The sequence below is a fragment of the Diabrotica virgifera genome, chromosome 4 (assembly GCF_917563875.1).
Source record: "Diabrotica virgifera virgifera chromosome 4, PGI_DIABVI_V3a".
In the NCBI taxonomy this organism is placed as follows: domain Eukaryota; kingdom Metazoa; phylum Arthropoda; class Insecta; order Coleoptera; family Chrysomelidae; genus Diabrotica; species Diabrotica virgifera.
In genome coordinates this window covers 229972731-230116909 of record NC_065446.1, presented here as the reverse complement: position 1 = coordinate 230116909, position 144179 = coordinate 229972731, and the positions used below count along the sequence as shown (strand labels likewise).

Sequence of the window (144179 nt, the reverse complement as noted above, 5' to 3'; positions counted from 1 at the left end):
CATGGTGCCACCTTGCGCCTTTACCCTGAGGGTGGATACCGCCCCTTCTCGGGGGTGAAAATTATTTTATAAAAATAACTGCACAAATCAATAAAAGGACAAATTAATTATAAGCAACATTTGTTATATAAAGTTATTAAAATAAGTCAATACTTTTTAAGTTATTAAAGATCAAAGATTTTAATTATTCGTGAAAAAAAATGCACCCTTTAGATTTGATTGAAGGGGACATTTTTGAATCTCTCTCTCTTCAATCCTGACCCCCCGGAGGGAGTGTAGTGGTCGACGTGATGTCGTGTATTGTCCGTCTCCAAAGATCTCTGTCTCTGGTCATTTCTTTTAACTCATGCATAGGTCTTTTGCATATTCCTGTAATCTGATCGATCCATCTTGTTGGGGATCTTCCTCGTGATCTTCGGCCTTCCACCTTTCCTTGTATAATGAGCCTTTCCATGTTTTCTGTGTTTGCTCTCATAACATGTCCGAAGTATTTTAATTGTTGGAGATGGACGTTGGCTAACTTTTAGCTCTCTTAAAATTGAATTATTTGTTCTATGGTCGGTCCAAGGAATTTGTAGCATTCGTCTCCAACAGAACATTTCAGTGGCGTCTATCTTTTTTCTTTTCGAATTTCTCAGGATCCAAGATTCACATCCGTAGGTTAGTATTGGGAATATTAAGCAGTTGATCAACCTCATCTTTAACGCTCTTGAAATTTGACAGTCCTTCCATATTGTGGTCATTTTTGCTGTGGCGACTTTTGCTAGATCACATCTACGTTTTATTTCTTCTTGTAGTGACCCTGTGTTTGTGATTAATGATCCCAGATATAAGTATGAGCTCACAACCTCAAACCGATCAATTGTGGCTATGTGTGGATGATTGTTATGTAGTCTATCCACTATCAAGATCTTTGTCTTTGATATGTTTAATTGTAGACCAAATATTTGACTTTCGTTTTCAACCAGTCGTATAAGATCAATCAGCTCTGCTTGACTATTTGCAAGGAGGGCTGTGTCATCTGCGAAACGTAGGTTATTTGAATAGGAATCCACAAAGAAACCGAATCAGAAATTTTTCCAGACGGAAGCGGTCTCACCACATGGACTAATTAATTATAAATATAATACGATGCCAAAGGTGAGCACGCTGTCTTCTTTTGATAGAGCTACATTTATCTAGCCTCTATTATATATTTACTAATATTTGTTGTTTGGGTGTTCTGTGTTTCCATCTATGGTACACATCTTCTAGCTCTGCAAATTTTGTTCTGCCTTTTTCCTCCATCATATCCAGTACTCTTATTTGTTTTAGGTCTCTAAATAAGAACCGTTCGGCGACGTATCGTCACGTTTGCACTTCTCTGGTCTCTGAGGCAGTTGTCGTGTGCCGCTTGTATCTTCTTTTTGTTACTTTGACTTGTGTAACCCCATGCAAGAGATGCGTATGTAATTATTGGCAGCATAATGCTATTTATCAGTTTGAATTTTGTTTTCATGGCTAATTTGCTTCATCTTCCTGTGAGCCCTCTTATTACCCTCTAAACTGTCTAATAGTAGAATAATTTCTAGTATTAGGTATGACATTTTTAGTCCTTTTGTACAAAATAATCTTTTAGAAATGTTTGTACTACGAGAAAATTATTTGACAAAAAATTTATAAACTTATTGTGTGATATAGGAATTCCAGTTCTTGTAAAGTTTCAAGGACTAATAATAATTATAGAAACATAAAAAGCAGCAAGACTTGTTTCATGGTCTTTATACCAGTAAAAGAACAAATCACTAGCCGTTTGATACATTCCTTTCGATTTTTTGGATATAAATATGCCATATAGAAACAAATGGAGTGACCAAGACAATGACAAAATTAAGTGCAAAAGAAAGAATTCCAAAAGAAATTTGGGAAACGGAGGTTTTCCAAATTTCCTTTTTGGTCAGTGCTCTTTGCAGATGATATCGTGTTAGTATATGAGAGAAAATAAATATTGGAAGGTTGCGAAGGGCTATTGAAGAGAGTGGACTCAAAGCTATCAGGTCGAAAGAAAACGGAGTATGTATATGTGGTTGGGAGGAATAGGAATGGTTGGGGACATATAATTGCTTAAAGAATAATAAGGACTAGTAGAATTTAAATACCTTGGCTCCTACATAACTGAAAATTAAACACTAGATCGAGGAATCGTTCACAGCATACAGGCCGTTTGGTTTAACTGGAAGTAGACAAGGCGAGAACGGCGAGTTCGTTGGGAAAAATATTCCCATGGAATTTTTTTGCATAATTACATTCGTGAGACATCCCAGAATAAGGTTCAAGAAGTCGCCCACGTGAAAAGTGGGCCAAATTTTTTTTAACTTAATCAAATTGCAAAAATCAATATTTTTGGCCCGGACAATTTTTTTGTAGGTTTTTTGGACCATTCTGGATAAAAAAGGTCTTATAATTTTTCTCTAAAGTTGATCGTTTTCGAGTTACAAGCAATTTAAAATTGAAAAAAACGAAAAATAGCGATTTTTAAGGCTTAACAACTCGGTTAAAAGTTATTATGAAAGTCAGAAAGTGACTAAATCAAAGGTTAGTGCCCCCCTACAAGATCCTGAAGAAATTTTTGTCATTATTTTATTACTAAGCTGTTATTTTTAAGTAATAATATTGAGCGCCATGCACGTGGTAGGCGGCCGTAAATGTGAGTGCAAGTAAGATGCACAATTGGACTGCCGGAGTGGCATCTCTCGCACTCAGCATTTACGGCCGGTTACCACGTGCATGGCGCTCAATATTATTACTTAAAAATAACAGCTTAGTAATAAAATAATGACAAAAATTTCTTCAGGATCTTGTAAGGGGGGCATTAAACTTTGATTTAGTCACTTTCTGACTTTCATAATAATAGCTTTTAACCGAGTTATTAAGCCTTGAAAATCGCCATTTTTCGTTTTTTTTTCAATTTTAAATTGCTTATAACTCGAAAACGATCAACTTTAGAGAAAAATTATAAGAGACCTTTTTTATCCAGAATGGTCCAAAAACTTACAAAAAAATTGTCCGGGCCAAAAATATTGATTTTTGCAATTTGATTAAAAAAAATTGTTAAAAAAATTATGCCCACTTTTCAAGTGGGCCACTTCTTGAACCTTATTCTGGGATGTCTCACGAATGTAATTATGCAAAAAAATCTCATGGAAATATTTTCCCAGCGAACCCGCCGTTTTGGTCTTGTCTAAAGGGAATGAGTGTGATACTGTGTGAAGTGAGGGATGACTACTACACTCTCAAAACAGATTCAAGAACAAAGAATGCAATTAGGCCCGCCGGCAAGGGGGTCAGGGAGGGTCCACCGACCCCCCTAGATAATTACAGCCAAGATAAAACAAATCCGTATCAATAAATTTGGTCAAAATCGAAGGAGATAACAGTTTTTATTTGCCGATTAATCTTTTTTTGTATTATATGAATATTAAAATATAATTTTTTCTTGTTCTTTCATTCATTTCTAGAATAGAAAAACGACTTAAAGATTTTGACCCTCCCTAAATTTTTTTCTGGCGGCGGCCCTGACTGCTATGGTTTGGTCACGTTAAAAGTGGAAATGAAAGCCATGTGGGACGAAGGATAGGGCTGTTAGAAGTTGATGGAAAGAGAGGTAGGAAGGACTGTGTGGCAGAGGTTTAGGTGAAGATGCCACGATGGACAGAAATGAGTGGTAAAGAAGAGTAAGGAACAACGACCTCTAAAAAGGGAAAGATGAGGAGGAAGAAGAAGGAAACAAAGATAAATGCAATAGAGATGAGAACGACGAATATTCATAGGCGTAACCAGGGGGGTTTGGGGGTTATACCCCCCATTTGGATGTACTTTGAGCTCTATACGCTTAACACCATTACTACTCCATATCCCCCAGAGACTATTAAGTAGTTGTAACCCCCCCCCCCTTAGGATCATCCTGGTTACACATCTGCGCATATTAGGAAAATGGCAGAGAAAACTAAATGAGACACATTGAGGAATTCTTCTTCTTCAGATGCAAATTCACTAATGAATGTTAGCGATCACATTTTCCATTAACTGTTTCTTACAATGTGTATCAGAGATTGTATGTTGTGAATAACTGTCCGTTGTCTTATGTTTCGGAGCCAGGACATTTTCTTGCGTCTTATTCCTCTCTTGCCTTCTTTGATGAGTTAAGAAGTAAGAAATAGCATTGTTCAAGATCCAATATTGGTAAAAATCAAAAAGAAACAAACAAATTGGTTCGCTCACGTGGTAAGAATAGATCAAACACAACTATAAAGGGAGTAATGGAAATGGAAAAATCAACGAATAGAAGAGGCAGACCAAGACAACAATTGGCTGGACCAAGAAGAAAACTATGGAAGGAAAGAAGAAAATAGTATGAGGAATAAAACTGGTGATAAACTAATATAAGTATCTATCTATGTATAAAAGTAGATATACATATCAATATCAAGTATCTTATACAAAATTATTAATATTGCAAAAGTATGAAACAGTAAACGAGATTGTTAACACCACCACGTGCCCTTGATCTACAATATTATTTAAATTTTCTACATTGAAATCTTTTTTTTTCTGTATTAATGCAACGTAACGCTATATCTATAAACATTATAATTAACAGTCATTGTTTCTAATTTGTTGATATATCTAATATCAATTCTTAGACAAAATAATGTTTCCGTTTGTAGTATCAAAGTCTAGCGTTAAAAAGAAAGGGGCAAATTACTCAACCTTCTTCTTCTTCTTCTTCTTTCTAGCATGATCGAGCATGCTACTAGGCTACTGCCTGTTCGTTCATTGCCATCAAGTCTTCCTAGGACGATGAAGTCCAGCATTCTCGCCATCGTTTTAGTGCTTTACTCTGTGGTCTTTTACCTACTGGGTTATTCGTTTTTGCGCTTTTAACGAGTCTATTGTCCTCCATTCTCTTTATATGTTTGTTCCAATATCTTCGTCTCTGTCTGACCTATCTTCCTATGTCCTGTATTCCAGTATTCCACAGTTTTGTCTGATGTATTCACTTATTATTCTATCACTTAGAGTTTTGCCTTGTAGGTATACTTCTTAGTGTTCTCATTTCAACTGTTCTCATCATTTGTAACGTTCTATTTGTGTCTGGTCTTGTTTCTGCTGCCTATGTGATAATAGGTCTTATTGTTGTTTTATATATTTTGACCTTACTTTCAGCATGTAGATATTTGTTCTTCAATACGATTTCTATCAGGCATCCCGAGATTCTAGCTGCTTTCATTGTTTGTTCTCTGACCTCTTTTGAGAGATTTTTTGAAATATTTGAAGTGATTCACCTGTTCCACAGTTTTCAGGGGAGTCATTTGATAGGGTCAGGGGGGCATTTGCTCCCCCTGACCCTGAAAATGACTGAAATTTACAAAAAATTCATCAATTTGTATTATGTTTGCATATATAATGTATTGTATAATATAATGCTTGCCCCTCCCCCAATCAAAATTTCAAATGACGCCCCTGACAGTTTTGGAGTCAATTTCCAGTTTGCATCTTATCGGTTTTTTGGAAATTACTAGGCACTTAGTCACTTATAGTCTTCTCGGTGTTGATGAGCATATTTAGTTATTTAGCTTTAGTATTAAATGCATGCAGTAGCCTTTGGAGATTGGTCAGGGTTCAATGACCCCACCCACTAGACGCGCGAATTTTGGTACCCTGGAAGCGATCGTTCGAGCGAATTCCGAAAAGTGGGATGCTCTGACTGTTACGCCCGGTTTCATAATCAGTTAAAGTGGACTTTAAGTTTTAAGTTGGTACCCTTGTCAATGCAATTCATATGGGTAAATGTCAACGTTAAAGTGAACTTTAGTTAATGTTCACTTTAAGTTGATTATGAAACCGGTCGTTACTGCTGCTAAGGCTACGGCTCCACGGGCGGGAAATTGACGCTAGCAGTAGCAGTAAAATGAACTTAAGGTTCCGCGGAACGGAATGGGAATAGCCGAACTGAACCGACTACGCACAAGTCCTGTAATCGGTACAGTTCGGCTATCCCTATTCCGTTCCGCGGAACCTTAAATTCATTTTACTGCTACTGCTAGCGTTAATTTCCCGCCCGTGGAGCCGTAGCCTAAGGGGTGCTTAGGTGCATACATTCGCTTAAAGAATATTTCGATTTAAATTTTTTGCAGAGATTTTTCCTTTTACTGATCTTTTATTTGACATTTTACAGATGAAGTCAAATGACATTGCATTTTGTATAAGACAAATTGATGACTTTATTAAGGCCATCGGTACATAATTCGCAAATATTTTACGGGTATCCCTACTTTTTCTGTCTTTACACGGCAAATTACGTGTAGTAAAATTCACACTGGTATGGATATGTAAACATTACTAGAATGTCATTCTATTTGAAAATGTCATCATTAATTTAAAGAGATGGCTTTTGAATGTTCTTGGATAACTGTTATTTTTATAATTGCAAATTATTAATTCAGTTAATAAATGTGATAATTTTTTCACTAACTATGTATTCAGTGATTGTAATAATTTATATGTACAACAAAAACTAATACTCAATCGAGAAAAGAGGAAAAGTGTTAAAGTGATTTGTTAATAATATATTGTTAGTATGGAACGCTTACAATTTTGAATATCTTTAACAAAATACTTGGATCACAGAATATATTATCCTGATGTATTCTCTGCTTGGATCTTCCACCAATAATACACAATAAATAACTTTTTATTAAGTTCACGTCTTAAATCAATTATTTATCAAATACACTATTATACATCAATATTATTTAATCAACAACTCAAAATATTCCCGATGCCATGTCAAATATTTAAAATTGTCACTGATTGTCACTGTCTGACTGACAGTATGCTGACAATATTCTATTCGACTAAGTGCGTTGTATGACAAAGATAGATTTGGAAATATTACCACGGACATTGTGTTCATTTTTTTCGAATCCTGAAAAAACCAATAAATATTTTTGAAAAATTTAAACGCAGAATGAAAGACAATATTATTACCGAGGGCCGAAAGTCCCTTGGAATAAATAAAAAGGTTATTTTGAATGAGATATTTTAAATTAAATATCACACTAAATTTTCTCTTAGTTTTTCACCCCTGTAACTTATTAAAATAAACATTATAGAAGTTCTCAGGGACTTTCGGCCCTCACCAATAACGTAATGTTTCATTCTGCGTTTAAATTGTTCAAAAATACTTATTAGTTTTCTCAGGATTCGAAAAAAATGAATCCCCATTTGAATAGCATTGCAGCCGAAAATACGTACCCATCCTCTTAATACGACAATTAAAAAACGAGAGCAGTTTAAAAATATTTGGGATTAAACTGAAAATATGGGGTTTGAACATGAAAGAAAAATAATGAAGATTGATAATGTCGACAACAGACAACCTTCTGATAATATTCTACAACAAATGAATTCTTGCTTTCAAAATTTTAACGAATTAAAATTTGTAGAATTATATATAATCTTAATATTTCTAATTATAATTCATCAAAATTTCCCACAGAGGAATTTATTTCACTACGATTAAATAAGGGAAATTTTTGATATACCAGCTTTGCATTCTCAGTTAAGTGTCGTTTATGAAACAACTGACATTAGTGATAAAAAAATACCCAGAAATCTGGGTATATAACTACTGGTTTAAACAAGTCGATGTGTGAAGTGGTCAAGTTGTGTGAATTAGTAGAACATAACTATTCCAGCCACCAGTGCATCAGTTGAACGAAGTTTTTCAGTATTAAAATGCATTAGAAGTTTTACAAGAAATTCAACAAGCCAAGACAGACTTTTCAAGTTAGCCCTATTGTCCATTGAAAAAAAAGCATTCAACAATTATCAGAAGTTGATAGGAGAATATAGACCTCGAGTATAAATAAGTGTCATATTGTTGAAAGTTGTGTGCTGTGGAAAATGCATTGGAATATAATTTTTGAAGATATTCTGCTTTAGGCGCGATTCGATTGAGGGTAAACTTGTACATAAATCTGCGCGCCTGCGCACACAGATAGTATGTAGTTCCTTGTTAATCTTTCAAGATAGGTATTTATGTATCTGTATCTGTGCAAATGAGTCATTAAAAGAATATATTAGTGTTTTTAGTAAATGTATTATTTATTATAATTCTTGTGTTTTTGGATTGGTGTTTCTCTGTAGTAAAATAATAACATATTATGTAGGCATAACATTTTATGTGTTGTGTAATTATATCCGAAACTTACATGTCAATTAGAAGGACCTCGCTGGTGTAGTTGGAAGGGCGTTAGCTCCGTGATTGGAATGACGCGGGTTCGAATCCTGGGCGATTCATACTTTTTTTTTATTTTTGGTTGTTTTAATAAAAATTTTTTGAAAGTGGTAGATAAGAAAGTTAGTTTAATTTTTAGATAAAATACAAATAACCTGTTAAGTATATTTACTTCGTTGAAATTACCTATATAATAGAAGAATATCTTCTTACGTGCGTACAAAGTACACACACATTCTTTTTTTTTTTTTAATAGAACTCTTCTTTAGGAAACCAAGCCCGGAGTGAGAGCTCAAGGCCTGAGCAAGCAATACAGATCAATGATAGGTCACTAGTCACTAGAAATAGCGGGAATAGAGTACCTCACGCATTGATCGGAGTAGGATTTAGTGTGTGAGTCCTTGTACCCAGGACGTCTCACATAAGCACTTTGCTGATAGAGAGCCCCTATAGCCTATAGCGCATCAGAGTGTTATCAGGTGGGAACTGGCTCGACTCTTAAGAAAATATTTTTATATCCTTATTGAATCGCTTCCCCTTTAGAAGAAGGAGAAGAAGAAGAAGAAGAAGAAGAAGAGGGAAACAAATATAAATGCAGTAGAAATAAAGCATACATATTAGGAATATAGCAGGCAAGAATAAGTGAGGCAGAGTGAGAAATAAAAGATAGCATTGGTCAGGAACCAATAGTTTATTTAAATGGTAAGAATGAATCAAATCTAACTGGTAAAGAGAATAATGGAAATGGGAAAATCAACAAAAAGAAGAACAGGTAGATCAAGAAAGAACTGGCTGGATCAAAGAGAAGACTAGGAAAGAGAAAACCCATAGAAGAGATGAATAAATTAGCAAAGAATAGAAGAGAGTAGAAAAAATGGATAAATCATAAACCGGAATCGCTTACCGATACCTAAAAGGGTTTGGGGAGTGGGGGAAGACGAAGATAAAGACGAAGAAAAATTTCTGGATAGAATCAACGCTCCAATATTAAGTATATCAAGACAGCTAAGACAATCTACAACTAACTCTATCAAGACATGGGGATGTCCTATCAACCATCAACCATGCTGTTTATGCTAGGTCTTGAGGCAATCATCAGAAAAACAGTACAAATTACTAAATGTGCAGAGGATGTAGCATGTAGCTATCACTAGTAGGAGCAAGCAACGACTAATGGAAGCGTTCAAGGAAATTGATCCTTAATTAAGCACGAAAATGGGTAGGTAATTAGGCGAAACAAAAACGAAGTACATGATAACATGATCGTCAAAGGAATAGCTGACAATGAAAATAATATCATAATAGACAACTAAACTATCGAACGTGTTGATGCCTTCACATATCTATCTGGACACAGAAATCAATCAAAAGAATTTCGTAACTAGCGAAATTAATACAGGCATTTCCAGCGGGAATCGTACATACGATGCTAATAAAAGATTGATGGCATCACAATTATTAGACACAAGAACCAAAACGACTACCTACAAGACATTAATTATTTCGGCCAATAGATTTAGTGTCTGCAGTCATATAAACCCAATCAAACAACAACAACAGTATTTAGACCTGTAGCAACTTAGGGTTGTGAAACCTGGGTAATGACAAAAAAATATGAAGCCCCAACTCTAGACATTCGAAAGAAAGATGCTAAGAAGGAAGGAAAAGGATACAAGAGGAAAACGGCACATGCAGAATCGGGAGAAACGACGAGATTAATGAATTATTAAATTAGATTAAAAGTCAAAGGCTGTCATGGCTGGGACACGTCCAGAGACGTAAAAATACAAAAAACAACAAAGAAAGAAAATATTACAATGAAAGCCGATCATCATCATTCTCTTTGCCTTATCCCTATGCGGGGTCGGCTTCCCTAATTGCATTTCTTCACACAATTCTATCTTGGGTCATATCAATGTTAATTCCCTTTACCAACATGTCCTGCCTTATCGTCTCCCCCCAGGTCTTCTTTGGTCTTCCTCTCCTACTCCTTCCAGGAATCTGCACTTCAGCTATTCTTCGTATTGGGTGATTAACGTCTCGACGTTGAACATGACCAAACCATCTTACCATCTTAACCTATGCTCTATCATTTTGGCATCAATTGGTGCCACTCCTAGACTTCCCCTAATATACTCATTTCTAATTTTATCCTTCTTTGTCACTCCACTCATCCATCTAAGCATTCTCATTTCCGCCACATGCATTCGTTGTTACTCTTTCTTTTTCACTGCCCAACATTCAGTGCCTTATGGCTGTTTTATAGAATTTTCCCTTCAGCTTCATTGGAATTTTTCTGTCAAACAACCACCACTCGCTTCTTTCCACTTCATCCATCCAGCCCTAATTCTACTGCATGCATCTCCATCTATTTCTCCATTACTCTGTAATACCGATCCTAGGTACTTAAAACTATTGCTTTTCACAATCATTTCACCATCCAACGATACCATTTTATTTGTAGTAGTAACTCCATCTTTAAATGAACATTCCAAATACTCATTTTTTGTCCTACTAAGTTTTAAACCTTTTTCCTCCAGAGCTTGTCTCCACTGTTCCAGTGTTTGTTCTAAGTCTCTTTCACTATTTCCTACTAACACGACATCATCAGCATACATTAAGCTGCACCATGGGATGTTACCCTGTAGTTTCGCTGTTATCTGGTCCAAAATTAATGAGAATAAATACGGACTAAGCACAGAGCCTTGGTGCAATCTTACTTTCACATGAAATTTATCAGTATCTCCCACACCTGTCCTAACACTAGTCGTTACTCCCTCATACATATCCCTCACAATCTTTACATATTCACCAGGGACTCCTTTCTTATTGAGTGCCCACCATAGAATCTCTCGAGGTTCTCTATCATATGCTTTCTCAAGATCAATGAATACCATATGAGCGTTTGTTTCTTTACTCCTGTATTTTTCCATCAACTGCCTTATAATGAAAATTGCATCTATTGTTGATCTACCCTGCATAAAGCCAAATTGATTCTCGGATATTTCGGTCTCTTCACGTATCCGTCTATCAATTACTGTTTCCCATATTTTCATGGTGTGGCTAAGCAGTTTTATAGCCCTGTAGTTTGTACATTGTTGTATATCTCCCTTGTTTTTTTAAACAGGTAACAGTATACTGCTTCTCCATTCGTCTGGCATTTGTCCAACTTCCATAATTCTATTAAATAGACCTGCTAGCCACCTTGTTCCTGTCTCTCCCAATGCTCTCCATACTTCCCCAGGAATATCATCTGGTCCTACCGCTTTTCCTTTCTTTATTTTTTTAAGCGCTTGAGCCACTTCCTCGTTTGTTATTTTGGTGACCATTGCTGCTACTGTCTCCGTTGACTCTACAGGCTCTCTGTCAAATTCTTCATTTAATAAGCTGTCAAAGTACTTTCTCCATCTCTTTTTGACATCCCTTTCGTGAACTAGTATTTTATTATTTTCATCTCGGATACATCTAATCTGATTAAAATCTTTTGCTTTCTTTGCTCTCTGTTTAGCTATTTTATATATCTTCGTTTTGCATTCCCTGGTATCAAGTTGATCAATCGTATAGGTTTGAATACGCTTCTGCTTTGGCTTTTGCTACTGCTACTTCCGCTTCCTTTTTTGCCACCATATAGTTTTGAAGATCTGTGTCGGATCTGGTTTCTTGCCACTTTTTATATAATTTTCTCTTCTCTTTTATTTCTCCTTGTACTTCGTTTCACCACAACCAAGTCTCTTTATCCTCAAAACTTTTTTCCTGACGTTTTCCAAAGTATTTCAATAGCAGTCTCTTTAATACTACTGGCCATTTTTCTCCAAATTGTATTAGGGCTTCCTTTCATGTTCTAACATATTTTTTCTACTATTCTTCTCCTGAATAGACCTTCTTTCTCATCTTCTAGCAGCCACCACTTGATTTTTTGTGGTCTTCTCCGATATTTTTGTTTGGTTTCACTTTTTTACTTCGATGTCCAGAACAAGCAGCTTATGTTGTTGGCTTACTGTCTCACTAACTATTACCTTACAGTCCTTGCATTCACGTATGTCTTCTTTCCTTATCATGAAGTAGTCTATTTGGGATTGATGTTGTCCACTTTTGTAGGTAATAAGTTGAGTTTCTCTCTTTTTAAAGAATGTGTTAACAATCGCCATATCCAATGCTGTTGCTAATTTAAGCATGTCATCTCCAGCTTCATTTCTAGTTCCAAAGCCTAATCCCCCATGTATTGTTTCACATCCTGTCTTGGTTTGGCCCACATGTGCATTGAAATCACCTCCTATTATAACTTTCTCCTCTGCTGGAATATCACTGAGTACGTCTCCTAATTGGTCATAGAAAGCTCTTCTTTCATTCTCACCCAGACCTGTTTGGAGAGCATACACACACACACACACACAACATTCAATACCTCTTTATCAATTACTAATTTCACTGATATCATTCTGTCACTCATTCTTACAACTTCTACTACGTTATTTCTCATTTCACTATCAGCAATATTATACCAACTCCATTTCTAGTGTTACTACTCCCTACATACCACAATTTGTATCCTTCACCTAGTTCTTTCGCCCTTTGTCCTTTCCACCTAGTTTCTTGAATACAAGCAATTTGAACTCTTCTTCGTTTGAGCGCATCCACTAACTCCAGACGCTTACCTGTAAGACTACCAAGATTTCAAGGCCCTATCCTGATTTTTCTAACCTGTAATGGTGTTCCCCCTGAGATAGTCCTCACCCGGAGATCCGAACAGAGGCTCATTTTACTTCCGGAATATTTTACCTCAGGAGATGCCATCATTTCAGTATAAGTTTTTATTGCGTTGGAGAAGGTCTTTTCATTATTATGGCCTGAAAAGATTTTTTGGATATTTGATGCCTGAATGCCTTTTCTATCAGCACCATACCCTGCCCTGCACGTTTAGCCAATACACCACCAATGCAACCAAAGTGCAGTATTACCCCACACCCGCCTGCATTTTTCTGTATAGGCCAGGATCCCTACTGTAAGGACTGTCCTATAAGCCAATGTATTGTTGCCCGTATCCCGCCACTAGGAGGCACGTACTTTGTTTGGGATACGGTTGTGAAACCTGGGTAATGACAAAAAAAGATGAAGCCCAACTCCAGACATTCGAAAGAAAGATGCTAAGAAGGAAGGAAAATGATGCAAGAGGAAAACGGCACATGCAGAATCGGGAGAAACGACGAGATTAATGAATTATTAAATTAGATTAAAAGTCAAAGGCTGCCATGGCTGGGACATGTCACATGTGACATGTCCAGAAACGTGAAGATACAAAAAATAACAAAGAAAGAAAATATTACAATGAAAGCCGATAGGAAGACGAAAAAAGGAACGACCAGAACGAGATTATTGGATGACGTGAAAGACGACCTGAAATCTATGAATGTAAAATAATGGAGGAGAAGGGAAAGAGGTCTGAATGGTAGCCAGACAGGCAAATGCCCGTTTAGTGTTATGATGCCAAAAGAAGAAGAACAGTTAACTGTATCAAGTAAGTACAGCTAACGGAGCGAAGCATGGCCGGTGAGAGAAATCCTGGGTTTCCTCGAAAGCGGCACCGACAAACTGCGACCGTAACACTGCGATAAATGACGTCAGATTACGGTGAAAAATTCAAGGTCCTTCACTGCGGCTGCGGTAATGAAATTTGTAAACTCAGCAAGTGGTGGCTTCCAACGCATCCTTGGAAACCACTGCTATTATTTTGCGTGGTGCAGTTTTATATGACGTCATTCATCGCAGTGTTACGGCTGCAGTTTGTCGGTGCCGCTTTCGAGGAAACCGAGGCTTTAGAGTAGGGGTGGGCAAATACTTTAAAGCTCGGGCCAAAATGAAATTTTCAAAATGTCTCCCGCGCCGGAGACCTATACCCAGTATATACGCTGCGCACACGCTAATGTTTTGGTGGAGGTTTTTCTCTGCCCAAGAAATTTTTTTGACAAAAATACTATAAGTATTATTTTAAAGCATTTGGACAAAGACATTTGACTGTTAATAATAGTTAATACTAATAATAAATTGTCATAGTTGGGTGTGGGTGTACATGCGAACAATTTGTTCCCAGTAAAATTACGAAATTTTTAATGTGGTCCATTATATTACGCCATAACAAGGATCCAGATAAAAAATGAAATTCAGAAATTCAAGAGCAGCCTTTATGAAGATAAGGAAATTTCTGAGTAACCAAAGATTCAATCTGCAAATCTGATATCGGATGGTAAAACGTTATGTCAAGTCAAACGGCATCGACGAAATTCATAGGAGACAACTGATCTGGTATATTCTTGAAGAAAGAAGGGACGACGACAGGCTACCAAAACAAATTTTAAAATTGACGCCAAAGGAAAGGAGAGAGGAGGGCCGAACAATCATAGCTCTGTGGCATTCAGAAAGTAATATCAAAAAGGAACCTTCAACCTGGCGAACGCAACGACGGACGGACAAAGCTGGAAACTGGGAACGGGAAGACGAAGAACCATATAAAAACCGGGATAATAATAATAAGAAAGCTGGAAGCTTTTGAAATGTGGCTTTTTAGGAGAATTTTGAAAATACCATAGACCGATCATATTACGAACGACGAAATGGTGTTGCACAGAATGGAAAAGGAACAGAGAACGTTTGACCATCATTAAAAGGAGAAAGACAGCAAGGAGAAAAAGCACATACTTAGAAATGATAAGTACGTTGTTGTAAGTTGTTGCAGCATCTGATTATGAAGGGTAAAATCGAAGGAAAAGGGTCCTGGTAGACGACAAATACTAGATGCTATTAAGAAAAGCAGAAGATAGAGATTCATTTCATTGCGCACTACGAACACTAATACTGTTGATTTCAACAAAATCACATAAAAGATATGAAGAACTGCATTCCGTTTTTTTCGAATTATGAGAAAACTAATAAATATTTTTGAAAAATTTAAACGCAGAATGAAAGATTACATTATTGCCGAGGGCCGAAAATCCCTTAGAATAAACAGTTTCTTTTGTATGAGATATTTGAAATTAAAAAACACATTAAATTTTATCTTTTTTTACCCCTGTGACTTATTAAATTAAACATAGAAATTTTCAGGGACTTTCGGCCCTCGGCAATGATGTAATATTTCATTCAGCGTTTAATTTTTTTTACAATACTTATTAGTTTTCTCAAGATTCGAAAAAAATGAATCCATTTAAAAATAATTGAGCCTATTCTCTTAAAAAAATTGCTTGCGGTATTTCTCAACGGGCCGGATAAAGTAAGCAAAAGGGCCGGATGCGGCCCGCGGGCCGGCTTTTGCCCACCCCTGCTTTAGAGACTGTAGAGTTTAGGTGGGCGTACGACCGTCGGGAGCGTTTATCAGCGGCCAGGGTTCCTTCTGGGAGCTGTACCTACTTATCTTAGAAAAATTCTTAATAATTTCAAAAGTATGAAACTGTAAATGAGATTGTTTACATAACCACGTGCCCTTGATCTACACATCAACAGTATTATTTAAATTTTCTATATTGAAATCTTGTCTATATTAATGCAGAGTAATGGGATATCTATAAACATTATAATTAACAATCATTGTTTCTAATTTATTTATATATCTAGTATCAATTCTTAGACAAAATAATTTTTCCGTTTGTAGTATCAAAGTCTAGCGTTAAAAAGAAAGGGACAAATTACTCAACCTCATTTCAAGTATTTTATTTACTACAGCATATTATTATAACGGAATTACTATCTGAACCTTTGGACTCTTGCGCAAATGTTTATGTTTATTTTCGTAACAAGATCGAAGGCTAAAGATAATGGGCACGACTTAATACTGCAATCTGATTGGTTGATTAACTAGGGGGCTCGGTCGTTGTTACTCAGTAACAGCTGATGCAATGTTCGCGAGAATGTTTGAATTTGAATGCAAATTCATTGCATACGTCATAATACACAGAGGCGGGCCGAATATTGTCATAACTGAGGAAAATTGTAAATGAACTGTTAATTTAATTTGGTATAGATTTAGATAAGAGAAAATAAAATAAAGTTAATTGAATATATACCTACGCATCACATTTTTTTCCTCTGTTTTAAACAGTTTAATAAGTGATGGAAAACCAAACAAAAATACTAAAAATCTCTTATTCTTCTTATTTTTTCTAGGTAAATAGGCATAACGAAGGCACTAAAAGAAACGAAAAGGGAGTGCTGCCACTGCTGTTCGATCGTCATGGCACATAAAGAAAATCTAAGACAAAATACCAAAGAGCTAGTAGGTAAAAGAAGACAGCTGATGGAAAAATACGACTTCACCTACGAAACACAAATATTGAGACGAAATACGAACAACATTTAGGCAACAAAAATAATATGTATACAGAATAAAAAAACAAAATGGACAAAACAAACAATATGACAAAATCCTGGAGGATGTCGAATCCTTTTATCACGAAATTCATGAGAACACCAATGAAATGCAAGATTAGCCCCTGTCTAAAATCACAAACGACGGATAAGAATTAATGCCAGAAATAACACCATACAGGTTTTCGTCAAACTTTTCACTGAATGCATCTACCAAGGAAACAACCATTGTCAATAAAACAATGCAGTCATTGTTTTATTACACAAGAATGAAGACAACAGATCTAAAAAGACTACAGTCCTATCAGTTTGGTATCACACATATGTATCAAGGTACGTATCCATACAAGGGTGAACTCCGCTCCGTGTAGCTGCTCAAATGGATACGGCATGCGCTCCCCCACATATAAATCGCAAACCGGCTGAATCGAAGAGGGTGAGCGCCGAGCGGCGATCACCGACGTATCCACTATGTGGAACTGCTACACGGACGAAGCGGGGTTCACTCTTGTATCGATACGTACCTTAATATACTATTGTGTTTCAATTTTATCAATCAAAGGCAAAATAAAAATTAAATTAAATTTTTTTTTTAAATAACGCGGGCACATAAATTTGATACACCCTGTATATTGAGCTGTAAATATTTATTAGAATTTAGTTTGGATGTAAGTGGATTTCTCTTTTTAATGAGCTTTCCGATGAACCATTAAAGACTTTTGTGAATAATTAAAGTGAAAAGGACGATGTATTTAGATTTAAAATGAAAATAGATTGTTTATTACGAGAACTATAGAATCCACAGGTAGATGTAATTATCACTTTCTGGGAAAGTGGTTTAAAAAGAAAGTTTGGAATTTTAATATCTTTGTTCAACACGAGTAAATGTTGTAGAGTTTCCCCGAAAGTAATTAGGATGGTCGGAATAATTTTGAAAAAGACTGTTTGTTTGTCGAATGGAAAAGATTGTTTATGATTATTGGCAAGTTGGAAGGGGAAAAGTGGTTTGAATGATTAAGAGAGTTTGAAAAAGAGGTCATTATGTTTTTGGCATCGCTGAAGAGCAGTTCGACGTTTTCGTGGATAGATAGTTAGCAAGTACCAGTGGCTGTTTGATAGTGGAGAATAGTGTTGAAAAGTGGAACGAGAGACAGATCAAATTGAGACGAAATACCTCTTTGATTCTGTATTATTGTGAGAAGGAGAGCAGAGAATTGCTGATAGTTTTGAAGCTGGAGAACGGAGAGGGCTTTGATGAGTAGCCTTTGACATAGTCAACGAGGGAGAGCTGTTTTTGGGCCACGAGAAGACATCAGAGTGATTGAAGCAAAAGGTCAGTCAACTTATGTGAAAGATATTTTTATGTTTTGAGTAAATTTTGAGTAAAAAGCATATGAATTAAAATTCCAATATTTCTAAAAGTAAATAGGAAGTATAGCTAATCTTGCGAATACATAAATTTGTTTTGTTTAGTTTGTTTTACCAAAGTCATCGGGAACAAACCGATAAATTGTTTTTTTTTAACTATAATAAATTTAAGTGGTAAAAATTTCATTCGGACATCTGTGTCCACAGGTTTTTAGATTTGATAGATTTTAGAGTATTGATTTTGATAAATAAAAGACAATTCTGTATTTTTATTTTAATATTTTGCTTTATTTTTTTTTTTCTTATTTTATCCCGATTAGGATCAACTAAGAGATACTGAACCCACCAGAGAAGATAAGTATAACGTGAGATAATTTGGATTTTTTTTAATAGTATAAAAAGGCACCCTGAGATTTTTTATTCATTTTTTATGTATGATTTGCGACAATTAAATAATTAATCAAATAAATAATAATTAATATAAAATTAATAAGAAGCAGATCATAACAATACATACAGTTTATATTATAAACTTTTCACAAAAATTATCAAAAAAAGACTAGAGGCTACGTAAAACTTCTATCAGCCTAGAGAACAAACTGTATTTAGGTTAGGTTAGGATTATCCATTTGCTAGTGATAAAGAACCTAAGTCTGCAGAATACAACAAACCATTGCCACTGATATTCGTGGACTACGAGAAAGCATTCGATACCATAAGCCAGCAGAAAGTGTTAAAAGCAAAAGCATTGACAATATGCCGAATAGACTATCGCTACTCTAACGTGATCAAATAAAATATATCTAACAAAATACCACGGCTAACGTAGACTCTAGCTAGACCAGTGATTGGCAAAGTACGGCCCGCGAAAGTGTTTAATCCGGCCAGCCGAGGATCAACATGGATAGATGGATATAGCATAGGTTATGGCCTGCTTTAACACAAAATGCATATTTTCTGTAATTGTGGCCCTCCTCTAGAATTTCTTAAATTTTGTTGCCCCCCGTTAGAAAAGTTTGCCCACCACTGCTCTGGACTATCGGAACAAAAAATAAATCAATTTTGTACACGGCGAGGAGTACGACAAGCAGACACCGTCTCCTCCCATAGTTGTTCACGATGCTTTTAGAAATTTTGTAATAAGACAGAACTGAACGAGTATGGTGTCATAAATGGAGAGAATTTCAGTGATTTGAGATTAGCAGACGACATCCTCCTTATAGCCGATCGGATGGATGATGCACTATGCACTAATAATGTTGGAAAAATTACATCACGCTTCCTTGGAAGATGTCGGACTAAATATTAACATTAACAAAACGCAAATAGTAACGAATCTGGTGTTAAATTATTGTAATATTGCTGTTGATGAAAGGAATATTGAACAGACTGGACCGTATAAATACCTACTTAGGACATGAAATTTGTCTGAAATTAAACTATGTATATATTTAAATCGGACCTACTCATATGCCTCAAAAGAAAATATTTGACCAGTGTGTGTTGTTATCTGTACTCACTTATGAGGCGGAAACATTAACACTCACAAAAAAGGTAGTATAATAGGTCTCCCTGAGAGACAGAATCCTAAACGAAGAAATAAGTCGTAAAACAAAACCAATATGAACAACTAGATCGACTGACGACCTGAAGCGTGTTAGCAGTGGCTGGATGCAAGCCACACAAAACAGAGACAGATGGAAAGTGCTGAGGGAGACCTATGTTCAACAGTGGACGCATACAGGTTGATGATAATTATATATGAATTCCGTTTTGTAGATATGTGAATTTGGTTTTGTAGAGGTAGATACCTTCTGGTTCAGAGGATCGCATAAAAAGTCATAAAATGTAGATAGTTTCGGACAACTAGTCCTTTCTACGTAGTGTTGCCCAAAATCGGTCTTGGTCTTGCAGTCTTGGTCTTGTTCTTGCGTTTTAGCAAGATCAAGACCAAGACTGGCTGTGCAAGACTTGAGCAAGAACAAGACTAAACCTGCGAGACTCTTGCGTCTTGCAGTTTGAGTGTCGTTTTATGGAATAATACAGGGTGTAACAAAAATACAGGTCATAAATTTAATAACATATTCTGGGATCAAAAATAGTTCGATTGAACCTAACTTACCTTAGTATAAATTTGCACAAAAAAAAAGTTACAGCCCTTTGAAGTTACAAAATGAAAATCGATTTTTTCCAATATATCGAAAACTATTGGAGATTTTTTATTGAAAATGAATATGTGGCATTCTTATGGCAGTAGTATTTTAAGAAAAAATTATAGTGAAATTTAGACACCCCATAAAAATTTTATGGGGGTTTGGTTCCTTTAAACCCCCCCAAACTTTTGTGTACGTTTCAATTTGATTATAATTGTAGTGCCATTAGTTAAACACAATGCTTTAAAAACTTCTTTGCCTCTTGGTACTTTTTCGAAAAGTCAATATTTGTCGAGATATTTTGCATATTATTTGTCAAATCCACCACATATTTGTATATGGCCACATATTATATGTTAGGTTCATCTGTGATATGGCTAAGTACGATTATGGAGACTTGATAATAATAGGAAAATTTATTTATAATTTACATTGTTAGGTATATTTTGAACCATATTAAAAAAGAAGTCACATCTCGATAAAATGTGCCTTATCGAAAAAATACAAAGAAGCAAAAAAGTTTTAAAAACACTGTGTTTAACTAATGGTATCGTAGTAATAGTTTAATTGGAACGTACACAACCATTTGGGAGGTTTAAAGGAACAAAACCCCCATAAAATCTCTATTAGACATATTAGAAAAGAAGCCGCAACTCGATAAAAACTGCGTTGTCGAAAAAATACTAAGAACCAAAAAAGTTTTAAAAATATTGAATTTCACTAATAGTATCACAATAATAATTTAATTGGAACGTACACAAAAGTTTGGGAATAAAACCCCCATATCATTTTTATGGGGTGCACAAATTTCACTATAATTTTTCTCTAAGATATTCCTGCCATAAAATGGCACATGTCCATTTTCAATAAAAAATCTCTAATAGTTTTCGATATATTAAAAAAATCGATTTTCATTTTGTAACTTCAAAGGGCTGTAACTTTTTTATGTACACATTTGTACTAAGGTAAGTTAGGTTCATTCGAACTATTTTTGGTCCTAGAATAGGTGATTTAATTTATGACCTGTATTTTTGTTACACCCTGTATATTAGTTTGGGTATATGCTTAGAGACTGTGAGATACAAAAAAATATGTAACAAAAATTTGGAAAATTGGATTTATCCGCATTATGAACATACATACCGAATTAAAAATATGAACACTTATTTATTGGATACTTACTCAGAGGTCATAATAAATTATTATACAATGTAAAAATAAAATATTTCATTCTTTCCTAATATCAGACGACGCCTTCGCTCCGAAATTAATTACAATTGAGCAATTGTCTAGATTTTGAGAATAGCAACCTTTCATAAAATAATCTTCTTTTGTTGTGTGACACGACACGACAGTATAATAATATCGCATTGAAACTTTTAAAGAAGTTTGTCGCCTATAAGGTGATAAAAATATAATACGAATACCATATCCACTGTTACGGACAACCACTCAATTGTTTTTCCTTATCCATATCGTAAAGACTAAACGCCCTACTTATAAACTGTTTGCAGGGTGTGCAATTAGATATTAGATCAATCGGCCAAACAAAATTTTTTACTGAAAAAGCACTAGATAAGATAATGCCTGGCTACCCTGTATAGTCCATTCGCGCACGGTAAAATGTTACAAATCCTTTAAATTTCAAAAAAAAAGAGATATTTATTATTATATAAAAAGAGATATTGGCCGAGGTGTGATTTTGCCATTGTTTTTTTATTGTTAATGAAAAACTTATGAGGATGGGCGATCGGGCTGCATTAAAAACTAAAAAACAATGTTTTTTAAAATGAAATAAACAAATTACTTATCGACAACTGATAAATAAAGTTTAAACTTCAGTTTAGGCACTTCGAGATTTCGACAATCATATTTTTTACTTGTGTTTTTGAGCCTTGAAAATCGTAATTTTTCGATTTTTTTCAGTTTTAAATTGTTTATAACTCGGAAACGAATAACTTTAAACAAAAACTACAAAAGACCTTTTTTGTTCCGTATGATTCAAAGAATCTAAGATAAGTCTGCCGGGGCTGAAACAATTGATTTTTATATATTTATTTAATTTTTTTTTTAAATAAATATAGAAATAACTCAGAAATTACGGCATTTCGGTATAGGAAATATTACATGAAAATTAGTTAGTAGTTATTATGGTTCAAAATGCAAAAATATACAGGGTGTTCTATTAGAAATAAGAAAGTTCATTATATTTTCAAAAAAACGCAAGATCTGTCAACAATCTGTAATTACCACTATAATATCGGCCGCATTAGGAGACCTTTACCCACCAAATTCTATAAAGATTGTTCAAGTCGTTTCCGAGATATTTGAGGCGTTCCATACATAAAACTTACTCTGTATAAATGTTATTTAATTAAACTGCGTGTATTACTTTGTATTAATTCTTGTTAAAAAAAAGTCGATCTTAAAATTTTCAACTAATAGCAAACAAAAATTATCAACTAATAATAATGTCAAAGCTATTGCGTACTGTGCTGTAATTTAATTTGTTTTTTTAAATTTTTTATTTTTATTTAACTCTTCTTTAACTCTTTTATTCCATTTCATTTCATATACATAATGTCCATCAATCCCTTTCTAGGCAGATAATGTTCTTTAAAATACAGTCAATTTTATGTCATTTGTTTGTTTTTTTTTGTGTTTTCACCATGTTTTAGCACATGTTAGGTTATTAAATGCAAACGTTTATTAAGAAACAGACTGACTCCCGTGGGACATGGTAGATAGCCCAGTTAGTTAGAGTATAGGAGGGATAGTTTAGATCGTGGGTTCAAACCCACCTAATGTGAGTTGTTTATTAATAAATACCAATATGCTAGTGGGTAACTGCGAGACTTGCAAGACTCTTGCTGCAAGACCAAGACCAAGACTGGGAGTGCAATACCAAGACCAAGACCAAGACCAGGTGTACTGGTGCAAGACCAAGACCAAGACCGTCCAAGTCTCGTCTTGGTCTTGCATTTGGGCAACACTATTTCTACGCAATCAACTTCCGCTTATAGCTCCACGTGCCACACCCCGGTAACTTCATCGACCTAGTAGTGAAGCTAAACCATAATAAACTAGTTAGATATAGTGAGAACGTTAAAATCTTCAGCCTCGAAATACTGAGGATAAGACATAGGGGAGCAGCTGACATTACTGATCCATTGCCGCTGTTCTAAAGAAATCAGCAGAAGTTCAGTTAAACCAAGCTCTGAAATTGTTTAACCAGGAGATGCGTCTTCTTCCATAACTGCTTCTATCCTGTATTCATCCTCGTATTGGTAATTGCAGCAAGTTGTTACGCTCGCTCCTCATGACGTGTATTATCACATATTACAATTTATAAATTTTTAATATATGTAGGTATTTAAAGTAATCTTATTACAAAAGAAAGGTGATAATCGAAAGTTGGAAAACTGCAGGCCCATCAGTCTACTGTCACACCTGTTTAAAATACTCACCAAAGTCATATAACTACCCGACTAACAAGGAAATTAGATGAATACCAACCATATGAACAGGCAGATTTTAGAAAAGGCTATTCAACTTCAGATCACCTGTTAACCACAAAAATATTAATAGAAAAATATAACGAATAAAAGTTTTCAGTTTTTATAGCATTTTTAGACTACGACAAAGCTTTCGACGCTATAGACCACACGGCCGTAATAAACGCAATTCAAAATTGTAGAATAGACAGCAGATATATTAACTTAATAAAAGAAACTATGAACCAAGCTACAGCTACATACTACCTAAATGAAAATGAATACACGAAGCCTGTACCATTAAACAGGGGAGTCAAACAGGGAGACACTCGATCACCCAAACTGTTCACCTTAGTTTTGGAGGACGTGTTTAAAAATCTTAATTGGAAATATAAGGGAATAAACATCAATGGCCGATACCTCAGTAATCTACGATTTGCGGATGACATAATTGTGATAGCTACTGACCTACAAGAACTGCAAACCATGCTTTCAGAACTACACACAGAATCTTCTAAAATAAGACTGAAAATGAATTTAAACAAAACAAATCTCATGCACTCCGAAGAAACCGTAACAATAATAAACGACAAAGTTATAGAAAAAGTTGAAGAATATATATACTTATGACAAAAAATAATACTAAATAGGGAAATTCAAACGGAAGAAATAAAAAGAAGAAGAAAGTTAGCATGGGCAGCATTCGGCAAACTGAACTATATACTCAGAAATCAGCAAATTCAACTACATCTTATATCTAAAGTTTTTGATGCATGCATTATTCCGATATTAAAATATGGGGCACAAACATGGACAATCACAAAAAAGAATATGAACATACTCAGAGTCACTCAGCACGCGATGGAAAGAGCAATGCTTGGCATATCAGTTAAGGACAGGAAAACAAACATATGGATAAGACAGAAAACCAAAGTCACCGATGTGGTACAAAAATCATTAAAATTTAAATGGGAATACGCTGGACATGTAGCTTGGAGCGATCTAAACAAATGGCACAGAACAATTCTAACCTGGAGACCATACCAACATAAAAGACCCAGAGGCAGACCTCCTATAAGATGGACAGATGATCTGAAATGAACTGCCGGGAGAAATTGGCTACAAGTAGCGTACAACAAAAAACAATGGAAAGGAAGACTTGATAAGAGGCTTATGTTCAGGTGTGAACGTGAATGGCTAGACGAAGAAGATGGTATTTAAAACCCCTTTTCCTTTTCCCATTCTTTTTAACACCTCGTCATTTGTGACTCTATCCACACAACTTATTTGAAATATTCTTATCCTTCTGAAACGCCTATCTTATCCAGATTTAGCCATACGGCTCACACTCCCTCTAAGGGGAAAATTGACTCATCCCAGATACCTACGGTATCAAAAGGATTGAGCTCTGGTGGGACTCTTTCCGTGTTATCGAGCCCTAGGTGACTTGGTATGCAGGTGTATCTCCCAAAAATTTTCGTACACATCTGGCCGTTGCGAGTAGTACTGCTTCCTGCATGGTCTTATAAAGATGTTCATTCAGACCCAGCTTTTTTATGCTTTCGAGGAGGGTCTTCGGAATGACTCCAGTAGTAGACATAATAATCGGTATCGTCTGGGTACTTTGCATTCTCCATTGTCTCCGTATTTGAATTTCCAGATCTCTGTACTTGGCGATCTTTTCAGTAAATTTAGTACGTAGATTATTGTTGTTAGGAATCGCCACATCAATGAGGGTTGTTTGTCTCGTTAATTTATTTACTAATACGAGATCTGGTCTATTATGCGATACTGTTTGGTCTGTGAGCACAGTGCGGTCCTAGTATGGCTTGTAGTTGCCATCCTCAAGCATACTCTCAGGGACGTATTGATAATATGGGAGATGGTCGGTTTGGAGAAGTCCCAGCTTGATAGCTATCTCCTGATGAAGGATTTTTCCCACTCCGTCATGCCGTTCCTTGTACTCAGTTGCAGCAAATGCCTGGCAGCCCCCTGTAAGATGTTGGATGGTTTCTTGGGCTTGACATCCATATCGGCATCTGTCGTTTTGAACATGAGGGTCTTTGATGATATATTTCAGGTAATTTCTGGTTGGTATAACCTGATCCTGAATGGCCAGTAATGAACCCTCCGTTTCAGGGAACATCTTTCCTGATGTCAACCAGTAGTTCCACGGTATATTGTCGACATAATCTTGGCTGACCTCATTGGGATGTCGCCCGTGCAGAGGTTTACCCATCCAGGCGCGCACTTTTTCGTACTTAGTAAGGTGGTTTATGCTCAGTTCTGCTTCCCTCAGTTTTATCGGTGTTGTGTCATCTACTGCGCAGATAGCGCGATGTAGAGTAGATGTTTCAGCCTGCATCTGAAAATACGATCTTAAATTAGCAATTTGTTTGTCCAATTGCTCACCTATATCCATAAGTCCTCTCCCTCCTAAATTCCGTGGTAATGTCGTTCTTTCTACTGCACTTTTTGGATGGTGTTTTTGTGCCTTTGTCAGGTGAGTTCTTACTTTTCGCTGAAGATTTTCTATGTCCGTTTTTGTCCACTTAACAATGCCAAATGAATAGCTAAGCGCGGAACATGCGTAGGTGTTTAGTGCCTTAAACTTTCTACTATTAAGGTATGAGCGAAGCAGCTGTTTTACCGAAGTTTTTATTTGTTTATGGTCAATTCTCCGCGCTTGCTTTACTCCAAGATGTTGATACATTTATACATATCGTTTTCACCCATGGCCTCGATGTTCTGGTTATTTTGCATATCGAATCCTCCGGGCTGTACTTTTCCTCTGACTATATTTAAAATACGGCACTTGTCTAGTCCGAAATGCATGCTAATATCCCTAGAAAAAGTTTCTACAGTTTTTAGCATCTCATCGAGTTGGTTTCGAGTGGAAGCCATTAATTTCAAATCATCCATATACAATAAATGATTAAGCTTCGCCACCACATTGTTGTTATTTTTGATGCTAAAACCTGCGTCTGTGGAGTTCAATAGCTGAGATAGTGGGTTCATAGCTAGACAGAACCACAGTGGGCTCAACGAATCTCCTTGAAACAGGCCCCGACTGATTGCGATATTTTCAGTTTCGATGTTATTTTCACCAGGTATTTTAAGGTGAATTCTAGTCTTCCACTTCGTCATTATATGCTCTAAAGAGGTCACTATATTATCATCGACTTTATATATTCTCAATATATCTATAAGCCATTCATGCGGCACTGAATCAAAGGCCTTCTTGTAATCAATGAAAAACGCCTATCTTTATTATTATTATTTCTTGTACTGTGAACGAGAATAAACGGCACGATGAATTTACTATATTAGATATAGATTTTACCATGAGATTTTACTATACTTAACAAACAATATTTTTTTCGCCCGTAGAATTGTGTTTGAAAAAGACCCTCGTAATATTCTAGTGGGGCAAAATTTTCCATCGTTCCAGCAAATCACGAACAAATAAATTTATGTAAGTATAACGTATCTCAGAGAATGGTAGTTCTCGTCAGTGGCGCACACACCCCTACATGCGACACTATACAGTGAGCACGTAATATAATAGAGAGACAATGCCATAAAGGGGATGAACTATTTCTCATGTTCGTTGATCTGAAGGCGGCATTTGATACGATAAACAGAGAAATAATGTGGAAAATATTGGAAAGCTATAATATACCAAAAAAGATGATAAAAGTCATAAAATCTATATATATATATGGAAGTAGAAGGCCAAGTACAAATAAATGGAAAAAGATCAGGCACTTTTAAATGGGATAAGGGAATTAAACAAGGAGATGGACTAAGCCCCCTCTTCTTTATAATAGTCATGGATACAAAAATACCAAAGATCAAATAAGAAACCTTCAATACATAGTAGGATATAAAAACTTAAATGCAAAAAAGATCAACGCCCTTCTATACGCTGATGATATAGTTTTAATCACAGACACAGTAGAGAAAATGCAGAAACTAATAGCTATTTGTCAAAAAAAAGATACAGAAATTAAAAATGGATATGAATCTCAACAAAACAAAACTTATGATAATAAATGAAGGTAAGAAAAGCAGGGGCGTCATTTGATATAAAAATGACTGAAATTTACAAAAAATAGATCAATTTTGTATTATGTTTGCATATATAATGTATTGTATATATGTTACGGACAATGACGTAAATCCGGCCAATAACGTTATTGGCCGGCCAATATCGACAATGGCCGGTTGAATTGGTGATTGTCGACAATGGCCGGATATTAACGTTATTGTCCATAGAAACTGGACATTGATGATAATTTTAAATTCTTGATAACATTTCTATCATTGCCCGGCCAATGTCGACAATGCCCGTTGTTAATCGGGCAATGTTGATATTTTTACTAAAAGATAGGTTATGTGTAGGTTTACTATTGTTTACTTCATGTACTATTTCGTATATTGTGTATTGTTTTCGTGCTTAAATTATTCGTAAATTTATTTAATAAGTGTTATCATGGATACATATCAACGATAATCGTTTTAAGAGGATCGGTACGTATTTTCGGCTGCAATGCTATTCAAATGGGGATTCATTTTTTTCGAATCCTGAGAAAACTAATAAGTATTTTTGAAAAATTTAAACGCAGAATGAAAGATTACGTTATTAGCGAGGGCCGAAAGTCCCTGAGAACTTCTATAATGTTTATTTTAATAAGTTACAGGGGTGAAAAACTAAGAGAAAATTTAGTGTGATTTTTAATTTCAAATATATCATTCAAAATAAACTTTTTATTTATTCTAAGGGACTTTCGGCCCTCGGTAATAATTTAGTCTTTTATTCTGCGATTAAATTTTTCAAAAATATTTATTGGTTTTTTCAGGATTCGAAAAAAATGAACACAATGTCGTGGTAATATTTTCCAAATCTATCTTTGTCTTACAACGCACTCAGCCGAATATAATATTGTCAGCATATATTGTCAGTCAGACACTGACAATCAGTGACAATTTTAAATATTTGACATTGCATCGGGAATATGTTGAGTTATTGATTAAATATTATTGATATATATATAGTGTATTTGATAAATAATTGATTTAAGACGTGAACTTAATAAAAAGTTATTTATTGTGTATTATTTGTGGAAGATCCAAGCAGAGGATATCCATCAGGATAATATATTCTGTGATCCAAGTATTTTGTTGTTAAAGATGTTCAAAATTGTAAGCGTCCCATAACAATATATTATTAAAAAATCACTTTAACACTTTTTCTCTTTTTTCGATTGAGGATTAGTCTTTGATGTACAAATAAATTATTACAATCACTGAATACATAGTTAGTGAAAAAATTATCACATTTATTAACTGAATTAATAATTTGCAATTATAAAAATAACAGTTATCCAAGAACATTCAAAACCCATCTCTTTAAATTAATGATGACATTTTCAAGTAGAATGACATTCTAGTAATGTTTACATATCCATACCAGTGTGAATTTTACTACACGTAATTTGCCGTGTAAAGACAGAAAAAGTAGGGATACACGTAAAATATTTGCGAATTATGTACCCATAGCCTTAATAATTATATAAACTTAATAGCCAAGTCAAAACGTGATGACAAGACGATAAAAAATCATTTTTAAACTGTGAATAATACAATAGCCGAATAAGTGAAATTAAAGAACCGAAAAATATTTTGAGAACAGGGGGTGCTAAAAAAACAACAAAGCACTATAGAATGAAATTCAATGATCAAGCCAGCTCTCGCCAGCCATCTGCCTCTTGGAAGTTTAAACATTAATTTAAGCGAAAAACCATTGTTTATTTGTGAAATAAATATTTTTTTGAAGTTATACTTCTTTACCGGCGATAGAGGGTGATTTTTTTATATGTTAAAACCTATCAGCCCGGCGCATGCGCATTATAACTTTGTTCTGATTGGATGTTCAAATGACATGTCAAAAATTATCCGATATGGCAGCTGTGGTTTGGAGGTAAAGGTAAAGGTAAACAAATGTATAATATATTAGTTTTATTGTTGTGAGGACAGAAACAAAAAAGTTTATAATATTCTATTGACTTTTAAATAGTTTTTAAAAGCAACAGGTACGTAATAATTTTTAATGTATCATGGGTATAAACCTACCTATTTGATCTGCCAAAATACATAGTATGTAATACTTTTATTTATATAATTTGATTACCATCAAAATTTCTATCAATATTCACCTAATATATTGTTTTTTTACTCTATGTTTTGTTGTATTTTTTCAATTCTAAATCATTTTAATTCAAAATTAAAATAATTTGATCAATTTTCAAAATATCAAAATATCACAAGTTTAATCCGTTTAGTTAGTCGATCTTCGTAAATAATGACACATAGTGTCCGTGGCTAAGCGGAGAAGGCGAATGAATTCCAATACCAACCGCTCTTATCAGCGCTGGTTCGAGTCCCAATAGAAACTTTCTTTTTTGTTTTTTTTTAATACATTTTATGATTGTAAGTATATTTATTATATAATTGTATTTTCAGAAAATACGTATTTAGTTAAAAATTTTTTCGACAATTAATGTTCAGACATCATTTGTGGCTTGTTTAATGTGTTTGTGTGTGTTTTATTCTTTTATTATTTTAATTTTTGGCACTGTTCTAATAAAAATGTTTGAGAAGTAGTAAGTATAAATTAGTTTAATATTTAAACAAAATATAAATAAAAAGTATATTAATTTCGTTTAAATCATATAATAGAAGTATAACTTCTTACGTGCGTACAAAGTACACACACATTCTTTTTCTGATTCATGACAGCAGTAAAATGTATTTTGAATTAAATAAATTACATACATTCTTCTTTTTTTTTTGTTAAATAATTTAATTAAAAAAAATTTTTTTGGACACCCTTTATAATTAATTATATAAGTGTTTATGTTACTGAATAGAGAATTGAATAACCTTTCAAATGAGGTAGCACACGACCCCTATTGTCATTTAAAAAAATCATCGATTACGTCATCACACCCAGATGGATGACGTCACTAGTATAGCATATATGCCACAATATCATAATTTAAAAATAAAAATCGACCTGTTTCGGGATTTTTCCTTAAAGTCGCCGGTTTACGAAATAACGAATTTATTCCTTTCATTTGCACTATCCTGTATATAAAAATATTATATTTCCTTGTTTGTATTTATGAATATGTTACCCATATTATGATAAATAAAGACGTTTTATTTGTTTTTAATAACTACTTATATATCTGCAACTACTTTCAGAAACATCTTAGTATCTCATTTTAAACACTTATTGACTTACACCGATTGGCTTCTGAGGCTCGATTTATCAACATTGGCCATTTGCTTCTGGCCACTGTCGTTATTGCCCGGTTATTGATGAAAAATCTAATTTTACACGAAGTTTTTACAACATTGGCCAATATTTAGGGTTATTGTCGTTAATGGCCGGGCATTGTCGTTAATAACCAAGGAAAATGGACATTCACGACAATGCCCGGCCATTAACGTCAATGTCCAATTTACATCATTGACCGTAACATATACATATAATGCTTGCCCCCCCTATCAAAATTTCAAATGACGCCCGTGGAGAAAAGAGAAATGAATACTAATACAATAGTAAAGGAACAAGTAATAGAACAGGTATCTACTTTTGAATATTTGGGAAATATAATAACAGATGATGGGAAAACGGACTTGGCAATAAGTAATAAACTGAAGAAGGCAACTAACGTGTATTACTCTTTAAATAATACAATTTTTGGAAAATCAGAAATAAACAACAAAACTAAATTCTGAGTATATAACAGCATAGTAAATCCGATAATGACATATGGGACGGAAACATGGATTGTGCAAAAGAAACATGAATCAATGATAAACGCGACCGAGATAAAATATATGAGAAGAATAGCCGGAGTTACAAAGTTTGATAGATTCAAAAATGAAGATATCAGAAGAGAGCTGGAACAAAACCGATAATGAGGAAGATCGAAAACAAACAATTAAGCTGGTTAGGACACATACAACGAATGGAGCAAAAAAGACTTACAAAAAAGGTACATGAAGCCAAAATGGGAAACAAAAGAAAATAGGGAAGGCCGAGGAAGACATGGATGGACTAGATCCAGGATATAGGTGAAAGGAGACACATGAGTATGAGGGATATGAAAAACCTGGCCACCAATAGAAGCGCTTGAAAGAAATGGATAAAAGGCGGAATCCGACATCCGACGCCCTGAAAAGCAGTAAGGATTATGAGAAAGAAAAAGAAGTATTGTGAACGAGAATAAACGGAACGATGAATTTACTATATTATAGATTTTACCAAAGAATACAGCACCCAACTAAGTAACAATTGTTGCTATATACAGCGGGATTCATTAAGAATGTCCAATCTCTGAGTTTGTAGATTCTAGACCTCAAAATATTAAGATTTAACTCAAATTACTTAAATAAATTGTGGCTCCTTACTGAGTTACAGGCTGTTCTCTTCTCTTCTTCTTCTTAACTCAGGCGAGACTCATCGTTAGTCTCTGACCATAAGACCTTTGTACCAAACAACAGGGTGTTTAATTTAAGAATTTAAAAACGAATTTTACTCAGTACTTTAAAACTATTTGACATATCTTTATCATACTTGGCAGAAAGTGTGGGTACTGTACTGTACACCCTACTAAATTGGGTGCTGTATTCTTTGATTTTACTATACTCAACAAACAATATTTTATTCGCCCCGTAGAATTGTCTTTGAAAAAGACCCTCGTAATATTCTAGAGGGGCAAAATTTTCCATCGTTACAGCAAATAACTAACAAATAAATTTATGTATAACGTATCCCAGATAATGGTAGTACTCGTCGGTGGCGCACAGACCCCTACATGCGACACTATACAGTGAGCACAAATCTACACTATACAAAGGTTGGAATAAATTCATATTTTCGTGAATGGGCAATTTTGGAAATAAATCCCGTAACAGGTCGATTTTTATTTTTAAATTTTTTTTTAAATTATTCATCAAAATGAAAATGGGGACGTAAAAATAAGATATTTAATGTCAAAAAATCTTCTTCTTTTTTTCTCAAAATGTTATTTTATGCGATTTTACAGTGATTTGGTGTTTATTTAAACAAATTTGCATTTTCTATCGTAAAGTATCAATGAAAAACATAATATTTTAATAGAAGGGACTCAAAAATGTCATTATATGGCATTATAATAAGTTACTTTGATTCAAAACAAGTTTTTGACCAAATGTTATAGTGTAGAAAACGTTAAAATACCGTGTTTTACATTTTTCTCCATTCCCAAAATACATCATAATCGATTTGGCTAAAAATTTGCCCACACATAACCAAAACGTAGGACTTTAAGCGGTGAGAAGGATTTGAGTTATATTACAATACCAAAAAAGTTACATGCCATATCATAGTCAAAAATACAGGCGTCTACTGTAAGTAAAATTAACACGAAAATATCGACCTCACGACAAAAATTGTTAAAAAGAAATTGTAATAATTATTGTAAATACGATTTATTTGGAACAATTTAAGTTTCTACCATTTTTGTCGAAAAGTTAAAAATGGCGGAGATATTGAGCAAAACAGGTTCTCCTTTAAAATCAAGATAGCGGCTAACGTAACGGAGGAATTCATTCGTGATTTTAAATTTAGGCTACTATTGTCTCCCTTAAAGATTAGAAAAATAAAATTTTGGGCAGCTCGGCATGCAAAGTCAAATGCTATTCCGACTGGACTAATATACTTTTGAGTCTGCTATTACTGCATGTAACTTTTTTGGTATTGTAATATAATTCAAATCCTTCTAACCACTTAAAGTCCTATGTTTTGGCTATCTGTGGGCAAATTTTCAGCTAAATCGATGATTATGTATTTTGGGAATGGAGAGAAATGTAAAAAAAGGTATTTTAACGTTTTCTACACTATAAAATTTGATCAAAACCTTGTTTTGAATCAAAATAACTTGTTATAATGCCATATTGGGACCGTGAGAGTTCGGCAAAGCGACACCTGGTTTCTACGCACTTCAACTTTATTCGCACTTTTAATTATATTGGCCAATTATATTAGTCCTGGTTACTGGATAATTGTCAAGGCCATAGTCCAAAATAATAATAAGAAGAAAAAATAAGATTCAGGTTATGTTATTAAAACGTAAAAAATTGTATGCAGTAAATAAAATTAGTTATCAAAATGCAGTACTGCAAGCAAGATACAATTAATTAAATTTACCTTTATATAATAATTGCATATCATATCAATATTGTGGAGCAATATATAATTTTTCTTCTTCAACGACAGTAGGTATGAAATGTACGTCAATTTGACAATTTCAATTGACAAAAGAATGTTGCAATATTTCTCCGCTATTCGCGCACGATCGTTTCATCTCTTATCCCTTCCAAGTACTTGCACACCGCGAATAATGACATTTTTGAGTCCCTTCTATTAAAATATATTTTTCATTGATACTTTGCGACAGAAAATGCAAATTTGTTTAAATAAACACCAAATCACTGTAAAATCGCATAAAATAACATTTTGAGAAAAAAAAAGAAGAAGAAGATTGTTTGCCTTAAATATCTTATTTTTACGTCCCGCAGAAGCTATAATATACCAATTTTTAGACAAATCGGAGATCCAAAATTTTTTGCCTGAGTGATTTGACATGGAATGTACCAAATAGACAAGTCGGAAACGGCGGGTTCGTTGGGAAAAATATTCCCATGAGATATTTTTGCATAATCACATTCGTGAGACATCCCAGAATAAATCAATATTTTTGGCCCGGACTATTTTTTAGATTTTTTGGACAATTCTGGACAAAAAAGGTCTCTTATAATTTTTCTCTAAAGTTGATCTTTTTCGGTTATAAGCAATTTAAAATTTGAAAAACGCGAAAATGGTCATTTTTAAGACTTAATAACTCGGTTAAAAATTATTATTATGAAAGTCAGAAAGTGACTAAATCAAAGTTTAAAGTCGCCGCTACATGATCCTGAAGAAATCTGTGTCATTAATTTACTACTAAGCTGTTATTTTTAATTAATAACAATGAGCGGTTAAATCGTATTGACGCGACTGTAAATGTGAGTGCGAGTAAGATGCACAATTTGGACTGCTGGAATGGCTTCTCTCTCGCACTCAGTATTTACAGCCGCCGCACACGTGCATGGCGCTTATTATTATTACTTAAAAATAACAGCTTAGTAATAAAATAATGACAAAAAATTTCTTCAGGATCTTGTGGGGGGGCTTTAAACTTTGATTTAGTCATATATTGACTTTCATAATAATAACTTTCAACTGAGTTATTAAGCCTTGAAAATAGCCATTTTACGTTTTTTTCAATTTTAAATTGCTTATAAGTCGAAAACGATCAACTTTAGAGAAAAATTATAAGAAACCTTTTTGTCCAGAATGGTCCAAAAAATTAAAGAAAAAATTATTCGGGCCAAAAATATTGATTCTTGCAATTTGATTTAAAAAAAATTGTTAAAAAAAATTAGCCCACTTTTCACGTAGGCGACTTCTTGAACCTTATTCTGGGATGTCTCACGAATGTGATTATGCAAAAAAATCTCATGGGAATATTTTTCCCTTCGAACCCGCCGTTTTCGCCTTGTCTAAAATACATTTTTGCGCCACATTATGTAATTTTCATATATCAGCTCTTTTGTAGCTGGAACATTGTGTGCGCCATTCATTTTTACGGCGTGTAGCGGTTTTTTAATCTTGTCTCTATCACCTTTTGGAACCTTCAAAGGCCTGTATAAAGGATTGTTCATCTGTCTTTTTCTTTACTGGCCTAATTATAAAACTAAAATTAATAGAGGTATACTGTTGTATGGTAGGGGAGCCCAAGCGGCGATTTTTGCAGTTACTCGAGCGCGTCAGATTATCATATGGGGAGAAGCCTGGTACCCTGTAGATGTGCCTCTACCATATATTGGCTCTTAACACAGGGGCGTTCGTTAAGGGGGGCCCGAAAAAAAATCTATCCTTAAAAATACCCGAAATTGTCATATTAAGATAAGGTAAGTTAAGTAGGTACATGCAAGAGAGTGTATATTTAAAAAGTCTGACCAATTGAGCAATTGAGATATTAGACCGTTTCTATAATTTATCTAGGGTACTTTGTCCTTGCGCAGATGTAGAAGAATGTAAAACCATCATTTTTTTAGGCGAGGGGACTATTGAGTCTTTTGATCTACACATCAAGGACTACCATAACCCAAAGTTTCAGAGCATTTGACAGAGAGCCATTTCCCATAAGGTTTCTGCGGGGTCCTTTGTAATTTTACAGGAGAAGCGTTTTAAGTTTATTTTTGTGTTTCTTTATTCACAATTCACAGGATGTATGTTAATACACATTAGGTATGTCACAATCCCTTGTCTAATTTATTTTTCAGATTATTAACTTTCAAAATTGTACGCGCTGTTTCTCATTATAGGAATTTGGATCGTGCGATGGTTAAAATCTACATAGTGGCTCGGGCAATCATATGGGATTTTCTCCCTTCACCGCTTGTAACGTTCGGAGAAGGGCGAGCCCCTATGTAAATTTCAACCATCGTACGGTCAAAACTCTTATAATGTGAAACAGCACTACCTATACTACTAAACTTGATTTATTTTTAATAAAAAAAAAAAGAATGTGTGTGTGTACTTTGTACGCACGTAAGAAGTTATACTTCTATTATATAATTTCAACGAAATAAATATACTTAACAGTTACAATACAAAAAATTAACAATAATTACCAAAAATTAAACAATGCCAAATATTAAAAAAAAAAGAAAAAAGTATGAATCGTCCGGGATTTGAACCCGCAATATCTCGATCTCTGGTCCAATGCTCTACCAACCAGGCCATCAAGGCGCATGTTACTTAAGTTTCAGATATACATAATTACACATCACGGTGACAAGTGAAATATAAAAATAGATATTTTTTATTATTTTACGCCCAAGGAAGACAAATCCAAAGACACAAAATTATAATAAATAATACATTTACTAAAAAACACTAATATATTATTTTAATGGCTTATTTGCGCTGATACATAATTTGAAAGATTAGCAACTAAACGCCATACTGTCTGTGTGCGCATGCGCGCAGATTTATGAAAAATTTTACTCTCAATCGCGCCTAAAGAAGTATAACTTCAAAAATTAAAACACAATGTAGTGGACATAGTACTGTTTACCTCATCAAGCTCTTTTGGGTCATGGTACTAGATGTTTACTATTAAAATGCATGATACAATGTTAAACTTTAATGTGTTTCTCCTTCATGACAAACATTACAGGGTAAAGTGTAATACTTTACCCTGCTTGTTTAATACTGGATTTATTTTGTAACTTCCTTCAACCATGAGGGCACCATCGATCCACATGGTGCCCTCTGCCACTAAACAAGATGTGACATAATACTTTTTATAAAGTGCTTATCTTTGTTATTTTATAAAGTAGGACATAGTGCTTTATACCTCTGTGTGGAGAATTAAAAGTTTATTATAACTGTAGTATAATCCCAAAATTGACAAAAATGGACATAGTGCCCTTTACCTCCGGCATATAGGTATACAGATTTAAAATTCCCTAAATAAGGGTTACATTAAATAACAGAACGTTTTCGGATTAAAAAATCTATCATCAGTGTTAATAAAAGCCAATAATAAGCATGACTAAGCCACCAAAATGTTGTGGGTAAAAACCCTTTAAATATTGAAAATATAAAAACCCTTTAAATATTTAGTGATGTTGGGATATTACTCAGGACAACACAGCAGGACTCTTCCGATGTGGTTGGAATTTATGAATTGTAACCTAACATATTGGAATTAAATGTCCAACTCATTATGTTATTAACTCCAATATGTAAGGTTTCAATTCTTAAATTCCAACCACCCACGTGGGAAGAGTTCTGTGTTGCCCTGGGTTATACCCAGGTCAAGGAATATTTCGGAGGCTTAGGATCACATAAATGTATAGCTATACATTTTGTTTTATTTTCTTTATTTTTGTGTACAGACATATCGGGTGTTGAACGTTATACATAGGTATTTAAGCATTTGCAAATCAGAACTAAAGCAGGTGGATATACGTTCATGTGAATCTTAAACAGGTTGAAGTTCGATATGTCTGTACCGGGTGTCCCAATAGAATGGCTCTCGGCCATATCTCAGGAACCGTTTATAGTACAGCTTTGAGAAAAAAATATTTATAACAAAAGTTGCCTCGGTAAAAGCCTGGAAATTATTTTCATAATTGTAGGTCCACCGCCAGAGGGCGTAATTGAATATCAAAAATTAAAAAATCAAAATTTTCCAAATTTACCTAATGAAAGGGCACTGGAAATCCAATCATCGTATTCTTAATAAAATTCTGCGCATATTTGATTTCACAAGTTTAAGTCTACCTTTGAAAATAAGAGGTGGGGGCGAGCGGGAACCTTCTTATGAAAAAATGGCTCTAAGTCCGGTTCTGCTAAATCGAATTTTGCATACTTGGTCTTGTTGAAAACAGCTCTTTTTCGTCAATGTAAGAGTCTTATTTTCGAAATAGCCTAATGAGTAATATGCCAGTTAGTAGGCGTTATTTATTTATTTTCGGAAATCTAGTTTTCTTTGGAGAATATTAAATACAAGTATGCATTTTTAATCCTTGATTACAAAATTAGACCAAATTAGCAACATAATACTGAAAACCGCATGTCGATACCTTTTTCTATCTCGAGATATCTTAAGAAACGTGTAAATTTTAAACAACTGTTAATGTCACTAGTAAACGAAGTTAAGGAAAAGTCGTGTGCTATGGAAAAACAAAGAAACATTTTCCAGATAACTGGATCAGGATTAAAAATGCATACTTATATTTAATATTTTTCAAAGAAAACTAGATTTCAGAAAATAATGAAATAACGCCTCCTAACTGGCATATTATTTATTAGGCTATTTGGAAAATAAGACACTTACATTGACGAAAAAGAGCTGTTTTCAACAAGACCAAGTATGCAAAATTCGATTTAGCAGAACCGGACTTACAGCAATTTTTTCATAAGAAGGTTCCCACTCACCCCCACCTCTTATTTGCAAAGGTAGACTTAAACTTGTGAAATCAAATATGCGCAGAATTTTATGAAGAATACGATGATTGGATTTCCAGTGCCCTTTCATTAAATAAATTTTGGAAAATTTTGATTTTTTAATTTTTGATATTCAGTTATGCCCTCTAGCAGTGGATCTACAATTATGAAAATAATTTCCAGGCTTTTCCCAAGGCAACTTTTGTTATAAATATTTTTTCTCAAAGCTGTACTATAAATGGTTTCTGAAATATGGACGAGAGCCATTGGGTGCGTTCGGACGACCATAGCGGCTGGCATTCAGCAGAAATCGGCTGAGTGGTTGTATCCAGCCGTGATAGGGAAAGCTTAGTAAATCTCTCAGCGGCTGGCTTCCAGCGGTGACGTCTGACAGCTACTGCTGGCTGAGCTGTCCAGCCGCTGTGGTCGTCCGAACGCACCCATTCTTATATTGGGACACCCAGTACACAAAAATACCGAAAATATTAAAAATATCTCACGTTTGTGTGATCATAAGACCCCGATTTGCAACATAATTATTAATAAAAATATGTAGTTGTATCATAACAATTTTCAACATTTAAAGGGTTTTTACCCCCAAAACATTTTGGTCCTCAGGCATGCATATTATTGGCTTTTAGTAACACTGATGATGGATTTTTTAATCTGAAAACGTTATGTGATTTAATGTAACTCTTATTTAGGGAATTTTTATACATTTTACAAAGGATTTCATATTGTTGTAATTTATGCTATTGGAACCGTGCAAGTTCGGCAAAGCGACCCCTATTTCTACGCTCTGTACTTTTATTCGCACTTTTAATTATATTGGCCAATTATATTAGTCCTGGTTACTGGATAATTGTCAGGGCCATAGTCCAAAAAAAAATAGTAAGAAGAAAAAATAAGATTCAGGTTGTTATGAAAACGTGAACAATTGTATGTAGTAAATAAAATTAGTTATTAAAATGCAGTACTGCACTCAAAATACAATTAATTAAATTTACCTTTATATAATAATTGCATATCATACAGTGCCGGTTTAACCTAACTTCGGGCCCTGACTATTTAGGGGCCCCTTAATTGCTATTCGTTGTCAGTTTTTTAACAAGAAAACACATGTAACAGCCGAGGAGACACATGTAACAGGCGAAACAGCCGAGATGAAACCCCTCCGAAAAATCGATGGTAAGACTCTATGGGACAGAGCTAGAAGTACAGATATATGACGGAGATGCAAGGTGGACAACATTAATAACTGGGTAAGAAACAGAAGAATAGAATGGAATGACCACATAAGCCGAATGACAAGAAATATAGTAGTAAGGACAGCGAGAGACGGTTCCCCAATAGGAAGACGATCAGTGGGAAGACCACGAAAACGATGGAACGACAACTACTAGAGGCACATTGAAAAAACAGGCAGCCATGTCTATACAAAAAGAAGAAGAAGAAAAATAATTCTCTTTAAAAGATCTTGAATCTTGAGTAATATTGTGGCCTATAACTGGCCTTTAATTGTTTCACTTTCACCTGCTTCATCAAAAAATGTTTTTCCCTTCTTTGTTCTTTGAAGGTCAGTTGTATAGAATATGTTTGAGATATCGTCGTCTTCGTAAAAAATATTTTTGGCTTCTATTCAATTTCGCTTAACATATTTCTTACCTCTCCAACAAGTCTCAAAATAGGTGTCATTAATTCTACTCCAATTGACACAAGTCCACAGTTTCTTCACATTCAGTTTTGCTTGTTGCATTAACTCGTTCCAAAGTTTTTGTCCAAATCACTGTCCATGGAGCTATCTCCAAGGTATCCATTTTATTCTGTAATATCTTGGCTTCATTTTAATTGCTAATTTTTCGTCTCTGCTATTGCTTAACTGGAAAACATAGGTTTGATGGATCCCTAGTTTTTAACTAAAGCATTTACAGCATCAAACGTTTCTACAAGTTTTGATTTTATTACTTCCAAGAACTCATTGCAAATTTGGTGAGACACATAACTAACTGAACCTTTTCATTTATTCGCATTCCGTTGTAAATGTTCATCTAAGAAATAGTCAAATTTAGCCTAATATACAAGTTCCTTTATGACGACTCGTTAAATCGTCATTGGATCAACGAAAAGCTAGTCCTCAAGAAGCAAGTAATTTAGCAGTGACAACAACTCTTCTTAGGACGTTTATCCAATAGTCAGCTTCGCGTTCTACTTGCTCTTTCAAGGCAGCGTCTATAACTCCAATTATTGATGATCTTGTTATTAATGTAACCATAGAGTTCAGATGACATTTTCTTTCTTCGTGATATTTGAGAAAACTATTCAAATGTTTCCAGTGGGTCCATCTAAAATCAGTTAAAATACTTTTTCAATTGAAAATAATTTGCACGGGTAACAATATACAGCTTTAGCACTTGCGTCGTATATTAACCAATCTCTCTTTTCTTTGCCTCCATTGAGTTTTCCTATATAAAAGTTGCTTCCATTTAATCTTCTACAATAAGCTTTGTCTCCATCTTGATACATTTTTTTACAATTTTCTAAGGAATCACTGTTTGGTTTAAAAGTTCATAGTTTTTATAAAGTCATCAGTCTTAAAATCAGACCATTTTAAAATCGCAGGTATTTCGTCGTCATTTTTTCTATTTTGGAAAATATGTAGATTATTTAGCGGACTTTACTTTTTTATTAATAAAAGGAAGGGGCCCTACGGGCCCCTGGGCGCCCGCCCCAAGCGCCCAGTGCATAAACCGGCACTGATATCATATCAATATTGTGGAGCAATATATGATTTTTCTGCTTCAATGACAGAAGGTATGAAATATATGTCAATTTGACAATTTCAATTGACAATATGAATTATTTAAGATAGTTGCAATATTTCTCCGTGACTCGCGCACTGTCGTTTCTCGTTTCCCTTCCAAGTACTTGCACACCGCATCACCTTGAATACCTACAGCCAGCTACAGGAATTTTATTTTCCTCGTGGATTTTTATAACTAATGGTTGGATAAATAATAAACAATGATATAAATAACAATTTTATTAAAACATACTACCTACTATAAAAACTGGCACAGTACTACCTGAGTAAATCTTCATCTAACATTACCCTCCCTAAGTTACCAACTCGAAAAGCTCTTAACAATATATGAGCAGCCTGATCCAAGTCTGGTCTAATAACGTAGTTATTAGTGTGATCCTTAAATTTAATAGTCTTCTTATTAAGTTGGGCGATATGTGTTAAAACATCTAAGATGTTATCATTTGGCTCTGTTAAATTAAAATGTGACACATAATCGAAATGGCTATGCTTGTTTAACCAAAACAGGAGATAGTCTGATAAAATACGTTCACCTACAAAATGATCTTCAACAGTTGCACACAACGCTAGCTTTAAACCAGATTCGACACTCGAAATATTGGGCGATAGAATTCCAGGTGTATCTAGCATATAAAATAAAGGTTTCTCACATAATTTTATCTTATGTAAAACACTCCTTGTTACACCTGGGACAGCACCGACACTTGTAGCTCTTCCTTTGCCTAAATATCTAGACCTTAAAGCGTTAATTAAGCTAGACTTCCCAACGTTTGGTATTCCGATGATCATAATGTTGAAGTCTTCTTCATTTGATCTGTTGTACCTATCGGATTCCTTAATCAATTTTTGGGCTAAGGGAAAGACTTGTAGTAACCCTGGACATTGCTGATTTTTACAGTGGGTAAATATTATGTGTTTATATTCTTGTTTTAGATGATTTTCGATTGAATGCAAATAGTATTTATCTATTAAATCCACCTTGTTAAGGACTAATATGTGTGGTTTAATACCACCCACCGTATATTTAAAATCGGCATTTCTACCAGATATTGGCACTCTTGCATCATGAACTTCTATAATACAATCTACAGATCTTAATTTATGTTGCATTTGTTTTAAACCTTTGTTCATGTGACCGGGAAACCATCGCACTAATTCTTTGTCGATGGTCTTAAATACACTACGAAAAGTATTTGGAGATACTTTACTAGCCATATTTTCAGTAATTTATTATTAAATGTTTTTCATGTTTGAGTTTGAATCAATGTTTTGAACTTTTATAACCTAAATTCTCCTCAATTTTTTAAAATTCTTCTTTTTTCTATTTGTTAAATGTGTGTCATTCATGATTCATGTATCAATTGGCTGCGTTTCTCGGTCATCTACGTTCACCGGTCGGTGTTGCCTAGCAGAAAGAATTTTCACTTTTTGCGGGACTTTTTAACAAAAAAGGATAACGAGAAAAATTGAACTCTAAAGAGAATACTTGGTCCAGTCTAATTGTAAAATATTTAAAAAAAAATCAAAAGAATAGTTGAAAAGAATAAGACATATTATCTTCTCCCTTTAATAGCAATTTAAATAATTATACTAATCGGAACTTGAAGTTATTTCTTTTTCTTTCTTCTCGAGTTTGATGAGAAGAATCACAAACCATGGAATTCTATCACCGAATTTAATAACGACGTATTCTAGGGAAACCCTAATCTCTTTTCTGTTTCTTATGAGTGAATCACAGTATATATAACAGGAGATTACACTCGAAAACCGACCGAAAGTGTCACCCCTTCTTGAGATCCCCCAGGGCCGGATTTACCAAATTTTTCACTATAGGCCCGTCTCCAATGGCGCCCCTCCCTAGATGCCCCCCCCCCCACCGATGCAATAAAAGCTGCATATGTACCAATTGAATGAGCAAATGAATAGTGAAAGGAAGGGTATTAAAAGGCTTACTTGGACGAATAGGATGAGAGGATTAACCTTTAATAAAAAAAAGCATAGAAGGGGTGAATTAAAAGTTTTATTTTTACGAGTAAAACATACAAGCACAGAGAAAATCGAACTTTAATTCATAATAATAAAAGTATGTTCCTAGAAGACTTTCTTCCTTGCCTTCTTTTCGGCAAACACATTTATTATATTTTCACAATCCAAGTTTTTTGTAATACTTTTTTCAATCGCGAGGAGCACTAGAGGATTTAACCTTTCATCGCGAGTAGTGAAACGTAAACAATTTTTAACGCGTTTCAGCACTGAAAACGATATCTTTCTCCTAAACAGTTAGTCACTGGAATACTATAAGTAATATTCGCACAGCAATGTTCACATTTGGGTAAACATCCCCTAAATCTTTCTTATGAAGTAAAGCGTTGAGTTCGGAGGCTGATGTACCTTTGTAATTTGAAATCTTTAAATGCTCCTTTAAGTGCATGCACTCGTCTGCCAAAACAGACTCTAAATCTTCCGCATAAAGTTCCACAAGTTTGTCAGCAAATTTGTACACCGAACATGCGTAAACCTGCGTACTTGCGCAGGTTTACGCATGTTCGGTGTATTCAACATGGTATGGCCGTTGGCGCCCCACGATAGTGTGTGTACCGTGTCTGCGCCCGAAGAACAATTTAAAGTGTTTTTTTTAAGTGCACTTCCCTATTTCCATCATGGTTTTTTCCTTCCCTAAATAATTATGAAGGCTACAAACAAGCATTCATTTTGAAACTTTTGTCAATTCATGAACGGGTGTTGTCGGTTGCCTAACAAACGCGGGGCGCCGCGGGCGCCCCTCAAACCTCGGAGCCCCTAGGCCCGGGCCTAGTTGGCCTTACGGTAAATCCGGCCCTGGATCCCCCACGAACTAAACATCGCGCTAAATTACGAGCTAAACTACATGCTATTTATGAGCTTTCATATCCCGCAGAATCGGAATAAAAATTTTGAGTTAATTACACTGGGCAGGAAGGAATGTCTCTATGCAGATATCTCTATGGACCATTTTTCACTCCATTTTTTGCGCAGATCTATAGTTCTTCTATTCTACCGATTGGTGATTTACAGGGGCGGCTCGTGCTAGTACAAGATGGTGAGGCACACTACACTTGAGGAATATTATTTTTGTGGTTAGCTTCTCTTAAATGGGCGAAAGGTCAATTTTGTGACGTCATAACGTGAGTCCGTCTACAGAACATTGCTGTTCTTATTTAAACCCTTGCAAATCATATTAAATAAATATTTTATTGGCAAAAATAGTAACGAAAGCTCGGATACCATTTTACGTGGCAGGCTGGTATTTAGAGAGAGACAAATTATTTTCTGGTCAAGCCTGTGATAGGTTCATACTAATAGTAGCAGTTTTTTAGCTAATAATAATTACTAATACCACATATCAAAACAGTATGCATCACATATTTCGTCCTTCCTGGGTCTCATCAGCGTTGTACAGCCATATTAAGCAAAATTTACATTAGAAACTACATGAGAACAACGGACAACAACTGATTTTGTTGAAAAAATTCAGTTGCCAAAATGAAATTATTGTACGCAAACAATATATGTACCTACAAACACGCGATAAAATTTTAGAACCAATCTTATATTCTAAATCCTATTGAATATAGGGCAATACAAACAATCAAGAAACAAATTAATGTTTTATTATAAGATTGATTTTTATGTTAAATAAACTAAGGGTTAAATTTTGTTTTTTTTTTATATATAAAAAGCTTAAAAGAAAATTAATTATTATGAAATTAAAATAATAAAATGAAAATAAATGAAATAAAGTTATTTTTTACAAAATAAAAGCTATATGTTGAGCACTGAGTTTTATTCAATCTTGTCCAAGTATACTTTCGCTCCTAGAGCATCTACAGGGGCATTTCGTCAACAAGGAAGGTATCCTCGAATATCATTAATTGTCTGAAGTGGTGGCAACTTAAATTAACATATATCTAACAAATATTTGACGTACACTACACGAAGGACGAACAGATAAATTTGAGTGCAGGTAATTTTGGTATTTATACATTTTGAAGTTGGAGGTACAAACAGATAAATGTATCTGTTTGTACGTTACAGTGTTGTGTAAGTGTAAGTTAAGTATTTGTTAGATATATGTTAATTTAAGTTACCACAACTTCAGACAATTATTGACATTCGAGGATACCTTCCTTTTTTTGACGAAATGCCCCTGAAGATGCTCTAGGAGCGAAAGGATACTTGAGCAAGATTAAATAAAACTCACTGCTTGATATCTGCCTTTTATTTCGTAAAATTCATATATTCAAACCATTTCCTATTTTAAAGTTATTTTAGTAAAAAACTTCATAAAATATAAATGATAAATAGAAAACGGAGTTCTAAATTCTTTTTTTATTAATTAAAGAAACTTTGCGAGACTTCTGTTCTGAAAAATGATCTATTACCTCGTCTATAAAAGCGTTCTCATCCTGTGCTTTTATAAATGATTTTTCAATTGATATTTTTACCATATTACTCAATCGTGTCTATGCAGCTAAAAACTGGCATACAAAGTTCTAAATCATTATCGCGAAAAAAGTCTCTCTCTATCGTGAAAAAACGCTATAGTAGAGGATCCGATATAAGATCGAACTGCACCGATCTGCTTAATGAATAGAAATTATTGGATAATATCCATATATTATGTATATGTAATTTAGTAGGTATGTTAAATATAGAGTACAATAGTGGTGCTTATCTCATTTTGTTGATCGTTTGATCGTTTTCAAGTTATAAATAGTTTAAAACTGAATAAAGAACGAAAGCTGGAGATTTTCATGGCTCAAAATAAAGAGTATATAATATTATTTTTGTAATCATCGAATACCTAAATTCAAGTTCAAACCTTCTTATATCAGGTCCCGGTAAAAAAGTTTACCATGTTCTATTCTAAAATGTATTTTTTAAATTGTTAATGAGGAAGGTTCCTTATAGGAAGACGGGCGATCGGGCTGCATTAACAACTAAAAACAATGCTTTAAAATGAAATAACTCCAAAATACTTATCAAGAACTGATAAACTAATGTTTAACTTGAATTTAGGTACTTTGTATTTTCAAAAATGATATTTTTTTCTTGTTTTCGAGCGTTGAAAATCGTCATCTTTCGATCTTTTTTCAGTTTTAAATTATTAACTCTAAAACGATCAACTTAAGAGAAAATTTAAAAAAGACGACGTTTTTTGTTTAGAATGATCCAAAAAATCTAAAATAATATCTGCCTGGGCCGGAATGTTTTTTAATGTATAGAAAGTCATTTTTTAATAATTAAATAATTATTATTCATTATAGTTTGAAGAAAATTAGATCGGACACCTCTTGCTTTTTTGCATTTTATAATTATTAACATACTAAATTACACATCCAATAATTTTTATCCATTAAACAGATCGGTGCAGTTCGACCCTATACGCTTAATATATCGTATTTTACACTAGAGAATCACGCCTCAGGCAGGATATTTAAATCGCCGTTCGAAATTGTTTGAATTTTGTTGCTGGTCGGTCTAGTCTCTTTATGAAACCGTAAGCTAGACATAGAACCGATGCCGGCTGGCCCAGGCTTGCCTCTCCAGGTCCGTATCTATTTTTATTTTGTATCATAAAAATAAAGTTATTTAACAAATTTCAAAAAGTTAAATTGTATTTAATGAATTGATTATGGGATAAAGAAATAACGTAAATAGTGGATTGATAGACTGGTGAGGCACTGCCTCAACTGCCTCATAGGACCAGCCGCCACTGGTAATTTATCTCTTGCTATTTTGACTTTTGACCACACGTGTCTCCCCCATAGGGCTATTCATTCACAGTCATTTGTTTCGAGCTTCTGTCATGTGTCACATAATATTAATATATCTACGTCATACGTTATTCGTATATACCATGATACAAACCAAAGACGTATGACGTAGATATATTAATATTATGTGACACATGACAGAAGCTCGAAATAAATGACAATCGATGAAAAGCCCTATTCTGCTTATGTGATTATTCCATTCTTTGTTTTTTCATGTGACCGGCACAATATATAGATTTTGAAGTAGAGGGTAAGGTGAAGTTAATCCCAAATTTTTATTCAAATAATCGGTCATCCATTCTGTAAATGTGATGACCTTCAGTGGCTGCACTCTGTTCTGAAATTCAATAATCGAAATACGCGTATTTTGCGAGCTCATAAATTAGTAAACGATAAATATGTGGTCGCAAAATAATTAATTATATTCATTTTAAGTGCAATTCTCTCTTAAGCCGGAAAGAAGGGAAGGATTTCTTGCGAAGAGGTTGTCGTAGTTCAATAATCGAAATATGCGCGTATTTTAAGAGTTTATTCTTAGTACATATTTATACGCTACACGAATTATATCCGCGATACAATATTTAATTTTTTCTCTTGAGTTGAATCTATTAAGGGTTGTTTGGGCGGGGTTAAGAGGATGAGCTCAAAAATCGAAACTATATCACTTCGAAAGCTCATAAATAGCACGTAATTCTGCCGCAAAGATCGATTCTCAAGATCGCAAAGATCAATAATCTCTATTATTAAGTAGTGCGGTGGCGCTCAGCCTCCCCACAAAAAACTTAATTCCTGCCCATCAGTGTAACGAGCTCAAAATTTTTATTCTGCGGGATAGAAAAGCTCATAAATAGCTCGTAATATTTAGATAGTTGTTTTTTAATTTCTAAAGGGGGTGGCAGCTTAACATATGTAAAATTGTTTTATTTGGTACTTTCTCTTTCTTTATACCCAGGTGTTAATTATTAATTATTCGAGTTTAGTTAGAGCAGGAGCATAGGCGTAACCGCAGGGGTGATTTTGCGGGGTATGACCCCCCCCTTTGGATGTAATTTGAGCTCTATACGCTTAACACCATTATTATTCCATACCCCCCAGAGACCTTCAAAAAGATGTAACCCCCTTAGGATCATCTTAGTTACACACCTCTGAGCAGGAGTAGTCACAAATATGGTCACAATTAATAAACATAAGTGATAGCATTAATTTTCTTTAATAAATATTGTTTTGAAAACATACTCATCCTTATATTTTTGTTATAAAACCAATTTCGTGAACGGGAGGGAATTTTTTCATAAAAGTGGGAATTTTCGCTGTTGAATTTTTTTAAGCTGATTGTGGTTGGTTGGCTTCCGTTTGCGTTTACGCCACAGCCACAGGGCAGTATTTCACGAAACCTTAATTCGCACACTTGATCCAACGTTGCCAATTGTACGGGTAACAGTCAATGCGCGGTAAATTTAAAAAAGTGGATGCATTGTGCCAGCACACAATGTGACACAATCATAATATAATGATTAGTAATATATTAATTTAATCATTAAAGGTAGTCAGTAACTGCGTGCGTCATACATATTATATTTTCAAGTTTAATTTATGTCTTACTAATATACATACATGATAAAGCTCAAGCTAAAATAAGTTTATTCAAGCGTTTAAGCTATTAGGTCAGGATCCCGCGTATGAAAAAAAAATTGATTAATAGCAAGCTGAAAATTTGTTAATAGGTTAAGGGTGTCTAGTCGGACAAACTTTGATATATGGGAACACTGGAAATTTTAATTGTGGAACAGGTTAAAAATTTGGAACGGTCAGACCACGAAAACGTCACATGTATTTTGTCCAAAAGAACTTCCAATTGATTTGTTACCCTTTCATGCAAAAATCAGACTGCTATTTATCACCTGTCATAATTCCTGTCATTTGACATATTCTACGTGTTCCACTCATTTATAATTCTCATTTGGTGATAAATAGCAACCTGATTTTTGCATGAGAGTTTAATGAAAGGGTAACAATTCAATTGGAAGTTCTGTCGGACAAAATACATGTGACGTTTTCGTGGTCTGACAGTTCCAAATTTTTAACCTGTTCCACAATTAAAACCCCTTTTCCTATATATCAAAGTTTGTCCGACTAGACACCCTTAAGCTATTAACAAATTTTCAGCTTGCTTAATCAACTTTTTTTTCATAACGCTGGAGCCAGACCTATATACATATATGTACAAGAACTGTAAGAAATTTTGTGAAAGTGGCTTACGAAAAAAAAAACAAACAGATCGCTTCGTAGCGGCAATTAAGATTGCTTCGTAGGGGTAACTTCAGACATGGCCTGTTCTGTTGGGCCATAACAGAGGGTTACTTTAAATTGTCGGCTCGAGTGGGGAAAGAATTTGGTAAGATACTGGGTGCCATGTAAATACCAGGTAAATTCAGAACCAAGTACTAACTTTTATTACAGGAGTGAAATGGAAAGAATAAGCTAAAGACAGCCTAACTCGGCAACCTTTAATATATTACTCGGACACATATTTGCTGTTTATTTAGCGTTTACCTCTAAATCACCGCCTTTGAAATCAATAGGCAGTGATAGTGTTGTTACCATATCAATTTATAAAAGAAAAAGTTGATATAAAAATAGTGTTTTTCAAACTAAGCAATATCTTAAGGCTTAAGGATTACAATAAAACGAACGTATATAGTCGTACCGAATTTATTTTGCAAACATGAAGTTGATCAAGTGCAATCAATTACACAGTTTAAGAAAATACCTCTAATACAAAGTATAACAATACTTGAATATATGCTATACAGGGTGTTATAACAGAAAAAAATAATAAGCAGTAGAATATGATCGCCGTTTACAATTAAAAGAAACAAACGCCGTTTACAATTTATGATTTAAAAATTGTGGCCTTCTATGGAAAGTTTTTGTTATCAATGGGTTAAAGTGTTTTTCACTCAATAATATGTAATATGTGTAGAGCACCAATTCAAGTTAAACTTGTTATTGATTTTTGTGTTTGTTATTGTTTTGTATTTTTTATGACTCTGTAAGCATTGTCTATAAAATTGTACAATTTTCCATGACAATAAAGCATATTTCTATTCTAAGTTGTCTATTTCTTAAACCAAAGCATTGATTATTACTACGAAATATTATTTTGTAGAAGTTGTCAAACAAATAAAATATTTGGGAATCATTATTGATAATTTATTTATCAACATTAAAAACGATTTATTGATTACAGTTAATTTATTTAATGGAAATTAAGGTAATAATAATAATAATAATGTTTATTCAACACAAATATAACAATATACATAAAATAATAAACTATAAAATCTTCATGCGACTAAAACATATCAAAGTGTAGATATAGTTAATAAGAATAAACATAGGAAGCCACAAGAAAATAAATTTGCACGTAGCTATAGCCCAAAGTAACTCCTGTTGTTTATCCAAATCTTCACTAGTCAAAAGCCTTTAAATTAAAGTTCCAGCAGTTTTTCCTTTTTCTACATATATAAAATAGCTGGTGTTTGTTCCTAAAAACAAATACATAAATAAAAATGTTACGTTGTGTACCATAAAAATCATACAAATGTGGAAAGTACCACAAAAGTACAGTACACACTTGATACTCCGACATGCTCGGTAGTCTGACCTTTTGGTCCCATACCTGTCGGACTATCAAGGGAAGGGTATTTTAATATTAGGACAGTTATACCTATAAGGTTTAGGTTAGTTTAGTTAGTTTTATATAAGGGCAGTTGCCATAATAAGCCACAACAAAAAGGTATTAAAAGAAAAAGCTATAGATCTGAAATGGGAAGCTACTATGTTTAGTTTATATATAAATGAAAGTAAAACAAAATATATAGAGTGCACAAAGTAAAATCAACATGAACATCTGAAGGTAGAAAACCATACCTACGAATATGCCTCCCATTTTCACTACCCAGACTCAATAATAAATGACAACAACGCCAGTCAAGAAAAGCATGGATTAAGCAGCAATAAGTGATTTTATGCATACAAAGACTTGACGAAAAGTAAGTTACTAAGTCTAACCTTAGAATCTACAAAACAAATCTACACATTGCAGTGATGGTTTGTGGAGAATTAAAATGAACCACGAGCTGGATAATACTAATGCAGAGCGCAGATATTGTTAGAATTGTAAAATCTCAAAGACTAAATTGGCTTGATCACTCAGAAAGAATGCCAGATAATCGAGCTGTACAAGTAATCCAGAGATGGAAGCCCCAAGGAAATAGAACAAGAGGAAGGGCCCATAAAAGATGGATAGACGATATAGAGGGGGATCTTAAAACCATGAACATCAGAAAAGTATCTGCAGGGCAGAATGTTGTTAAGCACACCAAGACTCACAAAGGCGGGTTGTAGCACCATTAGAAAAAGATTGAAGGACAGTTTAGGCTATATGCATTAAAACATGGTGAGCTTTGCATCTAACCATATTGTAATAAACTATATCTTAATATCTTATACTTACATGGTCGAGAGAAGTCTCTTCATTATTTTCTTTACATTTACTTCTTTCATCAGCTCTTCTCTTGCATTCTAGATCACCTTTTCTTTTTATTGCCTGCTTTGGTAACCCATGTTTTAGTTTGGAATATCTTTTTAAAGTGGCTGGCTTTCCTGATAATTAAGTTTGAATTATTACCAGGTACATCTTTATTATTGTAGACATTTTTTAAAAACCTTATTAATTGAATTACTTACCACTTTTATACAATGTTTATTGCATATTCTTTCATATTTTAATTTTAGTTCTGTTCTCCTTATGGCTTTTACATATCCATTAATCCATTGTTCCCGACTTTGTTTTGTTCAGTTAGGATAACTATTTAATTTACATTTATTTATTTACATTTAAAAGATAATCTGTCAATTGTCAAATTGGTGTCAAATATTGAGATTTTAGTGACTCGGCAACGTTGGATCAAGTGTGCGAATTAAGGTTTCGTAGTATTTCCTCTCTCATCTGTCATCCACAATCTGTCATCTCAAGAAAAAGAGAAGAAGAATTGAGAAGAATAATCTGCATTTTTTCTTTTCAAGTTATTGTTTATTTTATTTTTTATTTTTATTAGATATGGATATGAAAGTGGAAGTTAATGTTAAAGTTGAAAAGGAAGAGTTGGATGAATATGACCAAAAATATATGGACAATCAGTTATCGACATCAACAGATCTACCAGACATAAAAGATGAACCAGAGGAAAATAAACCAGGTAAGGAGGAAAGCCAAATAAATAATAAATATTCTGCATATAACGTTAACACGTTAGCATCTGTATCACTAAAATAGGATATTTTAATATTTAGTCCAAACAAAAACTTTAATCTGTTTTATAATCACTGCTTCCAACAAACTGATATAAATGAATATAAGCACTGATATAAATCACTGTTTCCAACGTGTTACTAATACCGTTGATTGAGGTATTGGGTATACTCCCAATACCTCAATCAACGCTAATACTAATATATCTTCATCTGACATTACTTCATCCTATAGTCTTTTATCAGAGCTTGTTTAGCTTCAAAGGAAGACATACTGGGTTATTTATAACACTTCTCAAATTATGTGTTCAACAATTACTTATAAAGTAATGCAATATTCGCAAGTAACCCCAACGCCTTGATTTCATCAAATAAGAACAGATAAGCCATCAACAACATCTGATGTGAGCCATCCATGTCTCTCACCTTTATTGCTACATAAATGGAACACAATTGACTAAAGGACACTGCACACATCTTATGGAAAATATAATGTCACTCAAATGAAATAAAATTTACATGAATAGATACGTCCTGAAATTTTAATAATTTAATTAGTGCATTAATTGTGATTAAAGTTTATCGAAATTGCATTTTGAAGTCCATAAAATTGGCATTCATAAATAATATTAATCTAGCGGCTATTCACCACTAACTTAAGCCGATTACAGGTGGTACAACTAACCAAATTATACCTACTTTATTATCAATAATAATAGGAAAAGATAAGAGTAAGCCTTTGCCTTAATCCCTCGAGAAAGATTTATGGAGTAAGCGAATCACAAGATCTTGTTAATCAAAATACAGAGTTGGCACAATGGTATCAAATTATTGAAATTTCAGGATGCATTCATTCATGTAAATTTTATTTCATTTGAGTGTCATTATATTTTCCATAAGATGTGTGCTGTGTCCTTTGAATGGAAATTATAATATTCTGGGTTCTCTAAAGGCTCATATTCGATAATTTAAGTAAAGTTTATGTCCAGTTCACAGATCTCATAAAAAAATGCCATGCCGGGGCTGAAGGTGTTAATAATGCTGGGTGTTTCACATAGTTTTGGAAATGATTAGAATACATATTTAAGGGGAATGGAGCAAAATGCAAAATTTTTAATGTGTTTTAAATGTATTCATTTTTTTTAATCCTGAGAAAACTAATACCTAAGTATTTTTGAAAAATTTAAACGCCTAATGAAATTCGTATTTTGTCTGTTCTCTTTCTGTTTGCAATTTTCCCCAGGAACCTCATTTCCATAGCATTGACTCTGGATTTTTGTCTCCCCGTCAATGTCCATGTCTCGCTGCTATATATGATTGTTGGTCTAACTACTGATTTAACGACTGCCGTTTTTACTTTCTCCTGTATCTCTTTTTCCCCCAAATATGTTGTTTTCATAGTGTTAAATAAGCTTCCTGTTCGTCCCATTCTCTCGTTTATTTCCATGTCTTGTTTACCATTTGATTCGATTATTACTCCTAGGTATTTAAAATATTCCACTTGCTCTAGTTGTTTCCCGTCTAATTCTATTGAGTGTGTCTTCCTCGTATTTGAAATTATCATTGTTTTTGTTTTCTCTGTATTAATTTTCATATTTTATGTTTGATTGTTCTTCTTCTAGGATTTCAAGATTGTTCTGTAAGTCTTCTCTGTTTTCTGCTATCAATACCATGTCGTCTTCAAATAGTTGCTCCAATAGTTGGTTCTGTTTCATTTGCCAGTATCCTAATGTTAGTTTTCTCATTCTTCTCTTGGCTTTCTTTATCTTTTTATCCAGTACCACTGAGAATAGCAGTGGACTCAGCACGCATCCCTGTTTGACACCTTGACTTGTAGTAAATTCTCTGGATTCCTCGTTATTGGTTCTTACTGTATTTGTATTATTTTTGTACATATCCTTTATTATTGTTCAAGCAATCTATATAGTGTAATGGGTAAGATTATTGTAGCTTTGGGTTGTTCTTCTTTAATATTAGGCCGGCAGCTGGTGTTTTTTGGTAATTAAATATGTAGTTAAAAATATTTATTTATACTTAGTAAATACCGTTAAGGCAGGACATAATATTGTGTTAAAATTAATTTTATCAATTTTTTAATAACATTTAACCTCACAGGGACCTCCCTCTTACCTCATGCTTGCATTAATAACTGATGTTAGAATAGCTTTTATAATTAATCTTGTTATTGTTAGAATTACTGATACTAAAAGAACTTTATAAAAACACAGTTAGATCTAAAATTACTTTAGGTATACAGTTCAAAACTTTTAAAATTCAGCACAAAATGCAAGCATGTCCCCGCTCTTTTTTATTAAAAATAAAAATCTAAAAATATTTTTTTAACCGAGTCTTTTCATTAGTACACTTATGTTTGGAAAATGAATTGCACAACACAACAATTAAAATACTGATACACTTAGCTCATTTTCTCCTTCTTCCGTATTTTCTTCGTCACTATCATCGCCCAATTCAATAATAAATTTATTTCCACCATTAATGTGGAAGTGCCCAATCTTCTTATAATATTCTTCTACTTTGATCACTTTGGCGATTCTTTTCTGCCAGTCTACTTTGGTAATATTGGCTACTTCTTTTTTAAGTATCTCAATTACCTTTTTGTCAAATTTAGGAAATGTATTTGAACGCCTTATACTTGGTTTTAATTGTCCCCAAATTAACTCAATAGGATTGAAAACACAAAAGTAGAGGGGAAGTCTCAATATAGTGTGTCCATGCTTTTCGGCAATACTCTCTAGAGCGTATAATTTTCTAAATTGCTTCATGTGTAGAACTTCAATGAGTTGTTTTTTTGTGTAAAAATCTTCGAAATACAAATAATTTTCCATTAAAAAATTTTGCAGGTCAGCTTTGAAGATGTATTTGGTATTTTAGTGAGCTGTCGGGAATGATAGGAACCGTTGTCAAGCACTATTACGCTGTTTTTCTCCAAGTTTGGGATCAGCGAGTTTTCAAACCAATCTTCAAAAATGTCAGCTTCCATATTCTTGTGGTAGTCAACGTTACAATCTTCCATTTTCTTCCCACATAATTTTAAAGCATTTGGAACCCATTCCTCACTTCCTCCGCAATGTACAATAATTAGCCGCGAGCCTTTATTTGCAGGCATTTCTGGTATGCACATGCTTGAACCATCTGTCCATCCTTTCTTTACTGTATCGTGGGTATCATACCAAGTTTCATCTAAATAATAAATTCTCCTATTTTCTTGCCTATATTTATTAATTTCTTCTAGGTACATATTACGTCTGTTGACTATTCTTTGGTTTTCCATAATTGCTTGACGTTTATTTATTTTTTTTTAACTTAAAGCCCATTTTTTTTATCCAATTTTGAAGAGTTCTCTCACAGCAGTTCATATTTCGACCGGTTGTTTCCAATTTCTTTCTTATTATTTTTATTGTAGGTATTTCATTGCTTTTGTAGCAGTCGTATATTGTGGTTTTGAATAGTTTTACGAGTGACGGATTTAAAGGTCTTGAAAATTTGTAGTCACATCGTTTCTTGCGATGATAGGGTTCATTTTAACTATTTTATATACTGATGTGATCTTGATTATTGATATGAGATAATATTCTTATATGTCATTTAATTTAATCCATGCATTAATCATAATCTAATTAATTTACCAGATCACATATCAATATGTTTTCAATCTCAGGGCGAATTATAAAATTAATTACTTACTCTCGTGGCTTCTAAGTATTTCTTAATGGTTCCTAATCGGGATAGGAAAGAAAAGAGTAAAATAATAACACATATGGGTTACAATTGTAATCAAAATATTGTTTATTTTATCTAACTGGCAATCACTGCTTAATATTTGCTATATCTTATTATTCTTAAACATAACATTTACACATGGGAATCTTATTTCCTTTTGGTTTCCAATTGAAAGTTTTTATTAACATTTAACTATTATGATTTATTAGCAACAATTCTATTTAAGTTTGATGAAGCTTTTCTGATATTATTGATTATGTTTCTTCAATTTTAAATGTGGTATTTAATACGAAAAACCCATACATTCATGTCCAAACAAATGAGACTGACCTTTTTCTGGTGAACTGAGAATGTCTTCACACAAGACCCGTTTCCTGCTATCCTTGGCTGCAATCAAAACCTCGTCCTGGCTTCCAGTAATGTTCTCCTTTGAAACTAGCTCGTATAGCTCTCGTTTCCTGCTTCTGTCGTGATGCTGTGTTCTACCTTTTTCGAAACTGCAATCAGCTACCGGGAACTCTTGGCTCAAGGAGGTTCTTTTACTCTCAACCTGGCCTCGTTCCACGATAGATACTCCACACTCACGGAACTACACCGGCTTTCTCACTCTCCGTACACTACCGTCTACTACTGGACTTCACTTCTCGACAGCTCAAAACATTCTGATCTCTATTTGTCATTCATTCCCCTACTTTCTAAATATCCCTTCCAGATTCACAAATCAAACTTCCACCACCAACTCTCATTCGCAGTATTTCTCAAAACCAATTTTTAATCTTTCTAAATATGCTTAATGGATTTCAAAAGAAAAATAGTTAATTCCCATTCTAAAATTACTTTCTACTAATTACAAAATTTAATGATCTATTATCTACTTCCACTAAGTCTTATTTAGCATCGGCTAATGATCGAACCTTCCGCGAACAACGATAATCACCTATTATCGATTTCACTTGAGTTTTATTTTAAGCGCATTGTCCCGAGTTTCGTTTAATCACTTCTTAAAATTAAATATAACAATTTGTTGTATACAGGTTGTTCTAAATTTATATGCCCGTGGTTGAGAAAATTGAAAATATTTTATATTAAATTGAATTTTATCTATAATTATCAAAATTTAATTTTCATATCAAATAGAAATATAACAAATCCCCGCCTTGTATTCGATAAAATTTATCTGCATTTTTAAATAAATTTTCTCGAGGCAAAACCAACTCCCTGTATATTTCCTTACTTTAATCTACGTCTTATATCCTAACTTACTATCTACTTCATGTATCTGTCTTTTATTCGTGATATTTGTATACATCGTGAATATTATAAATTCCTCGGATCTTTTCCGAGTTCCTGTGCCTCAACTCATAACTATTTATCCCATTTTCATTATTCACGATGTACACAAATATCACGAATAAAAGACAGATACATGAAGTAGATAGTAAGTTAGGATATAAGACGTAGATTAAAGTAAGGAAATATACAGGGAGTTGGTTTTGCCTCGAGAAAATTTATTTAAAAATGCAGATAAATTTTATCGAATACAAGGCGGGGATTTGTTATATTTCTATTTGATATGAAAATTAAATTTTGATAATTATAGATAAAATTCAATTTAATATAAAATATTTTCAATTTTCTCAACCACGGGCATATAAATTTAGAACAACCTGTATACAACAAATTGTTATATTTAATTTTAAGAAGTGATTAAACGAAACTCGGGACAATGCGCTTAAAATAAAACTCAAGTGAAATCGATAATAGGTCATTATCGTTGTTCGCGGAAGGTTCGATCATTAGCCGATGCTAAATAAGACTTAGTGGAAGTAGATAATAGATCATTAAATTTTGTAATTAGTAGAAAGTAATTTTAGAATGGGAATTAACTATTTTTCTTTTGAAATCCATTAAGCATATTTAGAAAGATTAAAAATTGGTTTTGAGAAATACTGCGAATGAGAGTTGGTGGTGGAAGTTTGATTTGTGAATCTGGAAGGGATATTTAGAAAGTAGGGGAATGAATGACAAATAGAGATCAGAATGTTTTGAGCTGTCGAGAAGTGAAGTCCAGTAGTAGACGGTAGTGTACGGAGAGTGAGAAAGCCGGTGTAGTTCCGTGAGTGTGGAGTATCTATCGTGGAACGAGAGGTAGGCCAGGTTGAGAGTAAAAGAACCTCCTTGAGCCAAGAGTTCCCGGTAGCTGATTGCAGTTTCGAAAAAGGTAGAACACAGCGTCACGACAGAAGCAGGAAACGAGAGCTATACGAGCTAGTTTCAAAGGAGAACATTACTGGAAGCCAGGACGAGGTTTTGATTGCAGCCAAGGATAGCAGGAAACGGGTCTTGTGTGAAGACATTCTCAGTTCACCAGAAAAAGGTCAGTCTCATTTGTTTGGACATGAATGTATGGGTTTTTCGTATTAAATACCACATTTAAAATTGAAGAAACATAATCAATAATATCAGAAAAGCTTCATCAAACTTAAATAGAATTGTTGCTAATAAATCATAATAGTTAAATGTTAATAAAAACTTTCAATTGGAAACCAAAAGGAAATAAGATTCCCATGTGTAAATGTTATGTTTAAGAATAATAAGATATAGCAAATAGTAAGCAGTGTTTGCCATTTAAATAAAATAAACAATATTTTGATTACAATTGTAACCCATATGTGTTATTATTTTACTCTTTTCTTTCCTATCCCGATTAGGAACCATTGAGAAATACTTAGAAGCCACGTAAGTAAGTAATTAATTTTATAAAAAGCCCTGAGATTGAAAACATATTGATATGTGATCTGGTAAATTAATTAGATTATTATTAATGCATTGATTAAATTAAATGACATATAAAAATATTATCTCATATCAATAATCAAGATCACATCAATACATTAGAAAGTGGAATTTCTGTTAAATCAGAGGTGGCTTGTGCCAATAGTGTTTCATCGAAGCCGAATTTCGTAGTAGATTTTTGTATACATTCAAACATACTTGCTGTGTTTCTGCATTTAAATGCATTCGAATCTTCTTTACGAGCTCTTTTTTTTTAGTAATTACATTCACACTAGCACTGGCAATTTCTACAATATCAGCGTTATCGTACACGATATTTACATTATCCCACGGTCGCCACATCACTATTCACATTAATTAAATTACAATAATTAACACTTGACACTCTCCAAACGAAATACTAAACCAATATTCAAAATAATTACAGCAACAAAACACTCGTATCACTTAACACACATACACTCCAGTACTAACACACTGCTAGCTACCGAACTAAAACTAAGATTTTGCACGAAACTTGTGAATAGATATGCGGGAGGTCTGACCGTAAAAACACAGATGCTTCAAAGGGCCGCTTCTTAAACGTTTGACCTAATATCTATATTTGAAGAATATCATATTTCACCGGCTTAAAGCTATTCCACAGTATATTTTATTCGGACAATACTTCTATTATGTATCTGTCGACTCCCCTTTCTTTTAGTGTCTTCCATACGTCCTTTCTTCGGATTCTGTCAAATGCCTTTTCCAGGTCAATGAAGCACATATGTATCTCTCTATTCTTCTTGATTACCTTCTCACTTACTCGTCTTAATGTGAACATTAGGTCTTGCATGCTTCTGTCCTTCCTGAATCCACACTGTGTGTCTTCCATAATTGTTTCTATTTGGGTTTTTATTCTTGTCTCTATTATTCTTGCGAATACCTTCCCAGGGATACTTGATATGGTGATACCTCGGTAATTATTACAGTTTCTCTTGTCTCCCTTTTTGTGTATTGGTAATATAATGTCTTTCTTCCAGTCCTTTGGTAATTCTGCTCTATTTATGATATCATTCATTAGTTCCTTCATGCTATCCATTCCCTCTCTCCCCATGAATTTTATCATTTCCGGGGTGATATGATCCTTGGCTGGTGCTTTGCCCAATTTCACTCTTTCTATTGCTTTCTCTAATTCCTCTCTTGTTATGGATTCCATTTGTTGTTCTTGATTCCTTTCTTGTAACTCCCCTATGTTGTCCATGTCTGCATGAGTTAGATCTTTGAAATGTTCTCTCCATCTTTCCATTATTTGTTTTTCTTCTGTTAGTACGTTTCCATTCTTGTCTTTTATATTCGGCATCATGTGCTCTTTCTTTTGTCGAGTTGTTTTAATGCGCCGTAGAAGAGTTTTTGGTTTTCCCTATGTTTTTTTGTCCAAATTTCTCCCATGACCTTTCCTTTCCTGCTTTCACCACTATTTTAACCTCTTTCCTTTTTTCTTTATATGCCTCATAATCTTCCCGGTGTTTTGTACTTAGGTATCTCTTCCAGTTGTCTTTTTTGTTCTTTATTTTCTCTCGTATTTCTTCTGTCCACCATTCCGTTCTCCTCATGTTAGTATTTGCTATTTTTGCTTTCCCCCAAATTTCCTCAGCTGCTTGGATTATGCTGGTTTTTAGATATTCCCATTTTTCTTCTATATTTGTATTTTTTGCCCTACCTTTCAAAGTATTATCTAATTTTTCTTGGAATTTCTTCTTATATCTTTCCTTTTTTAATTTGTAACTTTTTATTTTTTCGTTTACAACCTTTCTTCTCTTTTCTTCATTTTCTTCTGTTATTCTCATTCTCATTATTACTAGATGGTGGTCACTGCCAATCTCTGAGCCTCTTTTCACTTTCGTATCCTGTACTCTTTTCCATTTGTTGCTGCTTACCAAAAAGTAATCTATGATTGATTTTTCGTTCCTACTCTCATGTATTTAGGTACTTCTTTATGTTTAAATTTTGTATTTGTTATAACTAGTTTGTTCTTCATACATATTTCTATTATTCTTTCACCATTTCTGTTTAGTATTTCTTCTCCTTCTTTTCCCATGCACTCCTCTATTCCGCTGTTGTTGTTTCCGACTCTATCGTTTAGATCTCCCATTACAATTATGTTTTCTTCCCCATTATCAATTTGCTTTTGAAGCTCCTCGAAAAATTTAAATAATAAAAAATAAAAATTAATAAAAGTGGGAATTTTCGCTGTTGAACTTTTTTAAGCTGAGAGTGGTCGAGGGAAATTGGTCACTTGACTTGAAGGTTGGCAACACTACCGGAATTATTCCGTTTGCGTTTACGCCACAGCCACAAGGCAGTAGGGAGTTTGCTACGTAACGTACGCATCTCCGTATACGTAAAGCAACTAACGTGTCGTAGAGGATGAATGTTAAAATAGGGAGTTTTTGTGCACACAAATACGTAAACGTAAAGCATCTTTTTAACATATACGCTTGCGCATTAATGGTTGAACTCCCGTATCGCGATACGTATTACCTAAGGTTACGGGCTGGTACGTTAGGTTCATACGCATCCCTATCGAGCCGAAAGTCACCGAATGCACACGAGGATCTTGCCCGATTACCTACCAAATGAACATTTCATCAGCGTACTACCTGTTTATAAACATTTTAAGGTTATATTGGTTATTGGTTTAGTCTATTTGAGTAAAATTATTCTGTTTGTAATTGGAAATTGGAACTTCATAATAGATTTAAAATTTTATTGTTTTTAAGTTGTCTATTAATAAAGCAAAACAAACAAATCTTGTATTAATTTAAGAAATACAGTGATCACTAAAATTAATAACTAGATAAACAAATGACCTAGTTTCAGTAAAATTTTCAAATAAATATTACCACACTATTTACACTATACCTAGTGGAATTCTGATATAGATATACAATAATTTACAACTAAAAAGTAGGTATGAACAAAAATAAAAAAATTTTAACCTAAGGAAAAATAATATTTTTATATTTAAATAGAAGCAATTAAAACCATACAATTTCATCATTCATTTATCTTTTTTTACATTTGTATACTAATTGTATATTGTGTGAACATTGTTTTATTTTTTTGAATGTCAACGGAATTTAAAAGTGACTTTACGATTTGCTTTACGTTACGTTAAGGCAGTTACAAAAACTACCTATTTTAACATTCATCCTCTACGACACGTTAGTTGCTTTACGTATACGGAGATGCGTACGTTACGTAGCAACAAAAACTCCCTAGTAGTAGGTAGTTTTTGTAACTGCCTTAACGTAACGTAAAGCAAATCGTAAAGTCACTTTTAAATTCCGTTGACATTCAAAAAAATAAAACAATGTTCACACAATATACAATTAATATACAAATGTAAAAAAAGATAAATGAATAATGAAATTGTATGGTTTTAATTGCTTCTATTTAAATATAAAAATATTATTTTTCCTTAGGTTAAATTTTTTTATTTTTGTTTATACCTACTTTTTAGTTGTAAATTATTGTATACCTACATCAGAATTCCAGTAGGTATAATGTAAATAGTGTGGTAATATTTATTTGAAAATTTTACGAAACTAGGTAATTTGTTTATCTAGTTATTAATTGTGGTGATCACTGTATTTCTTAAATTAATACAAGATTTGTTTGTTTTGCTTTATTAATAGACAACTTAAAAACAATAAAATTTTAAATCTATTATGAAGTTCCAATTTACAATTACAAACAGAATAATTTTACTCAAATAGACTAAACCAATAACCAATATAACCTTAAAATGTTTATAAACGGATAGTACGCTGATGAAATGTTCATTTGGTAGGTAATGGGGCAAGATCCTCGTGTGTATTCGGTGACTTTCGGCTCGATAGGGATGCGTATGAACCTAACGTACCAGCCCGTAACCTTAGGTGATACGTATCGCGATACGGGAGTTCAACCATTAATGCGCAAGCGTATATGTCAAAAAGATGCGTTACGTTTACGTATTTGTGTGCACAAAAACTCCCTAGTATCTCCTCTCTCATCTGTCATCCACAATCTGTCATCTCAAGAAAAAGAGAAGAAGAATAATCTGCATTTTTTATTTTCAAGTTATTGTTTATTTTATTTTTATTAGATATGGATATGAAAGTGGAAGATAATGTTAAAGTTGAAAAGGAAGAGTTGGATGAATATGACCAAAAATATATGGACAATCAGTTATCGACATCAACAGATCTACCAGACATAAAAGATGAACCAGAGGAAAATAAACCAGGTAAGGAGGGAAGCCAAATAAATAATAAATATTCTGCATATAAAGTTAACACGTTAAGCCTCTCGTGACGCTGATGCTGTCTCACGGTGCTGTGATCTTGTCGGACCTCGTGAGCTTACGGTGTGTCTCAAAGCTAAATTTTACATCAGACGGCGTGAGCAGGTGAAGAGACACGGTGCAATCTTATGTATTATACTATTGAATAAAGCCAGTCTAGGGGAACACTTTAGTGTTTGCGGTTTCAAAATAGGATATTTTAATATTTAGTCGAAACAAAAACTTCGGTTTGTTTTATAATCACTGCTTCCAACAAACTGATATAAATGAATAGAAGCACTGATATAAATCACTGTTTCCAACGTGTTACTAATACTAATATATCTTCATCTGACATTACTTCATCCTATAGTCTTTTATCAGAGCTTGTTTAGCTTCAAAGGAAGACATACTGGGCTATTTATAACACTTTTCAAATTATGTGTTCAACAATTACTTGTAATGCAATATTCGCAAGTAACCCCAATGCCTTGATTTCATCAAATAAGAACAAATAAGCCATCAACAACATCTGATGTGAGCCATCCATGTCTCTCACCTTTATTGCTACATAAATGGAACACAATTGACTAAAGGACACTGCACACATCTTATGGAAAATATAATGTCACTCAAATGAAATAAAATTTACATGAATAAATGCGTCCTGAAATTTTAATGATTTAATTAGTGCGTTAATTGTAATTAAAGTTTATCGAAATTGCATTTTGAAGTCCATAAAATTGGCATTCATAAATAATATTAATCTAGCGGCTATTCACCACTAACTTAAGCCGATTACAGGCGGTACAACTAACCAAATTATACCTACTTTATTATCAATAATAATAGGAAAAGATAAGAGTAAGCCTTTGCCTTAATCCCTCGAGAAAGATTTATGGAGTAAGCGAATCACAAGATCTTATTTCTCTCTTTGACACAAGTACATTCCTATTTGATTTTAGATTTATTTTTATCAATTTACACTCTTGTTAATCAAAATACAGAGTTGTACAATGGTATCAAATTATTGAAATTTCAGGACGCATTTATTCATGTAAATTTTATTTCATTTGAGTGTCATTATATTTTCCATAAGATGTGTGCTGTGTCCTTTGAATGGAAATTATAATATTTTGGGTTCTCTAAAGGCTCATATTCGATAATTTAAGTAAAGTTTATGTCCGGTTCACAGAACTCATAAAAAAATGCCATGCCAGGGCTGAAGGTGTTAATAATGCTGGGTGTTTCACATAGTTTTGGAAATGATTAGAATACATATTTAAGGGGAATGGAGCAAAATGCAAAATTTTCAATGTGTTTTAAATGTATTCATTTTTTTTTGAATCCTGAGAAAACTAATAAGTATTTTTGAAAAATTTAAACGCATAATGAAATTCGTATTTTGTCTGTCCTCTTTCTGTTTGCAATTTTCCTCAGGAACCTCATTTTCATAGCATAGACTCTGGATATTTGTCTCCCCGCCAATGTCCATGTCTCGCTGCTATACATGCTTGTTGGTCTAACTACTGATTTAACGACTGTCGTTTTTACTTTCTCCTGTATCTTTTTTTTCCCCACAAATGTTGTTTTCACAGTGTTAAATAAGCTTTCTGTTCGTCCCATTCTCTCGTTTATTTCCATGTCTTGTTTACTTACCATTTGATTCGATTATTACTCCTAGGTATTTAAAATATTCCACTTGCTCTAGTTGTTTCCCGTTTAATTCTATTGCGTGTGTCTTCTTCGTATTTGAAATTATCATTGTTTTTGTTTTCTCTGTATTAATTTTCATATTTATGTTTGATAGTTCTTCTTCTAGCATTACAAGATTGTTCTGTAAGTCTTCTCTGTTTTCTGCTATCAATACCATGTCGTCTGCAAATAGTAGCTCCGATAGTTGGGTCTGTTTCATTTGCCAGTATCCTAATATTAGTTTTCTCATTCATCTCTTGGTTTTCTTTATCGCTTCATCCAGTACCACTGAGAATAGCAGTGGACTCAGCACGCATCCCTGTTTGACGCCTTGACTTGTAGTAAATTCTCTGGATTCCTCCAGAGAATTGGATAACCAAATTATACCTACTTTATTATCAATAATAATAGGAAAAGATAAGAGTAAGCTTCTGCCTTAATTCCTCGAGAAAGATTTATGGAGTAAGCGAATCACAAGATCTTCTTTCTCTCTTTGACACAAGTACATTCCTATTTGATTTTAGATTTATTTTTATCAATTTACACTCTTTTTAATCAAAATACAGAGTTGGCACAATGGTATCAAATTATTGAAATTTCAGGACGCATCTATTCATATAAATTTTATTTCATTTGAGTGACATTATATTTTCCATAAGATGTGTGCCGTGTCCTTTGAATGGAAATTATAATATTCTGGGTTCTCTAAAGGCTCATATTCGATCATTTAAGTAAAGTTATTGTCCGGTTCACAGATCTCATAAAAAAATGCCATGCCGGGGCTGAAGGTGTTAATAATGCTGGGTGTTTCACATAGTTTTGGAAATGATTAGAATACATATTTAAGGGGAATGGAGCAAAATTCAAAATTTCCAATGTGTTTTAAATGTATTAATTTTTTTTGAATCCTGAGAAAACTAATAAGTATTTTTGAAACATTTAAACGCATAATGAAAGACTTTTATTACCGGGGGCCATGTTACAAGTAGTTTAAAACCAGTAGTCTTAAAAAAGTAATTTACCGAGTTCAGAAAGGTAACTTTTATCAGTAGAGAGATATCGCAAAGGCATTTTTATCGCACGGTAATAACGTTAACGCTAATTTGACATTTAGGATGAAACAAAAATAATTTATAGAATACAAATTTTATAAAGTAAAAACTGTGAATCATCTTGTTTCCTGTGTTGAGAAACACATGTGTTCTTATTTTGTCTACAATAGACTACTTTTTGTGGTAAGAATATTAGTTATTCAGATATTTTGTATTATTTTTATACTGATTATTTATATTTATTGTTGGTTAACTCATTAAAATTAAAATGGATGTCAACCTGCTCAGTATCCAATGCTGAATCTGATCTCTGATCTCTTGACAAAAAGCTTGAGTTCTGTGAAACATAATAAGTTTTTGAAAGAGATTGGTTTAAAAAAAAACAGTACAATCCTGTATAAAAGGTATATTTAAAAACCCTCAAAAGGGCCACATCAAAATCACATAACTAGTTTTCGACTGGTTTACCAGTCATCGTCAGTGCTTAACCAAGTGCACCAAGATAGTATTTAACAAAAATATTAGGGTCAAATCCCAGTAAAAGAAGTCCGTCAAGGAAACATTGGTTTAAAAAGCTACATAAAGTATGGATGTTTAAAATATCCCCCCAGTGCTGAGCGTGCTAATAACCGGTAAAATAACGCAAAAGATAGAAAAAATAATACATTGTGAAGTAAAAAGGGATGAAACTATTAGAGGTGGAAATTATCGATGTAAACGTATAAATTAACATTATTTTATATATAGTTCCCTACCTTTAGGCGTATCGGAGGAGTATGACAACAACTGTCACCGTAACAGGAGAATTTTATAAAATACTCCTGTCACAGACGTCCAAAGGTGGGAAACTACATATATAATGTAATGTTATTTTATACGTTTATATCGATAATTTCCACCTCTACTAGTTTCATCTCTTTTTATTTCACAATGTATTATGTTTTCCATCTTTTGTGTTATTTTGCCGGTTATTAGCGCGATCATCACTGTATTTTGTTTACATTATTAAACCTGATACATTAAACATACATAAACCTGTTTACATTATTAAACCCGTACCCCGTACTCAATAGATAGCTTATTCTACTACTTACCAGACAACTCTAATGCCATTTTCAACATTAAATTACTTCTGAACGACATTATCAGGATACATTTCTTCTTCTTCTTGTGCCACTCCTATCGGAGATTGAAAATCATCAAGGCTACCCTGACTTTGTTTACAGCTGACCTAAAAAGTTCATTAGTGGTGCAGCCAAACCACTCTCTCAAATTCCGCATCCACGACATTCTTCTACGGCCTGGATTCCGTTTTCCTTCTATTTTTCCTTGCATTATATTTTGAAGTAATGCGTATTTATGACCTCTCATCAGGTGACCCAAATACTCGAGTTTTCTTCGTTTTATCGTTAACAAAATTTCTGGGTCTCTTCCTATCCTTCGTATTACTTCATGATTTGTGATTCTTTCAACCCAACTTATCTTCAGCATTCGACGGTAGCACCACATCTCGAAACTTTCAATATTTTTTATGTTGTTCTGTTTGAGAGTCAGGCCTCTACACCGTATAATAGCGTGTTAAATACGTAGCCTCTTAGCATTCTTAATCGTAGAGGGATGCTTATATCTCTGTTAGAATAGAATAGAAATATGCTTTATTGTCATGAAAAATTTATTTATTTATTTATATACGGGATTACCCCCATTACAACACATACAGTATAAAATCAATCTCTGTAATATCTAACAATAAAACACTGAAAACGTTTGTTTTCTATACTTCCACAAAATTTATTATAACTAAGTGACTACAGCTGTTTCGGCGGAGTGCCTTTCTCAAGTGATATAGTTTACAATGTGTTTGCCTTTTTAAGTCTTCAACTGAAGAGGTTGAGGAGTGGGGAGCTGTTTGTCTCGAGTTGGTCATTCAGAATTATATCTGTATTTTTCAGTTTATTAATTTCCATAGATTCTAAAAAAGATAGCTTAAGGCCTTTATTTTGAATATGTAGAATTTGAAACTCTTCATTGAAAGAATGATTATGATCTAGAAGGTGAAGTGCGTATGTAGAAGTGTCTGTTTTTCTATTGAATGCCCTTTTGTGTTCTGCTATCCGTTTGTCAAAAGTTCTGCCAGTTTGACCGATGTACACAGTCACCACAAGTTAGTTTGTACACACCACTCTGTAGTTGCTTTCTCTTTCGGCTTTTATTGTTCTTAATATATTTGCTTAAGTTGTTGTTAGTTCTGAAAGCTGGTGTTATTCCTTTCTTTTTTATGTATCTGGCTATCTTTGTTGTTATCTTGCCAGTATATGTGAGAGAGCAGAAGGTACTGGGTTCTTTCTGTGGTGGTGGATACACTAATTTCAGGGCTTTCTTATGGAGTAAGCTGTAGTCACTTAGTTATAATAAATTTTGTGGAAGTATAGAAAACAAACGTTTTCAGTGTTTTATTGTTAGATAAAATGAACTTCCATCAAGTAACGGTCGAATCCATCAATTATCTGTAATATCTACTAAACTAGAGTAAAATAAATCTTAATTACATACTTATTAAACAAAAACGAAATATTAATAGTTATCCATTACACATATTACATCTATTACACAAATCAGTTCAAATAAACAAAAAGTACCTGTCAAGCCCTTTTAATCCGATTCTTAAAACCAGCCAAGGAGACACCAAACATTTGCAAGTTATTCTCGTTTATAATTTTTAGTGTTCGCTCAATGGGCGAATGCATACCATAGTTTGTCCGATGAAAAGGTATATAAAACAAATCATGTCTGAGACTTCTGGAGGGAACTTATAAATTAATAGATTGGAGAAGTTCAGAACAACAAATTAAACCATTTATTAATTTAAACACAAATACCAAATCAGAGTTATCTCGTCGAGTTTTTAATAAATTCATGTTGAGTGTTTTTAAAATATAGGTATAATCATGATTAGTAATGCGTATGTTTAATTTGTATGCACAATATCTCAAAAATTTATTCTGCAATCTCTCCAACGTAGTAGAATGAGCTTGGTATTGTGGAGACCATACAATAGATGCATATTCCACTTTAGATACAACCAAAGCATAATATACCGTTCTTAAAGCCCCTACAGATAGTCTCAGACAGTTGCGAATGATAAAGCCCAAAGATTTTGTTACACTATTTATATGTTGCACAAAACGCAACTGCTCATCAAATGTGACTCCTAAGTCTTTTATTGTTTTAACATAAGACAATTCATTTTCATTAATTGTGTAAGAAGTATCATATTTTTTATTACCTCTAAAAAAGCTTATATAACAGCATTTAGCAACATTTAAATGCAAAATATTATTCTCACACCAAATACTCAACCGGTCTAAATCTTCTTGAATTAATGTTACATCAACATTTGAATCTACGGATTTAAATAATTTCAAATCATCTGCAAACATCAGGAAATCGCAATCTCTAAAACATTCTGATATATCGTTCACAAATATATTAAATAACAAAGGTAAACAGTGAGCTCCTTGGGGTACTCCTGATGTCACATGAATTATATTTGAATTAAAACAACCTACTCTCACCTGCTGTGTGCGATCTCTTAAAAAGCTATTGAACCATTGTAAGGATTGATGACTGAAGCCAAAAGGATTTAATTTTCCCAATAAGATGTTATGATCTACTCTGTCAAATGCCTTGGAGAAGTCAGTATAAATAGTATCCATCTGACTTTTATTCTCCAACGCGTTTAATATTTTTTGTTCAAAGAGTACTAAATTTGTTACCGTTGATTTCTTCTGAGAAAATCCATGTTGATTGTGTATTAGACGCTCTTTACAATAAAATTTTAATTGATCGTGCAATAGTCTATCAAAAAGTTTTGGTATAGAGGATTGTTTACAAACGCTTCGATAATTTGTTATGTCTTGTTTATTACCTGATTTAAAAATTGGGCAGATATAAGAGTGCTTCCATAAAGTTGGGAAAACTGATGTCTTTAATGATGACTCAAAAAGAAGATATAAAGGATTAGTTAGTGAATATATACAGTTCTTTAGAAAGTAATCGGAAATACCGTCTGAACCACTGCTTAACTTATTGGGTAGGGATAAAATGTTGTTGAAAATATCTTTCACTGATATTGAAAAATTAGGTATAAAAAGATTGTTGTTTCCCTTTACTTCTAAGTTATTAATATTTGATTGTGGCGAATAAACTGTTGAAAAAAATTGACGGAAACAGTTTGCAATCTGTTGTCCGTTTGTTGCTATAGCATTACCATAGTACATACTGTTTGGTAAATCATTTGATGCTCTCTTACTGTTTACAAACTGCCAAAAGTACTTGAGATTACTGCATAAATTATGATTTACTTGATTCAGATAAGTGTTATAACATTGATTTGATAGATCCTTACACAATCTCCTGAGTTCTGAAAAAATCACATAATCCTCTTGATTACAGGAAGCTAAATAATTTTTATGAGCAATTTTTTTCTGTACGACTAAATAACGCAAGTTGGCATCAAACCATTTTGGATAACTAGAAGTTCTAAATCTTTTCACCGGTACAAACAATGATAGTGACATATTAAGTATGTTGTAAAATTCTGTTAAAGCATCATCAACATTTGACAAATTCAAATGGTCTTCCCAAGGTATCATTGAAAGATAGTTATTGAGACCTTCATAGTCTGCATTTACAAAATCATGATAAAATTCAGTATATTCTAATGACTTACCTCGACGTTCACACAAACTAATATTGTAAGTGTAACTTATGTGATGATAACTATTTTTAAAAATCGGATCTGAAGCTTTTGCTACTTGTAAATCACAAACATTTGTAAATATTAAGTCTAAAAACACATTTAGTACGCAGAATTCTATTAACCGTTTTCCATTATCATTTCTCACTTCTTCACCGTACCTTCCAATTACATCCGTTACTGTCTCATCTTTGATTCCTACTCTTCCGTTGAAATCTCCAATGACGTAAATCCGCCCTTTACTGTTTTCTATTGCTATATTTAGGTCTGTCCAGAATTTTTCTTTGATTTCTTTTTTCTTATTTTCATCGGGTCCATATGCCGTAATTATTGTCTGTGGCTCTCCCTGTTCATCTTTCATCTCAAGAGCGACTATTCTTTCTGACCAGCCTTTCCAGTCCTGTATATTTATTACTTTTTCTTTTTTAATTTTAGTACCTACTCCTGCAGCTGCTCTCTTTTCCGGTGGAACCCCGCTATATATAAGCAAATGCCCGCCTTCTAGGTATATTTTACCAATTCCTTTCTTTTTTGTTTCTGTAATACCTAATATTTCTATTTTGTTTTTATCGAACTCATAGCTCAATTCTGTTTCTTTACCATTTAGTCCTCTGATATTCCACGTTGCTAGTCTCCAAATATTTTTCTTATCCTGTTTGCCATTGTCATTACCTATTTCTTGCCTTGTCGTTTCCTTATGGTCCTTGCACTTGCTTTTCCTTGCAGTTAATTTGTCCAGTTTTTTGTATTGGCATTATCCCTTTCCAATTCGCTGCTTTTTGTATTCCAAGTCCATTTCTGCCCATTGATTATAAGTTTTTGGTATCCAATTTTTACTGTTTTCCTTTCTTCTATTTTTTGTTTTGGAATTTCCTTCAGTTTTTGTTGAATTTTTCTTTCGTTTTGGGTCAAGTCGTTATTTATATATACTTGATTATATTTCCCCTTAGTTAATTTAGCTTTGTTTTTCATTATCTCCAATTTTTGTGCAAAATTCTCTACTTTAATCAGGTATGTCTTCTCCTTTATTTCCTTTATTTTTGGGACAGAAATTTTTATCTTTAACTGGTTTTCGAAAAAATGTTTTACATTATCTTCCATTTCCTTTTCTGTAGCATTTGGAATTTACAGACCGCTTATAATAATATTGTTCTTTCTGTCTTTCCTATCAGCTACTTCTAGCCTTTCTTCTATTTCTTCAATTTTAATCATTTTAACTCGCAATTCTTTCATTTCCTTTGTTTATCTCCTGTTTATTTCCTGTTTTATCTTCAAATTTTCCTCTTTTAGCTGTTGTATTTCTTCTCTGTATATTTTATTCATTTCTTTTACCTCGTTAATCAGTTCCTTCGTATCTTTCATGATTTCAGCTGTAGTCTCGTTTATTAATTCCTTGATAATTTTCTTAAATTACATAATTTCTTCATTAGTCATGTTCATCCTGATTTATTTGCCCTTATCTCAGCACGCCACTGCTGTAATGTGTGCTGTCTATATTATGTCTAGCGTAAGATAACGTCCACAGAGGTTCGCTCTTCAGAGGTTCGTTACCTATCCAGACACTTTTTGGTAAAACTGGTTGCCTATCAACATAATTTGTATTTCAAGTCTTTTTAGTATTTATTTGGTAATTATTATATTAATAAGTTATTCTCTAGGCTATTCTCACCTGCAATCCACTTCTTGGGTATTTATTTTGTAGATAATTTTAAGTACTTTAATTTCTGTCGACAGAACATTTACTAAAAGTTAATAGTTTTCGAGATTTAAGCAAAAAAGCGGAAAAAAGCTGAAATTTTTCGATTTTCTGACAATTTTTTCAATGTTCCGGCAACAAATTTTGTCCGCAAACCTCATATTCGGATTCAGCAGCCCAAAATCCATATACAGGGTGTCCCGAAAAGAATGATCATAAATTATACCGCACATTCTGGGGTCAAAAATAGTTCGATTGAACCTAACTTACCTTAGTACAAATGTGCTCATAAAAAAAGTTACAGCCCTTTGAAGTTACAAAATTAAAATCGATTTTTTTCAATAAATCGAAAACTATTACAGATTTTTCATTGAAAATGGACATGTATCATTCTTATGGCAAGAACATCTTAAAACAAAATTATAGTGAAATTTGTCCACCACATACAAATTTTATGGGGGTTTTGTTCCCTTAAACCCCCCAAACTTTTTTGTACGTTCCAACTAATTCATTATTGTGGTACCATTAGTTAAACACAACGTTTTAAAACTTTTTTGCCTCTTAGTATTTTTTCGATAAGCCAGTTTTTATCGAGATGCGGCTTCTTATTTAATATATTTACATAAAAATTTTATGGGGATCTTGTTCCTTTAAACCCCCCAAATGTTTGTGTACGTTCCAATTAAACTATTATTGTGGTACCATTAGTTAAACACAGTGTTTTTAAAACTTTTTTGCCTCTTAGTCTTTTTTTGATAAGTCACCTTTTATCGAGATGCGACTTCTTTTTCAAAATATACCTAAAAATGTAAATTATAAATACATTTTCAGATATTATTAACAGGTCTATAATCGTACTTAACCATATACAAATATGTGGTGGATTCGACAAATATTCAAAATATCTCGATGAACACTGGCTTATCGAAAAAGTACTAGGAGACAAAAAAGTTTTAAAAACATTGTGTTTAACTAATGGTGCCACAATAATAATTTAATTGGAACGTACACAGAAGTTTAGGGGGGTTGAAGGGAACAAAATCCCCATAAAATTTTTATGGGGTGCACAAATTTCACTTTAATTTTTTTTTAAGATGTTACTGCCATAATAATGCCACATGTCTATTTTCAATAAAAAATCTCTAAGAGTTTTCGATATATGAAAAAAAATCGATTTTCATTTTGTAACTTCAAAGGGCTGTAACTTTTTTTGTGTGCACTATTGTATATAGGTAAGTGAGGTGTTGGAGAAATAAATTCCCAACATTAATATTTAGTATAACTATATTTTGTTTCAATATTTTATTTAGTGGTTTGCGCCTTGTGTACACTTCACAAAGATGTTTCTATGTTTTTATGTTCTATAATTCAAAGTGTACACAAAGGCGCAATATTCAAAAAAAAGTTCGTTGCCAAGGTGTTGTTATATAGAATAATAAGAGAATAAAAAACGGGAAAGTAGGGCGTGTGTCCGATCCCACACAAAAATTACTTTAATACCAAAAGTTTGTGTTATTGTAATAAAATATTAGTTGTGAAAAGTGTCTTTAGTTATTCCTAGCTTCAGAAGTGTAAAACCAGTGTAAAATTATTTCCTTGGTGTTGCAAAAATCCAACATCAAGTTTGATCCAGTCGAGCCGGAAATAAAAAGAAGCTAGGAATTACTCAATTTCCAGAAGGTAAGAAACACACCTAATAAAAAAAAAGAAGAAATTATTGAACAAAAAAGAAATTATTAGAAAAGAAATTACAAAAAAGAAAAATCATTAAAAAATTAATTTTGTAAAACGTCAAGCTCATACAATAGCGCCATCTATGTAAAAGAGGGCGAACGACCGACGTCGAATGGTTATCAAGCGATCGAGAGAAATAATCGATGTTTTATGAAATCGATCATATATGAAGTGACAGAAAACTGACATTGACAGTGAATACAAAATTAAATAAATTGACTGTTTGTGTTTTGGTTTGTAAATAATCGTCAACATTTTTGTTATTTTGATATTTAAAATAGTTTTTTTTACCTTTTAAGTTTTAGGTAGATTCATATAAAAAAAAATGCCCGCTAAAAAGGATATTGAAATGCTAAAAACTAAAAAATCTCAAGAAATTCAGTCTATTAAAACTATTACAAGGTTTGTTGAAAAACATTTGGACAAAGAAATTTCTGAATTAATAATTAATCAATTACAAACTAGGAAAGACTTACTAATAGAAAATTTTAATAAACTTCAAGATCTTCATTGTGAAATTTTATGTTGTGAACAGGGGTATGCAGATTCCATTGATAATATTAGAGAGGAATACTTTGACACATTAACTAAAATTAATAGTCAACTCTCAAAAACAGTAATACAGAGCGTAAGTACTAATCCACAAGATGTAAATAATTCTTTTTATTCTTCAAATATTCCACGAATAGAAATTCCTTGTTATGACGGCAAAGATTTAACAAGTTATAGACCTTTTATAGATTTATTTCTAGCTGTTTTTGATAGAAATAAGTCACTGCAAAATGTTGAAAAACTTTTTCATTTAAAGAATCATTTGGAAGGAGAGGCAAGAAGCCTAATAAATGATCTACCTCTAACAAATGACTCTTATAATGATGCATTGAGAATGTTAGATAACCGTTATAACAATGAAACAATATTAATAAATTCTCACATTTATTCACTACTTGACATTCCCTCCATTCAAAAAGGAACTTCCACCGCCTTACGTGAGTTCATTAGTAAAGTGAGACAGCAGTTAGGTGCACTAAAAAACTTAAAGCAACCCGTAGAAAGTTGGGATATGATCCTTATTTGCATTTTAACTAAAAAACTAGATCACTATACTAATAGATCATTTCAAATTGATAGGGACAACTCAAAATTGCCAAATTTAAAAGATTTCTTATCTTATATTGAAAATAGGGCTACAGCTTTAGAAACTGTAACCACTCCAGATAAAAAATGTAGCACTAACAAAGAAAGGTATCAAAAAACTCACTTGGCTACAAGTAAAGTCAAATTAGAAACCAGGTGTAGCTTTTGTTCATCCTCAGGCCATAAAATTTATAATTGTTCCAGTTTCAAATCTGTTTCAGTAAATGATAGAGTGTCTTTTATAGACAGTCATAAGGCTTGTCGAATTTGTTTGAATAATCATCCTGGTAGGTGTAAAATGAGTTTCAGGTGTTCAGTTTGTCGAAAAGAACATAATTCTCTTCTGCATGTGGACAGACAAACTCCATTAGACAGCACTGGACAGGGTAACAGTGGTAATGCAGACGATAGGGTGACTACATTTGGTTCAATAAATGAAAACATTAATAATGTTCTGTTACCAACAGTGAAGGTAAAAATTAGAACAAAAAGGGGTGATTATATCACTGCCAGAGGTCTCCTGGATACAGGATCTCAAATATCATTAGTAACAAGTAGATTGGTAAGTAAATTAAACTTAAAAACATTTAATAATAATGTCAATATCTTAGGTATTTCTGAGAATATTACCAATGTGCAAAAGGCTGTAAATTTAAAAATTGAGTCATGTGTGTTTGATTATAGCACAAATATAAAATGTTCTGTGGTTGATAAAATTACTAGTGATATACCACAAACAAATTTCAATGTTTCAAATTTAAATATTCCTAAAAATATTAAATTGTCTGATGATGACTTCAATAAATCTGGCACAATTGATATATTGTTTGGGGCAAATATTTCATTTCATATTTTGCTCTCCGATAAAATACAAGTAGACCAGATTATATTACAAAATACTCTATTTGGGTTCATAGTTAGTGGTTCTGCTCCATCACTACAAATTTGTAATTTTTCTGCTTTTCATTTAAGCATGAAAAATAATTTAGAAAATATTGTTTCTCAATTTTGGGAAACCGAGAAGGTTCCAGAAATTTTTCCGGAATATTCGACAGAGCAGGAAGCTTGTGAGATTAATTTTGAAAATTCTTTGCAAGTAATAAATAATAAATACCAAGTTAAATTACCATTAAAACAAAATCTACCTGATTTGGATTTAGGAGATTCATTTTCTGTAGCATTAAAACGCTTTGAAAATCTAGAAAAAAGATTTAAAGTCAATCCTGAGCTGTACTCTCAATACAAAAGTTTTATTGATGAATATTTAGCTCTAAAGCATGCAAAAATAGTAAGTCTTAGTACATATGACTTAAATAGTGGTTCTTTATACTTCATGGCTCACAATCCAGTGATACGTGAAGACAAAAAAACAACAAAATTAAGAGTAGTCTTTGATGGCAGCATGAAATCAAAAAAGAAAAAATGCATCAATGATTATCTCTATAATGGTGCTGTAGTTCAAAATGAGCTCTTCGATATTCTTGTTCTTTTTAGAAAATATAATTACGTCCTTTTGACAGATATTAAACAAATGTATAGAATGGTTTTGGTACATCCAGACCATTGCCAGTTACAAAATATTTTGTGGCGAGAGAAAAATGGCAGTTTACAATGTATTCAACTTCAAACTGTAACATATGGTTTAAGAAGTTCTTCCTTTTTAGCTACCAGATGTTTGGTAGAATTAGCCCGAACTGAAGGTAAACGCTATCCTTTGGCTTCTAAAGCTCTTCTTAATAACACCTACGTTGATGATATTTTGTGTGGGTGTGACACAATCGAAGAAACGATAAAACTAAAAAATGAACTTATCTCGCTGCTCAAATTAAGGTCCTTCGAGTTGCACAAATGGTGCTCAAATAATTTACAAATTTTAAATGATATTCCTAAAAATAAACAAAATTTTGATGAAATTAACATCAGCAAAAACGATTTAACGGTAAAGACTCTGGGATTGACTTATGATACAAAAACAGATAATTTTAAATTTAGTTGTCCAAAAGTTGATATAAATGAATGTGTAACTAAAAGACAGATTCTCAGTTTTGTTTCCAAATTTTATGATCCTTTGGGATTAGTGGGCCCAGTTTTAGTAGCTGCTAAGGTAATTATGCAAAAACTTTGGTTAAGTAAGGTCAAATGGGATGCTATAATTTCCAGTGAGTTACTTGACACTTGGAAAAATTTTGTTGAAAGCTTAATGAGCATGCCCACAGTGACTGTCCAAAGAAATTTAAACTTTACTGGTGCTCTTCATATTGAAATAGTTGGCTTTTGTGACTCCTCCTTGATTGCATATGGAGCTGTTATTTATGCGAGGACTATTTTTGAAAATAAAGTAAATTTGATTTGTTCCAAATCTAGGATTGTTCCTATAAACAAAAAACTAACTATGCCAAGACTTGAACTGAACAGTGCTTTGTTGCTTTCAAAACTATCTCACAAGGTTTTTGAACTGTTAAAAGATAAAGTCAGTAAGGTATTTTTATATTCAGATTCAAACATTGTCTTAGCTTGGATAAAATCCGAACCTTTGAAATTGAATCCCTATGTTGCCAATAGAATTATTAAAATTCAAGAAATGACATCCGAATTTAAATGGTTGTATATAAACACTAAGGAAAATCCAGCAGATTGTCTTTCTCGTGGACTTGAACCTCATGAAATTAATTCAAACAATCTTTGGTTTAATGGTCCTGAAATTCTTTCAAATATTGAATTCTTGCACTTTGAAATTCCATTTTCTACTCCAGACCATTTGCCTGAATATAAAGTTGTCACTTTAGCTAAGGTCAAACCAGAATCTTTCTTCATAAAATTCTCTAGCTTAACAAAACTTCAAAAAATAGTGGCTTATTGCCTACGATTTGTAAATAATATAAAAAATAAAAATAAAAAGATTACTGGAAGTTTAACAGTTGTAGAACTAGAAAATAGCCTTAAAACCATTATTAAGTATGAACAAAGTTTTCATTTTTCTGAGGAAATAAAATGTCTAACCAACAACACAGCAATTAAGTCTAATTTAAATTCTTTATATCCTTTCTTGGACTCTCAGGGACTGTTAAGAGTTGGTGGTAGACTGGAGAACTCAGATATTTCTTTTAATAAAAAACATCCTTTGATCGTTCCCAAAAACAATCATATCACTGATCTTTTGATTCACAGAGAGCACTTAAGACTTTTACATGCAGGTCCGAAACAAGTTTTAAGTTCATTAAATCAAAATTTTTGGATTATTAGTGCCACTAAAGAAATTAAAAGGATTTTGCACAAATGCGTAACCTGTTTTAAATGTAAGGCCAAGTGCAGTGAACAGTTAATGGGATCTCTTCCTGAACAAAGGGTATGTTCATCTCGAGGGTCTTTCAGAATGTTGGTATAGACTTCTGTGGTCCCTTCCAAATTAAACAGTCACGGATTAGAAAGTCTATAACGACAAAGGCATATATAGCATTGTTTGTTTGCTTTTCTGTGAAGGCAATTCATATGGAGTTACTCTCTGATCTAACAACAGATACTTTTTTAGCTTCATTAAAAAGATTCATTTCTAGAAGGGGTAAACCATCCAAGATCTTTTGTGACAATGGTGCCACATTCAAGGGAGCAAATAATCAACTTCAAAAACTTCTAAACGACAACATTAAGTTAAACAACTTTTGCCTTGATGATAAAATTGAATTTTGCTTCATCCCAAGTTATTCTCCAGTATTTGGGGGTCTATGGGAGGCCGGGGTGAAGAGTGCTAAATATCATATAAAAAGGGTGATGGGAAACAATATTTTAACATATGAGGAGTTTAATACTTTGATTACTCAAGTTGAAGGAATATTAAATTCAAGGCCTCTTATGGCAATTAATAATGATTCCTCTGACTTAGAATATTTGACCCCAGGTCATTTTCTAATAGGTGCTCCTTTGACAACTTTCCCTGAAACTAATTTAACTGAGATTCCTGAAAATAGATTAAAATTTTGAAGGTTGTGTGTTCAAATGCAGCAGCATTTTTGGCAAAGGTGGTACCAAGATTATCTAACACAACTTCAAAACAGACCTAAATGGAGAAAATCGTTGCCAAATTTACAAGAAGGCATGCTTGTGCTTGTAAAGGAGGACAATGTTTCTTCTTTTGGGTGGCCTATAGCAAGGATTAATAAAGTTATTCCTGGTAAAGACGGAAAGGTAAGAGTGGTGGAAGTAAAAACTAAAAAGGGAACATACTTACGTTCTGTCACAAAAATTGCTGTTCTTCCAATTAACGATGAACAAATTTAAATTATTTTTTTTTTCAATTTATAATAATAAATAAAATTTAACTTTATAACTATTTCTATTTAAATTTAAAACTTTGTAAAAGTTTTATACTTATATAAGCAATAAATTCTTTAAAAAATGTGTAAAAAAAAGGGGTGGAATATATTGTATAAATTCCCAACATTAATATTTAGTAAAACTATATTTTGTTTCAATATTTTATTTAGTGGTTTGCGCCTTGTGTACACTTCACAAAGATGTTTCTATGTTTTTATGTTCTATAATTCAAAGTGTACACAAAGGCGCAATATTCAAAAAAAAGTTCGTTGCCAAGGTGTTGTTATATAGAATAATAAGAGAATAAAAAACGGGAAAGTAGGGCGTGTGTCCGATCCCACACAAAAATTACTTTAATACCAAAAGTTTGTGTTATTGTAATAAAATATTAGTTGTGAAAAGTGTCTTTAGTTATTCCTAGCTTCAGAAGTGTAAAACCAGTGTAAAATTATTTCCTTGGTGTTGCAAAAATCCAACATGAGGTTCAATCAATCTATTTTTGACCCCAGAATCTCTGGTATAATTTATGACCAATCTTTTCGGGACACCCTGTATAATGAAAGAAATCAGAACTACCCCAAAACTTTCCCACTAGGGAGCTCGTAGAGTAAAAATTGACTGAATCAATTTAGATAAATAACAAAATGTTTATTTTTTAAATTTTTTATTTAGTAAAGAACAGAACCGTGATTTAGTTCATTAATTTATTACATTTATTTCTTCTAAGCGGTTGTTACTTTTTATTCTTGTTCTAAAGTTTCTGCTTACATTTTTCTTAAAAGTAAAATGTGTACAGTTGGTTTATATTTTAGGTTGTTCATTTCAAAAAGAAGATTTGGATGGATACGTTGAAGAGAAAACATTAAATAAAAATATGAAAGTTGAAACTGGAAAAAAATCACATTTGATGACTCAAATTGGAAAAAAGGCTTATGAGTGTGAAATCTGTTTTAAACAATTTACTATGGCAGGGAATTTAAAAAATCATTTTAGAGTGCACACAGGAATAAAGCCTTATAAGTGTGAAATTTGTTCTAAGCAATTTAGTCAGAATGTAAATTTGAAAAACCATTTGGCGACCCACACTGGAAAAAAACCATACAACTGTGAAATTTGTTTTAAGCAATTTACCCTAGCCAGTTATTTAAAGAGACATTTGGCGAATTACAGTGAGGAAAAGCCTTACAAGTGTGAAATTTGTTTTAAGGTATTTACTCGATATGGAAGTTTGAAAACACATTTAATGAGTCACACTGGAAAAAAGCCTTACGAGTGTGATATTTGTTTGAAACAATTTACTCGAACATGTGACTTGAAAATACATTCGAGAGTGCACATTGGAGAAAAATCTTATAAGTGTGAAATTTGTTTAAAACTGTTTACTCAGGCATGTAGTTTGAAATCACATTTGGAAAGACACACTAAAATAAAGTCTTAAAAGTATGCAGTCTGTTAACTGCAGTTAACTGCAGTATGTTAACTGCAGTTAACAGTTAACTGCAGTATGTTCTTTGAAGTCACCTTTCCATAGTGGGCACTTTAAAGGGAATAAGTTACTTTCTCGAGAAATCGGTGTTTGATTCTAAAACTATGTAATTTAATCCTATCTTTAATCTATTCAAAGGATACCTAGTAGACTGATATTGCAATGGCAAAAAAAATTGATCGAGTATTACTGCTACACCCCTCTCCTGCACGGCGACGTCTTTTGTTGTAAAGACTGGCTGTCCCAAAAATGTCGCTTGCTAGATTTGCAGTCGTATCCACTCACAATGAGAATGGCAATGAAACATGGAATTTCTTCCGCTGTAATTCTGGAGATCTGGACAGTTTAAAAATGACCTACCTTCTTGTTTCTGCTACTAACATCTGGATATATTATCATCATTTTCTAGAACAGAGCATGAGACCAGGAGACGCTTTTAAAGAAGAGGAGACGATTTATTAAATATTTCTTGTGCGTGTGTGTGAGCTTAAAATTTTTTCGTGAACAGAACTTACCCACTTCAAGAATGTGGTTAAATTAACATGCTTAAGTTTAATTTAAATTAAAGCAGTTTATAGAGTAAGGAAAACCAGCCCTTACTCTTATTAATAAGTGTCAGATTAGCTTAATATATTTAATTCATATATTTACTTATATAGGAATACGAAAGTAGGTCGAGGCTGGAAACGTAATTCTGGCAGGATCGCAATGTCGAGTTCGGAGAATTAGGGACGTTATCACAACTTTTTCTTTATTCCTGACTTTCCAAAACTACAGTTCACTTTTCCATACTTTATTTAATAACGTAACCAGTACAAAAGGTTTGACTGAAACCAGTCTTTACAAAGTTTAGTAAACGTTTTTTTCTTCGATTTTTATTAAGGTACTAGTACACTTCAGTAGGCCAAAAATAAGCATTTTTTTAAGTTTTTTTTTCTCAGAACCTTTATTAAAAATGAACATAAAACGTTTTGCATATTAATATCTAACTCTTAGACTCTTAGAGCATACAAAAAAAATATATTTTTTTAAATATACACGTACACTAATATTGTAGAGAGCGCCAAAGTCGAGGCCTCAAAAAACGTAGTTCCGATGGCGGACAGTTAATCTCAGGATTGGGATCTCTGAAACAAAAAAAATCGTACGGAATTTGAAAAAGGAAGGTTTCTTACGTGACAATTTACACCGTTAGTGAAAATATCCGCAAAAAAAAAGATTTTACGGAAATTTGAAAAAATTTTGTGAAAAAATCGCCAGTTTTTCATGGATAAAAAATATTTATTTTTTATTTTTTGGTCAAATTGTGGTAAATTGTCACGTAAGAAACCTTCCTTTTTCAAATGCAGTACGATTTTTTTTAAGAAGCATTTTGATGAATTATTACATGATCAACGCATCTAAAACCCTGAAGAAATATAATATTATCTATTATAGGGTAGGCGTGTTTTTTTGGAAATCTTGATGTAGTCATTGAACAAATTCAAGCTGGATTTATAAGTATGTACAAAGTGAACAACGATTTAAAGTCTTAGATCCTAGAAGTGGATATATTTTCAAATCGGATCCAGAAGTTTTTGCAGAAGCCAGTAAATTAGTTGCTGCGTACCCGTGAGTCTTCAGTTTAAGTAATGAGTTTTTGGAACAACTGCAATTTGTCAGAAAATCATTAAGGACATAGTTGAAATCGGCGAACTCTATGATGCAGCCAAAATTATTCTTATAGATTTTCATTGCACTATTGCTTGCATACCAGAAGTGTGTCATGCGTACATCTTGTTTTTAGCTTTACGCGTCACGATCGCCAGTTCAGAGGGATCTTTTTCTAAACTTAAATTAATAAAACCATATCTTCGTAGTACAATGTTAGAAGCACGGTTATCTTCTCTAGAGCTTACAAGTATTTAAAAACGAAGTTGCCCATCAGATAGATATTAATAAAATTGTAGATATATTGGCTGATTGTAGTGCACGAAGGAAATTGTTCATCTCATAGAATAATACTATGTAATAATGTAATCTTTTAAAGAGTGTAGGCCCAAAATTTCGAACTGATGCCTTTTAAATGCATGCATTTTTTTGAATCCTGAGAATACTAATTAATATTTTTTAAAAGTTTAAACGCAGAATGAAAGATTACATTATTACCGAAGACTGAAAGTCCCTTAGAATAAACAAAAAGTTTCTTTTGAATGAGATATTTGAAATTAAAAATCATACTAAATATTCTCTTTTTTTCACCCCTGTAACTTTTCAGGGACTTTCGGCCCTCGGTCGTAACGTAATCTTACATTCTGCTTTTAAATTTTTCAAAAATACTTACTAGTTTTCTCAGGATTCGAAAAAATGAATGCATTTAAAAAGCATTGGCACAAAATTTTGCGTCTACGCTCTTAATTTTTATTCTATACCAATAAAGATCAAAAATGCAAGTTTTTATAAAAAGTGCATGAATACACTAACACAGTGGCGGCTCGTGGCTTTAGGGACAGGGTCGGCAAGGTTTTGTCTCCAAAGGCTTCAATTTCATAGGAGATCTTTGGTTTTTGTTTTTTTTTTATTTTTTTTTTGTTTTTTTCGTATAAATTTAGAAACTATACCTGTTTATAAATTAACTCTAGTCTATGTTGTTTCGAAGTAGCAAAATGGGTTATAACGTAATTGTAAAATTTATTATTGTTTTGGAGGGATTTTAAAAGTTTTTTTCTATCGACATTTGAGACAAGTTTGACATTCTCTCCTGTTTCATGGTGTTTCGACAATACGATTTGACTCTTTTGAGACAAGAGAAATCCCGTTCATTTGAGATAGAATTTGCCCACATTTGAGCACAATAATTTATTAATTTCGGGAACAGTTGAATAATGTCGCTAATGGATTGCAGTATATAAAATTATACATAGTCTGTAACTTATCCCACCTTCCGAAAATATTTGGATCAGAATATAAAACTGTTAATCCATTTTCTTATTTTATTTGATTAAAAATTGATGGAGAATTTTTAATGAACTTGCTAATAGATATTTTGAAAATTCTTTGGCGTAACTTTTAAATTTTGAATAGTCAAAGAGGTCAATGACTTATAACAGTGAGTAAATAATAGTTTTGCCTGGTGCAATTGTTTTAACTTTTGTCCGGAGACCATACAATTCACTGGACATCAAGACAGCCCCGTCATAAATTTGCCTTACCAATTTATTTTTGATATCAAAAAATTTTAATTTGTCCTTTAAATTAAAACACCAAAAATATATTCTGTCTTATGGCTTCTACTCACGTCTGAAAACCTAACAACCTCTCATAAATATTAGACGTAACGCGTATCGAAGAACAATTATTGATACTTGTGAATGACATGTTACCTATATCAGTAGTTTCGTCTACTTCTACCGAAAAGGATCAGAATGTAACTACTAATTGATTCTTTCATTCTGTGCTGTGTGCTGTTTTAGGTACGCCGCTATATTCTTCGAGTCAGAAAATAAATTAGAAAATTCCAGATCGTATTTGTTAAACAATTTTATTTGTTCTCTACAATTAACTTGATTTAACGAATACTCCGATACATCCTGTCCCCTAAATGGTAATTCCTAACAACTTAAAAGAATTACAATATCAATAATAATTAAACGACGTAAAACTACTTACCTATTTCATAATTTTATCCCGGGCGCGCTAGCAAGGCAATACGTGGCTACGTACGTGCCTATCTGCCGTTTGCAGATCATTGCTCGGCAGACGTACCCGCTGCCGTACTTGCCATTCAAATAAATACGGGGAATGTATAATTGGTTGCCTATCGGCTAATATTCCATAGCTTCTTATTATAAGCAAATCGTCGATTTGGGGACGACATGCCGAGCCGGGCTTTATAATAAGAATTCACACAATCGCAATCGGGTGCGGGTGCATGGCTATAGGATCATTCATTTGAAAAGTCTCTTACAGCGCACAGGGATCACTTAATTAACGTATCGGGATCGAATTCTTTTAAAAACAATGAATACAATATAGTCTGTATTATCTCACAGATATATTTTTTATTTCACAGAAACGAATATCATCAACTCCGATTAAATTAAATATTTAAAAAATCTATAATGTGTCAAATGTGTGGGTCGGCACTGCCGACCCTGACGAGCCTCCACTGCACTAACACATAGACGTTTTTGTTATACAAGCCACACTTAGTAATTTTTTAAAGGGGGCCCCATGTCCAATTCTGCGGGGGGCCCCGACGGAGTTTGTTACGCCACTGTTGGTTTCCCTTTCTCTATACGTTTTAAAAGTTGGTATAATTATAATTCAAAAACGTTTTATATTTTCCATTAATATGTATAATATTAAGATAAATAACAAAATATTTCTTTATACTTTATATAGTATAAAACAGAACCGTGATTTAGTTCTTTTATTACACTTATTTCTTCTAAACTTTTGTTACTTATTATTCTTAATCTATACCTATTTTTTTTTCATAGTTTCTGCATACATTTTTCGTAACAGTAAAATGTGTACAGTTGGTTTATATTTTAGGTTGTTCATTTCAAAAAGAAGATTTGAATGGATACGTTGAAAAGGAAACATTAAATAAAAATACGAAAATTGAAACTGGAAAATCACATTTGATGACTCACACTGGAAAAAAGCCTTATAAGTGTGAAATTTGTTTTAGGCGATTTACTGCAGCATATTCCTTGAAACTACATTTGATGACTCACAGTGGGGTAAAGCCTTATACGTGTGAAATTTGTTTTAAGCAATTTAGTCAGGATGGAAATTTGAAAAGACATTTTATGACTCACACTGGAAAAAAGCCTTACGAGTGTGAAATTTGTTTAAAACGCTGTATTACTGAAAGTGATTTGACAAGACATTTGAGAGTGCACACGGGTGAAAAACCTCACGAATGTGAGATTTGTTTTAAGCAATTTAGTCTAGCATATTCTTTGAAAATACATCTGAGAACACACACAGGAGAAAATAATTACAAGTGTGAATTTTGTTTGAAACAATTTTCTCAGCGATGTAATCTAAAACTGCATTTGAGAATACATACTGAAGAAAAACCTCACAAATGTGAAATTTGTTTTAAGCAGTTTTCTCAAGCCGGTCATTTGAAAGCACATTTGATGATCCACTCTGGAGTAAAACCTTATGAGTGTGATATTTGTTTTAAGCAGTTTATTCAAGCCAGTAATTTGAAAACACATTGGATGAGGCACAGTGGACTAAAACCTTAAGAGTGTGATATTTGTTTTAAGCAATTTACTGCACCATGTTCTTTGAAACTACATTTGATGACACACTGGAGTAAAGCCTTACAAGTGTGAAGTTTGTTTTAAGAAATTTAATCAAGCCGGTCATTTGAAAACACATTTCACGACTCACACTGAAGAAAAGCCTTACAAGTTAGTGTGAAATTTGTTTTAAACTACAGTACTCACAAAAAGTATCGCATAATTTTTGAAACAGAACAAAAGTTTAAAAATATTTTTTTAATTTTAAAGGGAATGTTATAATACTCGTCTATCGTCTTCTTTAGGCGTCTGAAAACCCATAAAGCAAGCACCACACTCTCGCGAAGTTACTTCAAGAAAGTTGACCGATGTCCGAAGTACCCGTCACTGCACACTCATTCAACTTCACGAGGAACACATTCACGCTGGGCGATACCGACTTCGATTCCTTTGACTCTGTCGCAAAAACCGCTACAGAATGGAAGTAGACCGAGGCGCAGCGAAGTCGCATGATGTATCTGTCTACACTCGTACTCGCTGAACTTCGATCGACTTCGCGAGTAGTATAGTGGGTGGACGTTTAACATTTCAAGTTGAAGCATGAAAAAGCAGTAAACAAAACGTTGTTAAAAGAGAATATTTATTTTGGACATTTATGTTCGAGAATTTGATCTGTGCACTATATCCTGTGTCTGCTCGAGTTTTCAATGATGAGGTGCATTCTTACAAAAAACGAGTAATATTATAACGACAGAACAAGCAGCTCAAATAGTAGCTTTAATTGGAGATAGACGATCGCAGCAATATCTGGCTGATGTTATGGGAATCCACCAATCCAGCGTTTCAAGAGCTTTAAAAAGGTATAGAGAAAGTGGAAAGAGAAACAAGAAGACCAGTTCTAGGACTTCCTAGATGCATGAACCCCGCAGATGAACATTATTTACATCTGCAGACTTTGCGTACATATCGTATTACAGTTGGACAACTGCGAAATGATCTTTCCACAGCCTGTGGCCCTTAATGTTCGGTTCGTAAAGTGCCAATCCAGTTAGAAACAAATTAAGGAAATTTGGAATTAGAGCGAGAATGCCTGCTACTGCTCCCCTATTAATGAGTGCACACCGTATAGCACGTTTAAGTTTTGCACCAGAACGTGTCGATAGGGCTATTAAGAACTGGACTAATATTCTTTTTACTGATGATTTAAGATTTGCACTTTGTGGATCCGACAGGCACTTTGCACTGTCGGATCCACAAAGTGCAAATATTGGCTCATCAATAAAAATAATATTAGCCCAGTCGTTAATATCCCAATTGACCCTGGTGCAAAACTTAAACGTGCCATACGATGTACCCTCGTTAACAGTGGAGCAGTAGCAGGCATTCTGGCTCTGATTCCAAATTCGCTTAATCTATTTCTAACCAAATTGGTACTTATTCGAATATTACCGGCTGTGGAAAGATAATTTTGTAGTTGTCTAGCTGTAACATGATGTGTACGCAAAACCTGCAGATATAAATAACGTTCATCCGCGGAGTTCGTGCACCTGTGACGTCCTGGAACTGTTTTTTTTTTTGTATCTTTCAATTCTGATATCAGCAAGATTTTCTGACGTTATATTACTCATTTTTTGTAAGAACGCACCTCATCATTGAAAACTCAAGCAGACATAGTGCACAGATCAAATTCTTGAATACAAATTTGAAAAATAAATATTCTCATTTAAGGACGTTTTGTTGACTGTTTTTACGCAAAAAACACGCTTCATCTTGAAATGTTATGGGTTTGTAGACACCTAAAGGAGACGACAAACGAGTATTATAACATTCCGATAAAAATTAAAAATTATTTTTAACTTTTTTTCTGTTTCAAAAATTATGCGATACTTTTTGTGATTAGTGTATTTACTCGAGATGGAAATTTGAGAACACATTTGATGACTTACACTGGAGTAAAACCTTACAAGTGTGAAATTTGTTTGAAGCAATTTACCCAAGCAATGTTTTGAAAGTACATCTGAAAAACACACTAAAATAAAGTCATAAATGTGTGAAATTTGTTTAAAACAGTTTACTGCAGCATGTACAACAAGCGAGAGCGAATAGAAGTGGACAAAGAGACAATGGTGACCATGGGAAGACGAAAAATAAGAAAAATAAGTTGGATCGACGAGATTAAACAAACGGCAGGGGAAAACTGGTACAAATGAGCTTAGAACGGGCAAAACCACAAGGGTAGGTCATGTCAAGGAATGGACCAGGAGAGGTTTTTAAAGAAGAGGAGACGATTAATTAAATATTTCTTGTGCGTGTTTTAAGCGAGTTTGAAATTTTTTCGTGAACAGAACTTATCCACTTTAAGAATGTGATTAAGTTAATATGCTTAATTTTAATTTAAATAAAGCCGTTTATAAACGGAAACCAGCCCTTACTCTTATTAATAAGTGTAAGATTAGCTTAATAGATTTAATTCATATTGGTAGGGGAGCCCAAGCGGGGATTTTTGCAGTTACTCAAGCGCGTCAGATTATCATATGGGAAGAAACCTGCAGATGTACGTCTACCATATATTGGCTCTTAACACAGCGGAGTTCGTTAAGGGGGGCCCGAAAAAAACTATCCTTGAAAAAACTCGAAATTGTCAGATTAAGATAAGGTACGTTAAGTACATGCAAAAGAGTGTATAATTCAAAAATCTGACGATTTGAGCCGGGCGTAAGGATATGGGTGAGTCCCAAAGTTTCACAAGAAAAAAGCGAATATATCGCGAAATGAATGACAGATCGAAAAACTAAAAAAGACGTGCTCAATATTTTTTAAAAATCTATCGAATGATATCAATCACGACATCCCACCGAAAGGGTGTTGGGTAAATTTAATATTTTAAATACAAATCCCGCGATATTTCGCGAAATGAACATCAGATCGAAAAACGGTAAAATACACCACATTCACATAGCAAATTCCCAACTATAAACAAACGCACGTGTTACTATTCGCCCGCTCATTCGTCAAGAGGCTGTTAAATGTAATTTATTGCCCTAAACGAGGCGGATTCTCATTTTACAGGTCCAAACTGGTCAGTCTGCAAATTCAAATTGTAGGTAGTGTGTTGGTTTTTAAGATACACTTCAGGACGACCCTGTTTAGCTTGCATGTGCGTTTGTTTACAGTTGGGAATATGTAAAATGAATGGACTGTACACTTATTTAATGTTTTTGAAAAATCTATCGAATGGCACCAAACACAAAGTATATTTAACCCCTCATCCACAAGAATTTAAATGCATTGTTTTCCTTCTACAATACATTTTACTATAGTGTTCTTTTTATGTTCAAAAAGATGGGCGGGTTTAAAATGAATGGTTTTGAAAAAAAAAACAAAAAGATCAAATTATTGAGCGCATTTTTAAATTTTCTTAAAAATCTTTCTTTTTCTCCATGTAACTCGAAAATGATAAGAGATGCCAAAAAAAGATGCCATACAAAAATGTAGGTTTCTTCTAGATAAACATTTTGATTTTATTTTTTATAACAGTATCTCTTATCATTTTCAAGTTACATGGAGAATAAGAAAATTTAAATATGCGCTCTATAATTTGATCTTATTTTTTTCAAAAACCATTCATCTTAAACCCGCTCAACTTTTTGAGCATAAAAATGACACTGTAATAAAATGTATTGTAGAAGGAAAACGATGCATTTAAATTCTTGTGGGTGAGGGGTTAAATAATATACTTCTCAATTTTTTTCTTAAAATTCGTTAGTCATCAATTTTTTGCAGCATATCTCGTTTAGTTTGAATGTAATCGACATTTAATATTGCTAATTTGAAAGGACTTTTCAAGCACAATAAAAGGTATTGGTAGCATTATATACATTAAATCGACCGTTTCTCTGTTATTTCAAGTTGAATACACTGCTTTGAGCATGCACCAAAAAACAAACTCTTTTTACCTCCATATCTCTTTTTGTGTTATAACTAGAAGATTGAAGAAGGAACGAATATCTTTGATTTTTATGAGCTACAAAAATGTTTTATATAATTTTTTTAGTTAGATGCATTGTTTTTAAGGTATTCGCAAAAAACCGTTTGAAAAGGTGTTATATTTTTAATGAAAATGGCTAATTTTCAACTACGAATATCTGAAAAAGTATTGAGTTTTGAGTGCACAATACAAATTGCAAGATAAATATTTTTCGAAGCTTTATCGATTGTAACTCGGCTTCTACGCATGAAGGTCTAATTATAAAGTTTAATTAATAGGCTTCCAAAACAAGTTTGTAATTACCGTGTAATAACAAGCGCGGTAATTACCGCGCTGACTAGATGGGACGTGAATTATAAATTGTAAAATTCCCTCATCTTCCTTAGTCTCAGCATCCGTATGGCTTGCAAATTGTAGAAGCCTCGGAAGTGAAACCAGAGAAGGTTCCCATTGTTTTCATTCTGGTGGGATGTAGAATAGCATTATGTTGTTTTATATGCCATTAGAGTGAAAACTTGGTCTTTTTGCTAGCAGTTGCCGCTAGGACATCTATGCCATTTCTTTCGTTGCAGTCCGTGACTGCACGCCGGGGTTTGTTTTGGTTGGATCAGAGAGAGCAGCATATGTGCCTCCTGATAAGAGACTAAAGGCTGATTCACATTATAGCTCAGGTCACGCTCAGCTCAAGGTTCGGTCAATTATTCTTACACGCATCTTAATCATGCTATCCACACTAAACACGACGGTCAAGTTCCGTCCTTTTTTTTGACCGCGGGGTTTCTCCGAGAGAATATTTTGATCGTTACCTGAGCTGAGCATGACCTGAGCTATTATGTGAATCAGCCTTAATAAGTTTGAAACCGGTAGAGGTGCTTGCTGCACTCTCTAATTGGGCTAGAATATGATGCGGCTGTATTTTCGTTTTGCAACGAAATTGAAAATGGTTGTTCATTTTTGATTTACATAATTATTCTTGATTGGAGTACGAAGGGAACCATTCTCGTTGGAACTTTATCGCGCTGAGCAGATGGGACGTGAATTATAAATTGTAAAATTCCATCATCTTCCTTAGTGTCAGCATCCGTTATGGCTCGCAAATTGTAGAAACCTCAGAGGTGTAACCAGAGGAAGGTTCCCATTGTTTTCAGTCTGGTGGGGGGACATCCATAAACTACGTCGTTGAGAAGAGGGAGGGAGGGGGGCTTGCTTATTTCGACGAAATACGACAGGAGGGAGGGGAGGTATGAGTGCACATTCGACGTCGTTTAATATATTGGTATATTTAAATTTGTCGCTATTGTCTCTATAAATGTAATTTTTTACCAGCATTAAACTATCAGGTATTCATATAAAACGTACCTATAGTTTTTGAAATGAAATTGAAAATAAAACCAAACAATTTACGAATAAATACACCTTTGTTAAAATTAAAAAGAATTCTCTTATAGATACTTTTATCGCATACATTTCGGTTTTATCAGTCACAGCCTTAAAATTAAACTTTGGGTTTAAACAAGCGCTTCTTTATACAAAATATGATTAATTATTTATATGGGAAATAAGCCACAATTAAAATGAAAAAAATAATTTTATTAACGTTTCGACGCCCAAATCGGGTGCCGTTGTCAAAATACAAAATATTACTAGAATAAACAAAAGTGTTGTTGCTAAGCAAAAAAATTCTTCTAATAATTTATTTAATCTGACTCATTTATATTGGCAATTCATACATATATTATACATTTTAAAGTAGAAGACTTTAAAATGATATTGCCAATATTTATGAGTTGCGTTCCTGGGACGACTTACTGAAAGAAAGTTCATTCGATTACATGAAATCAACCCTAACTCAAGAATATCCGTCACAATTTGATTTATATTAAATTAAATTATCACACAATAATGATTTCATGTAATCGAATGAACTATCTTTCAGTAAGTCGTCCCAGGAACGCAACTCATAAATATTGGCAATATCATTTTAAAGTCTTCTACTTTAAAATGTATAATATATGTATGAATTGCCAATATAAATGAGTCAGATTAAATAAATTATTAGAAGAATTTTTTTGCTTAGCAACAACACTTTTGTTTATTCTAGTAATATTTTGTATTTTGACAACGGCACCCGATTTGGGCGTCGAAACGTTAATAAAATTATTTTTTTCATTTTAATTGTGGCTTATTTCCCATATAAATAATTAATCATAAAAATGCCACAAGGAAATAGCTTCAGAACAACATACAGAACAATGTATGGAAGCAAACAATATTCAATTGTTAGTTCATTTATGTGCTGCATACTGTGTGTGAAACAATAGTTCTGAAAGAATGAATGGAAATAAAATATTGTGTTATGTTTATTTAGTAAGTTGTATTTATACTTAGAGAAGATTTATACGCAAAATCTTGGTCCAATGCTATTTAAATGCATTAATTTTTTTTAAATGCTCAGAAAACTAATAAAATTTTTTGAAAAATTTAAACGCAGATTGATCGATTACATTATTACCGAGGGCCAAAAGTTTCTGAAAACATCTATAATCTTTATTTTAATAAGTTACAGGGATAAAAAAAGAGAATATTTAGTCTGATTTTTAAGTTCAAAAATTTCATTCAAAAGAAACCTTTTGTTTATTCTACGGGACTTTCAGCCCTCGGTAATAATGTAATCTTTCATTCTGCGTTTATATTTTTCAAATATATTTATTAGTTTTCTCAGGATTCGAAAAAAGAATGCATTTAAATAGCATTGGACCAAGATTTTGCGCCTACCCCCTTAATTGTTCTTGTTATGATACATTCGCAAATAAAGTTTCAAGGTTGATTAAAAAAACAGAAACAACATTGATTTTTTTTAAATCACTGAAAGGGGGGTCGTAAACTGCAATGACGACGTCGACATGGGGGGGGGGTACGTCTGTAACCGACGAATTACGACGGAAGGGGGGGAGGGTATTAAAAAGTCCAAATTTTTTACGACGTAATTTATGGATGCCCCCGTGGGATGTAGAATAACATTACGTTGTTTTATATGCCATTGGATTGAAAACTTAGTCTTTAATTTAACAGACTTTGTTTGGAAGCCTATTAATTAAGCTTTAAAATGACACCTTCTAAGGCTAATTTACATGCGTAAAAGCCGAGTTACGATCGATAAAGCTTTGAAAAATACTTATTTTGCAATTTGCATTGTGCACTAATGTTACAATATCTTGAGTTTGTCTAATTATATCAATTAGTGCGGCAGATTCGTGCAAATATTATTAAGAATTGCACATTTAATGATACAAGCGTATTATTTGGTCCACATATACTGCACATATAAAGGTTCAAATTTAGATATGAGGCCATCTCAGATTTTGCCTTTTACAAAAATGGCGATCATTCAAAATGGGCGACTATACATATATGACTAATAGCACGATATCTTTTGAATGAAAAGTCCAATTTCAACCAAATTTGGTACGTAGGTTCGTTTTGTGATTTACAAGATCGATGTCGTGAACTGGAAGAATCGGTTTACCGGAAGTTGTGTTTTTCCTGGTTTTTTATGTAAAACTATTTTATATTATGTAAATAATTTATTTTCAATTTTTTCACCCTGTATATATTAATTTTTCAAAATGGTAATACCACTATTGAAAAGAGCGCAAGAATATGTTTTAGGAAATATTTTGAACTTTTTAGTTACGTTAATTATATTTACCATTTAATAAATGCATAACGTATCTTCACATGTACCTATGTGTGGCAGATTCGTGCAAATATTATAAGAATTATTGTATATTTAATGGTAGAGTCATATAATTTGGACCACATATACTACACATACAAAAGTTCAAATTTAGATATGAGGCCATCTCAGATTTTGTCTTTTACAAAAATGGCGAGCATTCGAAATGGCGGCTATGCATATGTGACTAATAGCACGATAACTTTTGAACGAAAAGTCCGATTTCAGCCAAATTTGGTATCAAGTTTCTTTTTTTGACGAATAAGATCGAGGTCTTGAACCGGAAGAAACGGTTTACCAGAAGTTGTGTTTTACTGTTTTTTATGTAAAAATATGTTGTTGTTTTTTCCAATTATTTCATCCTGTATATATTAATTTTTTAAAAAGGTAATACCGCCAATGAAAATAGTGTAAAAATATTTTTTAGGAAAGATTTTGAACTTTTTAGTTATGTTAATTACCATTTAATAAATTCATAACGTATCTTCACATGTACATATTGTAAAAGACAAAATCTGAGATGGCCTCATATCTAAATTTGAATCTTTGTATGTGTAGTGTGTGTGGTCCAAATTATATGCTTTTACCATTAAATGTACAATAATTCTTATATTATTTGCACGAATGCACCGCACATAGGTTCATAGGTACATGTTAAGATACGTTATGCATTTATGAATTGATAATTAACATAACTACAGAGTTCAAAATATTTCCTAAAAAATATTTTCACTCTCTTTTTAACGACGGTATTAATTTTTTGAAAAATTAATATATACAGGGTGAAAGATTTGGTAAAAAAAAACAACATGTTTTTACATTAAAATCAGGAAAAACACAACTTCTGGTCTGGTAAATCGATCCTTCCGGTTCAGGACCTTGGTCTTACACATCAAAAAAAGAATCTATATAACATATTTGGTTGAAATCGGACTTTTCGTTCAAAAGTTATCGTGCTATAAGTCACATATGTATAGTCGCCATTTTGCATGCCCGCCATTGTTGTAAAGGTAAAATCTGAGATGGCCTTATATCTAAATTTGAACATTGATGTGTGTAGTACATGTGGTCCAAATTATATGCTTCTACCATTAAATACACAATAATTCTTATAATGTTTGCACGAATTTGCCACACATAGGTACATGTGAAGATACGTTATGCATTTATTAAATGGTAATTAACATAACTAAAAAGTTCAAAATATTTTCTACAAAATATTTTTACGCTCTTTTTAATTGCGGTATTACGTTTTTGAAAAAATTTTATATACAGAGGGAAAAAATTGAAAAAAAAAGTATTTTTACATAAACAACCAGTAAAAACACAACTTCTGGTAAACCGATACTTCCGGTTTACCACATCCCTCTTGTAAATAAAAAAAACCTATATACCAAATTTGGTTGAGGTCGGACTTTTCGTTCAAAAGTTATGGTACTATTAAACACATAAGTATAGCCGCCATTTTGAACGCCCGCCATTTTTGTAAAAGGCAAAATCTGAGATGGCCTCATATCTAAATTTGAACCTTTATATGTGTAGTATATGTGGTCCAAATTATATGCTTGTATCATTAAATGTGCAATTATTTCACATATCGGCCGCACTAAATATCTTATTGTTGGATTTAAGTTTAGTAAACATTTTTTTCTTCGTTTTTTATTAAGGAACAAATTTTATTTGAAAAATTTTTTATCTTATTTAGTATATGAGCCACAGCCATATAAACAATTTATAAACAATTAAATTGTTTATAACAATGTTTTGACCACTCGGATCAAAATCCACCCTCGAAATTCGTATTCAGCAGTAAAAAATCCATAAGAAACCGTTGAGTTTGTCCATTAGAATTGAAAAGGATACGGCGCCTAGACTACTAGCCACAATCTCTACATTTATCCATATACGTAAATATTGTTCCCTATTTTATATTATTTTTAACATGGACTTGGCGTTTCTTTAAAACTTGGCGTATTTCTTCTAAACTTTTGTTACTTTTTATTCTTAACCTATACCTAGTTAAAATTATACTTCTTTAGGCACGAGGGTGAATTTTTATTTTCTGGGCGCATGCGCACAGCAACAGTATGGTATTAGTCGCTACATATTTTAAGTTACGTAGCGCAAAAAATAAGGTGTGCGTAAAAAGAGTGCCTTATTAGTGTTTTTAGTAAATATATTTATTATAATTTTTGTGTCTGTGGATTTGTCTTCCTCGTAATAAGTATTATTGAAAATGTTTATTTTCAATTAATCTATCTGTCACCATGATTGTAATTATGTCAGAGATGATCGTCTGTATACAGAACGGTGGTAGCTCATCGGTAGAGCATTCGCCTACGGATCGAGAGCTCCCCCGTTCAAATCCGGAGTCATATTCTTTTTTTATTTTTGGTATTCTTTTAGTTCTTTCTGAAATTAGTTTAATATTTAAATACAATTCAAAAATTTTTTAAAGTAGATATATTGATTTCGTTGAAATCATAATATGAAGTAGATTATATTATAACAGAAGTATAACTTATTACGTGCGTACAAAGTAAACACACATTCTTTTTTCCGCATACATTTTTTGTAACAGTAAAATGTGTACAGTTGGTTTATATTTTAGGTTGTTCATTTCAAAAAGAAAATTTGGATGGATACGTTGAAAAGAAAACATTAAATAAAAATACGAAAGTTGAAACTGGAAAATCACATTTGATGACTCACACTGGAAAAAAGCCTTATAAGTGTAAAATCTGTTTTAAGCTATTTACTGCAGCATATTCTTTGAAGCTACATTTGATGACTCACACTGGAGTAAAGCCTTATACGTGTGAAATTTGTTCTAAGCAATTTACTCAAGCCGGTCATTTGAAAACACATTTGATGGCACATACTGGAGTAAAGCCTTATACGTGTGAAATTTGTTCTAAGCAATTTAGTCAGGATGGAAATTTGAAAAGACATTTTATGACTCACACTGGAAAAAAGCCTTACGAGTGTGAAATTTGTTTAAAACGCTGTATTACTGAAAGTGATTTGACAAGACATTTGAGAGTGCACACGGGTGAAAAACCTCACAAATGTGAGATTTGTTTTAGGCAATTTAGTCTAGCATATTCTTTGAAAATACATTTGAGAACACACACAGGAGAAAATAATTACAAGTGTGAATTTTGTTTAAAACAATTTTCTCAGCGATGTAATCTAAAACTGCATTTGACAATACATACTGAAGAAAAACCTCACAAATGTGAAATTTGTTTTAAGCAGTTTTCTCAAGCCGGTAATTTGAAAGCACATTTAATGATCCACTCTGGAGTAAAACCGTATGAGTGTGATATTTGTTTTAAACAGTTTACTCAACCCAGTAGTTTGAAAACACATTTGATGACTCACACTGGAGTTAAGCCTAACAAGTGTGGAATTTGTTCTAAGCAATTTAGGCAGGATGGAAATTTGAAGAGACATTTGATGACTCACACTGGAAAAAAGCCTTGAGTGTGATATTTGTTTTAAGCAATTTACTGCACTATGTTCTTTGAAACTACATTTGATGACTCACACTGGAGTAAACCATTACAAGTGTGAAATTTGTTTTAAGCAATTTAATCAAGCCGGTCATCTGAAAAGACATTTGACGATTCACACTGAAGAAAAGCCTTACAAGTTAGTGTAAAATTTGTTTTAAACTACAGTACTCACAAAAAGTATCGCATAATTTTTGAAACAGATAAAAAGTTTAAAAACCCTTTGGTCATCTGTGTAACCAAAAAAAGGTTGGTCATCGGAAGGTTAACAGACTTTGTTTGGAAGCCTATTAATTAAGCTTTAAAATGAGAGCTTCTAAGGCTCATTTGCATGCGTAGACGCCGAGTTACGATCGATAAAGCTTCGAAAAATACTTATTTTGTAATTTGCATTGTGCACTAATGTTACAATATCTTGAGTTCTAATTGGACGGCGTTATGCATAACTCGACCAAGCGCCATTTCTTTAATATCGAGATAACAGCGGATTCTGGTGACACATAGCTAAAATTATTTTGGAAAAAATCCCTGTTATTGTCACGTTAACGGTTACTAAGAAAAACAAAATTAAACCAAGCGACATTAATCCACTTACCATTAAGCGACCATTAAGCAACCAAGAAACGAAAAACTTTGAAGCCATTTATCTCAAAACTATATTTTGGCGCTTGGTCGAGTTATGCATAACGCCGTCCAATTGTTGGATTTAAGTTTAGTAAACGTTTTTTTCTTCGTTTTTTATTAAGGAACAAATTTCATTTGAAACATGTTTTTTATCTATGTTTTGACCACTCGGATCGAAATCCACCCTCAAAATTCGTACTCAGCAGTAAAAAATCCATAAGAAACCGTTGAGTTTGGCCATCAGAATTGAAAAGGATACGGTGACACCTGTGGCGCCTAGACTATTGGTCCCAATCTCTACATCTATCCTTATAACTAAATGTTGTTCCGTATTTTATATTATTTGTTAAATATGTTTGTATAATTGTTGATGCAAAACCAAGTTCATACTAATAATTTACTCACATTTTAACTAAGGAACACCTTTCCAACCTCAACCTACTTTCGTGTTCCTATGTTGGTAAATATATGAATTAAATCTGTTAAGCCACTTTTACACTTATTAATCGTAATTGCCAGGGCCACCTTCATAAAGATGAGAAAATTCTTCTGCAACAGAGATATAAGCATCCCTCTACGATTAAGAATGCAAAGAGGCTACGTATTTAACACGCTATTGTACGGTGTAGAGGCCTGGATTCTCAAACAGAACAACATAAAAAATATTGAAAGTTTCGAGATGTGGTGCTACCGTCGAATGCTGAAGGTAAGTTGGGTTGAAAGAATCACAAACCTTGAAGTAATACGTAGGATAGGAAGAAACCCAGAAATTTTGTTGACGATAAAACGAAGAAAACTCGAGTATTTTGGCCACCTGATGAGAGGTCATAAATACGCATTACTTCAAAATATAATGCAAGGAAAAATAGAAGGAAAACGGAATCCAGGCCGTAGAAGAATGTCATGTTTGCGGAATTTGAGAGAGTGGTTTGGCTGCACCACTAATGAACTTTTTAGGTCAGCTGTAAAAAGGTCAGGGTAGCCTTGATGATTTCCAATCTCCGATAGGAGTGGCACAAGAAGAAGAAGAACACTTATTAATAAGGGTAAGGGTTGGTTTCTCTTAGGGTTTGTTCACTACGGAGAGCAATGGATTGTATCCTTGCCTTGTATCTATTGTCGTCCCCCTTCGTATTTACTCAGTGTTTGTTGTACCTTTGCCGACAGTATACCTGGTATTGGATACGTGGGTACGATACATTGATCGGTGTAAGGCTTGGCGCCTCGTAGTGAACACAACTTTACTCTCCAGCGGTGCTCAAATGGTCGATCGCCAAAGTTTTTAAAGTCGATCGCGATTCGCGAAAAAAATACAAAAAATGGAAAAGATGGGAACTGCGCTAACTTACCACACGCGCAACTTTACAATTTTTTATAAAATAGAAATGTGCAATCAAAATTTTTATTTTCTAAATTGATTTTCTATTAGCAGTCGATCGCTGGATGCTTGCAATTTATGTGGTAGATCCCATGAAGTTTAAGTCTGAGAACCACTCTACACGTTTTAAAAGTTGATATAATTATAATTCCAAAATGTTTTATATTTTCCATTAATATGTATACGATTTAGATAAATAACAAAATATTTCTTTATATTTTATATTTTAGTATAAAACAGAACCGTGATTTAGTTCATATATTACATTTATTTCTTCTAAACGGTTGTTACTTTTTATTCTTGTTCTAAACAACCGTGATTTAGTTCTTTTATTACACTTATTTCTTCTAAACTTTTGTTACTTTTTATTCTTAACCTATACCTAGTTTCTGCATACATTTTTCGTAACAGTAAAATGTGTACAGTTGGTTTATCTTTTAGGTTGTTCATTTCAAAAAGAAGATTTGGATGGATACGTTGAAGAGAAAACATTAAATAAAAATATGAAAGTTGAACTTGGAAAACCACATTTGATGACTCACACTGGAAAAAAGCCTTACGAGTGTGATATTTGTTTTAAGCAATTTACTAGAGATGGACATTTGAAAAGACATTTTATGACTCACACTGGAAAAAAGCCGTACGAATGTGAATTTTGTTTAAAACGCTGGATTACTGCAAGGGATTTGACAAGACATTTGAGAGTGCACACTGGTGAAAAACCTCACAAATGTGAAATTTGTTTTAAACAATTTAGTCTAGCATATTCTTTGAAAATACATCTGAGAACACACACAGGAGAAAATAATTACAAGTGTGAATTTTGTTTAAAACAATTTTCTCAGCGATGTAATCTAAAAATGCATTTGAGAATACATACTGAAGAAAAACCTCACCAATGTGAAATTTGTTTTAAGCAGTTTTCTCGAGCCGGTCATTTGAAAACACATTTTATGATCCACTCTGGAGTAAAACCTTATGAGTGTGAAATTTGTTTTAAGCAGTTTTCTCGAGCCGGTCATTTGAAAATACATTTGATGATCCACTCTGGAGTAAAACCTTATGAGTGTGATATTTGTTTTAAGCGATGTTCTCAAGCCGGTCATTTGAAAACACATTTGATGACTCACACTGGAGTAAAGCCTAACAAGTGTGGAATTTGTTCTAAGCAATTTATTCAGGATGGAAATTTGAAAAGACATTTGATGACTCACACTGGAAAAAAGCCTTGAGTGTGATATTTGTTTTAAGCAATTTACTGCACCATGTTCTTTGAAACTACATTTGATGACTCACACTGGAGTAAACCATTACAAGTGTGAAATTTGTTTTAAGCAATTTAATCAAGCCGGTCATTTGAAAAGGCATTTGACGACTCACAAAAAGTATCGCATAATTTTTGAAACAGATAAAAAGTTTAAAAATATATTTTTAATTTTTAACGGAATGTTATAATACTCGTCTATCGTCTTCTTTAGCGTACGTTCAGAGTGGACGAGCAAAGAGCAAAGCGGAGAAATCAAACTACTACTAGGAAACGGAGGTACACAGAGTGCTAGCAAAGAGCAAAGCGGCGAAACCAAACAAGTTTGATTTCTCTGCTCGCACTCTTTGGTGCATGTGGTGAGACCGCTCCCGTCTGAAAAAACTTTTGATTCGGTTTCTTTGTCAATTCCTATTCAAAAATGTCCCCTTTAAACAAATCTGAAGAGCACCGGGCGGAATTTTTGGGCAGAAATTGTTTAAACAATTTTATCTACTCTATGTCATATATTATTATGTATAAGGTTTTAGTTTGTGAAAACTATCATTATAGATAGCAGTACGTGAAGGGTTTAAAGCGTGCGTGAAGTAACAATGTATTTTAAATGGGATTTACTTTTTAGCACTGTTTTTGACACTTTTCATATAGTCAAATATCCTTAACTTTCGCGTTGTCATGGTGATGACATAATGAGCAATAAATTACAACAAAAATTTTGACAGTTTTGTGGTTTGAAGGAAATAAAAAATTTTAAATGTCAAAGTTCTAAAAATTATAGAATAGAAATGAATTGCAGTGTCGAAGAGTTAGTTTTTTTATTTGTTTATCGTAGATAAAATATTTTATGAAACTGTACTTGTATAGGAATCCACAAAGAAACCGAATCAGAAATTTTTCCTGACGGGATCGGTCTCATTACATGGACAATTTTGGTATTTTTCCGAAAAATGAATCTCGGTAACCTGATAGCTGAAGTGTATGAAACAAGTATTATGATTCAAAGAAACCTGTTATGGGATCGAAAGATTCCCTATTCAAAGGACGACGATGACTTTTTAAAGGATATAGCGGGATAAGATGGTCAAAAATGCCCCCACACCGATCAGCCCCGCTACTTATGTTTTCGATAAAGGATATAAAATTATGCCCTTATGCAAATATTTAGCTTCTCAGAGGTCCTAAAACGTCTTAAATCGAGAAAAGAAGAATTTTTAGGTTTTTTTTTGTGAGCGCAATTTTACTTTAAAAAATCTGAAAAAATTCAGGAGGATGTATATTTTTAACACAAAACAGCCTGATTTTTTTTAGATTTTTGTAATAAAAAATGAGCACAGAAAATTTTTTTGAAATTTTCAAAAAAATTTTAGGTTATGATAATATAATTTGGCCAACTTTTATATAGTATTTTTTTGTGTACTTTTTGCCGTTCTTTTCAATGGCAGAGGCAGAATTTTTAATATCTGAGCGGAAAGAACGAAAAAATCGAAAAAACCGTTTTTTGCTGTCTCGAGATGCATCTCGGAACAGCCAATTTTAGGATTTGGGATCCTGACTACAACTGAAAAAAAAACTAAAAGTGTGAATTTTGTCATAAACTTTGGTATGTGGGGTTATAATAATATTTGGAACAACTTTTCCAAATAACTTTTTCCGATGTCTCTAACGCGAAGCAAATCGAATCGCATATCGAAAATTCACCCTGTTTGTGGATTCGCAGTAGGCCGCGTTTAAAATTTAAAGTTCAGTTGACTATTTTAAAAATTGTGAAACATCACCCTGTATGACTGCAAAATTACAAATCTGTATATATTTTGATAGCCGAAACATATAGGTGTCTTCATCTTAAATGCGACACACTGTATCTTATCAATTTGATAATTTATTGCCGCTAGCATAGTCGTATCTTTTATAGATTCAAAATATACAATCAAAAACTGACTAATTCACTAATTTTATCAAAAAAAAGTTCAAATTATTGCATTGAAGTATTGAACCAATTAATGCTTATTAATATAATATTATTATAACATGTAATTAATATAATAGAGTGAGTTTAATGTATAGAAATAGTATCAAGTATCTCGGAAACGGCTTGCACGATTTTTATAGGTTTTGTTGGGTAGGGATTTTCTAATGCAGCAGATATTACAGTGATAATTACATTGTTGTCAGATTTTCCGTTTTTCTGAAAATCTAATGAACTTTCTTATTTCAAATAGAACACCCTGTATATTTTTTGTGTTTCGAAGTCCTTCAAATATTCTGATTATTTTTCATGTTATATTCCCTATACCTAAATGCCATAGTTTCGGAGTTATTGCTACATTTATTCAAAAAAAAAAAATTAAATTATAAAAATCAATTTTTTCCGCCCGTGTAGACATTATTTTACGTTCTTTGGATCATTGAGAACAAAAAAGGTGTTTTGTAATTTTTCTCTAAAGTTAATCGCTTTCCCGTTATAAACAATTTAAAACTGAAAAAAATCGAATAATGACGATTTTCAAGGTTCAAATACATAAATAAAAAATAAAAGATTATTTTTGAAACTGCGGAGTACCTACCCAAATTCAACCTAAACCCTTGTTTCAGGGGCTCGCTATAAAATGTTGCCACGTTTTATTTTAAAACATTGCTTTATTGGGACCGTGCAAGTTCGGCAAAGCGACCCCTATTTCTTCGCTCTGTACTATTATTCGCACTTTTAATTATATTGGCCAATTATATTAGTCCTGGTTACTGGATAATTGTCAAGGCCATAGTCCAAAAAAATAGTAAGAAGAAAAAATAAGATTCAGGTTATGTTATGAAAACTTGAACAATTGTATGTAGTAAATAAAATTAGTTATTAAAATGCAGTACTGCACTCAAAACACAATTAATTAAATTACCTTTATATAATAATTGCATATCATATCAATATTGTGGAGCAATATATAATTTTTCTGCTTCAATGGCAGAAGGTATGAAATATACGTCAATTTGACAATTTCAATTGACAATATGAATTATTTAAGATAGTTGCAATATTTCTCCGCGACTCGCGCACGGTCGTTTCTCGTTTCCCTTTCCAAGTACTTGCACACCGCGAATAATAAATGTTAATGCAGAGCATATGAGAGGACGGGAGAAACGGGATGCATTAGCAACTAAAAAACAATATTTTGGAATGAAACCAGCTCAAATTACTTACTGTTAACTCCTAAAATAAGGCCTTAGCTTGAATTTCTGTACTTCGAGTTTCAAAAATAATATTTTTTATGATTTGTGTTTTTTAACCTTGAAAATCGTCATTATTCGATTTATTTTCAGTTTTAAATTATTTACTTAAATAAATTATTATTTAAACTCGAAAACGATTAACTTTAGAGAAAAATTACGAGAAATTTTTTGTTTCCAATGGTCCGAAGAACGCAAAATAATGTCTACCCGGGCCGAAAAAAGTGATTTTTATAATTTATTTAAAAAGTTTTTTTTAAATAAATGTAGCAATAACTCTGAAATTATGGCGTTTAGGTATAGGGAATATAACATGGAAAATAATCATTATTTTTTAACGACTTCAAAACGCAAAAAATATACAGGGTGTTCTATTTGAAATAAGAAAGTTAATTAGATTTTCAGAAAAACGGAAGATCTGACAACAATGTAAGTATTACTATATAATATCGGCCACATTATAAAACCCCTACCCACCACAATCTATAAAAATCGTGCAAGCCGTTTCCGAGATAATTGAGGGTTTCCATACATAAAACTCACTATGTATATTATATTATATTATATTATTACATATTAATTGGTTCAATACTTCAATTTGAACTTTTTATGATAAAATTAGTGAATTAGTCAGTATATTGATTGTATATTTTGAATCTTTAAAAAATACGACTATATTAGTTGCAATAAATTATCAAATTGATAAGATACAGTGTGTCGCATTTAAGATGAAGACACCTCTATGTTTCGGCTATCAAAATATATACAGATTTGTAATTTTGCACAGTCATACAGGGTGATGTTTCACAATTTTTCAAATAGTCAACTGAACTTTAAATTTTAAACGGAGCCTACTGCGAATCCACAAACAGGGTGAATTTTCGATATGCAATTCGATTCTCTTCGCGTTAGAGATATCGAAAAAAGTTATTTGGAAAAGTTGTTCCAAATATTATAACCCCACATACCAACTTTTATGACAAAATTCACACTTTTAGTGTTTTTTTTTTTTTCAGTTGTTGTAGTCAGGATCCTAAATCCTACAATTGGCTGTCCCGAGATGCATCTCGAGACAGCCAAAAACTGTTTTTTCGATTTTTTCGTTCTTTCCGCTCAGATATTAAAAATTCTGCCTTTGCCATTCAAAAGAACGGCAAAAAGTACATAAAAAAATACTATTTAAAAGTTGGCCAAATCATATTATCATAACCTAAAAATTTCTTGAAAATTTCAAAAAATTTTCCTGGGCTCATTTTTAATTACAAAAATCTGAAAAAAATCAGGTTGTTTTGTATTCAAAAGCTACAACCTCTTAAATTTTTTCAGATTTTTTAAAGTAAAATTGCGCTCACAAAAAAATCCTAAAAATTCTTCTTTTCTCTATTTAAGACGTTTTAGGACCTCTGGGAAGCTAAAAATTTGTATGAGGCCATAATTTTATATCCTTTATCGAAAACATAAGTAGCGGGGCTGATCGGTGCGGGGGTATTTTTGGAATATATAAATGGAATAAATTCATTATTTCGTAAACCGACGATTTTAAGAAAAAATCCGGAAACAGGTCGATTTTTATTTTTAAATTATAATTTTTTGGCATTTACATACTAGTGACGTCATCCATCTCGAAGCTGAAATAAAAAATATACATGCGGACCAATGTAAAAAAAGGTCATTTCATTGTTGTCTTTTTACCGGCGCGGCGTGAGAAATACAAAATAAGATTTACTATTTTATTTGGGCATAAGCCACAATTCGAATTTGAAATTAAGTTTACTTGACGTTTCGACTTTCACTTCGGAAATCGTTATCAATATAAAAAAAACATTCATAAATTAAAAATTTAACTTTGTTTCTGGTGAAGCAACGCAGTTGGAACAAGCAGAATATTATAATTGTCACCGGAAAGTGAAAAAGGTAACGCACAACTTGAAAGAACCTATAGATTTCGAACTTCGTTTCTGGTGAAGCAACGCAGTTGGAACAAGCAGATATATTATAATTGTGTCACCGGAAAGCGAAAATGGTAACGAACAACTTTGAAGAGCCTATAGTTTTCTAACTTCGTTTCTGGTGAAGCAACGGAGTTGAGACATGCAGATATATTTTAATTGTGCCACCGGAAAGCGAAAAAGGTAACGCACAACTTGGAAGAGCCTTTAGTTTTCTAACTTCATTTCTGGTGAAGCAACGGAGTTGGAACAAGCAGAAATATTGTAATTGTGTCACCGGAAATCGAAAAAGGTAACGCACAACTTGGAAGAACCTATAGTTTTCTAACTTCGTTTCTGGTGAAGCAACGGAGTTGGAACAAGCAGATATATTATAATTGGGTCACCGGAAAGCGAAAAAGGTAATGCACAACTTGGAAGAGCCTATAGTTTTCTAACTTTGTTTCCGGTGAAGCAACGGAGTTGGAACAAGTAGATATTATAATTTTGCCACCGGAAAGCAAAAAAGGTAACGCACAACTTGGAAGAGCCTATAGTTATCTAACTTCGTTTCTGGTGAAGCAATGGAGTTGGAACAAGCAGATACATTATAATAGTGCCACCGGAAAGCGAAAAAGGTAACGCACAACTTGGAAGAATCTATAGTTTTCTAACTTCGCTTCTGGTGAAGCAACGGAGTTGGAACAAGCAGATATATTATAATTGTGTCACCGGAAAGCGAAAAAGGTAACTAACAACTTGGAAGAGCCTATAGTTTTTTACCTTCGTTTCTGGTGAAGCAACGCAGTTGGTACAAGCAGATATACTATAAGTGTGTCACCGGAAAGCGAAATAGGTAGTCCCTGAAAACTATAGGTTCTTCCAAGTTGTGCGTTACCTTTTTTGCTTCTCGATGACACAATTATAATATATATGCTGGTTCCAACTCAGTTGCTTCACCAGAAGCAAAGTTAGAAAACTATAGGCTTTTCCAAGTTGTGAGTTACATTTTTCGCTTTCCGGTGACACAGTTATAATATATCTGCCTGTTCCAACTGCGTTGCTTCACCAGAAACGAAGCTAGAAATCTATAGGTTCTTTCAAGTTGTGCGTTACCTTTTTCGCTTTCCGGTGACAATTATAATATTATATCTGCTTTTTCCAACTATCTTGCTTCACCAGAAACAAAGTTAAATTTTTAATTTATGAATGTGTTTTTTGATATTTTCAACTCAGGCGCGCCAACACCAACAAACCACTCGCAAACTCGTCCAAATACGTATTGCGAACCATCAAAGCTTTTGTTGAAAAACCGACTGAAGTTAGATTGTGGTGCGCCGTGTGCGTGCCGTTTGTTCGCCACTTGAAAGCACGTACTAATCTGACGAACATGCTGCGCGCGAGCGGCTCGCACACCGAGCAGAGCGCATATGTATACCTGCCTTTACGATGAATTCTCTAACATTTTCCGCGAGTTAGGAGGTACCACGTTTTCAATGAGGAGTTTTCGAAAAAAACAAAAGAGAAACTAACTCTAGTCTCGCGTAACTACCAGCTCCCACTCTGGTTTAGCACCTCTTTGCTCGTACACGTTCTTCGCTCCACTCTGAACGTGCACTTTTTGCTCTTTGCTCTTTACTCTTTGCTCGTCCACTCTGAACGTACGCTTAGGCGTCTGAAAACCCATAAAGCAAGCACCACACTCTCGCGAAGTTACTTCAAGAAAGTTGACCAAAGTCCGAAGTACCCGTCACTACACACGCGTTCAACTTCACGAGGAACACATTCACGCTGGGTGATACCGACTTCGATTCCTTTGACTCTGTCGCAAAAACCGCTACAGATTGGAAGTAGGCCGAGGCGCAGCGAAGTCGCATGATGTGTCTGTCGTACTCACTGAACTTCGATCGACTTCGCGAGCAGTATAGTGGGTGGACGTTTAACATTTCAAGTTGAAGCATGAAAAAACAGTAAACAAAACGTTGTTAAAAGAGAATATTTATTTTGGACATTTATGTTCGAGAATTTGATCTGTGCACTATATCCTATGTCTGCTCGAGTTTTCAATGAGGAGGTGCGTTCTTACAAAAAATGAGTAATACACTCAGATGCAAAAAACACGCAACGGAGAAAATTTTGGTCAAATTCAAAGTATTTCAGTTTTTTTATTTTTATCCCTATTTTGATGATTTTTTTAGCACGCTGTGTAAAAATTTATAGATTTTAATTTGGTATAGTGAGCTTTTTAATAAAATTTTGTATTTGACTTATTATACGGGGTTAATAAACGTTTCGAAATAATAAAAAAAATAACTTTTAAAATATAAAATTAAAAAAATTGTTAATTTTTAAAATTAACAATTAATTATGGCGTCGAAACGTTAACAAATTCATTTTTTTGGTAAAATTGTGGCTTATTTCCCATCGAAAATACTTAATTATAAAAATGCCACAAGGAAATAGCCTCAGAACAACATTTAGTAGAGAAGTATACGACTTAATTTGTTCACTGTAACAATTATTGCAGCATCTACCACGTTTAGCAGGATTTTTATCTTCTTTGTGGCGAACTAGTTGTTTAGGGATCGTCCATTAATCACGAGATGTTTGTTTGGCATTTTTAACCCACTTGGTGACACATGGTGAGGTTTAATACGACCTATATCACGTGTATTGTGACATTTCGTGATGTTTTTATGGACTCTTCCCCCCTCTAGAGCCTCACGTGATTAATGCATAGCCCCTTAGGAAACTGAACAGGAAATCGGTTCTATCACTTGGAAGTATGCACTATTCACAACAAGGTGCGATAACTAACTACATAATTAGGAAGTGGTTGAATGCTCGAATATATGAATTTTACGATATAAAAGGCATATATCGAGCAGTGAGTTGTATTTAATCTTGCCCAAGTATACTTTCGCTCCTAGAGCATCTTCAGGGGAATTTCGTCAAAAAAAGAAAGGTATCCTCGAATGTTATTAACATTTGTCTGAGTGGTGGCAACTTAAATTAACATATGTATAACAAAGACTTAACATACACTACACGAAGGACAAACAAATAAATGGAGGTTTCAAAATGTAGAAGTACCGGCACTCAAATTTATCTGTTTGTCTTTCGTGCATAGTGTATGTTAGTATTTGTTATATGTTAATTTAAGTTGTCACCACTCGGATAGATGTTAATGACATTCGAGGATACCTTCCTATTTTGACGAAATGCTTCTGATGATGCTCTAGGAGCGAAAGTATACTTGGGCAAGCTTAAATAAAACTCGGTGCTCGATATATGCCTTTCATTTCGTAAAATTAAAAAAAAACTGATTGTACTTGAATTTCATGAGATGATAAAGGGAATTTTAAAAAGATCACGTACATAGCATATAGCCCGATCAGGGAACACAAAATTTTACGAAAACCTCCAAAAAAATAAAGGAAGGATGAAAATTTGGAAATAGGTAGTTGAAATTGTCTACTATTATACAGGGTGTAACGAAAATACAGGTCATAAATTTAACCACATATTCTGGGACCAAAAATAGTTTGATTGAACCTAACTTACCTTAGTACAAATGTGCATATAAAAAAAGTTACAACCCTTTGAAGTTACTGTTGTTCTGAAGCTATTTTCTTGTGGCATTTTTACAATTTTAACTATTTAGAATGGGACATAAGCCACAATATTATTAAAAAATGATTTTTATTAACGTTTCGACGCCCAAATCGGGTGCCGTTGTCAAAATACAAAATACTATTAATATAAACAAAAATGTTGTTGGTTAGTAAAAAAATTCTTCTAATAATTTATTTTATTTGACTCATTTATATCGGCAATTCAGATACATATGATACATTTTAAAGTAGAAGACTTTAAAATGATATTGCCAATATTTATGAGTTGCGTTCCTGGGACGACTTTACTGAAAGATAGTTCATTCGATTACATGAAATCAACCCCAACTCAAGAATATCCGTCACAAAAAAATCATAGCATGTGATCTGTCTTTAAAAAGACAACCACATGCAACGGTGACATTAAAATTCTCGCGTTAGAGATCTCATAGTAAATCACGAGGGAAAACCAGGAAAAACCTCGTGATACTATCCCGACATCGTAAGTATTTGGTCTTACATTTAATTTACTCTCAAAATTAATACCAAATTCTGACTTTACTATAATTTTGTTTAAATTATAAATAATATCAATAATACATGGGTATATAAGTAATACTAAAATATAAAATATGTACTAACTCGACTATTGACTTACTAATTGTGGTATATTCTTTCTATTGACTTCCTCTTTCAGTATGGGTATCCACATCCTACTGCATTCCACCGAGGAATTTGCGACACAATTGGTTTCGTTTAGCATAATTAGAGCCGCTTCTTTGATTTTTCTCTTTTTACTATCTGTTTCTTTCAGGACTATACTTGAATCTCTCCACTGAACTCTATGTTCATTATCCCATGCGTGTTGACATATTTGAGATCTATCAAATTCTCTATTTTTAATATAAGATTGATGTTCACTTATTCTAACGTTTAATGGTCTTGATGTTTCACCTATATAAAACTGTTCGCATTCACAAGGTATTTTATAAATACAATTCTTTGTCCTTTCTTGTTCATTGTTAGGTTTAATTTTAGATAGAATAGATCTCAATGTGTTGGTTGTTTTGAATGTTGTTGAAATGTTGAATTTATTTCCTATTATTTTAAGTTTCTCGGATAGTCCTTTTATGTATGGTATTGATATTTTCCTCGTATTATTTCTTGTGAATGTTGTAGGATCCCGTTCTATGTATGTAAAGACAATTCCTTATTTATAAACGATAAAGGATAATCATTTTTTAATAAAACAGATGTTAAGAATTGTTTTTCTTCTAAAAAGGAATTTTCGTTAGAACAAGTAATTTTGGCTCTATCATATAAGGATTTTATGATTCCCTTTTTAACGTTGATGTTGTGATTTGATTTGTAATTGAGATATCTGCTGGTATGTGTTGGTTTTCTATACACTTGAGTCTCATATCCAGTATCCTTCTTTAAGACTAAAACATCGAGGAAAGGCAGGGTGTTATTATATTCCTTTTCCATTGTAAATTTTATTGTCTCTTCTTGATCGTTTATAATATTCAGGAATGTATCCAACAATTCTGATCTATGAGGCCATATTGAAAACACATCATCTACATATAGTCTAAGAGCTAGTGAACCTTTTGACTAACGGTCGTCCTGTAAGGCTAGAAATTTGTAGAGTGATAATTCATAGCACACCAAAGCTAAAAATCATGACCTGGCAGGCCTCAGCGGTGCACGTGTATCTACCAGGTGAATCGAAAAGTGCAAATTTAGGGGGTAAAATAAACTTTCTCCTGTAAGGTTTAAATTTAAGTATGTGTTTGAGTAAGTCATTTAAAAGAAATGTGTAAAATGACAGGCGATTCTGAAGAGCATAAGACCTTGCCAGGCGAGGGGAAAGATTAGGGGTTTTTCCTAAATTTATTTTTTTTGCATCGAACAAATTTTTTTTAAGTTTTTTAAATCATTCCAAACAGAAAAGGTCTTTGGTGATTTTTCTCTTAAGTTAATAGTTTTTGTTATATAAGCGATTGAAAATTTTGAAAATTGCGAAATCGACCATTTTTAACCCCAAATCGGATATTTATCTAAAAATCTCAAAGTTGCCAAGGTAGGTAGATATTCTTTAAACATTGATTGATGAAATCCCAAAGAGTTTTTTGCAATACAGTATCGGAAACCACTTTGTTTTTTAATTGCTAATCAAGCGGACGCTTCACTGTAGTATAAGTGAGGACGTTTGAGTTGGCATAAATTCATTATCTCGAGAATTGGCAAATTTCAAGAGCAATCTTCAGACAGGTCGATTTTTATTTTTAAATTAGGACTTTTTGGCATATATATAATACTAGTGACGTCATCCATCTGAGCGTGATGACGTAATCGATGATTTTTTTAAATGAGAGTAGGGGTTGTGTGATAGCTCATTTGAAAGGTTATTTAATTCTCTATTCACTAATATAAACAATAACATAATTATTTATACAGGGTGTACAAAAAAATTTTTTTTATTAAATTAACTTTGATTAAATTTGACAAATAGAAGAAAAAAATTTTTTTGTACACCCTGTATAAATAATTATGTTAATGTTTATATTACTGAATAGAGAATTAAATAACCTTTCAAATGAGCTATCACACAACCCCTACTCTTATTTAAAAAAATAATCGATTACGTCATCACGCCCAGATGGATGACGTCACTAGTATTATATATATACCAAAAAGTCCTAATTCAAAAATAAAAATCGACCTGTCTGAGGATTTCTCTTCAAATTTGCCCATTCTCGAGATAATGAATTTATGCAAGCTCAAACGTCCTCAATTATACTACAGTGTAGCGCCCGCTTGATTAGCAATTAAAAAAACAAAGCGGTTTTCGATATTTTATTGCAAAAAACTCTTCGGGATTTCATCAATCAATGTTTAAGGAATATCTGCGTACCTTGCCAATATTGAAATTTTTAGATAAATGTCCGATTTGGGTTAAAAATGGCCGATTTCGCAATTTTCAAAATTTTCAATCGCTTATATAACAAAAACTATTAACTTAAGAGAAAAATAACTAAGGACCTTTTCTGTTTGGAATGATTCAAAAAGCATAAAAAAAATTTGTTCGATGCAAAAAGAATAATTTTAGGAAAAACCCCTAATCTTTCCCCTCGCCTGGCAAGGTCTTATGCTCTTCAGAATCGCCTGTCATTGTACACATTTCTTCTAAATGACTTACTCAAACATACTTAAATTTAAACCTTACAGGAGAAAGTTTATTTTACCCCCTAAATTTGCACTTTTCGATTCACCTGGTAGATACACGTGCACCGCTGAGGCCTGCCAGGTCATGATTTTTAGCTTTGGTGTGCTATGAATTATCACTCTACAAATTTTTAGCCTTACAGGAAGACCGTTAGTCAAAAGGTTCACTAGCTCTTAGACTAATATCTCCACCATACAGTGGGTTTTAAATTTTATTTAGAAATGATATTAGTTTCGAAATCCTCCATAAATATATTAGCCAATAATGGAGATAAAGAGGAGCCCATTGCTAGACCAAAATTTTGTTTATAAAATTCATTATTTAGTTGAAAATAGGTATTATTAGTACATAATGTCAATAACTCCATTATAGCTGATACATTTAGTTTTGTCCTAGTTGTCAATGTATCATCATTCTCTAATTTCGTTTTGATTATGTTTAAAGTTTTATCTTTGATTATGTTTAAAGTCAATAGATAGATGTAATAACTACCTTAAATCGACGTTGAATATTATAAAAAAATGGGCTACCGATAATAACTTAACAATATCAGAGAGTAAATCAACCATTGTTACCTTTACTAAAAAACGATATGTTCCTCAAAGCCATCTACAATTTGATAATACTAGTATTCCTTATAAAACTTCAATAAAATTTCTTGGCGTATTTTTAGACTCCAAATTAAATTGGAAAGAACACACAAATTACATATTACGAAGAATGGAAAATGCAATGAATATCATGAAGACTGTAAGTGTCAGTAACTGGGGAGCTGATCCAAACATATCAATATTACTATACAGAAATTTGATAAGATCAATCTTAGACTATGGATCTATTTTTTATGGCTCAGCATCAAACTCTGTACTCCAAAAAATCGAGAGGATCAAAAATAAGGCACTTAGGTTATGCACTGGTTATCTTCGTAGCACACCTATATTGGTCATGGAATGTGAGCTTAATGAACCTCCACTTTCATTAAGCAGGGAATACCTAAGTGAGAAATTTATAGTTAAAACAGCGGTTAACGATAAACTGCTATTAAATAAAATTGTTCATTTAACCACCTCATACCTAACTCATTATTACTGGGAAAAAAAGAAACTGCTTTTAGTTGTGGAAAGCTTCCTCAACGTTTCTAATTCCATTGGCGACATACACCAAATTGAACAAAGCTCGTCTCGAAAGCTAAATTATGAAGATTATTTATCTCCAGTTAACTGTCATTTAAGTAATATTCGTGCGACAGACTTCCTTACTAAAATAGACCACCTTCAGTGTGTACAAAAAAACTGGGGGAGTTATCAGAAATTATATACGGATGGTTCAAAAATGGAAGGAAAAGTTGGATATGCTATATATTACCCACAAAAAAGTATAAAAATAAACAACAGATTACCTGATAAAATGACAATTTTCACAGCTGAACTCATTGCAATCAAAGAAGCATACAAAATATGTATTAATCAAAAAGAACTCAATTATGTTATATTTACAGACTGCCAAAGCATTGTAAAGACACTGAAATATAATGTACATAATTTTGCAGAAAATTATATCATCAGTGACATCATAGCAATGAACAGTGAAGCTTTGAAATCGGGCAAAAATATAATATTGTGTTGGATAAAAGCACACATTGGTATAAAAAACAACGAAATAGTAGATGATCTGGCTAAAAAAGCAACAACGAAGGAATCCACTCTGCATACTTATCAACTTCCTATGGGAGACATAATTTCTATTATGAGATCTATCAAACGGACGAAATGGCAGGAACAATACAATAATTCAGACAAAGGAAATTATTACAAAAAAATCCAGCCTACACTTCCCATCAAGACATGGTTTAATCAAGTTTCCAACAAAGGCTTTATCAAAACTATTTGTCGAATAAGAAGTAATCACTGTCTGACTCCAGTCTACAAAAGAGAAATAGGAATTGTAGATAATGATGAATGTTTATGTGGAGAGCTAGCTGATCTACAACATATGCTATTAGAATGTCCTTTACATTTTATTGAAATATCAAACTTTTTTGCCAATCTAGTTCAAGTTAATGTACAATTTCCTTTTAATCTTATATACCTTTTACAATCAAACAATCTAGATGTTTATAAAATTTTGTACAACCATGTTAATTGTTTAAAATTAAAGCTCTGAGAAAAAAAGAAAAAAAAATAAAAAAAATAAATAAAAAAAAAATAATTAAATAAAATAAAAAGATACTAAGATCTAAACCTCCGCGAGGTTGAATCGGGTTTAGGTCTTAGCGCGATAAAAAAATATACAAAAAAAAAAAACTAAAAATAAAAAATGTAATAAAAAAAATGTTAAAAAATATAATAAAAAAAATAATAAAAAAACAGAGTAAAAAAAACAGTAGTACTAATAGTTTTAAATTTAGATACTAAGCATATATTTTGTAAAAGAGAGAATTCAAAACACATTGACTGGCCAGTTGGTTGCTTAAACCAGTGCCAATAAAACATAAACACACACACAAAGTTTTATCTAATGGCACATTTGTAAATAAACTATTTATGTCAAAACTTACTAAAATATTATTTTGATTAAACTCAATAGTTGATAATTTGTTTACAAAATGTTTTGTATTTTTTATAAATGTGTCATCATTATTAGCAAATGGTTTTATAATGTTTAATAAAAATTTTGATAGTTCACTACAAGGAGAACTGATGGTACTACAAATGGGTCTAAGTGGTATGTTCGCTTTATGAATTTTCGGTACTCCATAAAAATGTGGTGACTTACTGTAATGAGGTGTAATTAATTTTCTTTGATAGTATGTTAGATCATTTTTAAATTTGAATAAAGTTCTATAGATTTTGTTTTCCAGTGTTTTCGTTGGATCCTTCGTTAATTTGGTATAAGGTCCATTTGTAATTAGATCTGTAATTTTGTCCTCGTATTGTATTTTATCCATTATTACAGTTGCATTTCCTTTATCCGCTGGTAGGATCGTTATGGAGTCATCATTTTTTAAAGTTTTTAAAGCTTTAATTTCCTCTTTACTGATGTTCTGTTCAATTTGATTTGTCTTTTCCAATTCAAGTTTACATAGTACCTACCCTATACTGTTCTTTTTCATGAGTTGGTAAACACTGTGATATTTTTTCCACTGAACTAATTATGTCTAATTTTGGAATAGATGGATGAGTAACAGCATAGTTTAAACCCTTTGACAATACCAAATTCTCCGTTGCATTTAACTGTCTATTTGATAGATTGACAACTGTCGCTAATATGTCATTATTTCTATTTAGGTTATCAAAAGTATGTATACTATTTTGTTCTAAAAGAATATTTATATTTTTGATATCATTCCGAAAAGCAAATCTTTAATACTTACGATGTCTTGTTCAATAAAAAATAAATTTGACCTGTGAAATTGTAACCTTTCCCGGATCATTGACAAACTGGCTCTATGTAGAATATTTTGGAGTCTTCTGCTTGAGTATGCTGGCCGTAACCTCAAGCCCTTCGGTATTAAGTTGTTATCTCTACATCGTTTTAAGAATTTGATAGAATTTTGACAGTGTGCCAGTTTCTCGTAGAAGGTTTCCAATTTCCTAAAATTTTGACACACGCTAGGCCCATACCGGTTTCTTAATGTTGTTCTGAAGCTATTTTCTTGTGGCATTTTTACAATTTTAACTATTTAGAATGGGACATAAGCCACAATATTATTAAAAAATGATTTTTATTAACGTTTCGACGCCCAAATCGGGTGCCGTTGTCAAAATACAAAATACTATTAATATAAACAAAAATGTTGTTGCTTAGTAAAAAAATTCTTCTAATAATTTATTTTATTTGACTCATTTATATCGGCAATTCAGATACATATGATACATTTTAAAGTAGAAGACTTTAAAATGATATTGCCAATATTTATGAGTTGCGTTCCTGGGACGACTTTACTGAAAGATAGTTCATTCGATTACATGAAATCAACCCCAACTCAAGAATATCCGTCACAAAAAAATCATAGCATGTGATCTGTCTTTAAAAAGACAACCACATGCAACGGTGACATTAAAATTCTCGCGTTAGAGATCTCATAGTAAATCACGAGGGAAAACCAGGAAAAACCTCGTGATACTATCCCGACATCGTAAGTATTTAGTCTTACATTTAATTTACTCTCAAAATTAATACCAAATTCTGACTTTACTATAATTTTGTTTAAATTATAAATAATATCAATAATACATGGGTATATAAGTAATACTAAAATATAAAATATGTACTAACTCGACTATTGACTTACTAATTGTGGTATTTTCTTTCTATTGACTTCCTCTTTCAGTATGGGTATCCACATCCTACTGCATTCCACCGAGGAATTTGCGACACAATTGGTTTCGTTTAGCATAATTAGAGCCGCTTCTTTGATTTTTCTCTTTTTACTATCTGTTTCTTTCAGGACTATACTTGAATCTCTCCACTGAACTCTATGTTCATTATCCCATGCGTGTTGACATATTTTTAAATGTAATTTTTCTTTTAAATGGGAGCTCACCTACATTTCTTGTAGCTGGTATTTTTATCTAGATACGTCTTCTCAGATCTATTTAGCAATAGAGACAAGAACCCATCTGGCAAACTGAGCCAAAAAGGGACTAATCTGAAATTATTAGTAGGTAGGTATTGAAAATACCTAGGTAGGTATCTGTAATCTAAGGTACTTCAAAGGTACAAAGGTATATGCAATTATATTGTCGCAGGCTTCAGTGCATACCAACTGATTTCCGATACACCTACTTACAAAATGAAAATCGATTTTTTTCAATATATCGAAAACTATTAAAGTATTTTTATTGAAAATGGACATATAACATTCTTATGACAGTAGCATCTCAAGAAAAAATTATAGGGAAATTTGGACACCCTATAAAAATTTTATGGGGGTTTAGTTCCTTTAAACCCCCCAAACTTTTGTGTACGTTCCAATTAAATTATTATTGTAGTACCATTACTTAAACACAATATTTCTAAAACTTTTTTGGCTCTTAGTACTTTTTCGAAAAGTCAGTTTTTATCGAGATATTTTGAATATTTGTCAAATCCACCACATATTTGTATTTGTATTTGTACGATTATGGATACTTGGTAATAATATGAAAAATTATTGTATGATTTACATTTTTAGGTATATTTTGAACCGTATTAAAAAAGAAGCCATATCTCGATAAAACGTGCCTTCTCGAAAAAATACAAAGAGGCAAAAAGTTTTAAAAACATTTTGTTTAACTAATGGTATCGCAGTAATAGTTTAATTGGAGCGCACACAAACATTTGGGGGGTTTAAAGGAACAAAACCCCCATAAAAATTTTATGTAAACATATTAAAAAAGAAGCTGCAACTCGATAAAAACTGCCTTATCGAAAAAATACGAAGAGCCAAAAAAGTTTTAAAAATATTAAATTTAACTAATGGTATCACAATAATAATTTAATTGAAACGTACAGAAAAGTTTGGGGGGGTTTAAGGGAACAAAACCCCCATAAAATTTTTATGGGGAGCACAAATTGAACTATAATTTTTCTTTAAGATGATCCTGTCATAAGAATGCCACATATCTATTTTCGATAAAAAATCTCTAATAGTTTTCGATATATTCGAAAAAATCGATTTTTATTTTGTAATTTCAAAGGGCTATAACTTTTTTTCTGTGCATATTTGTACTAAGGTAAGTAAGGTTCATTCGAACTATTTTGGGTCCCAGAATATGTGATTTAATTTATGACCTGTATTTTTGTTACACCCTGTATAAGAAAAAGTTTACAATTCTACATCCCCTCCATTTTACAAAAATTGGGAAATACAGGGTGAAAAATATTTACTCGGGAGTGAAAAAATATACGTTCAAAATAGGCCGGGAATTGGATAAAATGTCTAATTCTAAGCAACTTTTGTTCTATAGAGTTTTTTTACTAAGTTAATACTTTTCGAGTTATTTGTGAGTGAATATGTTTATTTCGTGTATTTGGCAAATAACTCAAAAAGTAAGTATTTTAGCGAAAAAAATATTCTTAGAAAAAATAAAGCTTATAAAAAACTGGAAAAAATGGTGTATGCATGAGGTCTGTAGACCCAGTAGAAGCAGAGTTGTAGCTAATGAAAATGTAGGTTCTTCTTCGTCAAATTACAAATCGAATATTTTAATTTGAAATAACCCAAAAACGGAGCTCTTTTCGGGGAAAATTCATTACAACTTTTTTAAAGTGTTTAAAAAAAGGTTTATTTTTGTTTTTTAAAAAAACTTCTAACCTTAAAAGTACCTAAGCAAGTTACGCTCAAAACATTGCTGGTCTTTTTACCCCTTAATTAGCTTCCCAAATAAAATTAATCGTTACCGCTTCACAAGTTACTTTACTTATGTATTGTTTATATTATCTATAAGTTTCATTGGTCAAAGTGCTCATTTTTGAAAAAAATTGGGTTTAAAATAAAACGTTTCTTTTTAATTTTGAAAAAAAAAATGGAATTTTTTATGGAATTAACTTAAAAATTATTAGTACAGTCGAACCCGCTTATTGGAATAGCCGTCGTGCCAAGAAAAAGTATTCCTATAACAGGGATATTCTAATAACCGATCATATAAGCCTAGTAAAAACGTTTTGGGACCTCAAATTTCTATTCCGTAAACCGGGATATTCCTTTAACCGGTATTCTAATAAGCGGGTTCGACTGTAATACCAAAAATCTCAAACAGTAATAAATGGTTCATTTTGCTTTTATGAATATTTTTGTTTTCTTGTTAGACAAAAATTGGTTATGCTATGGCTGTTCAAAATTTGCCTAAACTCATGATTAGTTATTCGTTCAAGCCATTTTAACTACAGCTTTTTCAAAAATAAACACTTTGAACCGATGAAACTTACAGATCATATAAATAATACATAAGCAAAGTAATTTTTCAAGTGGTAATGATAAAATCTATTTGTGATGCTAATTAGGGGGTGATGTTCGCGATTTTTTTTTTACCAAAAAATAAAAGGGACCAACAATATTTTGAGCGTAACTCACTTACTTTTAATGTTAGAAGTTTTAAAAAAAAACAAAAATAAACCTTTTTAAACAAGTTGAAACGAATTTTCCCCGAAAAGTGCTCTGTTTTTGGGTTATTTCACATTGAAATATCGATTTGGAATTTGACGAAGAAGAACCTACATTTCATTAGCTACAACTCTGATTCTACTGGTTCTACAGACCTCATGCATATACCATTTTTTTCAATTTTTTATAGGCTATATTTTGATAAGAATATTTTTTGCAATAAAATACTGACTTTTTGAGTTATCTCCTAAAAACCTTTCAAAAACATGTTTTTATTTGTTAAAAATGAACATATTCTCTATAGAAAACTCTATAGAACAAAAGTTGTTTAGAATTAGTCATTTTGTCCAATTCCGGTCTTATTTTGAATGTATATTTTTCACCTTCGAGAGGGGGTATTCCCCTCCATTTTTGTAAAATGGAAGGGATGTAGAATTGTAAACTTTTTCTTATATAATAATAGACAATTTCAACTACCTATTCCCAAATTTTTATCCTTCCTTTATTTTTTTTTTGGGTCAAATTGTTCTTTGCTGTTACTGCGGCGCGCCCGGCTGAAGGTTTTTACTCCAGGCTGTGGGTGAAAAATAGGTCGATTTCAGGATATAATTCAGGAATTTTTGAAACCTATCAGGTGTTGTAAAGGACGATGCCAGGAATAACTTCTACTAAAATGTAACCAAAAATATTGTGCGCTTTTTTTTTAATTGCGATTTTCATTTGTTAAATTTGCAATTTTTATTGATTTTTAATTCTGTAGCTTAGGATATTGATTTTAGAGAAAAACTTTTTAATAGAAAGTTGTAGTAAATTAAAAAACCTACAATTTGAGATATGGTAAGTTTAATTTTGTTAATTGGTTATTGCAAAACAGCCTGCTAAAGGTCCAAAATGGCCGTTTTTTACAATTGCATTATTTATTGTACAAATAATTTTTTTTTATTTTTTAAAGCTTTAAAATGAAGATCTTTCAATTCCAAACTTAAAAAAAATTGTAAAGCCCAGATTAACGAATTTGTTGCTTAGATATTATAAATTGTTTATCCCAAGAGGTCAAATGTCGAAGGCTATAACTTTTTGAAAAAAAAATTGTAGAGAATTGGTGAAACACCTAATCTCCTTCTAAAGAGTTATAACGGGGTTATAACGGGGTGTAGCGATGGATCGCCTCCACGTGGTGCACCCTGGGTAACGCCAAATGATCCATCCTCCCAATCCTAAGGTGTAACACCATCGTGCCGACGGGATGCATGGTACAGGGAGTAAAGTGTATCTAAAGCGATGCCCTAGAGAGATGGCGAACTCTGGGGGATTATAGCCTTAGCACGGTAAGGGCGCACTGCCGTGCCTGACAGCAATTCGTCCCAACTCGTGGGAACAAATATGGAGAACGAGATTGAAAAAACAAACACAAAAACGGGAACGGACACAGAGGCGACTTCAGTCGTGGATTCTGTATCTGTCCCAAATACTGAGCCAGAAGTTGTTCCAATCGGAACAGACTCTGCACAAAGTAGCAAAAAACGCCTTTCTGGAGCTCAAAAAAGAAAGATGACGAAAAAGGCAAAAATGGCTGCTGGAACATGGACCACAGCAAATCCCCATAAAAACAAAACGGGAGTACTGGTAAAACCCGAGGGTAAAAAGAGACCGCGGGAGAATACCATTACCCCCCCGCAATAAAGGGTTGCTAAGAGACCAAGGAGCTCTCATGAGCAGACTAGGTCATACAGCAATGTCACAAAAGTATTCAGGATAGCGGTGGCACACAGGCACCATCCGGATACTCAACTAGATCAGGCTCACGCAGACCCGATCATCAACAAACTAAAGCTAGCAGTGGATGAGGCTCCTGTTGGAAGTCAAAATCAACTGCTACAGTTCCATAAAACATCGTTTAGCGCAGGTACTCTGTGGGTAAACTGTGCTAACGAACATACCAAAAAATGGACTACTGAGGGGGTAAGGACTATGGAGGGCCTGTGGGAAGGAGTCGACTTAAATGTGGTCGATCCCAGCCACATGCCAAAACGCCCTATGGTCCTCGCCCGCATCCCCGAGAAAGAGGCTGAAGAATCAACAGTCAGAACCCGTTTAGAGAGGCAAAATAAAGACCTTAAGACGGAAGACTGGTTGTTGAAAAATCGGAAGGTCGGAGAGGACATGCAAATCCTCGTATACACGATCGACGAGGTCTCCTATAAAACATTGAAGGCTGCAAATTTCAAGGCGTATTACAGACTTGAAAAGATATCCTTCAAAACCATCAGAGGCATTGATGGCTCCAATCAGAATCCTGCAAGCGAATCTCCAGCATAGTAAGTCAGCTTCGGCAGAACTTACTGTCGCCATGAGAAGGTTTGATGTAGCCTTGATACAAGAACCCTGGGTTTACAAGGGCAAAATAAGAGGTCTATCGGGTATTGGTGGAGAGCTTATATATAGCCGGTCTGCCGATGTCCCGCGAACTTGCATAATAGTCAAACGAAACATCAAAACACTGCCGTTGATAAATCACTGTTCCAGGGATTTAACCACGGTAAAGATGAAGATCATAGATGGAGGAGGGGTGAAGCAGATAGTTTTAGGATCAGCATACCTCCCATATGATGATCCCGAACAACCACCATCAAGGGAATTGGAGCAGCTAGTGAGAGATTGCAGGAAAAATGGATTGCAATTGATCATTGGCTGTGATGCGAATGCGCACCATCTGACTTGGGGCAGTACAAACACCAATGCAAGAGGTGAGTCAGTACTACAGTTTATAATGCAACATAATTTAGACATATTAAACGTAGGAAACAAACCAACGTTCGTGACTTCACGACGGAAGGAGGTGATTGATATAACAGTTGCCACGACTAACGTGGCTAGAACTGTGAAAAACTGGCATGTGTCAGATGAGGTGTCCTTTTCAGACCATCGACACATTTGTTTTGAAATGACAGGCAATGAGCTTATCAAGGAAACTTATCGTAATCCTCGTAAAACAAACTGGTAAGCATATCAAGCAGACATAGAATATAGCTTAGGCAGGATTAACGGGAAGATAAGGCATACATTGGACCTAGACATGGCTGCCGAACAATTTCAAGAGATTGTCACGTCAGCGTTCGAAGACAACTGTCCGGAGATAGTCAGGAATTCCAACAGGAAAGTTCCCTGGTGGAATCATAATCTTGCAAATCAAAGGACAGAGGTTAGACGAAAATTTAATTTCGCCAAAAGGTCAGGCGAGTGGGGCGATTATCGCAAAGCTCTGACTGACTACAATAAGGAACTGAGAAGGGCAAAAAGAGAATCGTGGAGAAGGCATTGTGAAGAGATAGAAGGGACTTCAGAAATGGCAAGGCTCCATAAAGTTCTCTCAAAGGACCCTCAGATAAGTATTCCCTCGCTCCAAAAAGAGTCAGGTGAATACACTCAGAATGGTGAAGACACCCTGAAAGAGCTTTTCAGGGTGCACTTTCCTGAGTCTGAGACAAAACTGATACCACTAGACACATGGCAAACCGGACTGGATATCATGAATTATGGTTCTAGGGAAAACTGGCATGTGGCAAAAGAAGTTATAAACCAGGACAAAATCAAATGGGCAATAAACTCATTCGAGCCATATAAATCACCGGGTCCGGACGGGATTTATCCAATACTTCTACAGAAGGGAAACGACCTTCTTTTCAAAAAATTGTGTAAGATACTGCAGGCTAGTTTAGGGCTGGGGTACATACCAAAAGCATGGAGGCTGATAAGGGTGGCTTTTATACCCAAACCTGGCAAAATCGGACAGGAAAGGGCCAAGTCTCTGCGGCCATTAAGTCTGATGTCATTCGTACTGAAGACCTTAGAAAAACTGCTCGATAGGCATATCAGGGAAGGTGTATTGGTTGAAAGTCCGATACATCGGGGACAATATGCATATCGAGCGGGAGTCTCCACAGAAACGGCACTGCACCATCTTGTACAGAGAGTGGAGTACGTTCTAGAAAACCAAGAGGTGATGTTGGGTGCATTTCTCGATATTGAGGGAGCATTTGACAACACCTCTTACGAAGCGATCACAAGGGCGATCCGTCTAAAAGGAATAGACGAAACAAGCTGTAGATGGATAGACTGCATGCTGAGAAGCCGTGTGATATATGCTACGTTGCTAGGGGATACAGTGTCAGCTCAGGTAGCCAGAGGCTGCCCACAGGGGGGAGTCTTATCTCCTCTATTGTGGAATCTGGTCATGGATGGCCTGATAGCTAGACTCGACAACGATAGGCATCACGTCCTGGGCTATGCGGATGACCTAGTCATCTTAGCCCACGGAAAATTTAATGGTACAGTCAGAGATCGAATGCAACAGGCTCTGACAGTAGTTACAGAATGGACTTCAAATGTAGGGCTTAACATCAGTCCTCTAAAGTCCAAAATCATGAAATTTACTAAAAGAAGGAATTCAGAGGAATTGGGTCCTCTAAGCCTAAATGGTATACATTTAAATCTGGTGAGTGAAGTAAAGTATCTCGGGATAATATTAGACTCAAGACTTACTTGGAATCAGCAGATAGAAAGAATAACGAAGAGAGCGGTATCTACGTTAATGGTAGCCAGACGTACTCATGGAAAAATGTGGGGTTTGAGACCAGACATGGTATATTGGACTTATAACATGGTAGTAAAACCCACAATTACATATGCATCAGTGGTATGGTGGCCAAAAGTGCAGCAAAAAAGTGCCATCATCAAATTAAGCAAGGTGCAAAGACTTGCTTGTCTCGGGATCACGGGGGCTATGAGGGGCACACCTACGGCAGCTATGGAGGCACTACTGGATCTCCCTCCTTTACATATAACAATAAGAGGTGAGGCGAGAATGGGCTATTATAGACTGCGAGAAAACCTGAGCAACGTACCAGTTAAATCAGGACATAGTAAAATAACGAATGAAATTAATGATGCCGAATGGATGATGATTTCTGACCATATGACATCAAGATATATGCCTGAAGTACCTTTTCAAGTGGACATTTGCCCACGAGACGAATGGGACAGAGGAAACTCTCGACCCAGACTGCAGGGTTGCACCTGGTATACGGACGGGTCTAAAACTGCAGACGGTTCGGGCGCAGGAATATTCTATAGTGGTGGAAATTTCAACATTTCTATTCCACTGGGAGAATGTACCTCCGTATTTCAGACAGAGATTTTTGCAATCTTGCAGTGTGCAAGAGAAAACAACCTGAGGGCATTCGAACTGCAGCGGGTTAACATATGCACAGATAGCCAAGCAGCCATTGGGGCTCTTATAAGCCCTAAGGTGAACTCTAGGCTGGTGTGGGAATGTCGACAAGAACTTGATAGACTGGCACAACATAACAGTGTTATACTGGTATGGGTTCCAGGTCATCGGGGCATATACGGCAATGAAAGAGCTGATGCACTTGCCAAGAGAGCATCAGCTACAAAATACCTGGGTCCAGAGCCGGCCGTGGGAGTGCCAAAAAGCACCGTCCGCGAACGAAAAAAAGCCTGGATCCGAAGCCAACACAACTCACACTGGGAGAGTGTACCCGGTCAAACACATGGCAAGATGTATATCGGACGGACATGTGCTAGTAGAGCTGAGTTACTGCTGAAAACAAGCAGGAATCAGCTCAGAGTCATAACAGGTTTCCTCACTGGACATGCGCCAGTTAAGGGTCACCTGCATACAATGGGGCTGTTTCATGGAGACTTGAGCTGCAGACTCTGTAACAGAGAACCTGAAACAGTCAACCATATTTTGCATGACTGTGAGGCATTGGATCGGAGGCGGCAAACACTTTTCGGAGACATCGAAATGACTCCAAAATTATATGGCACCCACCCACTAGACCTGTACAAGCTGGTACAGGGTTCCAGAATTCTGGAATGGGTTTCATAAACAATGGAAGATGTACAATAAGCCAAGTGGCTGCAGTACAACCGGTTCACAACAGACGGCTTCCAGGGAAAAAAAAAAGAGTTATAACTTCATATTCTGATGTAAATAAATGCGTAAAACATTTTTAAACCTCTAATTTTTGGGTTTGAAAATAAGGGGGCAAATTTCGTTATAAACATTTAGAGCTGAAGCGGCCCTGTACATCCTATGAGTTTTTAACTTACATATTATTGTTTCTGAAGATGAAATAAAGATTTATAAAAAAATAAAAAATTTCTACGACCAACTGAAGCCGAGATAATTTTTGGGTTTGAAAATAAGGGGGCAAATTTCGTTATAAACATTTAGAGCTGAAGCGGCCCTGTACATCCTATGAGTTTTTAACTTACATATTATTGTTTCTGAAGATGAAATAAAGATTTATAAAAAAATAAAAAATTTCTACGACCAACTGAAGCCGAGATAATTTTTCGGTTTGAAAATAAGGGGCAAAATTTCGTTATAAACATTTAGAGCTGAAGCGGTCCTGTACATCCTATGAGTTTCTAAATTACAGATTATTGTTGCTGAAGACAAAACGAAGATTTATAAAAAAATAAAAAATTTCTACAACCAACTGAAGCCGAGATAATTGTTTTTTTTTTTCTTAAGTCGTAGTACCTTTATTTATAACAATCAAGAAATTATTTTACAGTCATTGGCTAAAGACAGGCTTATATTATCTTAAAATAAAAATTATTATAAAATATAGTTACATTTAATTATTAAAATTTATTTTTAAAGTCGGTGCTTTTGCGAGCGGCCGAATTTTGCAAATCGAACGGCTCGCTTCAAATCCGCGCGGTCGGAAAATTTTTACGTAACGTGTATTAAATTTTGACAGAAAACAATTTAATAATATTACCATTATAATATACAGTCTATTTACCACTGTATTTGTTTTTCTTGATAAACTTTTATATGTGAAATTTCATTTCTGAAGAAATAATATTACAAAAATGATACATAATATATGAAATATATAACTATATTTTTAATTTTTTCATTGTTGTATAAATATAATAATAATGTTACTTCTTACTATAATATACAATATAAAACTTTTTCTTCTTGTAGTGACTATTCTTTTTGGATTTCACATATAAAAGTTTATCAAGAAAAACAGATACAGTGGTAAATAGACTGTATATTATAATGGTAATATTAGTAAATTGTTTTCTGTCAAAATTTAATACAAGTTACGTAAAAATTTTCCGAGCGCGCGGATTTGAATCGAGCCGGGCGATTTTCAAAATTCGACCGCTTGCAAAAGCACCGATTTAAAAAATAATTTTTAATAATTATATGTAATTATATTTTATAATAATTTTTATTTTAAGATAATGTAAGTCTTTCGTTAGTCAATGACTGTAAAATAATTTCTTAATTGTTATAAATAAAGGCACTATGATTTAAGAAAAAGAAAACAATTATCTTGGCTTTAGTTGGTTGTAAAAATTTTTATTTTTCTTATAAATCTTCGTTTCGTATTTAGCAACAATAATCTGTAAGTTAGAAACTCATACGATATACAGGGCCGCTTCAGCTCTAAATGTTTATAACGAAATTTGCCCCGTTATTTTCAAATCCAAAAATTAGAGGTTTAAAAATGTTTTACGCATTTATTTACATCAGAATATGAAAATATAACTCTTTAGAAGGAGATTGGATGTTTCACCAACTTCCTACGATTTTTTTTTCAAAAAGTTATAGCCTTCGACATTTGACCTCTTGGGATAAACAATTTATAATATCTAAGCAACCAATTAATTGTTAATCTGGCTTTACAATTTTTTTTTATGTTTGGAATTGAAAGATCTTCATTTTAAAGCTTTAAAAAATAAAAAAAAATTATTTGTACAATAAATAATGCAATTGTAAAAAACGGCTATTTTGGACTTTTCGCAGGCTGTTTTGCAATAACCAATTAACGAAATTAAACTTACCATATCTCAAATTGTAGGTTTTTTAATTTACTACAACTTTCTATTAAAAAGTTTTTCTCTAAAATCAATATCCTAAGCTACAAAATTAAAAATCAATAAAAATTGCAAATTTAACAAATGAAAATCGCAATTAAAAAAAAAGTTCACAATATTTTTGATCACATTTTAGTAGAAGTTATTCCTGGCATCGTCCTTTACAACACCTGATAGGTTTCAAAAATTCCTGAATTATAACACGTTTTTTCACCCACAGCCTGGGGTATTTAAACGGTTTACTACAGCAAGTTATTTGATGTCACATTTTAGACTGCACTCTAACAGCCATTTATTTCTTCGAAACTTTTGTTACTTTTTATTCTTAACTTAGTCTACAGTACATCGTCCTTTTTGGAAGATGATTGCAAAAGTCTTAAAAATGGTCTTAACTGCTTCGTTTGAGCGAGTCTACCGTGGCGGATCCAGGGGAGGGCGATCGGCCCTCCTCTTGACGATGCTGTATCCGCCACTGGTCTACCACTTTCTGAAAAATTTCATAGTTCAGGTTGGAGGCGTTTGCGCGTCATTAACATATTAACGTTGTCGGACTAACGAAACGCGCTTAAAGGGCCTAGCCGGGTAAGATGATGAAAAGTGCCCCCAACTCGATTCGAATTCCACCGTTTATACTTAATTCGCTCTATCGAGATTCACTTTGACACTGACGTTAGTAATTTCTTTTTTGAAAAGTTCAGTTGCCAGAAGTGACTGGCCATTACTACAAAACCAACGCACCTGCTCATATCCAATATTATTAATAGTAAACAGACATAAAAATAACATAAGCCTTACGCTAATCAATAATTATTTATTTATACCATTATAATAGTATAAGAGCTGTGAGACATTTTTGAGTAGGTATTTTAGGCAACCTGAAAATTTTTCAGGTGACTCTTCCATGATAGCCTAATACAAAAATGCCGGTCTGGCTGGAGGGTAGCGGTTATTTTCCCCAAAAATCCCCCCCCAAAGTTAAAAAAAGGGTAAAAATTATTATTACAAAAAATATCATTAACGTGACTTTAAAGTAAATTTAAATATTCAAATATAAAGAAAATAAACAGGCCAGGCGATTTGAGGGCGATTTTAACTCTGCAAGATACTTGCATGGGCGCCCCAGGATTATTTTCAGGGGATGCATCTGAACTTCAGAAGATTTCATCTGAATCTGTACATACTATTAACGAGTATAAAATATACAACTATACATGCAAAGCTATGTACATTCCTTCAGGACAGGGAAGTACAATTATTATTTTGACAGGGTATTTTTTAATATTAAAAATAAATATTCTACAAAGACAGGTTTTTTTTGGTGAAATTTTCCAACTGCCATGTGATCGAACAAATTACGCGTGCATATAAATGAAAAGCGCTATAGGTAAACAGGAGTGTGAGAAAGAGCGTATACCGATAGCTGTTTGCGTCCTCTGTTGTACCTGAGCGAGTCCGTTCGCTCGAGAAAAATCACGTGACCTGGCGATCCCATGTTGTTGTGCTTCGAAACGTCAGAGTAATTATTATATATTATAGTTTTTTAAGTAAAGTCGGGTCCATAGATATTTCGCCCGTCGGCAAATTCAAACAGATAACATTTGTATTGTTATGAAATTCGAGTAAATCAATGTCCCTTTGATTAAGCACACGCCGGTATTTTTACAACCGGGTTACTCATTGTAAATCAATCAAGTTTAACACTTGAAAATGTATACTTGGGCATTAGTACAGTTAAAATTGTTAGACGATTATATTTAGATGAAATATTAAGCAATAGAATTGAAACTTTTTTCTACTTTTAAGGACAAAAAAGCAAGTTCATTAGCGGAACGTGATTCAAAATTATTCTGCAGATTATATTTGAAGCAATATTTGATTAAAACATCTCATTTTTGGTGGTAAAAATATATTAAATACATATATTAATTTGTCTGGACTAAAGGTGGTCAAAGATGGTCTGGAGTTATATTTTTGTTTGAATTTGCCGACGGGCGATAGATAGATGGTGTTTACTTTAACTTTTTCTTAATTAAAGGAAAATAATACGTACTATACAATAGATTTTGCAAATATAATAGAAAAAGACAGATTTATTATTATAAAGATATAGGTAGAAAAGTATAAAAGTATAAACTAAATTGATTATGTGTCCGAATCTTGTACTTCTTCTGCAAACTCCTCATCTGAGCTTAAATATTCACTGTCTTCTTCTTCGTCAGACTCCCCTTGAGACTCAGATTCCTCTTCTACATGATCTGCAAATAGTTGTAATATGTATTTAGAATTAATTAAAAATTAATTAGTGATTAATTAATTGAGTTGCTACGTATTCTCTGTCGTTTTATACGGAGTCGAAGCCTGGAGAATCACGGGCGCATCTGAAGATAGACTTGCCATTGTTGAGATGTGGTGTTATCGAATAATGTAAAAAATATCATGGACGCAACACGTAACAAACACGGAAACATTAATAAAGATAAAAAGTCAAAAAAATACTCAACACTATGAATGAAGGAAAAATGAGCTACTTTGGTCATATACTAAGAAATAAAAAACATGATGTAATTTATAATATAAGGAAAAGTATTAAGTATTAGTTATACATTAATTTTTAATTAATTCTAAATACATATTTACAACTATTTACAGATCAGGTAGAAGAGGAATCTGAGTCTCGAGGGGAGTCTGACGAAGAAGAAGAGAATGAATATTTATTTTGGCTCATCTTTCTTTCCTTTATAGTGTTGAGTATTTCTTTTGCCTTTTTCATCTTTCTTAATGTTTCCGTGTTTGTTACGTGTTGTGTTCATGATATTTTTTACATTATTCAATAACAGCACATCTCAACAATGGCAAGTCTTTCTTCAGATGCGCCCGTGATTGTCCAGGCTTCGACTCCGTATAAAAGGACAGAGAATACGTAGTAATTCAATTAAATGATCGCTAATTAATTTTTAATTAATTCTAAATACATATTACAACTATTTACAGATCATGTAGAAGAGGAATCTGAGTCTCGAGGGGAGTCTGACGAAGAAAAAGACAGTGAATATTTAAGCACAGATGAGGAATTTGAAGAAGAAGTACAAGATTCGGACACAGAATTAATTTAGTTTATACTTTTATACTTTTCTACCTATATATTTATAATAATAAATCTGTCTTTTTCGATCATATTTGCAAAATCTATTGTATAGTACGTATTATTTTCCTTTAATTAAGAAAAAGTTACTTAAAAAACTATAATATATAATAATTACTCTAACGTTTCGAGACACAACAACATGGGATCGCCAGATCACGTGATTTTTCTAGAGCGAACGGACTCGCTCAGGTACAACAGAGAACGCAAACAGCTATCGGTATACGCTCTTTCTCACACTGCTGCTTACCTATAGCGCTTTTCATTTATATGTACGCGTAATTTGTTTGATCACATGGCAGTTGGAAAATTTCACCAAAAAAAAATTCTGTCTTTTTTAGAATATTTATTTTTGATATTAAAAAAATACCCTGTCAAAATAATAATTGTACTTCCCTGTCCGGAAGGAATGTGCATAGCTTTGCATGTATAGTTGTATATTTTATACTCGTTAATAGTATGTACAGATTCAGATGAAATCTTCTGAAGTTCAGATGCATCCCCTGAAAATAATCCTGGGGCGCCCATGCAAGTATCTTGCAGAGTTAAAATCGCCCTCAAATCGCCTGGCCTGTTTATTTTCTTTATATTCGAATATTTAAATTTACTTTAAAGTCACGTCAATGATATTTTTTGTAATAACAATTTTTACCCTTTTTTTTTTAACTTTGGGGGGGATCTTTGGGGAAAATAACCGCTACCCTCCAGCCAGACCGGCATTTTTGTATTAGGCTATCATGGAAGAGTCACCTGAAAAATTTTCAGGTTGCCTAAAATACCTACTCAAAAATGTCTCACAGCTCTTGGACTATAATGTATTGATAATAAATGAGAAAATTATTTATTGTACAAAATAAAAATATTTTGTAGAAATAAACTTCACAAAATTTTATGAGATTAGTAGACACTCCCACTATTTCTAATAATTCTTCTTTTGTTAATGAAAGATTAAGTTGATTTTAGCAGTTAATAGTGTGAGGTAGGACCTTTTGTGTTGTATGTTTCCTATTCCGAATGTGTCAAAAAAATCTCGCGAGAGCGACTGTAGTATCGCATATATAGTGAAACTAACTTTTGTGAAATTTTTAGCACCCTAGGTGGTCATGTGACCCACCTAGAGCCTAATTAGGCTTTTTACGTTTTTATTTTTTATCTCGGCCGCATCGAGAACTAGCGAAAAACTTTAAATAAAAATGAATAACCATTTTCAATTTCGTTGCAAGAAAACACAGCCGAGCCATATTCCAGTCCAATCAGAGAGTGCCGCAAGCACCCCTACCGGTTTCGAAACTTATTAGTCTCTCATCAGGAGGCACATATGCTGCTCTCCCTGATCCAACCAAAACAAACCCCAGCGTGCAGTCCCGGATTGCAACGAACGAAATGGGATAGATGCCCTAGCGGCAACTGCTAGCAAAAAGACCAAGTTTTCACTCTAATGGCATATAAAACAACATAATGCTATTCTACATCCCACCAGAATGAAAACAATGGGAACCTTCTCTGGTTACACCTCCGAGGCTTCTACAATTTGCAAGCCATACGGATGCTGAGACTACGGAAGATGAGGGAATTCTACAATTTACAATTCACGTCCCATCTGCTCAGCGCGGTAAAGTTCCAACGAGAATGGTTCCCTTCATACTCCACACAGAGTAAATGTAAATCAAAAATGAATAACCATTTTCAATTTCGTTGCAAAACGAAAACACAGCCGAGCCATATTCCAGTCAAATCAGAGAGTGCCGCAAGCACCCCTACCGGTTTCGAAACTTATTAGTCTCTCATCAGGAGGCACATATGCTGCTCTCCCTGATCCAACCAAAACAAACCCCAGCGTGCAGTCCCGGATTGCAACGAACGAAATGTATCCGTATGGCTTGCAAATTGTAGAAGCCTCGGAGGTGTAACCAGAGAAGGTTCCCATTGTTTTCATTATTTCGTTCGTTGCAATCCGGGACTGCACGCTGGGGTTTGTTTTGGTTGGATCAGGGAGAGCAGCATATGTGCCTCCTGATGAGAGACTAATAAGTTTCGAAACCGGTAGGGGTGCTTGCGGCACTCTCTGATTGGACTGGAATATGGCTCGGCTGTGTTTTCGTTTTGCAACGAAATTGAAAATGGTTATTCATTTTTGATTTACATTTACTCTGTGTTGAGTATGAAGGGAACCATTCTCGTTGGAACTTTACCGCGCTGAGCAGATGGGACGTGAATTGTAAATTGTAGAATTCCCTCATCTTCCTTAGTCTCAGCATCCGTATGGCTTGCAAATTGTAGAAGCCTCGGAGGTGTAACCAGAGAAGGTTCCCATTGTTTTCATTCTGGTGGGATGTAGAATAGCATTATGTTGTTTTATATGCCATTAGAGTGAAAACTTGGTCTTTTTAAATAAAAAATTTGTAAGATTTAAAAAGTTCTGTGCGAAAATTTTTTTTTTTTAATTTTTGGCGGGAAATTTAAATTTTAGAACGATTTTAAAATTTTAAATGAGTATAAAAAAATAACTAAGACATTCGTTTTCACGAAAAAAAATATATAACGTTTATTTTTGTATATTGTTTTACCCTGAACTTTTTTCAAATTTTTAAAATTGGTGAAACGCACCTTTAAAAATAAAAAACCGCATTTTTTCGGTTTTTTTTCGTTTTTTGATACAATTTTATACATATTTTTTAAAAAAAGGTAACACCGTCACTGAAGTAGGTAAAAAACTGAAAAATAATTGGGGTTTGCTTCATAAAAATTTTTTGTAACGCCATCCATTTTCAAGATACAGGGCGTTGAAGAAAACAAAATTTTACACATTTTTTACGATTTTGCCGAAACTACTGGCAACATTGTAATAAAACTTGGCGGGTTTTAAGAGGTAGTTATTGTGCAAGTTTTGACAATTAAGGATTATATATTCATGATTGGCGCGCTTAGGGGTAATGATCTGAACTTTTCAAAGAAAAAAAGATAGTACGCCACTGACATATTTCAAATTAACAATCATTTTGGAATTCCTCATTCAATTTGCGATAAAAAAACTATCTTCTCATTTTTTCGTACAAGGCGCCGTTTTTCTGCAAAAAATAAAATATCTTAACGCTTCCAAAGAATTCGAATTAGTTTTTATAATGGATGTACGAGTTTTATGTATAACGAGTATTTATGTAGATGAAGAAACTACTAATAGAAGTTCGAATACTTTGTAAGGGTTAAGATTATTTTATTTTTTGAATAAAAATGGCGCGTCGTATGAAAAAATAGAAAGATAGATTTTTTGTCATAAATTGAGCGAGGAATTCAAAAAGGATTGTTAGTTTGAAATATGTCAGTGGCGTACTATCTTTTTTCGTTAAAAAATTCAGATTATTACCCGTATGCGCGCCAATGATAAATATAAAATTCTTAATTGTATGTATGTCCAAAAATGCACAACAACTACCTCTTAAAACTCGCCAAATTTTATTACAATGTTATCAGTAGTTTCGGCCAAATCGTAAAAAATGTGTAAAATTTTGTTTTCTTCAACGCCCTGTATCTTGAAAAGGGATGGCATTACAAAAAATTTTTATTAAACAAACCCCTATTATTTTTCAGTTTTTTACCTATTCTAGTGACGGTATTACCTTTTTTGAAAAACATGTATAAAATTGTATCAAAAAACAAAAAAAAAACCGAAAAAATGCGGTTTTTTATTTTTAAAGGTGCGTTTCACCGATTTTAAAAATTTAAAAAAATTCAGGGTGAAATATTATGCAAAAATACACGTTATATATTTTTTTCGTGAAAACGAATGTCTTAGTTATTTTGTTATACTCATTTAAAATTTTAAAATTGTTCTTAAGTTTAAATTTCCCGCCAAGAATTAAAAAAAAAAATTTCGGACAGAACTTTTTAAAGTTTACAACTTTTTTATTTAAAGTTTTTCGCTAGTTCTCGATGCGGCTGAGATAAAAAATAAAAACATAAAAGGCCTAATTAGGCTCTAGGTGGGTCACATGACCACCTAAAGGGCTAAAAATTCCAGAAAGTTAGTTTCACTATATATCCTAAACGGTGACCTATATGGAATTCGAATCGAGTTGGGGGCACTTTTCATCATCTTACCCGGCTAGGCCCTTTGTGGGACAAGAGATCGGTAATCTTTAAATTAAATAAAAGTAGGTACTTTAAATTGAAAATAAGAGTTTTGTAATAACAAAATCATAGAGTCCGACAGCTGCAAGATGTCACTCTAGCGCGGTTGTTTTGTTATTACAAAACGCTTAATTGTCAATTTAAATACTTATATTTTATATTTAATTAATAATTAAATCTCTTTGATTGTCCGACAAGAGATTGTCAATTTCTTGTCCGACAAATTTACAGCCGCGTTTCGTTAGTCCGACAACGTAAATATGTTAATGTAGAAAGTAGTAGTAGTAGTAGACTCGCTCAAACGAAGCAGTTAAGCATTTTTAAGACTCTTGTAATCATTTTTGAAAAAGGACAATGTACTGTGAACTTTACAGTTTCCACTTACATTTTTCTTAAAAGTAAAATTTTTACAGTTGGTTTATATTTTAGGTTGTTCATTTCAAAAAGAAGATTTGGATGGATACGTTGAAGAGAAAACATTAAATAAAAAAATGAAAGTTGAAACTGGGAAAAAATCACATTTGATGACTCACACTGGAAAAAAGCCTTATGAGTGTGAAATTTGTTTTAAGCGATTTACTGCAGCATATTCTTTGAAACTACATTTGATGACTCACACTGGAAAAAAGCCTTACGAGTGTGAATTTTGTTTAAAACGATTTCCTCAGCGAAGTAATCTAAAAGTGCATTTGACAATACATACTGAAGAAAAACCTCACAAATGTGAAATTTGTTTTAAGCAATTTTCTCGAGCCGGTCATTTTAAAAGGCATTTGATAACTCACACTGGTGTAAAGCCTTACGAGTGTGATATTTGTTTTAAGCAATGTACTCGAGCAAGTGACTTGAAAAGACATTTGACGACTCACACTAAAGAAAAGCCTTACAAGTGTGAAATTTGTTTTAAGCGGTTTACTAGAGCTAGTAATTTGAAAACACATTTGATGATTCACACTGGAGAAAAACCGTACAAGTGTGAAATTTGTTTGAAACAGTTTTATCATGCATGTATTTTGAAAGCACATTTGAAAAGTCAAAATCACATTAAAAAAATGCCTTAAAAGTGTGAAATTTGTTTTAACCTTCGGCCAGGCACGCCTTAAAAAATTACACCGTCGGGCGCGCAGACATTTTCGACACTTTTTTAGTATTGATTAACTGTATCTTTATTTATTTTGCCAAAAAATACAAAGATTTGTTAATTTAATTAATTTTAATAAATTTTACAAAGAAACAAAACATTCTATAATTTAAACAAAATAAAACGTTAATTAGTTCACTGTACCAATTATTGCTGGAAACCATGCACAAAGAGCGAGAATTGATCAACGTCATAAAAATGAGAATGGTTTAATATTTCGGCATAGCATAATAAACTAGACCAGCAAAGGACCAGAGATATGTAAAGAAAATAGATCAGGCTAGTCATATGCCACTCAATAGGGCTTTTCATCGATTGTCATTTGTTTCGAGCTTCTGTCATGTGTCACATAATATTAATATATCTACGTCATACGTTTTTGGTTTGTATCATTGTAAAATACCAATAACGTATGACGTAGATATATTAATATTATGTGACACATGACAGAAGCTCGAAACAAATGACTGTGAATGAAAAGCCCTATGCATCGGGGTGTAACGCCGATATCAAGTACGGTGGTCTAGCTATCTTTGTCTGTCGTGCGAGTGTGAGCGTATCTACCAAGAGGTGGGAATAATAGAACGACAGTGACACACAGGCGGCGGCCATCATATGCTAGAGAGAGAAAGCTAAGCGCCGGTAGAGAGAGATAGATAGACCACCGACCCGAACTTTTCCGCGTTACGCTATTTTTCGAACTGGCCTAATCTATTCTGTTATATCTATGCAAAGGACACTCCCCGATGCCGCCTTTGAAGTTGGAAAGTACAGAGTCGCCATTTTTCGCGTGGTACAACTCAGTGGTGATGTGATGTGTTCGCTCATCAGTAGGTTTGTTCCAACACGACCAAGAACCGTCAGATTACCGTTTCGTTACTACATAGATAATTAACATTCCATGGGAACGAATTAATACGTTCCATGGTATTGCGCAGGACGGTGATCGTTCTTGGACGGTTACTGGGTCGTGTTGGAACAGACCTAGTGTTGCAGATGTCACGATATAAAATTAAGCCACTGCTAAAATGATCAGATTTTGCCAAAAATTATGTTAAAATTTTTGATCTTGGTAGTTTCTAAGGGCACTTAACTTGTTAATTCAAAAATACTTGCAACAAAATTATGTACTATAATAAAACTACATCTGGAACGCTTTCAAATAAAATTATCTGCAGAATATTTAAATTAGAAGGATGTAATTACATATTGAAACATAGTTTTTAATTCTAAACAACTTTTCATAATAACAATTTTCGATATTGTGAAAAATAAACGTATTTTACTCTTGAGCGAAATTCATATTTTTTGACATACCTCGTATAAAATTGATAAAATTTGACAAAAGATAGTTGTATTTTAGATTTTAGACCATGCAGAACTTTTTATTAAGAATTACTTTTTTTCGTAAAATTAATAATAAAAGAGTTATCTCAATTAAAATAACTGAAAATAATGTTAGTTATCCATAATTTTTCAACAAAAAAAATTTTCAATTAGAAGGATGTAATTGCATACTAGAATACAGTTTTTAATTCCAAACAACTTTTCATAATAGCAATTTTCAATATTGTAAAAAATAAAGCTACTTTACTCTTGAGTGAAATTCAAACTTTTTGACATACCTCGTATAATATTCAAAAAATTTGATATTTGATGATTAAATCTTAGGTTTTGGACCATGCAGAGCTTTTTTATAAAGAATAACTTTTTTTCGTAATATTAATAATAAAAAAGTTTTCCATATGGATACAACTTACAGGGGCATACTGTATATGAGGTCGTGTAAAGACCAGTTTCTTTCTGAAGAGGCGGAATATGTGACCTTCCCTACATCTAGGTTTAGGTCCAGTCTTTTTACCTCCGAATAAATAGTTATCGGGAAGTTTATCCGGCAGATTACATGTAAATCTGTCACGTAAACTTCCCGATAACTAGTTATTCGGAGGTGAAAACACCGGGCCTTAGTGAACAAGCCATTTCAGAAATGAAGTATATGGCTTCCATTAGTTGGTCTTCATTCAAGTATTCTTCTTTAAAGCGAGCATCAAGAGGCTGCAAAGTGAATCAGAACAAAATTCGTAGCGTTTTTCAACATACATATTTTAGCAAGCTTTCGATCAGAGAACTAGTCTGGTTAACTTGTTGGGGAATATTTTTTAATATTGTGTCTTTTATATACCTACTTAAAGACAAAAGGCACTTCTGATAATATAGATCTATCGAATTCTACTAAATTTACCGATTTTGATACAGGATGCAGAATTTGTTTAGTATATTGTTACAAATAAATGTCAATTTTTCCGTATTTTTCCATTTTTTCCTGTTTTTTTTCCGAAAAAAAAACAGATTTTTTTCCTGCACCCAATTTTTCCGGAAATTTTAAATCTCTAAATTCTACTAAATTTATCGATTTTGATACAGAATGCAGAATTTGTTTAGTATATTGTTACAAATAAATGTCAATTTTTCCGTATTTTTCCATTTTTTCCTGTTTTTTTTTCCGGAAAAAAACAGATTTTTTTCCTGCACCCAATTTTTCCGGAAATTTTAAATCTCTAAATTCTACTAAATTTATCGATTTTGATACAGGATGCAGAATTTGTTTAGTATATTGTTACAAATAAATGTCAATTTTTCCGTATTTTTCCATTTTTTCCTGTTTTTTTTTCCGAAAAAAGAAACAGATTTTTTTCCTGCACCCAATTTTTCCGGAAATTTTAAATCTCTAAATTCTACTAAATTTATCGATTTTGATACAGGATGCAGAATTTGTTTAGTATATTGTTACAAATAAATGTCAATTTTTCCGTATTTTTCCATTTTTTCCTGTTTTTTTTTCCGGAAAAAAAAACAGATTTTTTTCCTGCACCCAATTTTTCCGGAAATTTTAAATCTCTAATCCCGACTGGACTATCCCTGCTATCTTTATTATCTACCACATACGGAAATTGTTGTAAGGAAAATAGCCCGATCAAGGAACGCAAAATTTTACGAAAACCCCAAAAAAAAAAAAATAAAGGAAGGATAAAAATTTGGCAATAGGTAGTTGAAATTGTCTATTATTATATAAGAAAAAGTTTACAATTCTACATCCCCTCAATTTTACAAAAATTGGAAAATACGGAGTAAAAAATTTTTTCTCGGGGGTGAAAAAATATACGTTCAAAATAAGTCCGGAATTTGATAAAAAGACTAATTCTAAGTAACTTTTGTTCTATAGAGTTTTTTACTAAGTCAATACTTTTCGAGTTATTTGCGAGTGAATGTGTTCATTTTTAACCAAAAAAAATGTTTTTGGACGGTTTTTCGGAGATAACTCAAAAAGTAAGTATTTTAGCGAAAAAAATATTCTTAGTAAAAATATAGCTTATAAAAAATTGAAAAAAATGGTGTATGCGTGAGGTTTTCAGACTCAATAGAAGCAGAGTTGCAGCTAATGAAATGTAGGTTCTTCTTCCTCAAATTCCAAATCGAATATTTCAATGTGAAATAACCAAAAAACGGAGCACTTTTCGGAGAAAATTCATTACAACTTTTTTAAAGTGTTTAAAAAAAGGTTTATTTTTTTAACATTAAAAGTAAGTGAGTTAGGCTCAAAATACTGTTGGTTCCTTTTATTTTTTGGTAAAAAAATGGCGAAAATCACCCCCTAATTAGCTTCTCAAATAAAATTAATCGTTACCGCTTTACAAGTTACTTTACTTACAGTCGGAAAAATGAAAGAATACCCATGAACGAACATATAAAACACGCTGTATTTTCCTGTCACCGTGTCACAAAGAAAATTGCCCAGCTAAAGTATATGTAACAATAATTATTACATGTGCTTGAGCTGGCCAATTTTTTGTGTGACACGGTGACAACAAAATACAGCGTGTTTTTTATGTTCGTTCATGGGTATTCTTTCATTTTTCCTACTGTATGTATTGTTTATATTATCTATGTTTCATTGGTTCAAAGTGCTCAGTTTTGAAAAAAATTGGGTTTAAAATAAAACATTTTTTTTTTTCATTTTGAAAAAAATCATAATTGTTTATGGAATTAACTTAAAAACAATTAGGAATACCCAAAATCTCAAAGAATAATAAAATGTACTTACGTTTTTCTTTTCTGAATATTTTTGATTTTTTGTTTTCTTGTTAGACAAAAATTGTTTATGCTATGGCTGTTCAAAATTTGCCTAAACTCGTGATTAGTTACTCGTTCAAGCCAGTTTAACTACAGCTTTTTCAAAACGAAGCACTTTGAACCGATGAAACTTACAGATCATATAAATAATACATAGACAAAGTAACTTGTGAAGTGGAAATGATAAAATTTATTTGTGATGCTAATTAGGGGGTGGTTTTCGCAATTTTTTTACCAAAAAATAAAAGGGACCAACAATATTTGGAGCGTAATTCACTTACTTTTAATATTACAAGTTTTTTTAAAAACAAAATTAAACTTTTTTAAACATTTTAAAAAAGTTAAAATGAATTTTCCCCTAAAAGTGTTCCGTTTTTGGGTTATTTTACATTGAAATATTCGATTTGAAATTTGACGAAGAAGAGCCTACTTTTCATTAGCTGCAACTCTGCTTCTACTGGTTCTACAAACCTCATGTATTTTTGGTGAGATATTTTTGCTAAGAATAATGTTTTCGCTAAAATACTTACTTTTTAAGTTATCTCCGAAAAACCGCCCAAAAACATGTTTTATTTTGTTAATCATGAACATATTCACTCGCAAATAACTCGAAAAGTATTGACTTAGTGAAAAAACTCTATAGAAAAAAAGTTGTTTAGAATTGGTCATTTTATCCAATTCCGGTCTTATTTTGAATGTATTTTTTTCATCTTCAAGAGTGGGGTATTCCCCCCCCCATTTTTGTAAAATGGAGGGGATGTAGAATTGTAAACTTTTTCTTATATGATAATAGACAATTTCAACTACCTATTCCCAAACTTTCATCCTTCCTTTATTTTTTTGGTGGTCAGATTGTTCTTGGATCGGACTAAAAAAGTTAAGCGTCTCATCTAAATAAAGCTACTTACGAAAATTTAGCTTATTGTTAGTAGTAAATGGTGAAAATAGACCTGGCTATTCCGCATATACTTTTGTTTACATTAAAATGTATACAGTTGGTTTATCTTTTAGGTTGTTCATTTCAAAAAGAAGATCTGGATGGATACATTGAAGAGAAAACATTAAATAAAAATATGAAAATTAAAACTGGAAAAAAATCACATTTGATGACTCACACTGAAAAAAAACCCTTATAAGTGTGAAATCTGTTTTAAACAATTTACTAGAGCTGCACATTTAAAAAATCATTTTATTTTGCACACAGGAATAAAGCCGTTCCAGTGTGAAATTTGTTCTAAGCAGTTTACTGTAGCATATTCTTTGAAACTACATTTGATGACTCACACTGAAAAAAAGCCTTACAAGTGTGAAATTTGTTTAAAACAATTTCGTCAGCGATGTAATCTAAAAGTACATTTTTTAAGAATACATACTGAAGAAAAACCTAAAAAATGTCGCACTGGAATAAAGCCTTACGAGTGTGATATTTGTTCTAAGCAATTTACTCAGGGAAGTGACTTGAAAAGACATTTGATGACTCACACTAAAGAAAAGCCTTACAAGTGTGATATTTGTTTTAAGCAATTTAATCGAGATGGAAATTTGAAAACACATCTGATGACTCACACTAAAGAAAAGCCTTACAAGTGTGATATTTGTTTTAAGCAATTTAATCGAGATGGAAATTTGAAAACGCATTTGATTAGTCACAGTGGAGTAAAGCCTTATGAGTGTGATATTTGTTTTAAGCAATTTACTCTAGCAAATTATTTGAAAGTACATTTGAGAACACACACTGGAGAAAAACCGTACAAGTGTGAAATTTGTTTGAAACAGTTTACTCAAGCAAATGCTTTGAAATCGCATTTGAAAAGTCACATTAAAAAGCTTTAAAAGTGAAATTTGTTTTAAACAGTTTACTTCAGCATGTGCAGTTACGATCACTGAATAGTTTACACCTTCATTTTTATATTGTAATGCTGTAATTGCAGTGTCGTACGAATTTGATAAATGCCAAAAGTCAAAAAATTTCAAAGTCAATGCTTTTCAAAAATTTCGCGAGTGTTGAAAAATAAAATAAAACGATATCAAACTCCTCTACAATGGTTAGAATGCATTTTAGTGCGGCAGATTCGTGCAGATATAAGAATTGTGCATTTAATGATAGAAGCATATAATTTGAACCACATATACTACACATATAAACGTTCAAATTTAGATGGGAGGCCATCTCAGATTAAATGGTAATTAACACAACTGAAAAGTTAAAAATATTTCCTAAAAAATATATTTACACTCTTTTCAATGGCGGTATTACCTTTTTGAAAAATTTATATATACAGGTTGAAAGAATTGAACAAAAAAACAACTTTTTACATAAAAAAAACAGTAAAAACACAAATTCTTTTAAACCGATTCTTCCGGTTCAAAACCTCGATATTATTCATCAAAAAAACAACCAACATCTGACGTCTCGTTCAAAAGTTATCGTGCTATTAGTCACAAATGTATAGTCGCCATTTTTGTAAAAGGAACAAAAACTGAGATGGCCTCGTATCTAAATTTGAACCTTTATATGTGTAGTATATGTGGTCGAAATTATATGCTTCTACCATTAAATGCACAATAATTCTTATAATATTTGCACGAATCTGTCGCATATAAGTACATGTGAAGATACGTTTTGCATTTATTAGATGGTAATTAACATAACTAAAAAGTTAAAAATATTTCATAAAAAATATTTTTACGCTCTTTTCAATGGCGGTATTAACTTTTTGAAAAATTAATTCATACAGGGTGAAAGAATTGAAAAAAACAGCATATTTTTACATAAAAACCAGGAAAAAGACAACTTCTGGTAAACCGATTCTTCTGGTTCAAGACCTCGATCTTATCTATAAAAAAAAGAACCTATATACCAAATTTGGTTGAAATCTGAAGTCTCGTTCAAAAGTTATCGTGCTATTAGTCACATATGTATAGTCGCCATTTTTGTAAAAGGCGAAATCTGAGATGGGCTCCCATCTAAATTTGAACGTTTATATGTGTAGTATATGTGGTCCAAATTATATACTTCTATCATTAAATGCACAATTGTTTCACATATCGGCTGCACTATTTGAATGATGCGCAAAAGCAATTGAGCAAACAAGAGCAGTGTGACTTTTCAACGATTATATTAATATTATACACAGATTATACAACATATGACAGAAGCTCGAAACAAATGAGAATCGTTGAAAAGCCCTATTGCCAAACTTGAAGAAGGTTGGCAACTTCAGTCAGTTGCTGCAGATTTGAACGTGAGCCATATTATGTGCATGTGGAAAATCAAACAAAGATGGGATAATTTTCAATTTATAACACGGTTGGGCGGTTCAAGAAGTCAGAAGATCTCCACAGATCAATAGGATGAGATGTTAGTAGATTATATGAGAAAATCTCCTTTTGTCAACGCTCAAAAAGCTAGCGAATACTAGAGACAACGTTTCCGGGCAGT

At 33.2% G+C, this 144179-nt stretch overlaps 2 protein-coding genes and 1 long non-coding RNA gene across 10 annotated transcripts; 1 reads left to right on the top strand and 2 right to left on the bottom strand.

The window, feature by feature from the left end:
- Positions 1-41797: 41797 nt before the first annotated feature.
- Positions 41798-43010, bottom strand: LOC126883323 (mitochondrial GTPase 1). Its single transcript, XM_050648704.1, has one exon. The coding sequence runs from the start codon at positions 42806-42808 to the stop codon at positions 41852-41854; it is 957 nt and encodes a 318-aa protein (XP_050504661.1). The 5' UTR covers positions 42809-43010; the 3' UTR covers positions 41798-41851.
- A 7677-nt stretch (positions 43011-50687) lies between these two features.
- LOC126883322 (uncharacterized) lies at positions 50688-52312 on the bottom strand. Its single transcript, XR_007697609.1, has 3 exons — positions 52162-52312; positions 51929-52077; positions 50688-50957 (listed from the first exon to the last, which is right to left on the bottom strand). It is a non-coding gene; the product is annotated as an uncharacterized LOC126883322 (long non-coding RNA).
- A 131-nt stretch (positions 52313-52443) lies between these two features.
- On the top strand, positions 52444-136704 carry LOC126883320 (gastrula zinc finger protein xLCGF3.1-like). Of its 8 annotated transcripts, XR_007697608.1 has the most exons (4): positions 52451-52673; positions 63395-63535; positions 97017-98059; positions 100364-100448. XR_007697608.1 is itself a non-coding variant. In XM_050648697.1 (3 exons), the coding sequence occupies exons 1-3, from the start codon at positions 52535-52537 to the stop codon at positions 101152-101154; spliced, it is 1071 nt and encodes a 356-aa protein (XP_050504654.1). In that variant the 5' UTR covers positions 52448-52534; the 3' UTR covers positions 101155-101364. The 8 variants fall into 8 exon arrangements, 7 of the variants coding, with proteins under 7 accessions (XP_050504657.1, XP_050504654.1, XP_050504655.1 ...); XM_050648697.1 differs by lacking the exon at positions 97017-98059 and having other exon boundaries at positions 52448-52673; positions 100364-101364; XM_050648699.1 differs by lacking the exons at positions 97017-98059; positions 100364-100448 and adding an exon at positions 85978-90339 and having other exon boundaries at positions 52449-52673.
- The last annotated feature ends 7475 nt before the right edge of the window (positions 136705-144179 follow it).

What these genes read in the sequence shown, in the direction of transcription:
- LOC126883323 (XM_050648704.1), bottom strand. Translation starts at nt 42,808, where the DNA reads ATGGCTAGTAAAGTATCTCCAAATACTTTTCGTAGTGTATTTAAGACC.
- LOC126883320 (XM_050648696.1), top strand. Translation starts at nt 52,535, where the DNA reads ATGGATATGAAAGTGGAAGTTAATGTTAAAGTTGAAAAGGAAGAGTTG. An exon ending in ACCAGAGGAAAATAAACCAG is followed by an intron (nt 52,674 to 63,394) that starts GTAAGGAGGAAA and finishes TATTTTTATTAG; the next exon opens with ATATGGATATGAAAGTGGAA. An exon ending in ACCAGAGGAAAATAAACCAG is followed by an intron (nt 63,536 to 97,016) that starts GTAAGGAGGGAA and finishes TTTATATTTTAG; the next exon opens with GTTGTTCATTTCAAAAAGAA.